We start from the raw sequence: 137502 nt of genomic DNA, 5'->3' as shown, positions 1-137502 counted from the left end.
GTGCTTAGGGTCATTGTCCTGTTGGAAGGTGAACCTTCACCCCAGTCTGAGGTCCTGAGTGCTCTGGATCAGGTTTTCGTCAAGGATCTCTCTGTACTTTGCTCCGTTCATCTTTCCCTCGATCCTGACTAGTCTCCCAGTCCCTGCCTCTGAAAAACATCCCCACAGCATGATGCTGCCACCACCATGCTTCCCGTAGTGATGGTGCCAGGTTTCCTCCAGACATGACGCTTGGCATTCAGGCCAAAGAGTTCGATCTTAGTTTCATCAGACCAGAGAATCTGGTTTCTCATGGTCAGAATCCTTTAGGTGCCTTTAAGCAAACTCCAAGTGGGCTGTCCTGTGCCTTTTACTGAGGAGTGGCTTCAGTCTGGTCACTCTGCCATAAAGGCCTGATTGGTGGAGTGCTGCAGAGATGGTTGTCCTTCTGGAAGGTTCTCCCATCTCCACAGAGGAACTCTGGAGCTCTGTCAGAGTGACCATCGGGATCTTGGCCACCTACCTGACCAAGGCCCTTCTGTCCAGATTGGTCAGTTTGGCCAGGCGGCCAGCTCTAGGAAGAGTCTTGTTGGTTACAAACTTCTTCCATTTAAGAATGATGGAGGCCACTGTGTTCTTGGATCTTCAATGCTGGAGAATTATTTTTGGTACCCTTCCCCAGATCTGTGCCTCAACACAATCCTGTCTTGGAGCTCTATGGACAATTCTTTCGACCTCATGGCTTGGTTTTATCTTTGACATGCACTGTCAACTGTGGGACCTTATATAGACAGGTGTGTGCCTTTCCAAATTGTCCAATCAATTGCATTTTCCACAGGTGGACTCCAATCAAGTTGTAGAAACATCAAGGATGATCAATGGAAACAGGATGCACCTGAGGTCAATTTCGAGTTTCATAGCAAAGGGTCTGAATACTTATGTAAATAAGGTATCTGTTTTAAATTTTTTATAATTTAGCAAAAATGTCTAAAAACCTGTTTTCGCTTCGCCATTATGGGGTATTGTGTGTAGATGGATTGAATACATGTTTTCCTCATCAATTTTAGAATAAGGCTGTAACGTAACAAAATGTGGAAATAGTGAAGTTGTCTGAATACTATCTGAATGCATAGTATATCATATATCAAACCTTAAAGTATGGAGGTCTCTGTGTTCAATACCCACACTACGAGACAGGATAAGCTATTCTGATATGGTTGTGTCACAGAGCATCACAGACCATGAACCCAGCCCTCACCCAGTCACCAGGAATAGCAAGCTACGTCAATCATTCAGGCCATAGATAAAAACAAAGTATGCACCGAGAATACAAAACATTGCTTTTTCCATGACATAGACTAACCAGGTGAAAGCTATGATCCCTTATTGATGTCACTTGTTTAATCCACTCAATATTAGGAAGGTGTTCATAATGTTTGGTATGCTCAGTGTAGTTCATGGGCCAACCACCCTGTAAATCTTGCTCAGTATCATTGAGAAGACTTGTCCATCATGCTACATAGGACACCTACCTTCTGCTCTCTGTTGTGTCATTGGCAGTGTTCTCATGTTCAGGAGCATGGCACTGAACGGTGGTCAGATCAAGGGACATTCATGTTAACCTGAAACTCTTTATACACCAGCACTCTTCCCCTTTCATCACAATCCTGCCTCTTCCCTCTACACTTCCTTTGACCTTGAACCAATGACTAACTCGTCAATAGATGCAATTGAAACATATTGCGTCCCCTCACCTACATAAAATTACTGCAGTTAATTACCTTGTAATTCCCTAAGCTACACTCCTGACGGGAAATACATTCATCAACCATTGTCATGGTGTAGGTCAACATAAATGTTTAGGCAAATACCCATGTTAATATTTTCATAAACTGTAACTGTGTATTTGTGCAAAGAAGCTATGTGGTGAATGCCCGTGTCTGGGTTACACTGGGAATGACCGTTCTATCGCCTTGGATGGGGAACAAAGACAGAATTGAATAGAGTCGTGATGCATGTGATAGATGCAGTATAATGTCAAATAGAACTGAGGGTAAAATGGTTATCTGTGAAAAGCAGTGAAGTAAGAGTGAGGAGTTAAAGAGCGAGGAGTTAAAGAGCTGTCTAAGTAATTACAGTGGACATAACGAGACATGGCTAAAGATGGATGAATGAAATGCCATGGGTGTATCTGGTGTAGGTTTGTCCTTGTGATTGTGTGTAAGGACGGGCCTGTGGCTGTCTGCACCAAAAACCTTTATTTCGCAGAGCTCCTCTCCTGAAAGTAGAGACCCATTTTTGATGTACACAGTAAATGAAAACTAGGGCACTGAAGTGAAAGTGTAATACTGTACAGTCCGTCTGTTGTGCAACACTAGGAAGGACCCCAAAACAATACAATTGTTTGTTTTCTTTAGCAAAAGAAAAAAAAATAATGTAGAAACAAGCAATGTTTTGCATTTGGATATTTGTTATTACCTTTTACCTTTAAGCTATAAATGAAATTTAAAAAAAAAAAGGTAAATAAACTCTCACCCTTCATGTTGTTCGCTAATGAAACAAAACCTGAACAAAACCTAATCGAAAAGAATTTAAGTTACAGCAATAGGCACACTATAAAGTGTACAATGTGGCAAGGTTCTTTGATTCTAATAAAATACTTTTTTAAATCCATAGACATTTCATATATTTATATTTTTTGGGTATATGGATCCAAAAATAGACATTTAAATCATAAAGGGGAGATGGGGGAGGGAAATTAAAAATCCAAAGCTACGAATGGTTGTTCCCCTTCCCTGGAGAGAGAGAGGGGGGGAAACTGGCCAATCTATACAGCGCAGTATAACACCCACTTTAGCTCGTTATACACGTACAGTCGTGATCAAGGCACAGGGATCTTCTTAAGGTAAATTTTCAATAAAGTTGTACAAAATAATACATTTTACAGTCTGTACAAGAATAATAGTTCAGCAGTAAAGTAAAGAGATACAGAGAGCCTGGGAAGGAGGAAGGAGGGGTAGGAAGGAGGTGTAGGGTAGGAGGGAGGGGGTGACGGGAGAGTGACCACATGAGTAAAGATTAGTGTCCCATTTATCGTTATCTTCCTCTTTTTTTAATTTCAGGATTTTTTTCTTTAAAAACATAACAAAGAGCATTGCCAGTAAAGTAACAGTGCATGGTATGTGGTGAAGTTAAGAGAGAGGACAGGGAGTGAAAGAGGCGAGAGAGAGTGTGTGAGAGCGCGCACAGGGCACAATGGCACAACAGTCTACACAGACAAACCGTGGAGACAGAAACAGGGCTGATCAGATTTCTCTTAACTTATATGGTGCTGTACTGTATATGGGCTTTGCACTCCGTTGAGTTCTGTGAACGTTGGCCTTTTTCCTTCCGCTGCTGTACCAACAAGGCAAAGTCATGTGACAATCCTGTGGGCGTCATGGTGTCCAAGCTCCACCAAATTCACATAAATATTCCCTTCCCCCAAGCACCGCTCACCATGATGCTTCTCTGGTTCATTGTCCGTCATTGAAATTGCTCCTGGTAGGTATCTTGGCTGTGATTCATTGAAAACACTGAGCCAGTCAATCTGTGGCTGCAGCCAGTAAGCAGCTAAGACTCGGGACTTGCTCAGTTCAGGACCAGTGACCATGCAGTCGAGTAAAAGCGTGTGGGGTTATTTTTCTGTATGCAAGCAGTTATGGGTAAATTGAGATTAAGTGTGCCTAAGAGTGTGTCTGTGTGTGTGTCAAAATTTGAACTGAGGTTGTGAAAGAAAGACGGTCCGGTGCCATGTCAGTGTGCGTACTCACGCGTGTGTGTGTGTGTGTGTGTGTGTGTGGTGAAATGGGTTCAAGTCTTGAGCACAGTGCTAAAATGCAGTGGAGTTCAGCTGATCTGACTTGGATGTATTCTGTGTTTTGCAGTATTTCAATACCAATTTCCTGGTTGCGCTGTAGCTCTCATGTCTAGTTTGACTTCAGGAGTCCCCAAGAGCACACAGAGTCAGGGCGACAGGGGTGGGTTCCAGGGAAGGGGGAGTGGGGGTCAGGGTGGGACCGGAGGTCGGGGTTCAGAGTCTGTTGCAGTCCCCTCCCATCACAAGAGCTCGTACTGCCGAAGGTGCATCCGCTGAATGATGTCCCGACAGTCGTTGAAGACCCGGCGGATGTTTTCCGTGTCCACGGCGCAGGTAAAATGGGGGTAACAATAGTGCCTGCCGTCTCCGCTGGCTGTGCTGATCCTCTGGAGAAAAAAAATGACGTAGTGAAGCACAATGAGACAAACATGCACTACCACCATCAGGACATCATCCATTTGACTCAATAACAAATCTAACACTTACTGCACGTTAGCCTTCCTGCTAACTTATTCAATACGAGTAAGAGAAAGTCATCTCATTTGTCATCTTTTGTTGCGATTAGATACTATTTTGTAATCAATACCATAAGATTCTACGTAACATTAGCAGGGGAGACATCGGAATGTCTGCACTTACCAGGAACTCATCTCGTATGAAGTACTTTGCCCTCGTGACGCGCGGGTCCTCCCCTGCTTCCGGTGTCGCTATAGAAGCGTGAGAGACTGATGATGAGTGTTATGATTGGATTCTAGTACACCATCACACATTGTCAGTGCCACAGTTCGCTATGGCGACTACTTATCAGCCACAGGAAAGAACATTCAGGAGCCACCTACTGTGGCTAAAATCAGAAGCAGTCTGTGTGTGTCTCACCATCATCCGGTGTGGTGTAGCGTGCAAACTCTGGGAAATACTCTTCGATTTTTGATTTCCCAGCCAACACCTTCTCCGCTAGCAGGTCCTGTTTGTTGAGGAATAGGATGACAGAAATGGTCCGTAGCCACCTAAAGAGACAAACACACAGAGATGCTGGGTAAATACACTGGCAGAAAGCAATCAGTGGTCCATTAGGGCTAGCAAATTAGATTTATGATGAGAGCATTTTAATAGAACAGAGGAATAGAATGAATCTTCATTGTTCGTGGATAGTGGGTGTCATGGGTTGTGTGCGTTTCTCTGTGTGTGTCAGTGGAGGCTCCTCAGAGGAGGAAGGGGAGGACCATCCTACTCAGTAAATTTCATAAGTAAAAAGGGAAAAGTTTTTTAAAAAGTTATCCTTTTTAGATAAAACTTTACTAAATATATTCACGTCGCCAAATAAATGATTAAAACACTGTTTTGCAATGAACGTCTACATTATCCCCAGAGGACAGCTATTTTCTGTCCTCCTCTGGGTACATTAACTTCAATACAAAACCTAGGAGGTTCATGGTTCTCACCCGCTTCCATAGACTTACACAGTAATTAGGACGACTTCGGGGGACGTACTTCAACCTATGAGCTCTATCAGCTGCAGTATGAACTGACATGTTGTTCATCCAATCAAAGGATCAGAAATGAATCTACAACTGAAAGCATAAGCTGCAGCTAGCTAAGACTGCAGTGCATAAAGTGCGGTGAGTAGTTGACTCAGAAAGACAGTTGTACAGTTAACAAATTAATTTTGTCATATTAAGGAGAAGCAGCAAAGAGAGCTAGCTAGCTATACTGCTTTGTATGTTCTTTTCTTCTTAGTTTACCTTTCTTTTAGTTCGAAAATGCATCTAATTTGGCCTAGTCAACAACCTGACAAACAGAGAGGAATGCTATTTATGTTAGCTGGCTGGCTAAGACTATCCAACACTGCAACTCCTTCAAGTCAAGGTAAGCGTTCGTTTTTACTAACTTATTGCCACTGGGGGCCCCGGTGTAACTACTAAACTGCTTGCTGTACATTGTACTGTGTGATTGTACACATGGATTGGATTGTGGGTATACTAACGCCTTAGTTCTAGTTTGTTGACTATAACATTAATACAGTGGTGAACCGTGACTATAGGACCTTCAGAGGGACCAAAAATCTTCCAATACGTTGCATCAAACAAAAATAAACACATTAACTTTCAAACTTTTCAGTGTATCTTGAAAAGGGTGTTGCTAACAAATTAGCAACAACACCCACCTTAAAGTTGAAAACAGCTGCTGCAGCCACTATCGTCTCACTACTACAACACAAGCTAGCTAATGTTACTAGTGTAAAAGGCTCTGCATGGTCAATCCGACATCTGAAGTGGCATTTACTGTGATCATGCAGCCTCCACAGACGTCAGGGCTTTGTGTTTATACAGAACGTACCGCCCCCACCTACTGTCAACCAATCATGTCAATGCGGAGCACTCCACATTGGTACAAAATGTGTACGATGGCGATGCGGTATGGAGCTTAATCTTGCCTCTACGTGCCTCCGGAGGCTCCACAACTGCATCACACCCTCCATACGAAGCCTCCGACCACATTTTCGGATCAAGCCTAAATTGGCTTTTAGCGTGGGGACACTACTGCTTGCGCCACTGATTACTTTATACTGTGCTCAGTAGTGACGTCAAAGATGTTATAACTAAACCAAGACAGACCACAGCCTGTCGTTTCCGATTGGAACAAATGAGTCAAAGTGGGGAAAACCAAACCAAGCGGGAGCTAGCGAGATCATTTTGGCGCGTTCTAGTATGTATTTGCATATTTCCGTCAGGGAACGCCTATTATGTGACGTGCAAATGTGCAATAACTCAATTCACATTTGCACTCCTAAACACCATTTTTAAAAACCTTTCGCAATCTGTTCATAACAGATTCTAGTTTTGGGAACAGAAAACCGTATTGAGATCAATTTTTTTATTTTTTATTATTATTATTATTTTAAAATCGATGACAATGTGCAGAATGTTGGCCAAAATCCATCTCGTTCCATCTTCTCCCACTACCATATTTGGTAGTGAGTGGAAACGCCAAGCGGATGCCGGTGAAATATCTGTCAACTTGTTCTATCTTTTTACGGGCCCACCCATTGCAAGTCAAAATATGATTGTTTAATTCCACTGTCACTACAAAATTCTGCTCCAATACAGTTGAATGGCACAGGCCTTCTGTCCTAGCCAATGGCTGGCTGAGCGAGCTAGATTTTTCTACCTAGAGACTACCAAAGAAAATCCTGATTAGATATATTTTTTAAATTGTATTTATTATTTTAAATGTAACCTTTATTTAACTAGGCAAGTCAGTTAAGAACAAATTCTTATTTACAATGACGGCCTACCCTGGCCAAACCCGGACGATGCTAGACCAATTGTACGCCGCCCTATGGGACTCCCAATCACAGCCGGATGTGATACAGACTGGATTCGAACCAAGGACTGTAGTGACGCACTGAGGTGCAGTGCCTTAGGACCGCTGCGCCACTCTTCACTACTAACCCTTCTCTTTCCAATACAAACTGAAGAGATTAAATCAGAAGATCATTAAAATTATTGTAAAGCTGAAATAGAAATACATGAAGTCCACAAAGCGAAGGGTAAAGGTGAGGAGAGCGCAAGATGCGAGAACAGAGAAGTTCCCTACTTTTTCGCTCTTCCACAACCAAAACGTGTTTACGTTCACTAACAGTCAATTACCGTGAGACTGGCATTCTTTTGCATGACAATAACCGGCGTTCAAAATCTCATGACCGCCACAGTCCTAGGAGGGACCTACCTGAATTTGTCCAACAGAAACTCTTGTTTAAGTGGACTAATGATTAACCCCCAAATTAGTTAGACGCAGGCAACAATATGCGAGGCCTTACTGAATGTGTCACTCGCTGTCTGTCACCTTGATTACTCCAATTTGTCTCTTGACCTGTGCACCTACGTTATAAACTTTCATTTGTAGGCTAGGTTGTAGCAACCTCATGATTGGTATAGGGAAAATGTGAGTATCATGTAGTAGCCTAAACCTGAGCTGCGTGAATGGAATATGAATGACAGTCATCCAATATGCTTTAATAGGGGAAAAAAGAAGCGCACCGAACGGCAACAACCGCCACTGGTGTGTGTGCGTGCATTTGTGTGTCACCTGTTGTTCCAAATGTTCTTGAATAGATTGAGAGCCTCCTGTAAACGGTTGGTCTGATTATCCTCCCGGATCACCATGTTGTAGCTGCTACTGGCCACCACGAAAATAATGGCTGTTACATCTGTGGGGAAGACAGAGGGAGGAAGGACACAGACAAAATGGTTTTGTAAACTGCAATCAATGACACAGTCAAAAGGCACTTAAGCTTTAAGCCTAAGCTCGAAACACACAGTCATAGCAGAAAAGCGATGGTAGGAAAATACAGGAAACCTTTAGAGGAACGAGGCTACAGACCAAGACCCTTCTAAGACTAAAAATGATCTATAAATGAGATCTGAATTGCGAGTTATTCTCTATTGGGTTGGCCAGATCAAATGGAAAAACAAATGTTACCATTAAAGCACTGGATCCATTTCCGACGTTCATCCCTTTGACCGCCAACATCAAACATGCTGTTGAAGAAATGGCAAAGTGAGACTAACACCACACACTACCACCTTGTGGCGTAGTGATGAATCACATGTTAGCTGCACTGCATGGACTCGTAAACGTCTGCAGGGCCGAGTTGGAGATTTCTCTTCCGAGTGTTGTACTAATAACCGAATGGGACGATAACCCGGGGTTATACTCACTGGAAATTTACTTTGTCCACCTGAAATCTGGTTTCGAAGATCCCAGAGGTGAGCACTCGGCATCTCAGTAGGTCCTGAGAGAGGACAAAAGAAAGACTAGAGTCATTCATCTGCTTTATATTTATCAATATCAATCAATATTATGAAAAGTTGATGATCGAGTACAGTGGGCACTATACAGGGAATAGGGTGTACTTATAATGGCGCCAGAGGGGATGGCTGCCATTTTTACAGGCTCTTAACCAACTGTGCTATTTTGTTTGTTTTTTCACATTGTTTTAACTTATTTTGTATATAATGTTGCTGCTACCGTCTCTTATGACAGAAAATAGATTCTGGACAGAACGGCGATTACTCACCTCAAAACTGGACGTAATTGTTTTATTTAATGAGTCATACGTTAAGGACATTGCTTTCCCGAAACCAGGCCAAGGTTCCCGTCATTCCCATGAAGAAAAGACGGAAATACAGGGGTCGTAGGTCGCGGTGACTTGTGAGAATTCGTCGGCGAGTGGGTAAACTGCCACTACCATGCATCCTATTGGCCAACGTGCAATCAATCCTTGATCTACAATCAAGACTATCCTACCAACGGTAGTGACTCGCTCAATACGGAAGTGGTCAGATGACACGGATGCTATGCTACAGGACTGTTTTGCTAGCACAGACTGGACTATGTTCCGGGATTCATCCAATGGCATTCAGGAGTATACCACGTCAGTCACTTGCATCAGCGACATCGTCCCCACAGTGACCGTATATACATATTCCAACCAGAAGCCATGGATTACAGGCAACATCTGTGGGACACTAATCTGGACGCTTATAAGAAATCTCGCTATAGCCTCAGATGAACCATCAAACAGGCAAAGTGTCAACACAGGACAAAAATTTGATCCTACTACTCCGGCTATGACGCTCGTCAGATGTGGCAGGGGTTGCAAACCCAGCCGCGAGCTGCCCAGTGACGCGAGCCTACCAGACGAGCTAACTGCCTTTTCTGCTCGCTTCTAGGCAAGCAACACTGAAGCATGCATGAGAGCAGCAGCTGTTTCGGACAACTGTGTGATCACGCTCTCTGTAGCTGATGTGAGCAAGACCTTTAAAACAGGTCAACATTCACAAGGCCAGACGGATTACCAGGACGTGTACTCAAAGCATGCGCGGACCAATTGGCAAGTGTCTTCACTGACATTTTCAACCTCTCCCTGACCGAGTCTGTAATACCGGCAGAATACCTTAGTGCCTGTGCCCAAGAAAGTGAAGGTAACCTGTCTAAAAGACTACCGCCCCATAGCACTTACGTCGGTAGACATGGAGTGCTTTGAAAGGCTGGTCATGGCTCACATTAACACCATCCTCCCGGAAACCCTAGACTCACTCCAATTCACCAACAGATTGCGCAATCTCAAACCACACTCCACACTGCCCTTTCCCACCTGGACAAAAGGAACACCTATGTGAGAATGCTGTTCATTGACTACAGCTCAGCGTTTAACACCATAGTGCCCACAAAGCTCATCACTAAGCTAAGGACCCTGGGACTAAACAACTCCCTCTGCAACTGGATCCTGGACTTCCTGACGGGCCACCCCCAGTTGGTAAGGGAAGGCAACAACACATCTGCCATGCTGATCCTCAACACTGGGGCCCTTCAGAGGTGGGTGCTTAGTCCCCTCCTGTACTCCCTGTTCACCCACGACTGCGTGGCCAAGCACAACTAACACCATCATTAAGTTTGATGACGACACAACAGTGGTAGGCCTGATCACCATGACAACGATGAGAAATTCGATAGGGAGGTGGTCAGAGACCTGGCAGTGTTGTGCTAGGACAACCTAGCACAACATGTGAGCAAGATAAAGGTGTGAGCAAGATAAAGGAGCTGTTCGTGGACTACAGGAAAAGGCGGGCCAAACAGTTTGAGAGTTTCAAATTCCTTGGTGTCCACCAACAAACTATCATGGTCCAAACACGCCAAGACAGTCATGAAGAGGGCAGGACAACACCTTTTCCCCTTCAGGAGACTGAGAAGATTTGGCATGGGTCCCCAGATCATCAAAAAGTTCTACAGCTGCACCACCGAGAGCATCCTGACCGGTATGGCAACTGCTCGGCATCCGACTGTAAGGTGCTACAGAGGGCAGTGCATAAGGCCCAGTACATCACTGGGGCCAAGCTTCCTGCCATCCAGGACCTATATACTAGACGGTGTCAGAGGAAGGCGAATTTTTTTTGTCAAAGACTCCAGTAACCCAAGTCATACTGTTCTCTCTGCTACCGCATGGCAAGCTGTACCGGAGTGCCAAGTCTAGGTCCAAAAGGCTCCTTAACAGCTTCTACCCCCAAGCCATAAGACTGCTAAACAATTAATCAAATGGCCACCCAGACTATTTACATTGACACCCCCTCCCTTTGTTTTTACACTGCTGCTACGCGCTGTTTATTATCTATGCATATGTACGGTATAGCTTCCGTCCCTCTCCTCACCCCAACCTGGGCTCGAACCAGGGACCCTCTGCACACATCAACCACAGTCACTCACGAAGCATCGTTACCCATCTCTCCACAAAAGCCGCGACTCTTGCAGAGCAAGAGGAACAACTACTTCTAGGTCTCAGAGCGAGTGACATCACCGATTGAAACACTATTAGCGCGCACCACCGCTAACTAGCTAGCCATTTCACATCGGCCACACAGTCACTTTACCCCTACCTTCATGTACAAATTGCCTCAAATAACCTGTACCCCCGCACATTGACTCGGTACCGGTACCCCCTGTATATAGCCTCGTTTTTTTTTTTTATTGTGTTACTTTTTATTATTATTTTTACTTTTGTTTATTTAGTAAATATTTTCTTAACTATTTCTTGAACTGCATTGTTGGTTAAGGGCTTGTAAGTAAGCATTTCACGGTAAGGTCTACACCGGTTGTATTCGGCACATTTGACAAATAAAATTAGATTTGAGATGTATCCCTCGGTCTCTGGTAAAGGCGACATTGAGACCACGGAAACTCACCTGATCAGTGGGAGTGTAGTCACTCTGCTTCACAATATCAATCTTGTCTAGAAAGCTGAGAAGAAAGAAACAGAGATTCAGAAGGATGAACAGGACAAAATGGCGGAATTCTCATCAACAGTTAGCAGGGGCAGTGAGTGAGCCTTATGGGAAGCTGTTCTGTGTGGGGACAGGTAGAAACCACTGAGCTCAATAGCATTGTATAGACCTGTGTTTCTCCAACTATCTTTGTGCTAGGGAGAGACTAACCTGCAGTAAGCCATCACTCCTTCCTCTTTGGAGGCCAATTGAGATACAAACTAGGACTTGAGAAGTAGGACTTGAGACAGCAATGCTGTATATAAAATTCAAGTTGCTTGGGAACAGGTTTTTGATGTCCCAATACCTTGGCATCTGGTCTATTATCTGATCAATAAAACAATTGACCCATCAATCCATTCGTTTTAATTGAAGCTATTATATAAAATACTTGCTACAAAAAGAATGCTCAATATATGGGGCAATGAAAAGTCAGCCTTGTGCCACGAGGAAACAATCAATAGAGCATCTTTTCTGGTACTGTCCATCGGTGGCTCGCTTTTGGAGTCAGGTCCAGGAATGGTTGTTATGTCATAATACCAGGATTCAGATGGATGTGAAAACTGTACTGTTAGGGGATCTGAAAAACCGTGACCAGTCAATGGGAAATATCATTATTATACTCTTGGATAAAGTATTTATTTTAGGGCAATATCAGTATAAATGTTACAAATAGCGAGGTTCAGGACCCTCGTAACACATCACAGTAAAATGGAGGGATGTATTGTAAAAGGAAATAGCAAAATGGCACTATACTGAGAAAGACGGGTTAATCTGTGGACATCTGTGTTGGAGGTAAGATCACAGTGAATGGTGGATTTCGCCGCTGTGGGCGAAAATCCAGCACTTGCAGAAAGAGTAAATTAGGAATATGTAGAATGATTTAACTACATGTACATTAAATATTGTTGTCCGTTAGTTAACTTGAAAGCTGATTATATCAGTGTCGGCTAAATGAGCAGCCAGTTATTAACATCCTAGGGACCAGTGTTGGTCCAGGTCAGGAACCAGGGGGTGGAGAGAAACACTAGCATACATTTGTAGAGACACTTACAGATTATATTGTTGCCAATGTTTCCAGTCCTGTAGTCATACTGACTTTGAAACGAATGTCCCATTCCAATACATACGTTAACAACTGATATTTCACTTGGGTTTAAACAGTACCTATAGAGTGGCTAATACAACTGAACGTCACAAACAGTGTGTGACAGACGAATGCTGGCCTGGTCTCACAAGCCTACTTAACACAGAGGAATGCCGAGCCTCTGGATAACCAGGAATGTGACATGGTGGGGTGGAATGGGGCAGGCCTAACTACAGGTGAGACATGGCAGGAATGAGTCGGCACTCACTGGGAGAGACCTAGAACCTAGAGGGCTAGAACTAGGCAATATATCGAATTCATTTTAATGTACGTTTTGGCGCGACAATCCAAATGCCTGTATCGCAAGAATTGAGATTTTGTTCTTTTTTCGTTTTTAATAGCATTTATGTCCGCTTGTACTCATGTGGTATTTTTTGGTCTCGTCCCCTTCGCTCCTCTGTGCACCTTCCCATTTACACCAGCGATCTTAATATGACGAGATGCACGTCTCCACCCTAACAATGGGAGTCCGAAAGGCAGAGGCGACAAACTTATGTCCAAAATAAGCTCATAGAAAATCATTCGCCTTATTTAAGACTTTTTGCGAGAGTGAAACCTCTCGCTTCCCCTCTTCCTCTATGGTTTACACACACACCAAACCAAGTCCCTCCCCCCCTTCCTTTGCCTCTCACGCCATCAAATTGAAGAGATCACATATTCCTCTCTGACAAGCGTTTTCTGGTTTCAACGGGCTATTTGTATTTCAGGTTTGGTCCAACAGAATCGGTTATAGACACCAAAACACATTGAGACATTATTTTACCGTAATAGAGGATAAGTTAACTTTTCAAACTACCCTTTTAAAGTCTCAACTACTCAAATTGTACACAGAGCAGACACTACTAAAACGAGAGTATCAATGAACATTGATTCTGGAAAATTAATGCTCAGTTTGTAGCGCGCGGCATTGGTGTACTGCTAGAAGTATTTTAGCCAAATACTGGTATACTAGCTGTCTAGTCTGTTTTATAAATATGCAATAAGCATAAAACACAATTATATAAGGAATTGACAACTCGTTCTCATTCTGAGAAATAAGGTAGGCCAATTGATTTCAACATCTGAACAAAGTGGACAGGCTAACGTTCATAATAATTGTGTGTTCATAATTCAACCTTGTTCGCTAGCACATATAGCCGAATTGGCTAAACTTGAAATATAAAGATTAGCTGGCTAATCACTAGCTCGGGGGCTTGAGAGATTGTTGATGAGACTTGTTTTAATTTTCTATAGCCCTAATGCCTGCTACAAAAAGTGAATCATTACTAGTGAATGTGCATTATGCATGGTTCTAGTTAAATGTATTTTCTTTTTAAAGGGCATTTTCATATACAGACTTGAAAGCCAGATCAGTGATTATTGCACAAAAAAAAACATGTTATATTATTTCGATAAACTAATTACATTAGTGGGTCTTGTAGTTGTGGAAGGCTTATAACTTCAAACCCTGAATTCAATAGATTATTGCTGACTGTTTGAAATGTAGTGTATTTTACCTTTAAAATTGTACAACAATGCTTATTTAGAGAAAACATTTTAAATCTAGATACTGTATATATTGTGGATCACCCATAAATGTAAAAAATAAAAAATATATTTTTAGGCCATATCACCTAGCTCTAACTAGGACAAACACACAGAGAGATTGTGTGAGTGTGTGTACGTGCACATTTACCATTCTTTGTTATGGCCACAAAGATGGCGAGAGATAACTATGCAGACTCCAGAAGATTAACTCTTAATCTTTTTCCTTTCCTGCTCGTTATAGAATAATATTGTAAAAGCTGTAAGCTCTCCTTCCACAAAGGTTCACACTCACAAACCTGACCTAGCCCACCGGCCTGAAACCAAAAGACAAACACAGAGAGAAAGTAGTCTGACATTACAGAGCAGATTCTAAAATAGCTCCCTGGCCTCCAGCATGGTTGCCATAGAGACAGAACCACAGGCTCTATAAATAGACTATCAGCTCAAAATCTTGTGTGACTAGAGTAGCCAGGGAGAGAAAGAAAAGGGAAGAGAACGAGAGAGGGGAAAAAAAGAGTGAGTGAGAGAAAGAGGGACTGGGAGAGAGGAAGCGGGAGAGTGAGTGAAAGAAAGAGCAGGAGAGAGAGGAGGAGAGTGAATGAGTGAAAGATAGAGAGAGCAGGAGAGTGAGGTAGTGAGAGAGTGAGCGGGAGAGAGGGAGGGACCAAAACTGGACTGGACCATCTGAACCACCTGAAGGGGTTGTCCTAGACTGTTAAGTAACACAATCAAATACCCATCACGGTTTCTTCAAGCATTGGCACATGTATATTTTATACAATCAGCTCAAAATCAAACACCACTAGGGATGCACTGATTACATTTTTGGCCGATACCGATATTTTCCTTGCCAAAAAACCCAATAACGATATTAAAAATTTGAGCGGCCTTTCATATACGTTCTAGTACAGTTAAATAGTTGAAACACACACACACCAAATAGTTATTTTTGGTCAGTGTGTGTGCATTTACGTATGTCCCCATTACCAGTAAAACATAATCAAAACCTATTTCTTTCACTTACTTGCTGTGCTGTTTCGCTGTTCATTTGTTCAGTCGTTTCATTCTCAAAGAGGATTTCATCGTACATGTCAAGCAGTGAAGTTTCAGTTCTGTCTGTGGCCTCTTCTGTTGTGGGTCCTCTTCATCGGTGCGCACTGTGTCCGTTTCCATCTTGTCTAGCTGTGTCTAACATTTCACGTAAACCCTGTTTCTTGTCTGCATCGAAGTAGCGGTCCTTGTACCTAGCATCGAGCATGGTGGCGACACAGTAAAGAGGCTCAGAGAGAATGCCACCGAATCACATGTTCACAGCCTCTAGCAGAGTACTTCTGCAAGTTTTAAACCCACGGTCTGTTTCGAAGGTTTTGTAGAGCAGGTGTCTCTTTGCCATGACAGAGGGTATCACGTCTGCTGCAGACACAGTTGATGAGCTTATTTCTCGAGTCAGTTGTTCGAATGGAGCTTAGGAGTGTGATCATGTTCTCAAATGCCATTGAGATGGCTGGGCAGCAGCGGTATGAGAACCAGCACATTATTGAGCATGCAATGCGGCTTCTCTCAGTACGAAATCCTCGTCGACCCACTGTGCTGTCAGACTCAGCATGCTCATGGGGCTGACATCGCTGGTCCAAATGTCAGCCGTGAAGCTAATAGCAGTGACGCCCATAGCAAGTAGTTAATGGATGTGCATTTCAACAATACTGTGTAACTCCGGTAGGGCAACATCTGAAAAATAGCTCCTACTTGGTAGTGTGTACTGGGGCTTGAGGTGCTCGACCAGTCGGCGAAGCCAACATCATCCACGACAGAAACGGTTGATTGTCAAGGCAATGAATACCATTATTTTGGCGTTGATGGATTTCGCCTTTGAGTTGTCCCGCTGAAATGTTAAACTCTTTCAAAATTACTGCTCGACTTTAACTTGTTTAGTTGTTGGTGTGCGCTTCGTTTTTTTCTGCTATTGTTCCAAGTAGCCACTGAACGTCTGGGGGTGATGCACTTTCAAATTAGGTTTTGTGGTATCGAAAGATCACTTTCTCCCCTCTGGAAATAATAGCAGCACAAATGTTGCATATGGCCTTTTTGTTATCTTCCTTTGAAACTTCAAAATAGATCCACACAGCAGACGTTGTGGACTAGGTTAGGAATTGTGTTGCACGTGTAGCTCTGTATTTTTTTCGTGGCGTCATTACGTCATCTACCTACGTTATATAGGTATGCACGGCAGCTTTGACATCGGTTTTGCACATCGGCGTTAAACTAGACATCGGGCCGATGCCGATGTTAGCATTATCAGCTAATATTGGGTGGTTCCGATATACTTAAAGATATACCGTGCATCCCTAAACACCACCATAACAAATTTAACTCTGAGGCTCCAGTCACTGTGGTTAAGTGGTGTACTCCCCCCACCCCCCCCCAACACCTGGTGGTGGGCTGGTGAAATCTCGCTTACCCCTTCTTATGACTCAGAACCTGCCATTTTTTGGTCCCTGTCGCTGCAAATATCCTACATCACAGATGCGGAGATGGAGCCACACAACAGTTGAGAGAGAAAGCGTGAAGGAGAGGAAAAGAAAGAGAAGAAGAGAACGTGTGTGAGAGCGTGCGAGCGAGTACGAGGGAGCGCGTGGAGCGAGAGAGTACCAGGGAGAGTGGCAGAGAGAGACACATAGCCAGAGAGTGGTGGCATTGTTGATGCAGACAGCTCTGGGGATGTCATACTGTGGTGTGTGTGCACTGAGACGCAATGAGGAGCTGCAGAGTAACTTCCATGACAGAGCTCCACTATCACACAGCACTTCCTGGGTCCTTTTACACAGACCCTCAGCCACAGCAATAGGAACACAAAGAACATTAGGGGCCATTTTTCAGGCAGAACCCTTTGCCCATTATGTTGCCAGGTGTCACAGAAAATCAGAACAGTCTCTCAAGGAAATTGCTTTGTACAATAAAGTTTAGATGAAATTGAATACGTTTCAAAGATTGGGTAGTGCGCTATACGTGCCCCTAATCTTTGGCCTAGACTGTTTATGTTCAACAACACAGGCCTGTATAAGGGCACTGGAGCTACTAAAGACTGCTGATCCTCTCTTGGCGTGTGGTGCAGTGCATACTTACTACTGCGCACAGTCGATCAGCTGGTACTCATTGGATCTCTCAAAACACACCCTCACGCCCTCGTCTTGCCAGAGAGTCTTCGCATTTTCATAAAACTCCTGAAAGAGAGATATAAAAAGGGAGAAAGAGTATGTGAGAGGAAGAGAGAGACGGGATCAATTGAATTGAAGCAGGTCAAAAAAGAGGACCCTGTCCATCCATGCTGTGTTTGAGGGCACTGCGATGTGCGGCATCTTTTGTTGACACCACATGCTGTGTGCTTTGTGCTTGGCTAGAGCGTGTGTACATGTAGAAAAGGTAAATAGGGGTGGGAAGAATTACATTCCAATGGGGCAGCACACCTATTAGGAATCTGGCATTTATTGACAGGAGAACAGGTTCTGTGGCCAGTGAGGGTAACGGCCAAGGGGAGCTTCAATATAGGAAAAACCAAGTGACATTAGTCAGGCCGTTGAAATTACAGATTGTGCCTTAAAGTAAAAACAAGGCATGTTTTTCAACATTTCCTTCAACGAGGAGAAAGTAAGATTGCGTATGGTCGACAGGCTTGGGAGGGTCACTTAACGCATCTTTGGCAGGTATCACAGACATAACCCTAAATAATCAAGTCAAAATCCCATATAATATTGAATGAAACCTATTTCATTACTTTGACTCGGCAAACAAAAGTGGTGCAGGTGTAAACAGGGGAGTCAACTCATATCTAATGGCTAATCTGTTACATCCTTGTTTGATATCTTTTGCATAAAGTGGGAATGTCCACATAGCTTATCAAGGACCAGAGTGACCCGCCCATTAAACAACATTTAGAGGGCCAAAAAGCACATGGAAAGTTAGATAGTCTCAAATCTCCCTTCATCCTCCTCCATTTGGACCATGAAGGTAAACAGGAAACGGTGTCATGTATAAAATAAATGCTTCTGGACAACTGGACTTTTGTGGAACAATTGAGCCACACACACACACATAACATTTAAGTTTCGCTGCCCAATATATTTGTCCCACTTTTTGTCTGGCTTGGGTTACCTGAAATCCCTGCATCCACTCCATAAAAAGAGCACTCATTATGTGTCGTAGTAACAGAGTCCTCCTTTATCATCAGTCATGCGCTTAAGAGAAAAATAACTCCTCTGGTAACTCCTTATTGCATTACAGCAGCCAAACCAGAATCCTTTGGGGCTACGACTCAGTGCTATATTGTTTGCCTCCGCCCACCGGCTTGCAGTGTTCGGGAAGCTACTCTGAAAATACAGTTTACCAAGTTGCCAATTACTTTACTCTGGAAGAAGTGAAGCTACACTAAGGATACCCTTAAAAAACAGTTTAATTAACTAAAGTTCATTTGAAAAAGTAGTCCACTACATTCAAACTACTTATCATATCTAAATGTCATAGACTACAAATTGCAAGAATAGATCACTCTGGAGTCAGAAGATGTGATTTAGCTTATTACACAGAAAATGTATGTTTTAAGTGAGAATTAGGCAGGTCTAATGGCAAAAAAGGAAATATTTGCCAACTACACCTAGATTTCCTTTATTTTATCATTTCCATTTCATCCTTTGGGATGGCCTTTCTCAAATACACAAATGTTGTTTTTGCAACAAAACAAATATCACAGGGAGCTTGATCTTCCTTTAACTCTTTTTTTGAAGCAAAGGGACAATTGTCAAGTTGAGGTTTATCAGAAGGCAATGGCTACGTTTCCATGGCTGGTTGCTTTTACCTGGTTTCTAAAACGACAATCTATAACATCGCACGTGCTATGCAAAAACCTTGCACAATTTGTGGCTAAATGGGAATCTCACTAGCGTTCCAACTCTATGGTCAACACTTCTACAGTATCTTCATGTAGCGAGAGACATGGGAAAGGAAGTTCCCTGGTAGCTTTGCATTTGAGAAAACTGACATTTTATTGGCGTTTAGACAACCTATAAGACTTCTCCCATTATCAGTCGAGAAATCAGCAGTCCGAAAATAAATCCCATACCACAACAAAGACGACATCTTAAAACACAAAATTAACTTGAAGTGAATAGCCCAGACAGTAGATAACTGTACAAACTACCCCCGCTTCTACCCCTAGAAACGCCCACATCTAAAGGTCTTCTCCTTTTCCTCATCCTTTCTTTTTTTCTACATGTACTCTGAGATCAGGTGACCAGTAGAACCGGTTTCCTCTCCGCCCTGGAGGGTGCCAGAGAGGAGGGAGGGAGAGAGTTACACTGTCTGACCTTAGCTCCTGATGGAGGGGAGTTGGGGGACTCTAAATCACAGAGATCCAAACATCAGAGCAAGGCAGCAGACAATCACATCGCCTTCACATGTGGCCCTACACACCCAAACTCAGAGATGTTATGGCAGGTGTGCTAGGCTCAGAAGAAAGAGAAAGCAATCTTCAATGACTGTCTGTGGTGCAATGGTAGGGATGCAACCATTCAACTGTAACAGATCACTTTGTATCAGCCGAAGACTCTCAAGTGGACCTAAATTAACACGTAACAACAACAAAATATATGCAAAGCATTAACCTATCGGTTGTTTTCATTTTGATGAGTGACAACATGTTGTCGTCTGTCCTAGGAGTAAGTAAAACTCACTGTGGTGCACACTATTCAATCAAAAACATTAACAAGGTTCCTGTGATCAATGTGTAACAAAGTTCCCAAAGCATCGATAAACCCATTAGAAATGCAATTCAATGGACTATGTGTTTGACTTATCCAGAAACCTGCTACTTGCTTCCAGCGAAGTCCTACCAGAAAGCACTCTGTTGTTCAGGTGTGGGTCCCAGTGTGCCTCTGACACATGGGTCCCAGAGAGATATTTAGGGGCGTTAAAAGGCACAATCAGTGTCAAGCAGTGGTACTCAGAGACCTCCAGGCCTTCCCTCAGGGCAGTCCATTAGTTAACAGGCATCCCATAGAGGCCCTACCTGCTAATTACTACTGTACTGTACCACATCCCACAGAGCTACCAGTACCATGAGGCTGGCACCTACAACAGGGACTGCTGGATGGGCCTTCCTAAGGGAACATGAACAGCATGTACAGTGCCTTTAGAATGTATTCACATCCCTAGACCCCCCCGCCCCCCCCCACCCATTTTGTTGTGTTACAGCCTGAATTTAAAAATGTATTAAATTTAGATTTTTGGTTACTGGCCTTCACACAATACTCCATAATGTCAAAGTGGAGTTACGCTTTTCGAAATGTTTACACAAATCCAATTATCTGTACGGCAACCTCAGTCGAGCAGTGAATTTCAAACACAGATTCAACCACAAAGACCAGGGAGGTTTTCCAATGCCTATTGGTAGATGGGTAAAAAAATAAAAAAGCAGACATTGTATATCCCTTTAAGCATGAAGTCACTAATTACACTTTGGATGGTGTATCATTACACCCAGTCACTACAAAGATACAGTCGTCCTTCCTAACAATGTTGCCGGAGAGGAAGGAAATTGTTCAGGGATTTCACCATGAGGCCAATGGTGACTTTAAAACAGTTACAGAGTGGTTGTGTTGGAGAAAACTAAGGATGGATCAAGAACATAGTTACTCCACAATAGTAACCTAATTGACAGAGTGAAAAGAAGGAAGCCTGTACAGAATAAAAATAAAAACATGCAAAACATGCATCCTGTTTGCAACAAGGCACTAAAGTAATACTGCTAAACGTGGCAAAGCAAATGCACTTTTTGACCTGAATACAGTTATGTTTGGGGCAAATCCAATTAATTACCGAGTACCACTCTCCCAATTTTCAAGCATAGTGGTGGCCGCATCATGTTATGGGTATGCTTGTAATCATTAAGGATTCTGGACTTTTTCGGGAAATAAAAAAGAAACGGAATGGAGTCAAGCATAGGCAAAATCCTAGAGGAAAACCTGGTTCAGTCTGCCTTCCACCAGACAATGGGAGATTAATTTACCTGTCAGCAGGACAGTAACCTAAAACACAATGCCAAATCTACACTGGAGTTGCTTACCAAGAAGACAGTGAACGTTCCTGAGTGGCCGAGTTGGTTTTTAAATATACTTGAAGATCTATAGCAAGACCTGAAAATGGTTGTCTAGCAATGATCAACAACCAATTTGACAGAGCTTGAAGAATGATTTAAATAATAAACGGGCAAATGTTCCACAATCCAGGTGTGGGAAGCTCTTGAGAGAATGCCAAGAGTGTGCAAAGCTGTCATCAAGGCAAAGGGTGGCTACTTTGAAGAATCTCAAATCTCAAATATATTTAACACTTTTTTGGTTACTACATGATTCCATATGTGTTATTTCATAGTTTTGATGTCTTGACTATTATTCTACAATGTAGAAAATAGTAAAAATAAAGAAAAACCCTGGAATGAGTAGGTGTGTCCAAACTTTTGACTGGTACTGTATGTGCACATGCACGGTACACACACACAAGAAAATAATGTGCTTACTCACAGACGTGTATACACTGTACATTCATGAAAAGACAATGACAATCTATAATGTTCTGTGTGTGGGTGGTAGAAACATTGTCATACTCACAGATGTGAATTCATAGTCCTTCTGACTGACTAAATTGAGGACATATTCGATCCGGTATTGGTTGTGTGGACTGGCGAGCTGAACGGGAGGCGTCAGTGTACTCATAGCCGCTACAATGGTCTAAAGAACGACACACACACACACACACACACACACACACAATCAACACAGATCGAGTGACAACACAGGATTGTCTTGGGGTATCTTATATTCAATAATCATTGATAAAATATTGATGATTCATGCTTAGCTGTTTAGATTTGTATTTATTCTACCTACCCACAGTGACATGAAAGCTTCAAACCAAAAACTTACCTCAATAGCTTCTTTAATATTATTCTTGATGTCGTGAATCTTCTGCTTCTTCTCCCTGCGAAAAAACCCCAAAGCTCAATCTTCCATGTTTTAAATTACAATATCATTTTGTCATACAATGTTGATACAGCAAAACCAAAAACGTATGTAGATAATAGTCTAGAAACATTTGACGCATGCACTACACCTCACTATCATCCCTTCTGAACCTGCCATTACTCATGACTGACACACACATCTTCAACTATGTGAAACTCATATACTTAAAAACAGGACTCCAATGAAAATACTCGACCTGCCACGATAGCTATAAATGATCCGATGTCAAACATGACCCAAACTGTAAGAGTGGTATCTGAGCTGCAACAACAGCCCATTACTAGACTGCTTCAATGTACGACTAAATTGTAAAACAACCGCTTTGCTGAGCAGCACCCATCGCAGACTGTGCACTACCACTGATATGTAGTTTACATCAAAAACACAAAACAGCATTCAAGGAGTAAGAGAGGGAATGTGAAAGAGGTACACCGACAGATAGAGAGGGATAGAAAGGGAGCGAGAGAAGGGAGAGAAAAGTCGAGAGAATAGGTAACAGCCAGCAGGAGGGCCTGTATTCCACACAGACATCCCCCTAACCCAATAAACAAGAGTGTTAAATTGAGAAGGCCTTGTTTACATTTTCAACATGATGGTCATTCAAAATCACATGCTATTACAAAGTAGCATGTGCTCGCTTATATGTGCGTGTGGAGAGAGAATAGGCAATAACTTGAAGTAGAAAGCATGTGTTAGTGTATACATCCGTGTCTATCTTTATCAAAGAATGTACTAAAGAAGACAAAAAACAAAATATATTTGGTCCAGTGTTTCACAAATGGATGAGCCATCCTGCTATTAGGCCTAGAACCGTATCAATGAAAGTTACTGAATGCAAAAACATCATAATCCAGGAATCTACCAAACACATCCAGGAATTCCTTGTAGAGCATCTTTTCCTCCAGGACTGACGAGGAAGCATTGCTCAAGAAGTCAGACACACCGCCCTGCATTTTATCCATTGCAAATACCATAGAAATACAATCCATACGTTTAAGTTATATACAGTACAGCTAACTTAACACAGACACAACCAACTAATCAATACATGTTTGAAATGTCTAGGAGAGGGGTGTCAAACCTATTTTGCCTGGGGTGGGGCCGCATTCAGTCTTCAATGAGGTCCAGAGGGCCACACTGAAAATTAGTTTAGTTTCGGTGAGCTTTAGTTTCGGTGATTATTAGCAGCTCGACAGTCAAGAAACGGTAATAATGTAGGTCCATTATCATTTCTACACAGTTTCGATTTGGTTTTAGTCATTTAACAGTATATTGATTTGGTTTTATCATTATTAAAATGTTTTAGTCAAACTACCCCGGGCCGTATGTTTGACACCCTTGATCTAGGATGTGACCAAGCGATGATCTGAGCACACACACACACACACACCACAGCAGTTGTAAGTGTTATGGAGTCACGAGATGGGTCACACGATGCTGGGTGCCTTAGGTGCTGATTTGCTCATTTAACCCAAGCCACTCACCACACCAGAGTCTGAACCGTCAAACCTAACCCCACAAACTGGCAACTAAAACCCAAACCACCAACGCACAGAGGCTGTGTCTAGACTTGACAGTTAATGACGTTTTTGTATTCTGATCATGGAGTTCTGATCATAGAATTCCGAACACGTCGTGTGTCTTCACCTACATTTAAATGTGTCCACATTGTGCCCGGATTTCATTTTCCAGCGTTATATTCAAATGCCAGTATGCATTCTGCAAACAGTGGAAAAGGCTAAATATAACACAACAACTACTTGATGGCAGTAGTTAACTACTGTAGCTAACTACAGTAGCTAACTAGCAAGCTAACATCTTTAGCTAACCAGCAAGACAGCTAGCAAAGCTAAAGGGATTGCAAAGGGGTTAGCGTAACTAATATTAGCTATTTGGCTAGCATTCATGAAGCCAGCAAACACATTCCTCACACGCTAGGTGCCTCTCGCTAACAAAACAAGTTTTCTTGAGACTTGTGGGCGGAGTGCTGATGATGTCACCCATTGTTTGCACTTTTGGTAGCCTGATTGCATCCAGACTGAGGAGAAATATACACACAATGATAACGAGGTGGTCAGACGGACCTGAACACAATTAGACAAAAATGCGACTTTTGTCTTTTCAATGCGACCATCGTATTCTGATTGGGCACTTACATGGGACTTCTGCGGAGGCATAGACCCTCACCCATCTCCACATTTAGGCCTAAACCCCCAACCAACCTACTCACCTGGGCTTAAACCTCTACCAACCAATGCACTAGGGCCTTAAAGCACCAGTCACCAACCAGGGCTTGAACCCCGCAGAGTTTGTTCCAAAGGAAGGTTGACTTCTCGTCTCTCCATTAGCTTTTCATTTTTGGAAGTCCATGCAATCGGACTGATCATTCTTGAACCGCAATCTAATATTTCCGTCAACACTTTTAAAAATAGCATAAGTACGAGACACCTAGACAGTAAGTAATAGTGGCAATTGAAGCACTAATCTTCAAACTGAGGGAACTGTAACTACCCTCCCTTCATGTGCTCTTGCACAGGTGCATCTAGTGTGTGTATTATACAATTCAGGTATTGAAAGACCAATACATGAAAGATGCATAAGGGTCAAGTTGGTGTTTTGAATGTTTGTTTTCATTCTGGGTTCCTCTGTGATTTTCCCCCAATCCCCCTGGCCGTCTCAAACCCTGACCTTTATTCGCAGTTGAGGAACGTAGTCTGGTGAAGAAAACGATACTTACTCCGCGTTGAAGCCATTCACATGTAGGATTCGCATCTGCTTCACTATGGTGCTTTTCCCTGACTCACCAGCCCCTGTGTAGAGGTATACAGTGAAAGAGCGAACAAGAGATGGGGAACGAGAGAGAGAACGAGAGAGGTGGTTAGACACATTTCAGAAAGTACAGTACATTGCCCTACCCTGACAGCCAACCGAGGATGGCCAATTTGGAATGTCACGCAACAAAAAAAAATGTAAAGAGAGACATGTTGAAAGTGATAGTTCAGCATTTTAAAATCTGTGAAATAAACATGATCAGAAAAGTTCTAATTGAAATGGGTTATTATGCCACTTGACTGAGGTCTCACACAGCAGCAACAGAGGCCAGGAGCTGGAAAAAGTTGGCCTTAACCTCTGGTCAGATATAGCTGTATTCTCCAGTTGGTTAAGGTCGGGATTTAAGTTGGATAAACTAATGTGGTTAGGGTCAACTTCTACCTTTGAGCGTGATTCCACCTGTGTCTGAGGCAAACAACTTGAAATTAGTGGGATGTTAGGTGAATCCACACATGCAGTATAAATAGCAATAAATGTGTGAAATATTAACCTGTTGAAATCTAATAATACAATAGTATTAACAGCTTCACTTATAACCAGGGGTGTACCGCTAACACAAAGTAAGGCGTAAAACCTCTATCAAGTCTGATAGATTATTTTAGATTGGCTAGTCTAGGTTAGTGAACTTTCCCCACGTGAGAATAACTAAAGAAGTTCTTTATCACAGATCCTCTCTAATGCCTATGGGGCTGACCTGAACTGGACTGGCTCTGATATTGTCTGTTAACACTGTCCTTACCAGCACGGTTCCAGTGGTAGTTGCATAACCATCTAGTCCATTACAGCTCGACTTGACCCTATAGTGTGAATCAAGCATAAAAGGTGCCGACCATACTCTAAATTTCAAATAGATTTATGACTAATATTTTTATCCCCCATAGCAGTGATATCAAATGGTAAGAGCTTTATCATGATTGGTTAAGGGTCGGATGTCTATCGCCACCGTCTGACAAAATTCAAACTCACAAATAGGCCAACATCTGAAAACTTGATCATGGTACAACAAAACATTGTCATATCATAGAAAAGTGCAGAGCACAGTGCTATATAAAGCAGCATTGTAGAAGTCATGGTTAAATGAGAGTTCTGTTCTGCTTACTTTAGTTGCCACAACTTCCTCTCCAACGGAAATACTGGTATAGCGTTCAATACACTCGGTCTCAGGCATTTTCTAATCAAATATCCTTTAGAGAGGACATTTTGACTGTTTTCACGTGATAACAGTACCGTGAGTAGAGAAGTGTCAGTGGTAGAAGTGCTCAAAGACTGAGTTCACTGTGCATTATTTCACACATAGGCCCACCTCGAAATACACAGGCCTGTGGATTTGAAAGTTTTCAAGCAGCTAGTAGTTCTGAGAGCACACCCACAACCCACATGTAGAGGCTCGACACCCATGTTTCATATAGATTAGGAGGGAGCTGTTACAATCACACAGGCCTACGACACAATGTATCAAATGTGAAAGAAACAAATGTTGCAATAAGTAGGCTTCAATAATGGTTAGAGGATCAAGTCTAACTGCATCTTTTGATACACCACGTCAGCTTGAAACATCATGCCAGCAACCATGTCACATTGAAAAAGTACAATTACTATGTTGTGTAGCAGGAAGGCCTACAGAGAAAACAAAATCCTATATCACATAAAATGTAAGATTAGAAACAATGTCGCCATTGAGGCCTTGCCTGCAACACATCAGATTCCATTCACATTTACCTAAAAGTAGTAGCCTGTGAGTTGCTCTATATAGCTGTTTGTCCTTCTGAAGCTGTTTCTCTATCTTTTTGTTGGCTTCTCTTTGTACCTTCTCCTCATTTCGCTGATCTTCAGTCTTACTGTTGCCCAAACAACCCATCTTCCCGCAAGAAAGTGGGTCCAGGGGAAGGTGAAGAAGAAAAATAACTACTCTAGATCTCTCGGTTGACCGACGGAATTGAGAACAATATTAACGACATGTATACAGTCTGTTGTTTAATGTTACGTCGAACTAACGTCTGTTTTAAAACGTTGTCCTATTGCGGTTGTAAGTATGTGTATATAATGCGTATTTTCAATTGATATTGCTGTCAAAGAGGGCAGGATACTGTTGATGACGACACCCAGGCCGTCCTCTCAGTTTGGTCAATTCTATTAGGCTTTTCCTTCTTCACATACAGCGTTTATATGCCGATATAGATGACCATCCACAGGTTTAAAGGTTGACTGAGGGTTTTGCCTCTTTCACATTCAATTGAAGAGAGGATAAATAGCCTATTTTCATCTCACGAACGGCACGGGTCTCACGTCTCACTGTTGCCTGTGACAGAGACCGAAAATCGGCATAGCACAAAAACTCGACTGTAAAATTTGACCCGGATCTTTTTAACACGGGTTAGAATAAACATCTCTTTGGGAAAAGGCGTATTTCCTGCGGCCTTTCTACGCGCAGAGACTGGAGACTGGAGAAAAAAATATATATTTACACTTAACGAACTACATGTGTAATATTTTCCTTGCTTCCGTCTTCATTTAACTCATTTTTATATCCATAATATGATCCTCGATCTAAACGGTGAGTCCGGTTCAGTTTAGATCCCCAAAATAATTCAATTTTCGTGATTTTCCCCCGTTTCTGTGATGGCTGTTCCTTGCTGGTTTTTCTCAATCCAAAGGCCCTTCGCTGTCTTTTCTTTTGTTGCTGAAATTTGTATCCCTCCTCACATCACCAAGGCTCCTAATAGCGCTCTGATAGCCCCCAATACATTCTTAAATGGGTTCTGAATCTTCTAAACATGACGAAAACACGAAAATCCTTCGAATTGTCCCGTTTCTTGCAGGTATAGCCCGCTGTCAGTCTCCGTTTTATATCCTTCTGAACTCGAATGGTAGGTACTCGGTAGAGTTTACATGTGCATATACATTCATAAATATAACGCGTGTTGTACTAACACATTCCACTATGAAGACAGTTCCCTCCTGGACTGGTCGTGGAAGATTAAACACGGGTATAAGCAATTCTTGAAGGTATAATTTTTCCCTTTCTCTTCGGGAACAGTATATGAGATAGACAGCGCTGAAGAGATGGGGTGGGGCAAACAGCGCTCAGTGAACCCTGGGAAGGACCAGCGCTTCATCACATGACTCCACAGAACGTCAGCATGGCGAAATTCTGCAGAGAAAACGGCGCCCTCTTCAAAGAAAGAACAGATTGTGACCCAAGATCCTTAACACGGGGCAACTGGAGTCACTCTCTTTCTATTTTTGGATGTTTGAACGCGCACTATATTAGGCTACCCCATTGATTATAAAATACATGTTTCCAGTAGTTTATTATTATTCCCACTTGACCACGAAAGCAGGTTTGTTTATGCTCCTAAAACCTAGGACTATATGAGGTTGGTAGGCCTTGTCATTTTTGCACTGAGTAGACAGGGGTGTTTTTTCAATTGCAGATTATAATCCTAATTTATTCTATATTACTGGGCTGGAAATGAAATGGAATGCCCTGGAAACCTGATAACTTCCTTGTCTTCATCTGTACACCCAGGGGTTACATATAGGCTGACCAGATGGATGGAGTTCTGCCACTTCAGGATGGAACTATCGAATTAGTATTCTGAATTCTAATCCCAATTTTATTCTAATCCCAACTGTATACTCTGATTGAGTATGGCGTAGGCTACATTTGGGATTGAACATGTGTCCAATTTGGGGGACATTCTTACCCGCATGACAAAGCCTTTCACTGACACCCCCTGGTCACATTCTAAAACTTGATCATGTCAGATCTCCAAATCTGAGTATGACTCATGCTTTCTATTATGAACTAATTTACTGGGCTGTATTTGGAGATCCAAATAGTCTCTTGGGTGTGTCACTGTCATTGTTTGAATTGCTTTATTCAATGTCTTCCTGGAATTCCATTTGGGCAGTTCTCTGTATATAGACTGTCATCAAATAGTTCCCTCCGTATTGACTCAGAATCTCAGTATAAATAGTTTCATCATCCCCAGTGGTTTGAAAGTTATTTGAATCAGAGATGCTCTAGTAGTATGTTCTTGATGTAATGGTGTTCACATTCATCAACATCTCATGACTTCTATGCCATGGTCACCTTGCGTTGTGATAATGTGTTGCCTAGAGATCTGTAATGGCTTTAGCCTCTGTTGCTGTCACATCTTCTCAGCACTAGATGGCAGCAATAACTTGGTTGTAAACAAGGTACTACCATTCACATCCTTACTAGCTTTCACGCTTTATTGTACAAGTACAGTTTCAGTATATGGTAAAAGTCCATAAACACACCCTATTCTATCCTTACTCCAGTGATTCATGATGTAATGTGCAAATTCATTTGTCAGAGAGTTTATGGAAGACTTGACTAGATATCTTGAATTGGGTTGAGAAAGACTGTTTATCGTTTAATATTGTACACTTGTTTATATTAAATTCACCACATTTTGCATTATTTGTAAATGAATTTTATCCCTCAAAAGTGTATGCCTTGTAGGAGAGATTTGGGCTTACTTATTTGATTGATGTGTGGTCTATAGTTTGTCTGTGTTTGAATGTTCCACTTAATTTGTACACTAGAGGGCACACTATGTTGGGTCATGGGTCACTGGACACGTTAATTAACCAGATAGTAAAGATGCACAGTTCACTTAGCATGTCCACTGCCAGTTCTGAAGTCTTTATAAATGCTTACATAAGAGCATGTGACAATATACCTTTTTTTTTAGGGCGGTTAGAGCGTTGGACCAGTAAGCGAAAGGTTACCAAGGTGAAACATTTGTCGATGTGCCCTTGAGCAATGCACTTAATCCTTGCACCTATATATGTGACGATCATTTTGTTTCATAATAATTTTTTAAACATCTTTGGAACTATGATATGCGCTACGGTAACTAGTATGGAACAATTGCTGTATTTTGCTCCTAATAAATGGGTAAAAGACCCAACCAAAGATCTAGGTTTGTAAAGCGGTTTGTGCTGCACACGTTTATGAACATTTGCAATCGCACCTGTGCTAGAGTGGCTATCAGGAAGGTTAGCCACTACATGCCTATTGATACTATCATGAGCATGGGTGGATGGACTTCTCTGGTGGTGAGTGCATGATAAGCTCCAGAGTGGACACTCACTGAAAGGCCCTAAAAGCCCTAGTGAGATCTTATATGTATCCCCCATCCTCTAGGCATTGAGGTGGGCTCTGGGGGTGTATTGGTGCTGCTGACCTGTTCTTCTGTTGGGCTTTGGGGTCAATTAGAGAAACTTTCATACTAACTGTGGTCCATCGGCAGAACAGATTGGAGTCCCTTTCTGTAACATTTTACCGCAAACATGAATAATGCTGTGTTATGCTCCATATGGATAACATATAGGATTTATGAACACGCATGTAAGTGAATGATCCAGTTTATGTCACATGTGTTACAGTCCCCAGCAAGAAACAAGAAATTGTCGCTCAAACTGAAGGGGGAACTAACAAAGAGTCATTGAAAACCAAAACGAAACAGGTGGGGTTCTAGGAGGGGTTCTGAAAAACACTCATGTGGGTGTGCACTGAAAGTTGCCTAGCAACAACAACTGGAACCTAAAAGATACCCACCATGAGCGCCCACTAAATTTGCCCAAGAGTTGCGAACAAAATTAAAACTCACATCAAACTTAGACAGGAAGCAAACCAAAAAGTGGAGCAAAATGAAAACAGGAAATATGGAATAAATAATTGTTTTTTGGAAATCAAATAGGGAGAGCCAACTAAAGGTGTTAACCCTCCACATCTCCCCAGCTAACTGGAACACTGGGCCAGCGACTGTTAAATATCACCTTCTGACTAACAAGATGACAAGCCAGCAGGGTAGATATTCAGGTCCCACTGTGCCGCAGAGAATTCATTGATCCGGGCAAAAGGGCTCAATCTTTTGCAAAGCTATTGTGATGCTAGAAGTATAGGGAGCAGTGGCGACCCATCATTCAGGACAGGTGGGGCAGGACAGGTGGGGCCTGTTTTGCATGTTATTTTGGCATTAATATGTGTCACATATCAGTTTGCAAACAATGTAAAACTAATATATATAATTGAGTTAATAAAGCCGCATACATACTATTTTGTTTTCTTGAGTGAGGCAGCTCCAAAATGCAGGTGTTTCAGCCTAGCTCAGTGCTTTCTGTGGCGGTGGGGCAAGCCAGCAGAAAATACGGAGCGTTGCGCTGTGATTGGCTCAGTGTTCTGTCACTCATGGGGACTTTACGTCACTGCCAAGTGTAAGAGGAGACCTCGAAAATTCTAGCCCTTCGGGTGTTACATTAGTGCCCATGCAAGAAGGCTCAAGGTCATTGGCCACAAATAAAATTACGTCAAATCACGTTATACGTACAGTAGCTTTGATTGGACTGATCGTGTCAACATCATACTTTCACAATCTTAGCTAGCACTCATCATCATGAATCAAGTTAACAATCTACTGGCAAATCCTTTTCAACCTTGTCATATGAAGAGAAATAATGAAGAGAAATTATAGATAAAACGTATCTCATCGGCCATTGGACATATAAACATTACACAACAAGTTGGAAATCGCAAATTCAACGAGTGGTTTGGAAGGAATCAGTGACAGTGGCTGTGTGGTCCCAAATCTGGGATTTTTCCAAATTTAAAATGATAAATATTCAACATTGGCCATGCTGTCAATGAAGCATGATTTGTGTCGCACTCAAAACAACTGTTAACTCGGAAATGTGAAATCTTGACTTCACTTCAGTGAGTTCAAGACAACTGGGAAGTCGGGAGTAAACAAGTTCCGACTGGGGAAATACGTTTTGAACGTTCATCCAACTTGGAATTGTAAATCTGCCTCCAGTTGTTTTGAAAGCACCATAAATACAGAGAATGCCAGACTTTGATGACAAGATTTGCCCACGAAGGACCGCCGCGCCACATTCCTGTTTAAGTGAGCACAACACAACAAAGTGAGTCCAAAAATGTATTGTATGCTGCTGCATAAATGATGTAATATGCCAGGGAGAATTTCGCCTACTGTTCTGACTGTTCTACTGTAGCCTATAACCTGTTTTGGAGAAATGTAGTCATTGAATACTGTAGGTGTAATGGGGTGAGTGACTGGTTGCCGGGAAGTCAGGCGCAGGAGAGCAGAGATGGGTGATAACAGGAGAACTTTAATATACACCCTGGCCCAAAGGCAAAGGCGAGGCACCACAAAGCACAACCACGGTTACATGAACCGGGTTAAACAAAACAAACAAACCTAGGTTTGAAACAAACCTAGCGCAAGCCAGCCTGTAGCGTAACACCCTACACAAAGAACAATTCCACACACAGACATGGGGGAAACAGAGGGTAATATACATTTAGTCTGATGAGGGAATGTGAACCAGGTGTGCGGGAAAACAAGACAAAACAAATGGAAAATGAAAGGTGGAGCGGCGATGGCTAGAAGACCAGCGACTCCGTCCGCCGAACGCCGCCCGAACAAGGAGAGGGACCGACTTCGGCGGAAGACGTGACAGTAGGAGCTTTCATTGTCTGCTTATATGTCCCCTTTATTTATCCTACGGTTCTGACTTGGTGTACAGGGAGAGCACTGTAAGAACTACCCATGTTCTGAATTCTGTCGCTGTACATTTCAAAAGTGCTAAACAGATAGTTATATTGACTAACGTTATGTCCGTCCTAGCTCGCTCATTAATGTCTTAATCGAAATTACGGATTGCCTCTTATCCGCTTGTCGTCCCCTTATGCCATAGTTTGTACATCTCAATTGTCAATAGAAACCATATTTGTTTAAGCAAGTCAGCCATATCAGCTATGTTTTTTTAAAAGGCAGTAAATGAGGCTGAATGAACTGTTTCCCTGCCAGACAAGGCTCCGCTGATAGCCAGGTGTAGAAGTGGTAAGATGTTGGGACCGCTGTTGGAACAGCTTTATGTAGGCCCTAACAGTTTGTGGGCACCGTTTATCACCGTTTTAGTGCAATTAATGTATTGTTTAAGGTTGTGTTGTGTAGTGGCTTCGCTGGCATGCATCCCACTTATTTAAAAAAAATTCCCACCAATATTTACATGCTAAAATCGCCACTGAAGGGGAGGCAATTTTATTGTGTGCATCAGTCAGTGAAGGTAGAGGTGGGAGTATGGGATGGAGGCAGTGGTGGAAAAAGTACCCAATTGTCGTACTTGAGTAAATATAAAGATACCTTAATAGAACATTTGAAAAGTCACCCAAAATCCTACTTGAGTAAAAGTCTAAAAGTATTTGGTTTTAAATATAAGTAAGTATCAAAAGGGAATGTTATTGCCAAAATATACTTAAGTATCAAAAGTAAAAGTATAAATCATTTCAAATTTCTTATATTAAGCAAAACAGCTTTTTAAATTTATGGATAGCCAGGGGTACGCTCCAATACTCAGACATAATTTACAAATGAAGCATTGTGTTTGTTGAGTCCGCCAGACCATCAGTATGGATGACCAGGGATGTTCTCTTGATAAGTGTGTAAATTACACAATTTTCCTGTCCTGCTAAGCATTAAAAATGTAACGAGTACTTTTGGGTGTCAGTTAAAAAGTACATACTTTTCTATAGGAATGTAGTGAAGTAATAGTTGTCAGAAATATAAATAGTAAAGTAAAGTACAGATACCCCAAAAAACTACTTAAGTTGTACTTTCAAGTAATTTTACCTCAGTACTTTACACCACTGAATGTAGGAGAGATGAAGTTGTGTGGAGTACGCTACGGTTAGGGCATACAAGTTTGAATGCCATGTTGTGGATGATAGGGAGACATGAAACAGGTCTGTGTGATGGGTGTTTAGTGGAGAAAACAATGGAGCATGTGTTGATATTTAGTAAATTCTATGATATAGATAGGGAGAGATAGGCTGGACAAGGTTGGGGTTTGGGTGGTGTAGTGGCGGGAGGAAAGGGGAGGGAAGTGGTGTCTTGGGCTGTATTTCACTTTCTTCGAGCAACAGGACTAATGAAAATAATTTAATGTAGTTAGGCTGTGACTGGCCTCACACTCCAGTGCAGTAGGTGGCGGTGTATGTACCTTGAACATTGGATGCGATCCGCCAACCCAATCCCAAAGAAGAAGAAGAGAAGCATGCACAGGTGTAACACATACTAACGAGGTGACACCATGCTTCTACATCTGCATTGCTTGCTGTTTGGGGTTTTAGGCTGGGTATCTGCGTAGCACTTTGTGACATCTGCTGATGTAAAAAGGGCTTTATAAATACATTTCATTGATAGATTGACCAATCGATGTGTCTAACTTGCTAACGTCCTACCTCAAGATATAAATTAGAATAAACAAAGCCTGTATCACATGCAACGATTAGTAATGACCTAAATCACACTGTGTCCTGTGAACTTATTTTCCATAGCTGCGGGAAGTAGTTTGGGGGTGGGGGTGCTGTGTTTTCTTTTTCCCTCGCTGGAGGGGGGGGGGGACAAATCTTTTTTCCCATCCTGGCTCTGTAGACGGCTATATCGGTCCACTAATACAAGAATATTAAAGTATTAAAGGCCCAGTGTTTTTCTTAATTTTTACTATTTTCTACATTGTAGAATAATAGTGAAGACATCATAACTATGAAATAACACATATGGAATCATGTAGTAACCAAAAAAGTATTAAACAAATCAAAATATATATTATATTTGAGATTCTTCAAATAGCCACCCTTTGCCTTGATGACAGCTTTGCACACTCTTGGCATTCTCTCAACCAGCTTCACCTTGAATGCTTTTCCAACATCTTGAAGGAGTTCCCACATATGCTGAGCACTTGCGCCAACAGAAACAAACATCTCTCTAGTAAGAATAAGGGTGGGGGTGTATGCCTTATGATTAACGACTCATGGTGTAATCACAACAACATACAGGAACTCAATCAAATGCCGACCACATTATCTTCCAAGAGAATTCTCTTCGATTTATAGTCCAGCCGTGTATACCCCCCCCCCCCCCCCAAGCAGATACCTCGGCGGCCCTGAAAGAACTTCACTGGACCTTTTGCAAACTGGAAACCATACATCCTGAGGCTGCATTTATTGTAGCTGGGGATTTTAACCAAAGCTAACCTGAGAACAACACTTCCTAAATTCTATCAGAATATCGAATGCGCGACACGAGCTGGTTGCATTCTGGATCATTGCTACTCTAACTTCCGCAATGCATACAAAGCCCTCCCCCACCCTGCCTTCGGCAAATCTGACCATGACTCCATTTTGTTGCTCCCAGCCTATAGACAGAAACTAAAACAGGAAACGCCCGTGCTCAGGTCTTTCCAACGCTGGTCTGACCAATCGGATTCCACGCTTCAAGACTTCTTTGATCACATGGACTGGGATATGTTCCGGATAGCCTCAGACACAACATTGATGTACAGTGGCGTACTAAAATATTCACCCCTCTTGGCATTTTTCATATTTTATTGCCTTACAACCTGGAATTAAAATAGATTTTTGGGGGGTTTTATCATTTGATTTACACAACATGCCTACCACTTTGAAGATGCAATATATGTAAGAAATAAGACAAAAAAACGTGCGTAACTATTCACACCCCCAAAGTCAATACTTGTAGAGCCACCTTTTTCAGCAATTACAGCTGCAAGTCTCTTGGGGTATGTCTCTATAAGCTTGGCACATCTAGCCACTGGGTTTTTGAAGCCACACAGCTTCTTCAAGTTGGATGGGTTCCGCTGGTGTATAGCAATCTTTAAGTCATACCACAGATTCTCAATTGAATTGAGGTCTGGGCTTTGACTAGGCCATTCCAAGACATTTAAATGTTTTCCCTTAAACCACTCGAGTGTTGCTTTAGCAGTATTCTTAGGGCATTGTCCTGCTGGAAGGTGAACCTCCTTCCCAGTCTCAAATCTCTGGAAGACTGAAACAGGTTTCCCTCAAGAATTTCCTGATTTAGCGCCATCCATCATTCCTTCAATTCTGACCAGTTTCCAGTCCCTGCCGATGAAAACATCCCCTTAGCATGATGCTGCAAACACCATGCTTCACTGTGGGGAAGGTGTTCTCGGGGGTGATGAGAGGTGTTGGGTTTGCACCAGACATAGCATTTTCCTTGATGGCCAAAAAGCTAAATTTTGTCTCATCTGACCAGAGTACCTTCTTCCATATGTTTGGGGAGTCTCCCACATGCCCTTTAGCGAACACCAAACGTGTTTTTCTTTTTCTTTCTTTAAGCAGTGGCTTTTTTTCTGAACACTCTTCCGTAAAGCCCAGCTCCGTGGCGTGTACGGCTTAAAGTGGTCCTATGGACAGATACTCCAATCTCCGCTGTGGAACTTTGCAGCTCTTCAGGGTTATCTTTGGTCTCTTTGTTGCCTCTCTGATTAATGCTCTCCTTGCCTGGTCCGTGAGTTTTGGTGGGCGGCCCTCTCTTGGCAGGTTTGTTGTGGTGCCATATTCTTTCCGTTTTTTAATAATGGATTTAATGGTGCTCCGTGGGATGTTCAAAGTTTCTGATATTTTTCTATAACTCAACCCTGATATGTACTTCTCCACAACTTTGTCCCTGACCTGTTTGGAGGTGCCCTTGCTTAGTGGTGTTGTAGATTCTGGGGCCTTTCAGAACAGGTGTATATACAGTTGAAGTTGGAAGTTTACATACACCTTAGCCAAATACATTTAAACTCAAGTTTTTTTCACAATTCCTGACTTTAATCCTAGTAAAAATTCCCTGTCTTAGGTCAGTTAGGATCACCACTTTTATTTAAGAATGTGAAATGTCAGAATAATAGTAGGGAGAATGATTTATTTTCAGCTTATATTTCTTTCATCACATTCCTAGTGCGTCAGAAGTTTACATACAGTCAGTTAGTATTTGGTAGCATTGCCTTTAAATTGTTTAACTTGGGTCAAACATTTCAGGTAGCCTTCCACAAGCTTCCCACAATAAGTTGGGTGAATTTTGGCCCATTCCTCCTGACAGAGCTGGTGTAACTGAGTCAGGTTTGTAGGCCTCCTTGCTCGCACATGCCTTTCAGTTCTGCCCACAAATTTTCTATAGGATTGAGGTCAGGGCTTTGTGATGGCCTCTCCAATACCTTGACTTTTTGTCCTTAAGCCATTTTGCCACAACTTTGGAAGTATGCTTGGGGTCATTGTCCATTTGGAAGTCCCATTGCAACCAAGCTTTAACTTCCTGACTGATGTCTTGAGATGTTGCTTCAATATATCCACATAATTTTCCTTCCTCATGATGCCATATATATTTGTGAAGTGCACCAGTCCCTCCTGCAGCAAAGCACCCCCACAACATGATGCTGACACCCCCGTGCTTCACGGTTGGGATGGTGTTTCTTCGGCTTGCAAGCCTCCCCTTTTTTCTCCAAACATAACGATGGTCATTATGGCCAAACAGTTCTATTTTATTTCATCAGTCCAGAGGACATTTCTCCAAAAAGTACGATCTTTGTCCCCATGTGCAGTTGCAAACTGTAGTCTGGCTTTTTTTATGGCAGTTTTGGAGCAGTGGCTTCTTCCTTGCTGAGCGGCCTTTCAGGTTATGCCGATATAGGACTCGTTTTACTGTGGATATAGATACTTTTGTACCTGTTTCCTCCAGCATCTTCACAAGGTCCTTTGCTGTTGTTCTGGGATTGATTTGCACTTTTCGCACCAAAGTACGTTCATCTCTAGGAGACAGAACGCGTCTCCTTCCTGAGGGTATGGCGGCTGTGTGGTCCCATGGTGTTTATACTTGCGGACTATTGTTTGTACAGATGAACGAGGTACCTTCAGGCGTTTGGAAATTGCTCCCAAGGATGAACCAGACTTATGGAGGTCTAAACCTTTTTTTCTGAGGTTTTGGCTGATTTCTTTTGATTTTTCCCATGATGTCAAGCAAGGAGGCATTGAGTTTGAAGGTAGGCCTTGAAATACATCCACAGGTACACCTCCAATTGACTCAAATAATGTAATTTAGCCTATCAGAAGCTTCTAAAGACATGACATCAATTTCTGGAATTTTCCAGCTGTTTAAAGGCACAGTCAACTTAGTGTATGTAAACTTCTGCCCCACTGGAATTGTGATACAGTGAATTATAAGTGAAATAATCTGTCTGTAAACAGTTGTTTGGGAAAATTACTTGTGTCATGCACAAAGTAGATGTCCTAACCGACTTGCCAAAACTATAGTTTGTTAACAAGAAATTTGTGGAGTGGTTGAAAAACGAGTTTGAATGACTCCAACCTAAGTGTATGTAAACTTCTGACTTCAACTGTATTTAATGCATTAGAACCTTGATGTAAGTCATGTTTAAATAATGTTTTGTTAATTTCCCTTTCCCTTAAAATAATTGTTTAATGGTGCCATTATGTCTAAGAGTCAATGCTACTTACTCTTTTTTTATTTTTTTTTACTTTGTCTAAGAATGACTCCTGTGTCCAGGGGACAGTTCCCAGCAGTACTATAGCAACCAAGGCATCTGTATGGCCCTTTGGCCTCCTGCTTCCTTCCACATGCACTAATGTCTCTCTCAGTCTACTCACTGCACATTTAACTGCACTGTCAATGAAATATTAGCTGCGTGCTCAGCATTTATTGACATAATCAATTTAAATCTTCTTCTGAAAGTAATTTAGTGGGATTCTCCTGGGTTGAAGACTTTACCTCCGGGCGTTATTCTGATCCGGAGCGGCCACTCAAATACTGTTGATTATGTTACTCTGTAGTTTGGTTTATTACACTATTTCTGTTTCAGCAAGGTAGTTAAGTTCACGGTAAGTGAATAACTAACTCTTGATAAGGTATCTCAGTTAACGGCTCTTGATAAGCTATCTCTTGACTGAAAGATGCTACAGTTTCCTTATCCTATAGCACAACGCAGGTGTGTGATAAATTAAAACCTTACTTTACATGGGAGATACTACGTTTAATAGTAGGATTCTATGGGAGATGAGCGCTGTCTATGTGGTATGGTAACACTGGTGCTGATACATGCAGGACAAGGTGCTGCAGACATGTTAAAGGCAGACCCACTCTTGCATGCAGCTTTACAGTAAGCACTGGGTCTTGTTCCTATGCCCTGTCCCTGCAATAACTGCAATTATCGATCATTGACTAACAGTGAAATGAATCTCCTTCTGAAGGATATACAGTTCAATTAGTTTCCCCTTAGAGCTTCACAAGTGCTTACAGTACGAACACCATGATCGGTTTACTCTGAAGGGCCTCTAGACCTCCTCTACTAGAGAGTCAGGGTCAGACTTGGACCAGAAATTGGCCCTGGTGTTTCTAACGCCACTCGCCCATTTTTCTTTTAAGTTCCCCGATTATTAGCTAAATAATGATAATTTAAAACAAATAAAAAATAAGACAAGCCCACTGAGTTGAAGACGGACCAGGGTTGTTCCACCTGGAAAAACACAAGAAAGAGGTATGACACCCACCATCTCAGATTGTTCTATAATTGTTTCTGTTGTTAGAAAAATATAGGATTAGCATTCCTGCAACATCATTTTGTTGAAATATAATTTAATCTCTGAGAAATTATGCAAATTGATTGTACCCACATTTTATTCATAGGGTTCATATACAGTGGCAAGAAAAAGTATGTGAACCCTTTGGAAATACCTGGATTTCTGCATAAACTGGTCATAACATTTGATCTGATCTTCATCTAGGTCACAACAATAGACAAACACAGTCTACTTAAACTAATAACACACAGACAATTATACGTTTTCATGTCTTCATTGAACACACTCTGTAAACATTCACAGTGCAGGGTGGGAAAAGTATGTGAACCCTTGAATTTAATAACAGGTTGACCCTCCTTTGGCAGCAATAACCTCAACCAAACGTTTTCTATAGTTGCAGATCAGACCTGCACAACGGTCAGGAGGAATTTTGGACAATTCCTCTTTGCAAAACTGTTTCAGTTCAGCAACATTCTTGGGATGTCTGGTGTGAACTGCTCTCTTGAGGTCATGCCACAGCATCTCAATCGGGTGGAGGTCAGGACTCTGACTGGGCCACTCCAGAAGGCGTATTTTCTTCTGTTGAAGCCAGTCTGTTGTTGATTTTGCTTCTGTGTTTTGGGTCGCTGTCCTGTTGCATCACCCAACTTCTGTTGAGCTTCAATTGGCATACAGATAGCCTAACATTCTCCTGCAAAATGTCTTGATAAACTTGGGAATTAATTTTTCCGTCGATGATAGCAAAGCTGTCCGGGCCCTGAGGCAGCAAAGCAGCCCCAAACCATGATGCTCCCTCCACCATACTTTACAGTTGGGATGAAGTTTTGGTGTTGGTGTGCTGTGGCTTTTTTTATCCACACATAGTGTTGTGTGTTCCCTCCAAACAACTCAACTGTAGTTTCATCTGTCCACAGAATATTTTGCCAGTAGCTCTGTGGAACATCCGGGTGCACTTTTGCAAACTTTGGACAGCAGTGGCTTCATCCGTGGTGTCCTCCCATGAGCACCATTCTTGTTTAGTGTTTTACATATCGTAGACTCGTCAACAGAGATGTTAGCATGTTCCAGAGATTTCTGTAAGTCTTTAGCTGACACTCTAGGATTCGTCTTAACCTCATTGAGCATTCTGCGCTGTGCTCTTGCAGTCATCTTTGCAGGACGGCCACTTCTATGGAGAGTAGCAACAGTTCTGAACTTTCTCCATTTATAGATAATTTGTCTTACCATGGACTGATGAACATCAAGGCTTTTAGATATACTTGTGTAACCCTTTCCAGCTTTATGCAAGTCTACAATTCTTAATCTTAGGTCTTCTGAGATCTCTTTTGTTCGAGGCATGGTTCACATCGGGCAATGCTTCTTGTGAATAGCAAACTCAAATTTTGTGAGTGTTTTTTATAGGGCAAGGCGGCTCAAACCAACATCTCCAAACTCGTTTCATTGATTGAACTCCAGGTTAGCAGACTCCTGACTCCAATTAGCTTTTGGAGAAGTCATTAACCTAGGGGTTCACATACTTTTTCCAACCTACACTGTGAATGTTTAAACTATGTATTCAATATAGACAAGAAAAATACAATAATTTGTGTGTTATTAGTTTAAGCACACTATGTTTGTCTATTGTTGTGATCTGAAGAACAGATCAAATGTGATGACCCATTTATACAGAAATCCAGGTAATTCCAAAGGGTTCACATACTTTTTCTTGCCACTGTAATATTCAATAAATATAGTACCTAACATCCGATTTGGACCAAACTATTTTCTAACAATGAGTTAGACATGAGGAATCGAAAAACATTGTCAAAAACCACACCCACACACCACGCAAGTCCCACACCAACAATGAGTATATAGTATATAGAGGGGCGGCATGTAGCCTAGTGGGTAGAATGTTAGGTCAGTAACCGAAAGGTTGCTAGATCAAATCCCCGAGCTGACAAGGTAAAAATCTGTCGTTCTGCTCCTGAACAAGGCAGTGGAGGCACTGTTTCCAGGCTGTCATTTTAAATAAGAATGTGTTCTTAACTGACTTGCCTAGTTAAGTATCATTTTTTTACGTATAAGTTCTCTATGTATGACAAGTATTACGAAGAGGCTCAGAGAATTGTTTCTTCGTCATATGTAATGTATTCTGTAAAAATGAATTTGGTGATGTTTTTTTTCATCAGTTTAGAGAAATTATTCATTGAAGTTGTTAGGTTTACGTCCCATCCTCAGTCCTGATATTAAGGTTCTGACCACTAGATGGTACTGTTTCATGGTGATTTTCTTTATCCCTGAACTCCAGACAATGGCACCAAATGTATCTGATTATTTGAAGGTGGAAGTTAATTGAATTGAATGACTTGATTAAATGTCTCCCTTTAAAAAAGTATGTTTTACTGGATGTGTAGCCTAGTTCCCTGTGTTCCCTCCCACTCCTGCCCGACAGACAATGTGCTGTGTTCACCATACGCTTCTGCTGCAGTTACTGGCTCTTAATGGCCTCACAGCCATGAATATTAGATAAACTTTCCCTCGCCAGCAGAAAATGATGATGAGCTGTGATAAAAAACACAGGCCGGCCAAGTGCTGAAAAAACAACCTATGAAAAACACATCAATGTCCTATATTTTGAGGGTCCATATTGTTGAGCTTGGTCTCTGTATTAGTAATTGACAATACAAACAAATGGCCACAAAGTGAAAAAATTGTCTAGCCACCTGCGTGACTAAGTGTGTTTTTGCTCTGCCTAATGACACTGCGGACTCCAGGGCTCTTGGACAACTTCATCGTAAGTCATCTATTGAGATTCCTATGGGAGCCTCCCTCCTTATCGGGGTAATAATTCTGCAGCTGGGACACAGGCCATTACTAAAGCGGGGTGGGGAGAAGGGGGGAGAAGGGGGGGTGGGGATAAGAGAGTGAAAGATAAATTAGATAGAGGGGGAGTCACACACATCTGCATCCAAAACCAATGAACACCATTTGGTTTTCGCTCTTCTTGTCTTGGAACTCTTTCATTTTGACTTAACCTCTAATTCAGGACCATTCAGGATCATTATTTTAGTGTATCACTGTGCCTGGTCTAGGGAGACAGATGTATGAGCGGATGGGAGTTACCTGCAACCACAAGCAGCCCAGAGAGTAGACTGTCTTCAGAGTGCTGGGTGTCTCTCACACGCTAAGGAGACATGGCGGGGGATATTGTGGTGGGGATTCTCTATAACTTAGTGTTACCTCTTCTTCTGCTTGCAGGTAAGTTGACCTTTCTTTTACATTTTATTCTTATGGGGCTGGAAGAATGTACAGTAACAATTCAAGTGTCGGTCACCAAATGCAGAAGGACTGTGGACGTGTTAGTTCTTGAGGTCATAGTAGTGACTTTTACAGTTACATTGAGAGATTCTGCCTTTATAAAGTGATCTAATAATATTGCTACCATCACCAATTTGGATGATTTCTGGAAAACACAAAAAATGTACTTGAGACATGTTGTTTGGGGGAATATGTAGATTAATCAATTATGTCTTGTTTCCCCTGATGGTAATTCTTTGAATGGACACAGAAACATGGTATATTGTGATCATGCAGTAATTGAGTAACTTGTGCTGTAAAACTGTAATGGGGAATTCAATGTTTAAGTTGTTGAATAGTATGTTTATTGTATTGTAAAATGTAAGACATATTTTACAAGTTAAGGTGTCATTACATTCAGTAAGTATTCTAATTTTCTAGTTCAGAATTAAGTAAAGAAAATCGCGATTCTTATCATTTCAATAAGAAAAAAATACATGAATCGTTAAATTATACTTTCCTTCATCTGAGTGTTTTGTATTGGTAAAAGATTAAGAAAGTTAAATCCATGACCCGTGATTTTCTTGTCAGTTTCATTGCCATTGTTGGTCCAAGAAGCCACACTGTTTTTTTTAAGCTGCTAACTTGTTTACTGTGTGATGGAGTTTTGTTCAGTCCAACACTAATGCATTTTGAATTAGCAGGTGCAATGGATCATAGTATTTTATTACCAATGCCTTTTCTCTTTGATGGATAATACTGTATGCTATTTGTTTCTAGCAGCTCTTCTTCATCTGTATTTATATAGATTTTCAGTAGGACAGACACAGCGTAATGAAAAATCTCATAAAATACAGCATCAAGGACAAGAAATGAAAATCATACCTCGATATTATATTCAGATTAACATCAATGTAAAATCATTGTTTTCTCTCCGTAGCATCATCATTCCGGTACAATGGTCTGTCTGTGGTGTATTTCCTTTTCTTTCTCACCCTTCCCCTGCTGCCAAACCCCTCTCTCATCTCCATGCAAGGTAAGACTTCAGAAGAACACCACTGGCTTGGAAATGGCACCCCAAGTACAGTAGTAGACAATAAAGAATAGGGTGGATTTTATTCCAAGTTGCAAGGTATTTTATTCTAAGCTACAGGGCCCTCACTGTTTGAATGTTTGCTAATAAACACGGCCCCTGTGAGTTGGCCCCTGTCAGTTTCGGCCCCTGTCACATTGTGTGTGTGTGTGTGTGTGATTCATCAACTCATTTTGATCAACATACAACATGTCCATTCTATTTTAGATTGATCAATAAAGTTGCTGAATTAAAGGATTGGTCATGTACTTTGTAAAGGGATGTGGCCGGTATGGTCTTATCTATTATGTATAACCTAGTAATTATATAGTCAAATTAAAAGTTGTGGTGTCAGCTTTTGTAAAATGGTTTTCTTGCATGCTGGACTTTTCTCTTCGATTCCTCGTAGAACCTTATCCATCTCTTCGTCTCGCTAATATGATATCACCCCTGGCTTGAGTGGCCGGGGGATGGTGCAGAGATTAAACACATCATACTGAAGCAGAATTGACCGGCCTTTACTTGGGAGGGCAGAAATGAAGAAAAGCTTTTTAGTAAAAACATGGCATCAGAAAGAATTCAGACCCCTTCCATTTTCCACATTTTGTTACGTTACAGCCTTGTTTTAAAATTGATTAAATAAAAAAATGCCCTCATCAATCTACACACAATACCCCATAATTACGAAGCATTAACAGGATTTAAGACATTTTTGCAAATGTATTATAAGTAAAAAACAGAAATACCTTATTTACAGAAGTATTCAGACCCTTTGCTATGAGACTCGAAATTGAGCTCAGGTGCATCCTGTTTCCATTGATCATCCTTGAGATGTTTCTACAACTTGATTGAAGTCCACCTGGGGTAAATTCTATTAATTGGACATATATTTGGAAAGGCACACACCTGCCTATATAGTGTCCCACAGTTGACAGTGCATGTCAGAGCAAAAACCAAGCCATGAGGACGAAGGAATTGTCCGTAGCGCTCCAAGACAGGATTGTGTCGAGGCACAGATCTTGGTAAGGGTACCAAAAAATGTCTGCAGCATTGAAGGTCCCCAAGAACACAGTGGCATCCATCATTCTTAAATGGAATAAGTTTGGAACCACCAAGACTCTTCCTAGAGCTGGCTGAGTCTAATCAGCAAAACTGACCAATCAGAGAAGGACCTTCGTCAGGGAGGTGACCAAGAACCCGATGGTCACTCTGACAGAGCTCCAGAGTTCCTCTGTGGAGATGGGAGAACCTTCAAGAAGCACAAACATCTCTGCAGCACTCCATCAATTAGGCCTTTATGGTAGAGTGGCCAGACGGAAGCTACTCCTCAGTAAAAGGAACATAAAGGACTGTCAGACCATGAGAAAAAGATTCTCTGGTCTGATGAAACCAAGATTGAACTCTTTGGCCTGAATGCCAAGCGTCACGTTTGGAGGAAACCTGGAACCATCCCTATGGTGAAGCATGGTGGTGGCAGCATCATGCTGTGGAGATGTTTTTCAAAGACAGGGACTGGGAGACTAGTCAAGATCAAGGGAAAGATGAACGGAGCAAAGTACAGAGAGATCCTTGATGAAAACATGCTTCAGAGCGCTCAGGACCTCAGACTGGGGCGAAGGTTCACCTTCCAACAGGACAACGACCCTAAGCACACAACCAAGAAAACGCAGGAGTGGCTTTGGAACAAGTCTCTGAATGTCCATGAGTGGCACAGCCAGAGCCCGGACTTGAACCCGATGGAACTGGATCTCTGGATAAACCTGAAATTAACTGTGCAGCAACGCTCCCCATCCAACCTGACAGAGCTTGAGAGAATCTGCAGAGAAGACTGGGAGAAACTCCCCAAATACTGAATACTTACGTAAATGCATTTCAGTTTTTTTTTATTTTTAAACTGCAAACATTTCTACAACCCTGTTTTTGTTTTGTCATTATGGGGTATTGTGTGTAGATTGATGAGGAAAAAACTTTTTAATACATTTTAGAATAAGGCTGTAATGTAACAAAATGTGAAAAAAATCAAAGGGTCTGAATCCTTTCTGAATGCACTGTAGAACGTTTCAAAATACAGAAAGTGTCACATGATGTGTTTTGTATCATATGATGCAAAACGCCAGTGATGGAAATAGTACTCATTGTCATACTTGAGTAAAAGTAATAAGTTAAATGAAATGCTATATATCAAATTCCTTATATTATGCAAACTAGAGGGCATGATTTTCTTGTTTTTAAAATGTACGGACAGACAGAGGCACCCTTCAACACTCAGACATCATTTACAAACGCAGCTGGGGGAGGGGTGGCAATATTTGAGGTGTGTCCTTAATAAAAACAACCGCAAACGTGGCATTTTCCTGCAGAGCTAAAGGGACGTTTTAAAACCCACCAAAGCAGGTCTTAACAGTAACGCAGTTGCTAATGGCATGGATTTTGAGAGTAGAAGCGCAGCCGTGATGCACAGTGCACTTGGAATGAGAGGTGTGCCTTTTGCACCGTGAATCTGGTATTTAGCAACATAAAAAAAGCATTTGCACTCCCCCATTTAATTTAATTAGATATAAAAACTAAGTATAGCCTACCCTCCCCTTAATCAAAGCTGGTTAACAACTTGGCATAGGGGCGTCTTTTAATCCTGGCCATGCATTAGTCAAGTAGCCTATAAATAAAGGGGTTTTAAATGGTCTACTGCGGGTGCCTTGTCCTCATGCTTTTTATGCTTCACAATTCACATAACTGCATACTTAATTTCGCTGGTTCAATTAGACAATCCATCCCCATTTTCAAAAAGCACCACTCGTCCGATTATCAAAGACACGCGCCTCCAAACTACTCAGTCCTCCTATAATGCCATATCAACAGCGGATTTTCTTTTTTTTGAATGTGCCTCGCACGTAGGCAATGAATGATACAATTGACAGGAGCCTAGTATTTTGTATAGACATGCGTGTGCACACACTGCCATGGAACAATAGATGCAATTTATGATATCACGCTGCATTCTATATATAGATATTGCTGTTGTTCTAAAAACATATTTCTTGTTTTTCGTTTCATTTGATTAAAAACCAAGCATAGCCTCTCCCCTCAATTAAGGCTTCTTTTTTTTTTACCTGCCCAATGCATTCGCCAAATAGCAGCCTATCAATAAATGGATTGTCTCATGAGACTGCTTTGAAATAAATATTAATCCCCAAAGCTTTATTAAAATATCAAGTTTGGGAGCAGAAAAACAGTGAGTGGACTTCTCCCTTTTTAATCATTATTTTTTTGGACGTGCGTAAAACCAACTCCATTTGTCCATATGCCCATCATGAAAAGAGGGATGAAATGATGCCGATGACCCTCATATTTAGAAGCAAAAGTAAGAAGCCTTGCACGAGCCTTGGCTTGTGCGAGCCAGAGTCATATTTAGAAACATTTATGTTCTTTTCCTGTAACATTTGCTTGTTTCCCATTTCATTTGATTAAAAACCAAACTATAATATATATTTCCAATATATATTTACATTGAAGGCATGCACAGCTCACTATCTGTGAGTATAGAGACAAATGGGATCTGCATTGCCGCAGTAGACTCCACCACTATCCTCAGCCATTAAGATAGTGGAAAAGAGAGTAGAAAAAGGCCATAAAAAGTAACAGCCTAATTACATGTAGTGGTCCCCATATGGATTATAACAGAACACAGACAGTCTGATCTGAATGCCTTGTATGTGTCTTTGACGTGTTGGAAGGAAGAAATATGTTTTGTTTCTCAAAAAAATGGAAAATATATTATTTTCGACCTCTGTTAATCTGCGTCTCTGGTCTTGTATTTCTAAAGGAAAAACAGGGAAGTTCCTGCAGCTCATCTGTTCCACCAGCGTGACGTTTCTGGCTCTCCAGTGTTTCATGCAGATCACTTTTGCCTACGTACCTCAGAACGGTAAGATAACACCAGCCTCTATCAGCTCACTGAGCCACTAACAACAGACTACTCAGAGTTGCTGCTGAACACCACCCAAAATAGAGGCAGAAGAAGTTTGTTTAAGCATTTCAATACATGGAGAGTATGATGAACGTATTACTTACTCATTCAATGAACATTTGATGAGGGTGGATGTTGCTTTGGCATTTTGCGGATATGACTAAACTTGATTTCTATCTGAAATATTTGTGTTGTTCAACAGAGAACGAATATTGGGAAAATGTTCTCTACCATTTGGGCATTGTACGGTAGGGCCACATTTTCTTGACTTTTTTTAAAGCAGACTTTGGTGGTGTTTCTAATGCAGGTGTTGTTCATCAGATTTGTCTTGTGTTCTGTCCCCAGGTTCAGTTTGGTGGATGCAGGGAACACTTTGCGTCTCTTAGCCCCTGATCTGGGGCTCTTCCTGTCTGGGCTCATCATACTCTGCCTGGTCAGGAAGCTGCTGTGCTCCGCGCCACAACTTAATGTCCACGAGAACTGCATCAAACCCTCTGACCCTGAGGTATCCACATGGCCAATTTCATCTGCCACTTTTGTTCAATTCACAGTATAGTTTTACCATTGTTGTTTTACCTGAGAGCTTGAGAAAAGTACATCATACATGGTGATATGTTGTAAAGGATTTCAAGAATGCGAAGGTAGGGTGCCTCACCTTCTCACGCAGTATGTCAGCACCTCTACTCTAGTGGTTTGAGCATGGTCCTCCTTCAGCTTGAATCTGTTAGAAAGGAAAACAGTGTTACGAAACAACGCCAACTTCTTGTCCACCGAACTTGTGCTCTTTTGACAAAGCAGGATGTGGAGATGTCCGACTCAGAGTCTGAAGTGGAAAGTGATGTCACAGATGGCTTGTCCTGTGACAGCTCAGACGAAATCACAGCGGCGCCGGTAACCCCTCAGTTTGTCCAGAAGTTCATTGCATTTGCCCTTGGACTGCGCCTCTTGCTGTCCGCCATCATGAACACAGCAGGGAAAGTAGTGGTCACCGTACTACTGGGGCTGGCAGGTACATCTCAAAAGGCTGCCACTTTGGACTCTCACGTACTTGTCTTGCACGCCAGACTTAAAGTCTTGCATTGGCTCAGCATTCTCTGCTGTCCAGCTCAGCCAAAATAAGACACATTTACTATCTGCTCCCGAACGGGACTATAATCTTCTCCTGTCTCCCCTTGACTGGTCCTCTTCCCCCTGTACCAGGCATCGCCCTACCCTCCCTGACTTCGGCAGTGTATTTCGGGACGTTCCTAGGCCTGGTGTGGTGGTGGGTGTTTCTCCGCTCCCTCAGCCTGCTGTTTTTCAGTACCCTCTGTGTGATGATGGCTATATTCAGCGCTGGTCACCTGCTGAGCCTCTACCTGTACCAGCTGCCTCTGGCCCAACAGATCGTACCCCCACAGGACATCTACGCCAGGTAGGGTCACAGGACCAGGATGTAGCAACGCTGGCTGGATGCTGACTGTGCAGATACACACAGTCATTTTAACCATATTGGTTTGCTGGCTGAAAAACAGCCACTGAAAAACAGATTGTATTTATTTATACTTGTCGAAATACCAAATAATTACACACTCTATTACACTGGACACAGGCATATACAAATCATTGTTAAATGTCATAAACTGATACATGCTCATCTTCCAATTTCAGGATATAGTTGATCTATCTACTGTGAATGTTGTTTGTAATTAGTCAGATGCTCGATTAAGTTCCGAGTCCATATGTGTTAAGAGAAGAGATCGGAACCAGAACAAAGAGCAAACAAGTCTATGGGCCAAATGTCCCCCCCCCTTCCCGAAATTTGAAAGAAAATCGTGATTTGTCCGAAGCACCGGAACTACTACTGCTCGTTATCACACGCTTTCCGTTGTATCATGAGAGATCTACGGTACCATTTTTGTTTACGTGGTCTGTCCCAAGAGATTAATCGCCCTCTGGTTTTGTTCAGGCTGTTTGGTATGACAGCGTTCATCCGGACCAATGAGACTGAGCCATACAGTCTGGGTCTGCAGGCAGATGTCAGCTGGCCTGTCTTCATCAACCCCATGGTGCTGCTGCTCCTCTATTACACAATGGTGTCTTTGCTGCACAAGTGGGTCTACGTCACTGAAGAAGAGGTACTTTACCTAGACTGAGACTCTAATGCAACTAAGACCTTCATAGTGAATAGCTGCGTCTGAAATTGAACCCTATTCCCTATATAGTGCACTACTGTAAATGGGGTAGGGCTCTATATAGTGAATAGGGTGCCATGTCAGACGCTGTCAATGTCTTGTGGATTAAATAAAACTCTGCTGGTTTATCCTTTGTTGGAGGTGTTAATTGTGTGTCAGTCATTTCATGGTGCTGTCTGTGTATTTCTGCTAGGATACTCTGGTGAAGTCTGAGAGTCCAGTAGAAATCCCTGAGTATCCCCCCAGCTTCTCCAAGATCTTATTCATCTCAGGAGACCGACTGGAGGTGTTGAAATCTACTACAGTTCTATTTTTTTTCTACATTCTCCTGTAGTTTTACCATCATGATTTTCTACAGATTTCTGAAACAATTATATTTTGTCTTTTGCAGCTACTGACCAGTACGGATGAGGAAACTTACATGCCAGATGAGGAGGTGCAGGAGGTACATTCTGCTCTCCCAATGTGTTGTCATAACTACCTTAACGGGATGTTACATGTCTGGGCAGACACCGTACATCCGGTGCGCATCACTTTTCTTCAAAGCCAAAATTCTACACTGTTTTTCCTCTGCAGCCAATGGTCTTACTGATGAGCAGCTCATGGCATGATCTGAGAGGACAGGAGATGGGGTTACTGCTGGGAGGGCCAGGGGCAGGGTGTGCAAACTGCTACCCTCCACCACAATACGAAGGAATAGACTTGTCACCCTCACAAGGTATGTACCTGCCAGCCTTGTCAATGTCAAATCTACTCCAAGGTCCATTATTTGGTAGAATTACCACAATGTTCGGTTATAAACGAAAGGTTTGACTTATGGGAAGTCATTTTTTATATCCACCTGGATATTTTGATCTTACCCAGTCATGAATAAATTATAGGAATTGAATATTGAATAAATGTTCATCACTAGTGTAGAAACTGATACGTCATAGCCTTAAAATATGACAATTATATGGTATAAAAACTTTCCTAAACTCCATCTTCTGCTGTTTTCCTCTCTCAGAGTCGGAGGAGGTTGAAGAGAGTAGTGAGGAAGAGAAGGAGAGGAGGAGTGAGGTGTCTATGAGGGAGGGAAGGAGTGAGGTGTCTTTGAGGGAGGGACGGAGTGAGGTGTCTATGAGGGAGGGGAGGAGTGAGGTGTCTATGAGGGAGGGGAGGAGTGAGGTGTCTATGAGGGAGAGGAGGAGGGAGGTGTCTATGAGGGAGGAGAGGAGTGAGGTGTCTATGAGGGAGGGGATGAGTGAGGTGTCTATGAGGGAGGGGAGGAGTGAGGTGTCTATGAGGGAGGGGAGGAGTGAGGTGTCTATGAGGGAGGAGAGGAGTGAGGTGTCTATGAGGGAGGGGATGAGTGAGGTGTCTATGAGGGAGAGGAGGAGTGAGGTGTCTATGAGGGAGGGGAGGAGTGAGGTGTCTATGAGGGAGGAGAGGAGTGAGGTGTCTATGAGTGAGGGGAGGAGTGAGGTGTCTATGAGGGAGGGGAGGAGTGAGGTGTCTATGAGCGAGGAAGAGAATGGCCCCAGTGGACTGGCTGTGTTTGGCCTGTTCATCATGAAGCACAGCTACATCAGCGCACTCATCATCATGATGGTAAACCACTTCCTTTCCACGACACTATTAAGGTTTTGGTGTAGACATTAGTCATTCAACAATTAACTCTCTGAAAACAATTCCTTTAAAAGTCTAACTGAATAGAGCTACGTTACCTTCACATTACCTTGCAATCTTTGAACGTGTGTGTGGCATGCCTCCCGTGTTCCTTCAACCACTCAGGTGTGGAGCATCACCTATAACAGCTGGCTGACGTTCGCCCTGCTGGTGTGGTCGTGTGTGATCTGGATGATGCGTGACCGTCGGCGCTACGCCATGATGAGCGCTCCCTTCCTGGCGGTGTACGGCACCTTGCTGTTGCTGCTCGCCTTCCTGAGCGGCCTGAGGCTGCGGCGAGATGAGCTGTACCCTGGCCTGCCACATGCCGTGCTGGTGGACTTTGACATGGCCATCTACCCAGCACCCTGCATCCACCTGGGAGGCAAGGTGTTGTACACCTTCAGCTTTTGGCTGCTGTTCCGCCAACAACAGAAGGAGAAACAGGAAGAGCAGGATCTCAAGGAGTCTGACGAGTCTCTGGAGGAAGTGAAAGTACTCCCACGTATGGACTCCTCTCTTTATATGCACCCTTTATGGCTTTACATTGATAAAGTCACGTTCTCTAATTCAGTTACGATGCATTATAAATGGATATGATGTTGTTCCTAGGTGTTTATAACAAGCTTCACTTAACAGTGCTCTCTAACTCATAGGTGTTTGAACCTTGACCCAGGTACGGTGACATGTTCTACATTGTGCTCCTCCTCTCCCTCAGCGGATGAAGGGGAAACCTCTCCCATAATGGAGGTGCTGGGTTCAGCGGTCAAAGGAACCCTGGTGAAGTACTGGATCCTGTTCTGCTGCTACATGTTCTTTGTGGTCAGCTTCTCTGGGAAGGTGATGGTCTACAAGATCCTCTACATCATGCTGTTCCTCTTCTGTGTCGTCCTCTACCAGGTGGGCCTCATATATATGACTCCTGGATAGTGTTGTAGTGTATGTCAGTGGTGGTGTGTATGCTGCACATGATATACAATGTACAATACAACTTTACTGTCCATGTTCCAGGGAACAATGGATATTACTTAACTCCTCCAGATTGCACACAACTCAGGGTGGCCGGTAGGCTAGCAGTTAAGAGCATTGGGCCCGTAACCGAAAGGTCGAATCCCTGAGCCGACAGGTGATAAATCCGCCGATGTGCCCTTGAGCAAGGAAGTTAACCCCAGTTGCTCCTGTACGTCGCTCTGGATAAAAGTGTGCGCTAAAATGTAAACGGTAAACCACACATACGAGACGCTATAAACAGTCGGATGTTTTTCAGAAGGGACGGAGAAAAAAAAAAGTACTCTGTGAGAGATAAGATTGCGTCAAGTAAAAATAATAGTGGCTGTGGAATAGTTTCGTTCAATAGCTATATTAGTGGGTTTACCAAAAGATGAATCAGACTCTGACTATGTAAATATCTTATCACTGACCTCACTATTGGTATGACACATTTACCGCCCGGCCTTGCAGCCAAGACCTCAACAACAGCCAAAGGCTCTAAACTCTTATCAATAGAGCTTCCGTTATGAATATTGATCCTACCTCGTAAACACAGACACAAAACATTTCTGCTGCCATTTTCCTGGTTTCCCTCCCCATCTTGTATTTCCGCTGACCTTTTAGCGCTGACCACTTACAGCTGCCTAATGGCCTAGCTACTACCTCACAGCACACATACTGTAAGAAAGCCAATATGAACCTGATGTTTATCAATGCTAGCAGCACTGCTGTTTCACATACTGTCTGACTGACGGGAAATAAAAAGCAATTGAGTAAAAGATGTAGGTATTCTTATGTAAATAAACGTTGAATTTGAAATTAATATTTCAAGACACTGATGATAGATGGGCTCCCGAGTGGCGCAGCGGTCTAAGGCACTGCATCTCAGTGCTTGAGGCGTCACTACAGACACCCTGGTTCGAATCCAGGCTGTATCACAACCGGCTGTGATTGGGAGTCCCATAGGGCGGCGCACAATTGGCCCAGTGTCGTCCGGGTTCGGCCGGTGTAGGCTGTCATTGTAAATCAGAATTTGTTCTGACCTGACTTGCCTAGCTAAATAAAGGTTAAATAAAAATAGATGGGTGTGAAAAGGCAACTTGTTTTGTGGTCGCCTGTTGTCATATGAAATTTGTCTAGTAACCGAGGGAAATCAGAGGGTACGGTTGATCTTTATAAAATAAGGTATTTTACTGTTAATATTGCTCGCTATGATCATTGGTATACCTATGATTATTGCTATACCAAAAATCCTGGGGAGCAATATTAACAGTAAAATATGTTGTTTTATAAAGATCAACTAACCTTCTGATTTCCCTCGGTTACTAGACAAATTTCATAATGATTTGACCTGATTAGCATCATGGCATCTATGTTACCGTTCCTCAGATCCGTTGTGACGTGTGGAGGCGAGTGCTGAAGTACTTCTGGGCGGTGGTGGTGGGCTACTCCATGGTGGTCCTGATTGCCATCTACATGTACCAGTTCAAGACCATTTCTGGCCTGTTCAGACAGATCATGGGCATGTCTGAGGAAGGGTGAGTGGTAATGGTGGCACTGTGGCCAACCCTGTACATTCACAACGCTGCTTATGCCTCCATATTGTTGTAGTCATCCCAAGACTTTGATGTACTACATTGTTAATTGATTCATTGATTCATTCATTGGCGCAAAATTACTCATCTTGTACCCTGTGTCTAGAAGTCTCCCTGATGGTCCATGGCTAAGGAACATTTGTGATTCACAGTGTCTTTGCATACTGTTACTGAGTTATTCTTATACAGATGTAGTAGGATCTTAATTTTATCACTATTTTGTTGCTGCGATTTTTCCTGCACTGCAGGAACTGCAAACTTGTAGTGTATTTTAGTTTTAAAAAGGCTTCTTTTAAGTTTGTCAGACTTGAAATTGAAAGAAAAATGTATCAACCCCTACAGAAAGTGTCCACATAATCCACATAATAATTCACATTTGCTGCTATAGCAAACTGGCTCAAATTAAGATCCTATATCTGTTCGCTCAGTGCTGTCCCTGTCCCGCTCTGTCCTCTAGTCTGCGTGATCTCGGGTTGGAGCAATATGATACTGTGGAGCTGTTTGCTCGGATCCTCCTCCCTGCAACCTTCCTATTGGCCTGCATCCTGCAGCTTCACTACTTCAACCAGGACTTCCTGGATCTCACCAACCTGGACAACGTACCTGTCCACCATGGACCAACCAGGTGGGACAGCTTACCTGATCGCAACCACTGGGATAATGTGCTTTATATCAGGGAGGAGGGAAATATTAGTCCATTGAAGTGTTTCTTTCATGTCAACTGGTATTTTTAGAGACATATATTTTCTTAATAAAAAAAATATGTACAATGGCGGTGGAGGCTGCTGAGGGGAGGACTGCTCATAGTAATGTCTGGAACGGTATCAAACCGCTCCAGCCATTAGCATGAGACCGTCCTCCCCAATTAAGTCACCACCAACCTCCTGTGCTGCAGAGAGATATTGAACATTTTGATCTGATTGGTCCCCCAAATCAATGGTTTAATACTTGCTGGGGTGTTCTTTCCTATTTTGGGGGGAAAAATAAGCTGTCTGTCATTCTCCACCCATCTCTATGTTGTTGTGTCTCATCCATTCTGTCCATCTCTTCACCCAGAGAGGAGGAGCTGAGGAACTCAGTCAATGTGATAGCTGACATGTAAGAGTTGTATTTTTGTCTCCTTGAATGGCATGCTTCACACAGTGGATTGCTCAGAGTTTGAGTCATCTTAAACAACCTTAGTTAGGCAAAATCAAAGTAAGGAGTGTACAAATATGTTAATCTCATGTTATAACATGTTGGCGTTATTATACAGAGAAAGCAGCACCATTTGACAGTGCAGATATATAATTTAAATCCATCAGTCCGTCATTAATTCTGAGTAATTTAAAATAAATATTTTTCAGATAATTTCATGTAATACATTTTTTACCACTGTAAGTGCAAGGTTTAACTGATGTTTATTCTTCCTCAGAATTAAAGAAAACATTGAAAAGTTACAGAAACGGTACACTCTTAATACACTTTCTTCCTGTACATGGATGAAAAAAGACAATGTATGGCATCATATATAATGTTATTATACAGTATAATGTATTAAAATGACTAAATCCATGATGGACTTGCCTACCCTCGTTCTGCTAGGATGGCGAAGGAGCAGAGTGAGCAGACGAGTGGGGAGTCAGAACGTGTGGGGAGTCAGGACACGTTGGAGAATGATGGACTGTCTGCCTCATCAGAGAAACCTGAGGAGGAGCAAGAGGGGACAGGTGTGTGCCACTGAGACTCTGAGATTCAGATTCTAATTTACTGTACGAAAAGTACAGTTTTAACAGCACAAAGACAGTACAAGCAAATATGCCACATAAACAAAAGTCTGTCAAATCTAGCACAGCATTTCAGATCTTACATCTGACCTTGAGTCTGATGTCCTTTTTGTGTCCGTCAGTTCCCCCAGAGGAGCGTCTGACCCAGTGGGGGTTGATAGTGGACCGGGCCAGCCTGCTGCTGTTCCAGGCTCTGGCTATCTTCCAGCGGGCTCAGGAGATGGGCTGGAGGCTGCTGGAGGTTCACAGCCTCAAGATTGTTTCCACTGGCATCATCTGGGTGTCCCTACAAGAGGTCAGATGTCTTTATGTGACCCTTGAACTCCACATTCTCATTGTACCTTGACCCCATTTATAGTACCTTCTATATTGTATTTACTGCATTTACACTGCCCTGATTTTACCACCTAATATGTTATGCAGTGTAGGATGTCTGCACAAAACATTTGTTTTCTTTCTTTTTTCTTTGTGCCCCAGGTGTCCCTGATGAACTTCATGTTCCTGGTTCTGTGGACCTTCGCCCTGCCCTTCCCCCGGCTCCGCCCCATCGCCTCCAGTGTGTCCTCGGTCTGGGCCTGTGTCATGGTGGTGTGTAAGATGCTGTACCAGCTCAAGGTCATCAAACCTTTGGAGTACTCCTCCAACTGCACTGCTGTGAGTTCACTTACCACTGGCATGCGAAACACTGACCAAATATTCACTAATTATTCCACAGGCATAGCAATATATACTCAGTAATGGTTGGCTCCCAAGGGGATTATGTCATTGTTTAGATACAATGGACTGTGTGTCAACTGGTATTTTTATGCTTGCGTATGTGTGACTATCTATGTTTACAGTAGTATGTGTCTCTGTGTGTCAGAGCCTTGTGTCAGCTAATGGGACAGGGCTGGAGGGGAACATGGCAGAGCTGCTGAGGAGGTCTGTGCTGTATGTGAAGCCTGTTGACCCAGCCATATGGTGTGGAGCACTGCGCAAGTGTGAAGACAGGATCCTGCCCTGTCTCAGCGTAAGACAAGCTTCTTACTCAGTGTCCGTGGTTATTTAGTAATATCGACGTCATTTGTCAATCCTGCCATGCACTGTATAACCATGAAATTAATTGAAAGAGAGATTTTGAGATATATGCATATTAATAGCAGATTAATGCATATTGGTAAATACGGCACATATAAATGAATATCCTCTCTATTATTAGCATGGTAGCTTCATTGATCTGTGGTTCTATAGTTCAGTAGTCTGAGTGTTCTTTGGTTGTGTTTGTCTTTGACGTCAGAACCACCTGATGGTGCTGGGGCTGCTGGTGTTTGAGGTGACGGTCTCTAGACACCAGCTCTACTACCGCCTTCACAACAACCTCAAGGTCCCCACCTTCAGCATTATCTTCCAGGGCATCACACGCCAGCACCTGGACCATGGCATCCTGCCCTGCATCAAATACTTCATCAACTACTTCTTCTACAAATTTGGCCTGGAGGTACAGTAGCTCCAACCGATTCTTGGGGCTCCAATAGCCTCTTTTACTGTTGACTTCCATTTCAGATTTGTAATTTGAAATACAGTTTCTGAAGTTATCTATAGTTGTCTTTGCTGTTAATCTGTATGTTTTCATTTTTGTAGTATCATCATGTCACGGTGGTTGTATAGCTCTTTGAGATGGTCCTCCTGTCCCTCAGGTGTGCTTTGTGGTGGCGGTGAATGTGATTGGCCAGCGGATGGATTTCTACTCGCTGCTGCACTCCTGTGCTCTGATGGCCGTTCTGTCACGACGACGCAGGAAGGCCATGGGGGAAGTGTGGCCTAAGTACTGCTGCTTCACTGCAAGCCTCATGGTGCTGCAGTACCTGCTCTGTATCGGCATCCCTCCCGCTCTCTGTGTCGGTAAGTAGAGATATCTGGAGATAACCCAGTAAGCAAAATGCTAAATGACGCTGACAAAATGATGCTGACATCACATGTATTTCAGGTGCTGAAGGAAGGTTAGAACATGTATTTTCCAGACGTCGAAAATACGTATTTTCCGGATGTCGAAAATAAGTCGCAAATGGATGTTGACAAGATGTCTTTTCAGGTGTCTTTTCAGGACATCGAAAATAAGTATTTTCCGGACGTCAAAGAGACATCTTATGGGGAGGTTGAAAGTATAAATTACAGACGTTGAAAATCTGTATTTCCGGTCATTGATTCTATGGACAAATTTCACCTGCACATACATTCTCAATGACGTAAGCATTATATCACAATTATATAGGAAAGAGGAACCAACTGAAGAACGCAACAGAATATTGATTATTGCTCCCATCTGTCACATGTACTTATGTTAGCTTTTAAAAAAGCTTTAAAACTGGCAGCGTTGATGTTGAAATTAGTCTAATTAACAGAATAAACCAACACACCACTTCATCTACAGTAACATTCTAGGAACGGTTACAGATTATTTTATTTACTTGCTATGACTGTGAGTTGTTGTTGTTGTTTAACTACCTTAGTTGAATGCACTGACTGTCAGTCACTCTGTATAACAGCATCTACTGAATGACCAACATGTAAATGTAAAGACAAACACTTGCAAAGCATGCTGAGTATTATTCTAATGACCACTGCCCCCAAACAAGTACAAATTTGGTCAGTGCAGAGCAGATCCTATTCTGAATGAATCATAGACGTCTTGGCTATATTTCACAAGTTTTAACATCACCCCTGGAGGTGATTACTGAGAACTCAACGAGCGGATTTGAGCCACAGCATTTTATAGCAAAGTCCATCCTCCTGGATGTTCATGACAAACAACAGATGTATAGAATGGGTCACAAGGTTAAGATTTGTGTGAAAGATACTAATAATTCACAGCAGACAGTATCTCATTGTGTAGAGACCAAGGTCTGGCCCAGGGGTAATCTCTCCCTGGTACCATATAGAACAGAAACATTAACTCATGCTCTGGAATGTGGTATCCCCAAAGACATCGTAAATCTCCTGTCAGTGTTATCTCGCGGAGGCCCACTTTCAGTTCACACAGTCACAATAGAGTAATAAGAACCCTCTATTCTGTTGCATAAAACAACCATTTGATGCAATGAAAGTATTATAACATAATCTTGCAATTACATAGGCCTTACACCAGAATAACTTTCAAGGGCCAGTATCTAAAACGTGACTTAGGGTAGGAGTGTTGATCTAGGATCTGTTCATACAATCTTATTCATTATGATCTAAAAGACTAAACTTATCCTAGATCAGCATTCCTACTCTGAAACTCCTTATGGAACAAAAATATAAACGTAACACGCAACAATTTCGAAGATTTTAAAGAGTAATAGTTCATATAACGAAATCAGTCAATTTAAATAAATTCATTAGGCCCTACTCTATGGATTTCACATGACTGGGAATACATACATGCATCTGTTGGTTACAGATACCTTCAAAAAAAGGTAGGGGTGTGAATCAGAAAACCAGTCAGTATCTGGTGTGACCACCATTTGCCTCATCTCCTTCACATTGAGTTGATCAGGCTGTTGATTGTGGCCTGTGGAATGTTGTCCCACTCCTCTTCACTGGCTGTGCGAAGTTGCTGGATATTGGCTTGAACTGAAACATGCTGTCGTACACATCGATCCAGAGCATCCCAAACATAATCAATGGGTGACATGTCAGGTGAGTATGCAGGCCATGATAGAACTGGGACATTTTCAGCTTCCAGGAATTGTGTATGGGTCACATGGGGCCATGAATTATCATGTTGAAACATGAGGTGATGGCGGTGGATGAATGGCACAACAATGGGCCTCAGGAACTCGTCACCATGGGGCATTCAAATTGGCATCGATAAAATGCAACTGTGTTTGTTGTCCGTAGTTTATGCCTGCCCATATCATAATCCCACCGCCACCATGGGGCACTCTGTTCACAAAGTTGACATCAACAAACTGCTCGCCCACACAACGCCATACTGGTCTGTGGTTGTGAGGCCGGTTGGATGTACTACCAAATTCTCTAAAACGACATTGGAGGCGGCTAATGGTAGATAAATTAACATGAAATTATCTGGTAACATCTCTGGTGGACATTCCTGCAGTCAGCACGCCAATTGCCCGCACCCTCAAAGCTTGAGACATTTGTGGCGTTGTGTCGTATGACAAAACTGCACATTTTAGTGGCCTTTTATTTCCCCAAGTACAAGGTGCACCTGTGTAATGATCCTGCCGTTTAATCAGCATCTTGATATGCCACACATGTCAGGTGGATGGATTATCTTGGCAAAAGAGAAATGCTCACTAACAGGGATGCAAATAAATGTGTGCCCAACATTTTAGAGAAATAAGCTTTTTGTGCTTATGGAACATTTCTGTGATCTTTTATTTCATCTCATGAAACATTGGACCAACACTTTACATGTTGCGTTTATATTTTTGTCCAGCGTAACTTCTCAATCTTCTCTTCTCTCTGTCAGATTATCCATGGAGGACCTCCAGTCAGGCTTTGACCTCCAACCTCATCAAGTGGCTTTACCTGCCTGACTTTGCCATGCGTCCCGCCCCTTCCTTCATCCTCTGTGAGTCTCTTTGTGTTCATCCCAGCCATTTCCAAATTCACAAATTGTGGGGAAATCTCGCATTGGCATTCATTCTTGATTTACGTGAAAGTATGAATTACATGCATATCTCAAGGATTCAGGCCATTGTCTACTATATATAGTGTGTACTGTAAATCCCTTCATACACCATCAATCTGTAACTCCTACATAAGTGAACAAGGCAGCCATTTTGTTTTGCTGTGTGTCCAGACGACCACCTCCTGCTGCTGTGCTCCACGCTGCAGTGGCAGGTGTTTGAGGAGGAGAACCGGGCCGCCGTGCGCCTCATGGCAGGGGAGAACGTAGAGATCAGCCGCAGCCTGGACCCGCGTTCCTTCAACCAGTACATTCCCGTCAACAACTTCCTCCAATGCAGGTCAGAGGGCTCCCTTCCCTAAAAAGCGTGGGCTTTAGACAACTGCTTTGTCGTTTTCGTGAAACGTGAAACGTGGCCTGATTAGGAAAACTTTGAATTTTCAACTAGGGTTTTTTTTCCAGTCAGGTCTGGACCTACTCATATAGTTATATGGATATGTCTGTGTCTCTCCTTACCTCAGGTCCTACCTGGACATCGTCAAGGTTTTTGTGTTCAGCTACTTCTTCTGGCTAGTGCTGTGCCTCATCTTCATCACAGGCACCACCCGCATTAACATCTTCTGCCTCGGCTACCTGCTAGCCTGCTTCTACTTCATGCTGTTTGGGGGAAGCCTGCTAATGAAGCCCGTACGAAACATCCTCAGGCTCTGGGACTGCCTCATCGGATACACTTGCTTCGTCATTGGCATGAAGAACCTGCTATCTGTATGTTAGCTAACTAATTACTAATTGCCTAGGCTAGCCTATCCTCGTTGCTGAAAGTGTTTTTTCATTCATATACTGTATTATGCATAGCGTACGATAGATTATGCTAATAACCCAGTCGATTTTAATCACTCGTCAATGCTAACTGCCTGTTCTGTGTTAGTGCTTCACTAACTTCCCAAACTCACTGTCTCAAGTCCAGTCTTCTCTCCCCTCTGTGCTATCTGACTTGCTGTATGTGTGTCCACAGCTTGGCTCGTGTGCTTATCTGGACAGCCTGTTGAAGAATGGCTGCTGGCTCATTCAGGCCTTCAGCATGGTCTGTACAGTCAAAGGCTATGATGTCTGTAAGTGTGACTGATAATACCGATTAACACACTGTGTGTGTGTGTGTGTGTGTGTGTGTGTGTGTGTGTGTGTGTGTGTGTGTGTGTGTGTGTTGTGTTTGTGGTGTGTGTGTGTGTGTGTGTATGTGTGTGTGTCATCTCAGTTGTGTGTATATATGTGTGTGTGTGTTCCCAGCTGCTCCTGATGATGAGTGTGAGCTGCCGGAGGGGGAGGCGGGCATTGTGTGGGATGCGATCTGCTTCACCGTGCTCTTGGCTCAGAGAAGGGTTTTCCTCAGCTACTACTTCCTGTATGTGGTGTCTGACCTCAGGGCCTCCAAGATCCTGGCCTCCAGGTTAATAATAACAATCATCATCATTTAGTGTCTGACCACTTCCCTATCAATGATTTTAGAATACTTTGGTACTATTGGAAAAAGTCATGTTTATCTATGGAATGGTACCCACTGAAAGTAGGACTTCATAGGTTGTTTGTCCCCTCATATTTCAAGGGGTGCTGAGCTCTTTGAAGCCAAGGTGAAGAAACTGGTTGCTGCCAGACTGGAGATGGAGAGGAAGTCTGTGGCGACGCTGAAGAAGCAGTAAGACTTATGCCACAGCAGTTTGTTTGTTCTCATTTAGTTTTCAGTCTAATGGGGATGCTATTGTCGCATTGTTTGAATTCACTGTGTTGATTCCTTCCTCTAGGATGGAGAAGATCAAATCCAAACATAAGAGTAAGCCTGGCCAGGGAGACGCAGCAACGCCCCCTGCTGATATCGTGCCAAAGGGTGAGCCTCATGGGGCTAGCTAGTGGAAGTTGTCCTTAACCACTGACGGAGGGTCAGTTCTTAAACGTATACTCTTTGACCGGATCTTTGTATTTCCTCCAACTAGAGTTGGTGCTCAAATTGCTTTACATCATTTTAAGGTGGTGGGAGACTCAACTCATCATGATCATTATTCTTGTCATTCTCACTGAATGAACGGATACATTTATGATGTCGGGATGAATGGGTGAATATGTTTTCCAGGTGAGAGTGAGAAGGCTGTGAACGATCAGGGGAAATGGTGGAAACCATGGGTATCACGGCCTGGCGGTAAGTGTTCCATAAATCTAACTAACATGATTCCGATTTGGTCAGTTACAGAAAGAACCTTGAATGGTGAAATGGGATGGATATGGCTTGAAAAGATTAACAACGTGCTTGATTCCACCTTATTCGATCGGGTGCTGAATCCTCGTGTACATAATGGGATATGGTTTAATTTCATCTCATTATAAATACTCACTTTTTGATTCAAGTAATCAAAACCATTTATATACTGCAACAGTATAAAGTAGGATGCATAAGTAGGAGTTTGTCTTTGTTGTCTGACACTTCTGTCGTTTCCCCTCAGTTGAGAACAACTGTGGCTACCATCTTTTTGAGAGTGACAGTGAAGAGGAAGAGGAGGAAGTCCAGGAAAAGAAAGAGGAAGAGGCTCCACTAAAGAAGAAATCTGCTTTTCAGGCGAGGGCCATAAAAGACAAACTATAAAGACAAGTAAAATAGTATTTGTGGATGTTGTTGAATGTGATGTCAAACTGTGTGCCTCCTTTCTCCACAGATAGCCTATGAGGCATGGGCCACAAGCTCCAAAGCAGCCCTGGATTTGCACAAAAAAGAAGAGAACAAGATGAAAAATGAGGAGAAGAGGAGGGCAAAGAGAGAGCTGCAAAGACAGCAAGGTGAGAGGGGCTCGTTTGTATGGGGCTGTTTGCATAATGTTGTCATAGAGACAGAATAAGTCATGTATTATTTTGTGTCGTTGTCTGATCCAAGGCATTGAGAGAGCCGAGTCTCAGGAGTTGGACGAGTTGGAGGTGGAAGAGAGCGATGAAGAGGAGGAGAAAGGTAAACATTCCACCTCCACAGACCCTTCATGGATATACAGTAGACTAACTAAGTCCTTGCACTGCTTCTAACTTGATAGGTTTCTAACGACTCTCTCCTCTCACAGAAAATATATTTCAGAGGATCATCTACTCACTCAAGTTTTTATGGGTGTTTATCCTGTCCCTTTTGGATGACGTCACTGAGGGCCTTAACTCTTTCTGCAAAGATAACCAGGACATCACCAAAGTGCTGCGCTTTGAGAGGGCTCTTCTAGGCCAGCAACAGAAAAAGGTGTATGAAACATTCATCCACTCTAACTCTCCAAGATGCTTTTTGTGTATTGCAGGGGATACTTCATTTGACTTCACTCAATTGAACTCTGTTTTAATGATGTCCTGCCTGCAGTGATGATACAAATAAAAGACTATATTTTCCCCTGTTCCTTCTACAGGGGAAAGAAGTGTCACAGGAGAGCGTGACGCGCTTCTATGAGAACTGGATGTCTAGGCAGAACACTCTGGCCTCGCTGGAAGACCAAGATGACATAGTTCTCCCCATCTCCTCCCCACCACTTGTACCCTCATCACCGCGAGGTTACTCAAAGCTGAAACACGGCCATTCCAAAATCTCCTGGGGTAGCAGCTTGTCCAGGTCTGCATTGATGTAACACCTATAGTCATGATTAGTGAATTCATTTCTATTCCGTACGTACGTAGACTGCATGTGTTATACAGAACGGATTACTTTTGAATTAATTATGAAGTAGTATTTTCTATTATTATGTTATTCCGCATCATAACCTCTATATGGAGGATTTATAAATGGCCTCGTAAGACCAGGATGGTCACCATGTTTCCCTGTCGTCATGTCTTAGCTGCGTGACGGATGAGACCCTGCTGGGGTCTCGACAGCCCACTCTGGATGAGCTGGATGATCCTCCTCTACTCCAGCCAACTGCCGAGCAACTCAGACGGAAACTACTGAAAACTGCCAACCTGGACCTTGGCTCATTTGACAGCGAAGTCCCTCCACCAAGGTGATGTTTTTGTTGTTGTTTATTTATTAAGAACCCCATTAGCCGACGCCAATGGCGACAGCTAGTCTAACTGTGGTCCAACACATAAAGAAAAAATCATTACAGACAAAATAATTTACAATTTATCTACATTTAAAAGCATTAACATGTCGCGTGTGTGTGCATCTATCAGTCACACATACATGTCAGTACATACACACAACAAGTAGGTCACATGGGGGAGAGGCGTTGTGCCGTGAAGTGTTGCTTTATTTGTTTTTTTAAACCAGGTTTGCTGTTCTCTTGTGCTATATAAGATGTAAGGGAGTTCCATGCACTCATGGCTCTGTATAATACTGTACGTTTCCTTGAATTTGTTCTGGACCCGGGGACTGTGAAAAGACCCCTGGTGGCATGTCTGGTGGGGTAAGTGCGTGTGTCAGTGCTGTGTGTAAGTTAACTATGCAAACAACTAGCAATTTCCAACACATGAATGTTTCTTATAAAAACAAGACGTGACATAGTTAGTCTTTCCTCAACTCTTAGCCAAGAGAGACTGGCATGCATAGTTTTAATACAATGAAGAGTAAAAGGTGCCACTCTGTTCTGGGCCAACTGCAGCTTTACTAGATCTTTCTTTACAGCACTTGACCATATGACTCGACAATAATCAAGATAAGATAAAACTAGAGCCTGCAGGACTTGATTTGTGGAGTGTGGTGCCAAAAAAGCAGAGCATCTCTTTATTATGGACAGACCTCTCCCCATCTTTACAACCATTGAATCTATATGTTTTGACCATGACAGTTTACAATCTAAGGTAACACCAAGTAATTTAGTCTCCTCAACTTATTCAACAGCCACACCATTCATTACCAGATTCAGCTGAGGTCTAGAACTTAGAGCATTGTATTTGGTACAAATCTTCCCCCAAGTTTTAGAGATGTTCAGGACCTGTTTATTACTGGCCATCTATTCCAAAAACAGACTGCAACTCTTTAAGGGGTTTCAGTGACTTCATTAGTGTCATGTCTACTCCCACTCCTACTCTCTAGCGCTCGTTGTCGCCAGTTGTCGAATCATTACGCACACCTGCGCCTCATGACACTCACCTGGAGTCCCTGTACTTGCTTCCTGACTCCCAGTGTACACGTTGCAATTAGCTGTGGTTGCTGATGCGTATGTGGTTGAATCATCAGCATACATGGACACACATGCTTTGTTTAATGCCAGAGGCAGGTCATTTGTAAAAATAGAAAAGAGTAAAGGGCCTAGAGAGCTGCCCTGTGGTACACCACACTTTAAATGTTTGACATTAGAGAAGCTTCCATTAAAGAAAACCCTCGGTGTTCTATTAGATAGGTCCGAATCCACGATATGGCAGCGGTTGAATAGCCATAACACATACGTTTTCTCAACAACAGGTTATGGTCAATAATATCAAAGGCTGCGCTGAAATTTAACAGTACAGCTCCCACAATCTTCTTATTATCAATTTCTTTCAACCAATTGTCAGTCATTTGTGTCAGTGCAGTACATGTTGAGTGCCCTTCTTTATAAGCATGGTGAAAGTATGTTGTTAATTTGTTTACAGAGAAATAGTATTGTATTTGGTCATACACAATTTTTTCCAATAGTTTACTAAGAGCTGGCAGCAAGCTTATAGGTCTGCTGTTAGAACCAGTAAAGGCTGCTTTACCACTCATGGGTAACGGAATTACTTTGGCTTCCCTCCAGGCCTGAGGACAAAGACTTTCCTCTAGGCTCAGATTAAAGATATAACATATAGGAGTGGCTATAGAGTCAGCTGCCATCTTCAATAACTTTCTATCTAAGTTGTCAATGCCAGGAGGTTAGTCATTATTGATCGATAATAATACTTTTTTCACCTCTCCCAGACAAACAATTTTCAACTTGCAATGCTTTTTTTTCATTATTCGTTTTTTTATACATGAGAACGATGGCTGACTGTTCGTTGTTTGCATTTCTAAGTGCATCTAAGTGCCTTAGACCGCTGTGCCACTTAGGTGCCAGTTAAATAATCATTAAAGTAATTGGCAACATCGAATGGTTTTGTGATGAATAAGCCATCTTTCTGCCCATCATTTCATTTAAAGTACTGCAAAGTTTTTTTCCCATCATTCTTTAGCATTGATCTTGGCTTCATAATACAGGTTCTTCTTCTTTTTGTTGAGTTTAGTAACATAATTACTCAACTTGCTATAAGTCAGCCAGTCAGATGTGCTGCCAGACTTATTAGCCACTCCTTTTGCCATCTCTTTCAACCATACAGTTTTTAAATTCCTCATCAACCCATGGAGCCTTAACAGTTCTAACAGGATATAGCCACTATATTGTGATCACTGCATCCAATGGGTACAGACACAGCTTTAGAACAAAGTTCTACAGTATTAGCAAACTGTTATCAATACATGTGGATGATATTGTTCCTGTAGTGTTTGTAAACACCCTGGTAGTTGATTAATAACCTAAACCAGATTACAGACTCTGGTTACAGTGATAAGCTTCCTCTTGAGCAGACAGCTTGATGAAAACCAGTCAATATTCAGGTTCCCAAGAAAGTAGACCTCTCTGTTTACATCACATACACTATCAAGCATTTCACACATATTATTTAGATACTGACTGTTAGCACTTGGTGGCCTATAGCAACACCCCAAAAGAAAAGGCTTTAGATGTGCCAAGTGAACCTGCAACCACAATACCTTAATAACACTTGACATAAGATCTTCTCTAAGCATGACAGGGATATGGTTCTGAATATATACAGCAACAACTCCCCCATAAGTACTCCTGTCTTTCTATAGATGTTATATCCTTGTATTGCTACTACTGTGTCATCAAATGAATTATCTAAGTGGTGACTTCACTTATGGTTTTCTCTACTCTGTATACCAGACTTACTGTATATATTGTTTCATATCTACTCACTCTCTATACACCTTTATAAACTCTTCTATCTTAATAATGTCTTTGACTCCATCTTATTACTTCATATAATTACACTTTTTTCAGCAGCCACGATGATACTGCTCCTGATAAGGAGGACAGTGAAGGAGAGGATGCACGCAGAAAGGAGGGGGAGTATACAGCGGAGGAGGAGTATAGAATGGAGGAGGAGGAATGGAGGGAGGAAGAAGAGGAAGAGAGGGAACAAGCTGTGATGTTTTCAGGATTTATCTCCCTGGACTATCTGGAGTGTGATGAGAAGTGTGAAGATTTCCCAGACTCCCCCCGGCCTCTGAGTGAGACCAGGAACCTCACGGCTAGTGAGCTGCTGCTCAACAAGTCAGTCATGGGAGATTGGGACTTTGTGGTTTTTCTGGTTACAATTGTGGTATAGTCAAGTGGACCCATTCAGTTGTGTCACATTACCTCGTAGTAAATTAAAGTTGAGTATCACACATTTAATTTACACTTCAGGATACTCACATACTGCTTTTGCCCTCTGTTGCAGCATGTTTGATAACGAGGAAATTGAAGAGTCTGATAAGTTTTTCCAGTCTCTCCCGAGGCACCTGAGACTGGTGTTTGCCCTGTACAACACCATGGTGTCGAAGTCAGAGATGCTGTGCTACTTCGTGATCATCCTGAACCACATGGTGTCTGCCTCCCTGCTCAGCCTGATCCTGCCCATCCTTATCTTCCTCTGGGCCATGCTGTCTGTGCCACGCCCAACCAAGCGCTTCTGGATGACTGCCATCATCTACACAGAGGTACGCACAGCAGGCACCCCCAACGGAGTGATATGTTGATTGGCTGGTTAGTTGGTTGATTGGTTAGATGGAGGGTTGATTGATGATTCCTATCTCTTCCAGCTGATTGTGGTGGTCAAGTATTTTTTCCAGTTTGGCTTTTTCCCCTGGACTACCTCGGTCTACCGAGGCATCAATGCAGATCGGCCCTTTGCTCTGCCCAACATCATTGGGGTAGAGAAGAAATATGGCTATGTTCTCTTTGACTTGATTCAAATGCTGGCTCTGTTCTTCCATCGCTCCATTCTGAAGGTACTGACGGGAATGGTGGTTTCTGTGTTACATCATATAGAATATACGAAAGCACAACTTCTCAATACTTTCTTCTTCTCCCCGTAGTGCCACGGTCTTTGGGATAACAAAGAGGTGGAGATGCCGGACTTCTTCAAGAAGTTAAAGAAGAAGACGGAGAAGATTAAGACGAGTGGAGGAGAAAAAAAAGGGGACGAGCCGAAGCAAAGACTGCCCTGCCTCCCTCTCCCGGCCTCGACTGCGTCCTTGTTTTGCAGATGTGGAAAAGCCAACTCCACTGAGACAAACGGTACATACATTCAGCAGCATAAGCATAGTGCTGAAAACATCTCATTTGTTTGAAAGCGTATTGAAGTTGAAATGGGGTGTTGCCTGGACAGATGTGAAACGTTACTCAACCTGAATATACGAACGTCTCTTGATGTGGATGGGATATTGTTGCAGGTGATATGCGGCTCACAAAGCGCCACTCCAAGAAGAAGAGGCACCACAATAAAGTTCCCCTGACCAGGAAGGAGAGCATCAAAAAGCTGATTAGAGAAAGGATGCTGGAGGCTAAAGCTGCTATCATTGAAGTGTGAGCATTTAGTGCACTATCATGTACTGATATGTATTGTAGGTGTGTTCTGTTACTTTAATTACACATCCCCATGATAAATGGCAGTTTAAAAACAAGTCCAGGAGGCAGCACTTTTGACTGGACATGAATGCATCTTTAAGTACTGATTTTTGGTTTAAAAATGAACAAATATTTTCAGCCATGGTTGTCTTTTGTCTTCGCAGTGCCCTGCATATATACCTACCCATCAGGCAGTTCTTCTATGACATAATTCACCCAGAGTGCAGCCCAGTGTGTGACGTCTACGCTCTCATGTTTCTGATTGACGTGGTCAACTTCATTGTCATCATATTTGGATACTGGGCGTTTGGGGTAAGTGCCTGTTTGAGTCAAAATTGTATTTGGAGAGCTATTAGGCCTATTTGTTTCTAGTGGATCTGTTTCACTGTTTTCCTTTTGTGTCGGAACAGAAACACAGTGCTGGTGTTGACATCACAGATGCTCTTGGGGAGGACCAGGTCCCATCGGCCTTCCTGGTCATGCTGCTCATCCAGTTTGGCACCATGATAGTGGACCGCGCTCTGTACCTCCGCAAAACCCTAATGGGAAAATGTGTCTTCCAAGTGGTGCTGGTGTTTGGTATCCACTTTTGGATGTTTTTCATACTCCCTGGGGTGACTGAGAGGTCAGAGTTCACGTTTACTATAGTGTAAATAAAACATGTAATTATAAAAAAGGAGCTGCTTATTTACCTTTTTCACGGTCATTCTCTTGTGTTCTAGGAGGTTCAACATGAACCAGGTGGCACAGTTGTGGTACTTTGTGAAGTGCATCTACTTTGGCCTCTCGGCCTACCAGATCAAGTGTGGCTACCCAAATGGTGTGCTGGGAAACTTCCTGACCAAGAACTACAACTACCTCAACCTATTCCTTTTTCAAGGGTACAGTCGATGCTCTATGATAGATAAGCAAAGGCGAGATGAAAAGCCATCCACTTCCTTGTAAGGGTTTTAGATAATCCCATAATACCAGTGCATTGGGTTGTTCATGTCTCCTCCTCAGGTTCCGCCTGGTTCCGTTCCTCATAGAGCTGCGTGCCGTGATGGACTGGGTCTGGACCGACACCACCCTCAGCCTGGGCAGCTGGATCTGTGTCGAGGACATTTATGCCAACATCTTCATACTCAAGTGCTGGAGGGAGTCGGAGAAGGTAACTGGGAAGCCGAACTGCCAATAGGCTGGTAGGAGTTGACAGTTCCCAACTCATCTCTGTAGAGAGTATATCAGATTGATAGTCGATGGTGAATCACTGTAGAATTGAAGGGGTTTGTCTGTCTTCGTGTTTGTTTGATGTCTATGAACACACAATTCTTGTGTCAAGAACAATTGTGTTAAACTTGAACTGATTTGAAATTGTGTTGAACTATGAATTTGTACAGAAATACCCACACATCCCAGGGCAGAAGAAGAAAATGGTGGTGAAGTATGGAATGGGTGGCTTCATCATATTCTTCCTCATCAGCGTCATCTGGTTCCCCCTCCTCTTCATGTCATTGGTCAAGTCAGTGGCTGGAGTGACCAATCAGCCTCTAGATGTCTCTATTCAGCTCAGCATAGCAGGATATGAGGTTTGCGATGGCCCCATCAGCTCACAATCGCTGTTTTATGTAACGTTTTTTCTTCTTCTGTGAAACTGTTAGTGCTGGTGTTTTCTGTGTGTGTTTCTCACAGCCACTGTTCACAATGAGTGCCCAGGAGCAGAACCTGGTGCCATACTCAGTTGCAGGCCTCAACCGGCTCAACAACCTCTATGCCACTCACCCAGTAAGAGTGTTCTCCATCTACAAGTTGCAAGTTTGAGGTGCTGTGGAATCGACCCTAAGGATAAGGACCTCTGACGTACTCCTCTCTCTCTCTTTTTACCTCTGTCTCATTCTCTCAGTCAGCTATGCAGTTCCTTGGGAACTACATGGCCGAGGACATTGTCATTGCAAAGATCAAGAGTGATGCCAGTCTGCTGTGGAGCATCAGCCCTGCCAGCCGTGACGCTATGATCCATGAACTCAGCAACTCCACCCATATCTACATCACCTTGCGATGGGTACTACTCAGGTACATGCAGTGTAGCAGGACCAGCAACTAACAAGGGTTGGATAGGGCTCTGGGTTGGTTATACGTGAACAGGGTGCAACACTGTTGAGGCTCAAGGACCGGATCTTTGACTTTTTGACTGCCAAGACCGTATGATTAGTGCCATAAACATACGCCAAATGATACAGCCATAAACAACTAGACGTAACCAGTGAGTGATAGTGGTTGTGATTTCACTCTGTGAGTGTACATGTGCCCCTCCTCCCCAGGAATGCGTCTCTGTCGATGAACGTGGAGACCGTGGGGGAACACACTGTGAAGTATGAGGACCGGGCCCTGAGGGATCAGATAGTTCAGATGCTTAAAGGGACACGCAGTGACTCTGTGTGAGTCTCAATCATCACAGCACTCTCACTATATCATCAAATGTTATTGGAGTTCACAACCACAGTCAACATTACATAACATCAATAACATAACCTTAACTCTGAAAGCTAGATGTAAAGGAACTTATTACATTCAGAATAACCCCAACTATAAAAGAGTTGATCACAACGGTTATTATATATTGGTGTTGATATGCTCAATTCAATCTCTCTGATAGGATCATTGAGTCTCTCCTGCCCAAGTTCCTCAAGGGTTCCGGAGGACCTGTGTCCAAGATGGCCACCCGTCTGAAAGTAGGTTAGTGACCCTCTATCCAACCTTCATACTGTATAGAACACTCAACTTTGGACCTCTTATGGTAAGAGTTCAATACCACTGGTATAGAACATCAACATAACAAATGCAGATGCTTATATTACTATGGGATCTTAAAAATGTCATGGTCTCTGCTTCTCGTTTTATTCAAATCTTCCCTGTTCCATCTGTAACACCACAGAACACTCGGATCGGCCTGAGGACCTGCAGACTTTTGCTTTCTTCTGGCCCCTGTCCATCAAACTACAGCGCGCAGAAGACAATGGAAGTGCAGAGGGGGGTCAGTGGTGGATTGTGGAGCAATGCACTCCTGGACAGGGGCACGTCCAGAGCAGCTGCCACAAGCTTGAGATAGTGGTGTTCAACGACAAAGTCAGTCCCCCCAGCCTGGATGCTCTTGCAGGACAGGGGTAGGTTAAAAAACAAAACCCTCGCAATGCTGCCCCAGGAGCTATTTACATTTTGATAGGACTCTCCTTTTAACTTGTTGATTTGTTCTCACTGCTAAATAAAGTCTCTTTCTGCCCTTTTCCATGGAATCCTATATGCTAATGTTGCTTGTCTGGCCTCGACCTTCAACCTGATTCCACCTTGCTACGGCAGAATCGTGGGCCTGTACATGTCTGTGGTGCTGGTCGTCGGGAAGTTTGTCAGGGAATTCTTCAACGGGATATCCCGCTCCATTATGTTTGAGGAGCTGCCGTGTGTGGATCGAGTGTTGAAGCTCTGCACGGACATCTTTGTTGTGCGAGAGACTGGCGAGATGGAGCTGGAGGAAACACTGTTTGAGAAGCTCATCTTCCTGTATCGCTCACCGGAGACCATGATCAAGATTACCAGAGAGAAGAGCGACTAGAGAGCATGATGACATTTGTTATGAAGAGGACGATTTGGCTTTTGGTTCTTATCTGGGGTGTATTCATCACGCCGATTCTGTTGCAAAATGTTTGCAACAGAAACCGTTCATTCAAAACAGAAAGTTTCAAGACAAATTCAGGTAGGTCCCTCCCTGTTTCGTTTAAGAACCAAACAGCTTCCATTGCAAGATGTAATGAATACACCCCTGGAGTTGCACTTTTGATTGTAAAATGCATGCATTTTTCAGTGACTTATGATTTTACGACCATAGGCCAATCAGAAGTGTTCCTAATGTTAAACAATTTAATTTAAGTTTAGTTGCAACATCATAGATACAAATGTCTTGTATAATGCTGATAGAAATACATTATGTAGAACAGACCTGCTTCTCTCTCAACATTCTGTAACTTTACACACTGAACACGACCCTGTTTCGCTCCACTGAAAAGCTAATCTAAAAGTATTCATTCTCATTTCACACTGTAGTTCATGTACAGCATTTAATTCAATAAATAAAATATTTGAACTACAAGGCCAAGTTCAGAGCTTTTAGCCTACTTTTACATGTGTTCACTTTTTATGAGCCACTCACAGTTAATGTTGCCAGGTAAGGCATGAGTTTATCAATCTAGCAGACAATTATTTTTAGATGGGAGTTTTATTTCATTTTCTTAATTACAAATTAAAGGGGAAAAATCCATTCTGTTAAGTCTTCCCGTCTCTCGACAAATCTAGATGTAACCCGTGCGTTGTCATCCATCACAAAGATATGTTGGCCGGGACAGTGACAGATCCTCTTGGCCCCGAAGAACATCCATTACATGATGACGTACTCAGATCCTGCAAGATAAAGCGTGTCAAGTTAAACTGATCTTAGAAACTATGAACTAGTGATGGTAGCTAGCTATTTGTTGAGAACTGCAGATTATCAGAGTAATGACCATAGACAATCTGATATAGAGCTGATATTGTCCCACTATGGGCGTTAAGGTGTGTTGATAATCTGCAGTTCTGTAGTGTTCTATGTCTATGGTAATGACAAATACCTGACATGCTTACTTGGCAGCTGCAGTAAGTACAAAAAAAAATGTATCAGGTGTGATAGCAAGAGCAGATGAGGCAATATAGTGTGATGGTTAGTGGGTGGTAGATGAATTGAAGTCCAGCATCTCCACCTCTTATCCCAAATACTGTAGTGATTCATGATTTGTCTTTTCAACACTTACATGCTACAGCCTTTGGTACGTAGACTTTGACGCTGGACTCGGCAACCTTCAGTGCCTCGACTTTGAACTGGGGTTTCAGTGCCGCACGGACTGCACTTGCGCAGATCGCAGAGAAGCGAATGTAGCTGCAGAGGACACAGATAATCACACTTTAGCCAACAGGCTGAGGCTAGCATCTGAATTATACTTAATTCATTGTCATGTGTTCTTAAACCACGACGATACGTATAACAAAAAGAGTGGTACCACACTAATTAAGACAATTGATATAACTCACGGGAAACACGTTAGGAAGCTTGTCAAGTTCATTGAACGTGTTAGCATTCCGGCTAGCTGGATAGTCATATCCATCACACCAGAGCTCTCAAGCAAATATGCAATTTAGTAACTACATAATTTAAGTGCATCACCGTACAATCAGAATACAAGCAAAATGTAATATTGTAAAAAAATGTAATATTACCTAAGGCCAGCTTGTCTCCAGTATGCAACCATTTTTCCAGCGATGTTTCGTTCAAGGACAACTCAGAAATGTGCGTGATGACGTCATTATCGTTGACCCGTATTCTTCCTTGGAATTTGGTTGGCGGATCGCATCCAAATTGTAAGTGCATACACCGCCACCTACTGTACTGGTGTGTGATGCCATTCACGGCCTACCTACATTAAATTATTGTATTTTTTATTTAAACGTTATTTAACTAGGCAAGTCAGTTAAAAACAAACTTCCTACAAACTTCCGACTTCAACTGTATGTATTAAAATTATACACTTCAACAGTGTTTACCACTACTGCCCTATCAATGGTGGCAGGTAGCCTAGTGGTTAGAGTGTTAGACATGTAACTGAAAGGTTACAAAATAGAATCCCTGAGCTGACAAGGTAAAAAGCTGTCGTTCGACCCCTGAACAAGGCACTGTTCCTAGGCTGTTATTGAAAATAAGAATTTGTTCTTAACTGACTTGCCTAGTTAAATAAAAAAAATGATTACACATTGTAACTATGCAATAGACTAGAAACATGATTTAAGTAAAGGCTGATTTGTAATTCATATATACAGAATAAAAAACAGTACATCCTGCCAGCATGCACCACAAGTGTACTGAATGATGTGTGGAAGAGAGTGAGGAACGAGATGGGTGTAACAATCCAGGCTATTTGCTCTGAGACAGGCATAATAATGTAACGAAGCGAGAAGTTTTCTAGCCCGAAGTCCAGCATGCTATTGACTGTGCCCAAATGTGACCCAATTATGGTTGGGGCCAATTGTGGCTAAAAACACTTCATCAACTGGAATCTTTAACATGTGGAAAGGGGAAGAGGTATGATTATTAGTTTTAGCAGGATGGGCTATTAGCTGAACTATAGACTATTCAGCCTTTACTAAAGAAATGTCTAATAGCTGAGCTAGGTGTGAACCACCCCTCCCCAAATTGAGCTAGGTGTGAACCCCCCCCTCCCCAACTTGCAACAAATCATTTGTATCTATCTTTCCACATCTACCTACACACTTATCTACCTACACACGGTTAATGTTCTGAGAGAAAAAAAATATATATATACAGTTGAAGTCGGAAGTTTACATACACTTAGGTTGCAGTCATTAAAACTCGTTTTTCAACCACTCCACAAATTTCTTGTTAACAAACTATAGTTTTGGCAAGTCGGTTACGACATCTACTTTGTGCATGACACAAGTCATTTTTCCAACAATTGTTTACAGACAGATTATTTCACTTATAATTCACTGTATCACAATTCCAGTGGGTCAGAAGTTTACATACACTAAGTTGACTGTGCCTTTAAACAGCTTGGAAAATTCCAGCAAATTATGTCATGGCTTTAGAAGCTTCTGATAGGCTAATTGACATAATTTTTGTCAATTGGAGGTGTACCTGTGGATATATTTCAAGGCCTACCTTCAAACTCAGTGCCTCTTTGCTTGACATCATGGGAAAATCAAAAGAAATCAGCCAAGACCTCAGAAAAAAATTGTAGACCTCCACAAGTCTGGTTTATCCTTGGGAGGAATTTCCAAACACCTGAAGGTACCACGTTCATCTGTACAAACAATAATACGCAAGTATAAACACCATGGGACCACGCAGCCATCATACCGCTCAGGAAGGAGACGCGTTCTGTCTCCTAGAGATGAATGTACTTTGGTGCGAAAAGTGCAAATCAATCCCAGAACAACAGCAAAGGACCTTGTGAAGATGCTGGAGGAAACGGGTACAAAAGTATCTATATCCACAGTAAAACGAGTCCTATATCGACATAAACTGAAAGGCTGCTCTGCGAGGAAGAAGCCACTACTCCAAAACCGCCATTAAAAAGCCAGACTACGGTTTGCAACTGAACATGGGGAGAAAGATCATAATTTTTGGAGAAATGTCCTCTGGTTTGATGAAACAAAAATTGAACTGTTTGGCCATAATGACCATAGTTATGTTTGGAGGAAAAAGGGGAGGCTTGCAAGTCGAAGAACACCATCCCAACCGTGAAGCACCGGGGAGGCAGCATGATGTTGTGGGGGTGCATTGCTGCAGGAGGGACTGGTGCACTTCACAAAATAAATGGCAAAATGAGGTAGGAAATTTATGTGGATATATTGAAGCAACATCTCAATACATCAGTCAGGAAGTTAAAGCTTGGTCGCAAATGGGTCTTTCAAATGGACAATGACCCCAAGCATACTTCCAAATTTTGGAAAAATGGCTTAAGGACAACAAGGTCAAGGTATTGGAGTGGTCATCACAAAGCCCTGACCTCAATCCTATAGAACATTTCTGGGCAGAACTAAAAGTGTGTGCGTGCAAGGAGGCCTACAAACCTGACTCAGTTACACCATCTCTGTTAGGAGGAATAGGCCAAAATGCACCCAACTTATTGTGGGAAGCTTGTGGAAGGCTACCCGACACACTTGACCCAAGTTAAACAATTTAAAGGTGATGCTACCAAATACTCATTGAGTGTATGTAAACTTCTGACCCACTGGGAATGTGATGAAATAAATAAAAGCTGAAATAAATCATTCTCCCTACTATTATTCTGATATTTCACATTCTTAAAATAAAGTGGTGATCCTAACTGACCTAAGACAGGGAATTTTTACTTGGATTGAATGTCAGGAATTGTGAAACTCAGTTTAAATGTATTTGGCTAAGGTGTATGTAAACTTCCGACCTCAACTGTATATTTTGGTCATGGCTCCCTAGTGGCGCAGCGGTCTAAGGCACTGCTTCTCAGTGCAAGAGGCTTTACTACAGTCCCTAGTTCGAATTCAGGCTGCATCCTACCATGATTGGGAGTGCCATAGGGCGGCTCACAATTGGCCCAGCGTCATCCGGGTTTGGTTGGGGTAGGCCTTCATTGTAAATAAGAATTTGTTCTTAACTGACTTGCCTAGTTAAATAAAGGTTACATTTAAAAAACAACTGGTGGCAACCGCAGCGTAATCAGGAGGTGAACAGTGGCTGGTGCTGAAAATATAGCTAACTTGTTATGCGAGTGTTGCACACCAACAGATGGAGATGGAGCCTAGACCTATATAAAATAACTTAACTGGCTGAGGAAGGCTATGAGGCTTAACAGCTTAATAGAAGTAGGATTTATTTTATTAGGCCTACTTACAATTGCAACTGGTCAAATATTTAGCATCCTACATTAAACAATAATAAAAAGAAAAAAGTCTGCACGTTCGAACTAAAACAATGTAACTAATAATTAAAAGCGCACAATTGTAAATCCCAAACTCTAAAAGTAATTGGAAAGGTAGATACAAATTATGTGTGACATTGTGGTTACAATAAAGAATGTAGCCCATCATGCAAATGTTTCCTATTAGCAGGACAATAGACTTTTTATAGCCCGGCCTACTGTTGTGAAAACCCCTCAACTTGCAATGTATTCAATGCTTTTTTATTTTATTTTATTTAACCTTTATTTAACCAGGTAGGCAAGTTGAGAACAAGTTCTCATTTACAATTGCGACCTGGCCAAGATAAAGCAAAGCAGTTCGACACATACAACAAACACAGAGTTACACATGGAGTAAAACAAACATACAGTCAATAATACAGTAGAAAATAAGTCTATATACAATGTGAGCAAATGAGGTGAGATAAGGGAGGTAAAGGCAAAAAAAGGCCATGGTGGCGAAGTAAATACAATATAGCAAGTAAAACACTAGAATGGTAGATTTGCAGTGGAAGAATGTGCAAAGTAGAAATAATGGGGTGCAAAGGAGCAAAAATAATAAATACAGTAGTGGAAGAGGTAGTTGTTTGGGCTAAATTATAGATGGGCTATGTACATGTGCAGTAATATGTGAGCTGTTCTGACAGCTGGTGCTTAAAGCTAGTGAGGGAGATAAGTGTTTCCAGTTTCAGAGATTTTTGTAGTTCGTTCTCAGTCATTGGCAGCAGAGAACTGGAAGGAGAGGCAGCCAAAGGAGGAATTGGTTTTGGGTGTGACCAGAGAGATATACATGCTGGAGCGAGTGCTACAGGTGGGTGCTGTTATGGTGACCAGCGAGCTAAGATAAGGGGACTTTACCGAGCAGGGCTTGTAGATGACTGGAGTCCTAGGGGGGTTTGGCACGAGTATGAACGATGGCAGCCACTGAAGCGCAGGTACAGTGTGTGTGGGTAGTATATATGAGCTTTGGGTGAAAAAACGGATGGACTGTGATAAACTGCATCCAATTATTGAGTAGGGTATAAGGAGGGCCTATTTTGTAAATGACATTGCCGAAGTCGAGGATCGGTAGGATGGTCAGTTTTACGAGGGTATGTTTGGCAGCATGAGTGAAGGATGCTTTGTTGCGAAATAGGAAGCCAATTCTAGATTTAACGTTGGGTTGGAGATGTTTGATGTGAGTCTGGAAGGAGAGTTTACAGTCTAACCAGACACCTAGGTATTTGTAGTTGTCCACATATTCTAAGTCAGAACCGTCCAGAATAGTGATGCTGGACGGGCGGCCAGGTGCAGGCAGCGATCGGTTGAAGAGCATGCATTTTGTTTTACTTGCATTTAAGAGCAGTTGGAGGCCACGGAAGGAGAGTTGTATGGCATTGAAGCTCGTCTGGAGGGTTGTTAACACAGTGTCCAAAGAAGGGCCAGAAGTATACAGAATGGTGTCATCTACGTAGAGGTGGATCAGAGAATCACCAGCAGCATGAGCGACATCATTGATGTATACAGAGAAGAGAGTCGGCCCAAGAACTGAACCCTGTGGCACCCCCATAGAGACTGCCAGAGGCCCAGACAACAGGCCCTCCGATTTGACACACTGAACTCTGTCTGAGAAGTAGTTGGTGAACCAGGCGAGGCAATAATTTGAGAAACCAAGGCTGTTGAGTCTGCCGATGAGGATGTGGTGATTGACAGAGTCGAAAGCCTTGGCCAGGTCAATGAATACGGCTGCACAGTATTGTTTCTTATCGATGGCGGTTAAGATATCGTTTAGGACCTTGAGCATGGCTGAGGTGCACCCATGACCAGCTCTGAAACCAGATTGCATAGCGGAGAAGGTGCGGTTGGATTCGAAATGGTCGGTAATCTGTTTGTTGACTTGGATTTCGAAGACCTTAGAAAGGCAGGGTAGGATAGATATAGGTCTGTAGCAGTTTGGGTCAAGAGTGTCCCCCCCCTTTGAAGAGGGGGATGACCGCAGCTGCTTTCCAATCTTTGGGAATCTCAGACGACACGAGAGGTTGAACAGGCTAGTAATGGGGGTTACAACAATTTCGGCAGAGTGTTTTAGAAAGAAAGGGTTCAGATTGTCTAGCCCGGCTGATTTGTAGGGGTCCAGATTTTGCAGCTCTTTCAGAACATCAGCTGACTGGATTTGGGAGAAGGAGAAATGGGGAAGGCTTGGGCGAGTTGCTGTGGGGGGTGCAGGGCTGTTGACCGGGGTAGGGGTAGCCAGGTGGAAAGCATGGCCAGCCGTAGAAAAATGCTTATTGAAATTCTCAATTATAGTGGATTTATCGGTGGTGACAGAGTTTCCTATCCTCAGTGCAGTGGGCAGCTGGGAAGGAGGTGCTCTTATTCTCCATGGACTTTACAGTGTCCCAGAACTTTTTTGAGTTTGTGTTGCAGGAAGCAAATTTCTGCTTGAAAAAGCTAGCCTTGGCTTTTCTAACTGCCTGTGTATATTGGTTTCTAACTTCCCTGAAAAYWWYKATATCACYGGGGCTGTTCYATGCTAATGCAGAACGCCARAGGATGTTTTTGTGTTGGTTAAGGGCAGTCAGGTCTGGAGAGAACCAAGGGCTATATCTGTTCCTGGTTCTAAATTTCTTGAATGGGGCATGCTTATTTAAGATGGCGAGGAAGGCATTAAAAAAACAAAAAAACAGGCATCCTCTACTGACGGGATGAGGTCAATATCCTTCCAGGATACCCGGGCCAGGTCGATTAGAAAGGCCTGCTCGCTGAAGTGTTTCAGGGAGCGTTTGACAGTGATGAGTGGAGGTAGTTTGACTGCTGACCCTTTACGGATGCAGGCAATGAGGCAGTGATCGCTGAGATCTTGGTTGAAAACAGCAAAGGTGTATTTAGAGGGCAAGTTGGTTAGGATGATATCTATGAGGGTGCCCGTGTTTTATGGCTTTGGGGTGGTACCTGGTAGGTTCATTGATAATTTGTGTGAGATTGAGGGCATCAAGTTTAGATTGTAGGATGGCTGGGGTGTTAAGCATGTCCCAGTTTAGGTCACCTAGCAGCACGAGCTCTGAAGATAGATGGGGGGCAATCTGTTCACATATGGTGTCCAGAGCACAACTGGGGGCAGAGGGTGGTCTATAGCAGGCGGCAACGGTGAGAGACTTGTTTTTAGAGAGGTGGATTTTTAAAAGTAGAAGTTTAAATTGTTTGGGTACAGACCTGGATAGTAGGACAGACCTCACAACTCTCAGAATTCATTGACCAATGGGATCCCTATCTCCTCCTTTCTTTAATATCTCTTAACCAAATTTTTTTTTTTTCATAACTAACCCATTTTTCTAGCTCATTTTTCTATCTGTGTCTTAACATTCTCCAAAGATTTGTATAACTAGCCCACTGTTCTATATGTGCCTTCTCTCCGCAATCTTCTCTTGTAACCTAGCGTTGACTGGCTTCCTGGGTGCGGGTCTGTGCTTTGCAATTGACAGCCCGTTAAATTTGGTAGGCACAGCCTTTCACGTTATGTAAGGAGATATGTACGAAATAAATTCTTACTCAAAAATACTTGTCAGAAAAATTCCAGAGATTTTAATGCAGTTAACTCCGTCATGTTTTTCTCTGATTGGTTGATCATTTTTTTTATAGAAGTGGGTGGAGGGGGACGGACCATAATTTTGCCACTTGTGGGCAACGTCGTTTCCTTCACAGCTGAGGGCAAGCTGTCATAAGTGGCCGACTCGCAAGCCCTGACAAAACGGTCTAAAACATGAAGATCTGGACCTCCGAACACATATTCAAGTGAGTAATTTATTAATAAGGATTTATAAAGTGCTTAATTTAAATACGCTTGATATTACGTTATCTTGCTAGCTTATTTAAGTTTGTAGCATGCTAGCGCTGGTTGTGGTAGCTAGGTTCCCAACCGGGCAACGTTAGCTCTTTGACTTTAGCCAGCTAGCGCTAGCCTGCTGCCATTACAAGTTGATGAGTGTTAGTTAGAGCAGCTAACGTTGTAGCTAGCTAGCTAACAAGCTATTTGGCTAGCCAACACATCAAACTCTGTCTATTGTTGTAGCTAGCTATTGTTGAAAGCCATTCGTAGAAGCAATCTATATCGAGAAAACAGCCAGCCATAATTATATTAACGTCACTAAACAGGATTTTTAACCTACCAAATAATACTAGCTAGTTAGCTAACGCTGCTAGTTAGCCACATTACACGTAACTAATTAACTATGTCAATGCATTCCAGTCGAAGTATCCAGCAGTGGTCGAACTTGTTAATTGTCAAAATGTCACGGGATTCGGGTGGTTGGCCTATACTTGTAAGGTCATGCGAATTCATTATGTTTTCGTAACCTGCAATAGAAAAAGTCACTTCCGGACGTAGCTGTATTGAAATGGCGTTAAAGGTGTTTCTCATTACATAACGGTCACTGAGGTATAATAAGAACGGCAACAGTCCAAGTCCAAGCCAACAAGCTAAAACATGGCAACAGTAAACATGTCGTAACACCTTGGGCCAATTGAGATAGTGTGACTAACACATTTAAGTTAATTATTTACTCCCACCTTGGGCCAATCGGTGTAATTTTGTTCACCCAAGTTTCCTCAATCGTCCCAGTGCTGTCTGAGAACGCGTGCATAACGGACGGATCCACTGTCGCTTCTCCGATTTCATCGTAGGGGGGCAGTTAAAGGCCACAACATTTCACATTGGCTGCCCCTGTTAAATGCAAAAAACAGGCATTCACTCTCTGAGACTCGAATAAAGTGCGTTCTATGCCAGCTAGCTAGCTACCTACTGTACTGGAGGCACAATGGTGGGATCATGTTTCTTATGTTCCAATAACCAGGGCTTAATACTCTGGGGAATTTATGCCTCTAACCAGGTTTCCATCCTACCATTTTATGCGAGTCAAGTACATGTCTTAAAAAAAATATATAAAAAAAAAAATACTGGACTGATTGGAACATTTTGTCTGTAAACTTTCCAAACGTTGACAAAATACAAAAAGATCCCACCTTGTCTACCGTATCTTTAAAATTAATTGTGAGAAATATTGATATAATATCGAAGAACTTGGAGTCACACGACAATGTGTGGTCCTCCCACAACGACTAGTCGGGAAAACATGCAGTTAAAATAAATTAGGAAGAACTTCACAGGTTTGAGAAAGTGCCAGATGTTGCGCTCAATTGATATTCCTTTCCAATAAATATTGTTGGTCTTATTCTGGTGACATGATCATCGATGCTTGGCTGCCTGTTTGACAAATACAAATAATCTTGCTCTTTTGTCCATTATAATCTCATAATAGAGTGCGGGTAGGCCAGCCTACATCTGCAACCTGTTGGCTAGAGTGCACCTGCTAATACCAACACTTGCTATATAACACCATTATTTTGTTGTGAGAACCATCAATAGAGTTGAAAATGCAAAGCCCATTTAACTTGTATTTTTTTATTTAGTACATGGGAATTTAACTGCAAAAAGTATGTGTATTTGCACTACGTCATCACACACAGCTTTTTATCTGCATCAAGTCAATTTGAATGAAACTCATCTCTGGTGGGAAAATGCACATTTTAGAATATTTGCATAAATCATGTCGCCAATTGGATGGAAACCTAGCATGCGATTGTAAACAAAGCTGCATTTGTACATTAAAAAGGATACATGGTCAAGGTCAAACCAAGTACATTTACTTCTATTACTGAACCCATAATGAATATTTCATAATACACGTCCCACAGTACAATGTCTAACTGGCTAAACCACTCCATGTTGAAGGAAGTTTCTGATTAATTCCACCAATGGAGTGGAGCAGACACCAGGCTTTGTGGAATTCAGCTCCAACTACATCGATTCGCCCAAGGTCAATACTTAAAAAAAAAAAAAAGTTAATTCTGAAACGTACGTATGTTTGTCCTCTGTAGTTCCGTATCGGTTTGATTGCTGAAATCCATACTTTTTAAATAAACATTAAACAAATACAACCATTGACGGTTTGCTCATTGCTGTTGCTCCCATTTGACTACTCAGCGCAAATGCACATGTCACTTGAATCTCAACAAGGAAACAGTCGATGGTTGAATTTGATTAATGTTTATTGATAAGTATGAATTGCAGCTAACAAAGGCACGCAACTACAGAGGACAAACATGGGTACAAGGTAAATGTTTCATAATATATTTTTAATATATAAGTATTGACCTTGGTTAATCACTAGTCAGAGCTGAATTCCCCAAAGCCTGGTCTCTGCTCCACTCAGTTGTTGGAGTTCATCAGAAACTTCCTTCACCGTGAAGTTTAGTCAGATAAATGTCGGGACAGGTTTTCAAATGAATTCATTTTGGCGCACGCCATGATGTCCACGTGATGATAGTATTACAGTCATATTGATTTCCTGTCTTGCCCCCCCCCCACAGCCACCCGTGGGAGACTGTGACCAAGGCAGCAATGCAGAAGTATCCCAACCCAATGAACCCTGGCGTGGTAGGGGTGGATGTGTTGAACAGACATGTGGACACACAGGGCCGGCTATACAGCAACAGACTGCTCAGCACAGAATGGGGACTGCCCTCCTTGGCCAAGACTGTAAGTCCTCAGCACACTGGATGCCTGTCTCCAGTATTGCCGCTGATATGATTATCCTGATAAGTGCATTGCAGGTCACCAGTCTCACTGCTGTAGATATTGATATACTTTTCTGCACACGCAACAATCCAAATCCATTGCGTTTATCAGAAGTTGAGTGTACTAATGTTGACAAATTCAATCGGAGCAGTTAGGTTTAAGTCAGTATGTATAGGCTTTCTGTTAGACTAGGCAAAATATTGAATGATGCTCATTCCAGTGAACTGGGGAAGTGGGTAATGCTCAGAACAGTTGGCTGTCTGTACAGCTCTGTGGTAGTTACATGATTGCGCACTGCCATGACCTCAGCTCTGCTAGACCTTCTACTGAAGGTTGTCTCAGCTAGACGTTTCAGACTGGTGTTGTGTAATCAAGACCGCATGAAGTTGTTGGGTAAATGTTTCTTAAACCTTAACTTGTGAATCAACAGATCTGAGGATGTTTTGTCATTGATGTCAAACATGTCACTGACAGTGACGTCATTGTTTTTTTGTTTTTTTATCCCAGCTCATTGGTATAACACGAACCAACACATACATCCAGGAACATTCGGTGGTGGACCCCAAGGAAAAGACTTTTGAGCTGCAATCTACAAATGTGAGTTCAAACCTATTGTCGGATGTATACTGAACAAAAATAAACACAACATGCAACAATTTCAAAGATTTTGCGGAGTTACAGTTCATATAAGGAAATCAGTCAATTGAAATTAAATGATTAGGCCCTTATCTATGGATTTCACATATGCATCTGTTGGTCACACATCTTAAAGGTAGTGACGTGGATCAGAAAACCAGTCCGTATCTGGTGTGACCCATTTACCTCATGCAGCGCAACACATCTCCTTTGAATAAAGTTGATTAGGCTGTTGATTGTGGCCAGTGTAATCTTGTCCCGCTCTTCAATGGTTGTGCCAAGTTGCTGGATATTGGCAGGAACAAGTTGCTGGATATTGGCAGGAACTTGAACACGCTGTTGTACATGTCGATCCAGAGCATCCCAAATATGCTCAATGAGTGACATGTCTGGTGAGTATGCAGGCCATGGAAGAACTGGGACATTTACAACTTCGAGGAATTGTGTACAGATCCTTGCGATATGGGGCTGTGCATTCAGGCTAAAACATGAGGCGGTGGATGAATGCAACGACAGTGGGCCTCAGGATCTCGTCACGGTATCTCTGTGCATTCAAATTGCCATCGATAAAAGGCAATTGTTTTCATGGCTTATGCCTGCCCATACCATAACCCCACCGCCACCATGGGGCACTCTATTCACAATGTTGATATCAGCAAACCACTCGGCCACATAACGCCATACACGCCGTCTGCCCGGTACAGTTGAAATCGGGATTCAAGAGGTGAGGAGCACACTTCTCCAGCATACCAGTGGCCATCGAAGGTGAGCATTTGCCCACTGAGGTCGGTTACGATGCCGAACTGCAGTCAGGTCAAGACCCTGGTGAGGACGACGATCACACAGATGAGATTCCTTGAGACGGTTTCTGACAGTTTGTGCTGAAATTCTTTGGTTGTGCCAACCCAGTTTCATCAGCTGTCCGGGTGACTGGTCTCAAGATGATCCCGCAGTTGAAGAAGCCGGATGTGGAGGTCCTGGGCTGACGTGGTTACACATGGTTTGCAGTTGAGGCTAGTTGGACGTACTGCCAAATTCTCTAAAATGACGTTGGAGGCGGCCTATGTTAGATAAATTAACATTAAATTGTCTGGCGATAGCTCTGGTGGACATTCCTGCAGCCAGCATGTCAATTGCACACCCCCTCAACTTAAAACGTCTGTGGCATTCTGTCCCCAGCACAAGGTGCACCTGTGTAATGATAATGCCGTTTAAACAGCTTCATGATATGCCACACCTGTCAGGTGGATGGATGATTTTGGCAAATGAGAAATACTAACAGGGATGTAAACAAATTTGCTCACCACATTTGAGAGAGAGAGTCTTTTTGTGCTTGTGGAACATTTCTGGGATCTTTTATTTCAGCACAGGAAAAATGGGACCAGCACTTTACCTGTTACAAATGTACACTGTTTGTTCAGTGTACATTTGTGGATAGTGTAGCTAACTCTATCTTTAGCCCTGTAAACTGACATTGATGCATTTTCCTCTGCTTTCAGATTTCATGTACTAACATAGTATCTGTGGACGAGAAGTTAACATACAGGCCGCATCCGCAGGATCCCGAAAAGTAAGATGTACACACACACCTTTTTTTTATGGGTTGATTTTAAAGGTTAAATACAGCAAAATGTATAAATGGGTTTGAGTTTCACAGCTAAACTTTTTCTTCTGTTTATCTTTATGTTTAGGACCATACTGACACAAGAGGCACTTATCTCTGTGAAAGGAATTAGTCTGAGCAGTTACCTGGAGGGGCTCATGGCCAAAACCATCTCGGCAAACGCAGGCAAAGTAAGTCCTCTCACTTTACACCTGCAGCCTGGATGGAATATTTGAATGGAAATAGTATGAGAAAACAATCTCATCCATGTATGGCCATGTTCAGCCCATAACTTCCCCATGTGTGTTTGGTATTTTGTTCAGGGACGAGAGGCGATGGAGTGGGTCATCAGGCGGTTAAACACAGAGATCGAGGAGCTGGCAGCAACGGCACAGGCCACAATCCGCATCCCCATGGCAGCCGCAGTCGCAGAGAAATGATCAGCCGCCATCTCAATGGAACTCAGACATTTCCCCTGAAAGGGAGACCTCCCCCTAATCTGCCAGCACAGCCACCTCCTGTATTGGCCCACTAATTTTCTGTCACAAGAAAGCATCCTTCCGTCAGCGGACTGCCCATACAAGCAGGGTACACACTGTTGGGTACACAGAGTGAAGCTGATGACGGCATGCTGCGTTCGTAACCAAATGGGAGGTGGGAATTTACCAGTTGTGAGGTCTTAAATACTAGTTGGATGCATTCACATGCTTTGAACTTGTTGAGAAAAGCCTATTGGCAAATGGCAAACAAGCTGCGTAAACAAGCTGCGTAAAGTACAGCTATCATGTTTGCAAACAAATTATAGTATTCAAAAACCATATTAATAGATTCATTTTTATAAATGTTGCATTTAATTGTCGTTATCAAGGTAATTTCCTTAGTAGGTGACGTCAGAAGTCTCCATGTGGGAACTCTGGATTGTTTCCCACTAGTAATTACCAGTCGGAGGGCCTTTCAGGTGGCTTTTTCCAAGTCGTATGTGGCATATTCCGACTTCCCACTTGGTTATGAACGCAGCAGTAAACAGGGTTGAACCGGGTTGCATTCGAGGCTCATGGGATTTCTGGTCTTCTAACATTTTGTATCACACCGTGCCTACAGGTCATCAGGTTTATTTATTCTCCTCCTGCCCTCTTATTGTTATTCTGCAGCGAGCTGGTATCCTCTGGCACTTGAAGTTTCAATTGAACATCATTCTATGTTGCCTATGCCAGCCATGCACTTACAACCATTAAATAGGCTAGCAGTCATTTTCAGGGAACAATTAACTTACTGAGAAGAGAAACTAATATTACGTTTGTGGGTCTGTTTTGTGTGGTGTTCTAAAGTTACTGTTATATATTCAGTAATGAACATGTGAATTTTAATTACTTTAACTCATTGTTATTGCACGTATTACCAAGTAACAAGAGTACCACCATTGTATTCGCTATGTTCAGAAGTGTGGATACGTTTGTTCAATTCTCCCAAATGGTTCTCAACAGTTACAACAGTATGTGATTTCCACAACCTTATGAATAGTGCCCCTGTAGTGTTGGGTGCACAGTCAGTGAACGTTAACGGTGGCCACTACGATGGGGTATGTTCAGGATCATTAGACAGGAGTGACTGTTGGTTTTTAACTCTGTGCAGTCTTGAACAACCCATCTGTAAAATGTCATCAAAGTATGAGTAAAACAAACAAATCACATTTGTGATCCTGAACCTACCAGGATTGTTTCTGCCCCCTCATTTGGTGTCATCTGACAGTATTTGTGTTTTATAAGCTCTTAGTGGTGTAACCTACTGCAGTGGTTCATCTCACCAGTCTCCTCCCGCCAGCAGTGACATTTGCTGTGTTCGGTAGTAATTACCCATTGTAAAGTCATGTTGGATGCATTCACATGCTTTGAGAAACGCAGATTGGCTATTGGCCAACAAGCTGCGTCAACCATAAACCAAAATCTGTCATATAAACAAATTGGTGTTAAAAAAAAACTGATTTTATGTTGCATTTAATGAAGAAAATGCTGTTATCGAGGGAATTTCCTTAGTAGGTGATGTCAGCATGTGGGAGAAGGTGCTCGAGGATGACAGTTCCCCACTAGTAATTACCAGTTGTGGGGGTTTTAAGTGGATTTTTTCCCAGTCGTATCTGGTAAATACCACCTTCCCACTTGGTTATGAATGCAGCATTATTACGCCATAGAATCAGTTCTACATATGCCTATTCAGATACACTCCCCTTTAACTTCCCAAACTCCCTTTTAAAAATGTGTTACTGTTGTCCCACTTGTGTCAGGGTTGCATTGATGTTGGATGAAGTCTGAGTGGCACTCCAGATATCAGTCACTTGTTTCAGGAATGAAGTGTCATGCGCGGAACATTTGAAAACAATGGCTATATATGAGTACACATTCCGAGAATGTCAAACAGAAGTACTTAATTAACACTGAAATGATCTCAATAAAATGTTATTGTTTCATGAACAGGTTGTCTTAGATGTGATCATGTGGGCATGTACTAAAAGTTTAAACTGTATTTATAGATAAAATGTTACTTTTTACTCTTACATGGCCATAGCTAAAGGCTGGAATTTCTTAGGCCCATCAGTGGTCTACTGACATGAATATTTTTTTATGGTCGTATACCCCCATACCATTCTGTTGTAGGGGTACGCCCACACCATTCCAACACAAAATCTTCTTTTAACATACTTTTAATTTTTTTTAAGGAATACTATTTCACTCATATTGTAGGTTAGGTCATATTTCATAGAAATCTGGAAACACTGGACAGGTACTTTAAACATAATTACACATTTCCCAGCCTACGGTCTATGAAACTACTATCAAATATAGAATAATGGTTTAAAATGTACACTAATAGATATTAAGACCGATACAGACCTGCTGGACCTTCAGCATAGGGTTAACCATGTAATGCATGGTGGGTAAAGCAATGCCCTCCAGTTTGGCTGCCACAAACGAACGCCTGTGGTTCAGGGTAACTATTTCAACAGACCAGTCATTAGGCCTAGGCTTACACAATGGTTTTGTAGGGTAAAGTAATTTCATGATGACGTGATTTGACGATGTACAGTATATATGTTCAATATGAACATGAATAGGCCTACTATAGTGGACTAGGGTTGTGCTTTAATTTCTGCATACATTACAGAACTTCCCACTCAGTCTAGATAACACTGACATCTTCACAACATTTTCCAGGTCTGCAAAAGAGTGATGTCAACATTTAGCATCTCTTTATTTATCCATGCAGGGCCGGTTTCCCAGATACAGATTAAGCCTAGTCCTGGACTAACAACCATTGACTGTATGTAACAGTGTAGCTTCCGTCCTTCTCCTCGCCCCTACCTGGGCTCGAACCAGGGACCCTCTGCACACGTCGACAACAGTCACCCTCAATCACAAGAACTGTTCGTCGGTAGCTTCATGAAATAGATTTCCATGGCCGAGCAGCTGGACAGAAGCCTAAGATCACAATGCGCAATGCCAAGCGTCGGCTGGAGTGGTGGAAAGCCATTGGATTCTGGAGCAGTGGAAACGCGTTCTCTGGAGTGATGAATCACGCTTCACTATCTGGCAGTCCGACGGACAAATCTGGGTTTGCGGATGCCAGGAGAACGCTAGCTGCCCCAATGCATAGTGCCAACTGGAAAGTTTGGTGGAGGAGTAATAATGGTCTGGGACTGTTTTTCGTGGTTTGGGCTAGGCCCCTTAGTTCCAGTGAAGGGAAATCTTAACATTACAGCATAAAATGACATTCTAGACAATTCGGTGCTTCCAACAATGTGGCGACAGTTTGGGGAAGGCCCTTTCCTGTTTCAGCATGACAATGCACCCCGTGCACAAAGCTAGATACATACAGAAATGGTTTGTCGAGATCGGTGTGGAAGAACTTGACTGGGCTGCACAGAGCCCTGACCTCAACCCCATCGAACACCTTTGGGATGAATTGGAACGCCGACTTCAAACCAAGCCTAATTGCCCAACATCAGTGCCGGACCTCACTAATTCTCTTTTGACTGAATGGAAGCAAATCCCCGCAGCAATGTTCCAACATTTGGTGGAAAGCCTTCCCAAGAAAGTGTTATAGCAGCAAAGGTGGACCAACTACATATTAATGACCATGATTTTGGAATGAGAATGAAATGTTTGACGAGCAGGTGTTCACATATTTTTGGTCATGTAGTGTATGTCCTTGAACCGATTACTTTAAAATCACACACATACAAAGTTATAAGGACAATTTAGTTGCTAATGGCAGCCTGCAGTACTTTGGTCGGCCTTCAACTTGAGATACTCCTTGAGAGGGGGCAGCACTGAGCTAGCATGCAACATCACTTCCTAGAGTCGCTCAAACTGCGCATGCAATGTTTCCAAAAAACTCCTCCATGTAGCAAGATGGCGACACGCTGAAATGACATTTCCTAATCATCAAACGCGCCACTGAGCATTTTCATAGAAAACAACAGGGTGATGTCACCGATGGCTTCGTCCATATCCAATAGGCATCTAAGTGTTGTTGGATGGATGTTTGGAAAGTCACTGTCATATTTGAAAACACTTTATTTCAGAAGCAGCAGGTTTAGCTATTTAGATAGGCCTAATGTTTCATGTTGTTTGGACTGTTGTTTATAAGACAGTCGCTAAAATGAAACTTGGCTGTTATTGTTGCAAATACTATTATTTCGGATGTAGCAGTCAGGATAACTAGCATGCTAACTGGCTAGATACAGTAACTCTGTGTTATGGTTAGTGTAACTACCTACTTAGTATCTATCTTCAAATTATTTTCGAGTGTATTGCAGTTAATTGGTGACAATGACATTAACATGTATTTAGCATGACATTCATGCAAGATTTATAATATATTTACAACCCATAAGTAATGTGAAATGCACTCATAACTTATGACATAAGCTTCATTTGGGCTAAGCTTCATTTGGGCTTGATAGCCAGCTAGCTAAGCTAATTGCAGGCTAACGAGGCAGAGCATTGCATAATGGGTGAAGAAATGCACCCTGGGAATCGTAATATGCTGTAGACAAGGGCAATAAAGAAGCTTCAAAATAACAAAAACAAGGAATTGTGCAGTATGACTAACAAAAACCATAAAACATCAAAATGTATCAAATCTTACGGTACTGGATATATACTAAAAGCATAATAACTGATTATAAAGTGTCAGAATGATCCTTTAAATAGAACCATGAGGAAGCCTGCAGGAAATGTAATGCTGAACAACTGAAATTTCCACAGAAGAATATTGTTTCTTAATGTTTTTGGAACAATTTCAGAACATGACTCTAAATAGAACCACGTTATGCTGAAGTACTGAAATTCCCACAGAAGAATGTTGTTACTTAACCTTCTCTGAACTATTTTAGAGCATTCCTAATGTCAAACCAGTTCTAGAACGTTCTTAGAGCATTGCCAAAATTTTTATGAAATGTAACCATGTTTGAACTTTTAGGAAACATTCTGTTAAAGTAATGAAATGCCAAGAAAATAATGTATTTTTGTTAAGTTCCTTAAATGTGCTGAAAATGTTTCAAAGCCAAACAACTATCCTGCACCATTCCCAGAAAGTTGTGGGAAGGTTGTATGCAAAAATAATCATTGGACAACCACATTCTCACCAAGCTCTAAGAAACATATGGTTCTCCGAACGTTATGTGCCAGCTGGGTTGTCCCTCTGAAATAGCACTGCTTTCCTATAATGCCATGAACATATTTTAGTTACAATAAAACTATATTCAGCAGATCGCAAATAAAAAATTATTTTGTTATCAGTGCTTTGCATAAGAGATATGCTGTATACAGGGCATTCAGAAAGTATGCATACCCCTTGACTTATTTCACATTTTGTTGTGTTACAGCCTGAATTAAATAAATAAAATTACATTTAGAAAAAGCCCACCCATCTACACACGATATCCCATAATGACAAAGTGAAAACATGTTTTTTTTAATTTTAGCAAATGTATTGAAAATATCTCATTTACATAAGAGTCAATACTTTATAGAAGCAACTTTGGCAGCAATTACAGCTGTGAGTCTTTCTGGGTAAGTCTCAAAGCTTTCCACATCTGGAGAAGAATGTAATTGCTTTGCCCCGTTTTTTACAGTATTACTTTTGTGTCTTGTTGCAAACAGGATGCATGTTTTGGAATATTTTTATTCTGTACAGGCTTCCTTCTTTATAGTATTGTGGAGTAATTATAATTTTGTTGATCCATCCTCAGTTTGAAGTCAACATTGGCCCTAATGGTGAAATCCCTGAGCGGTATCCTTCCTCTCCGGCAACTGAGTTAGGAAGACACCTTTATCGTTGTTGTGACTGGGTGTATTAATACACCATCCAATGTGTAATTAATAACTTCACCATGCTCAAAGGGATATGCAATGTTTTATTTTTTACCGATCTTGCAATAGGTGCCCTTCTTTGCGAGGCATTGGAAAACCTCCCTGGTCTTTGTGGTTGAATCTGTGTTTGAAATTCACTGCTCGACTGAGGGACCTTACAGATAATTGCATGTGTGGGATACAGAGATGAGGTAGTCATTCAAAAATCATGTTAAACACTATTATTGCACACAGAGTGAGTCCATGCAACTTATTATGTGACTTGTTAAGCACATGTTTACTCCTGAATTTATTGTGGCATGTCTCAACAAAAGGGTTGAATACTTATTGACTCAAGACATTTAAACTTTAAATGTTTTATTAATTTGTAAAAAAAATAGTTGAAAAACATAATTCCACTTTGACATTATGGGGTATTGTGTGTAAGCCAGTGCCCAAAAAACGATTTATTCCATGTTAAATTCAGGCTGTAACACAATAAAATGTGGCAAAAGTCAAGTTGTGTGAATACTTTTTGAAGGCATGTCAAATGCAATGAAGAATTTACCTAAGTTGATCCCTAGCTCTAGTCTAGATGGTTGTAGTTCTGATTTGGCACTCAATTTGCGATCAAATCATGTGATATTTATACAATGAACACCTTCCTTATATTGAGTTGCACACCTTTTTGCACACAGAACAGCCTCGATTCGTCAGGGCATGGACTCTACAAGGTGTTGAAAGTGTTCCACAGGGATGTTGGCCCATGTTGACTCCAATGCTTCCCACACTTGTGTTAAGTTGGCTGGATGTCCTTTGGGGGGTATACCATTCATGATACACACGGGAAACATTTGAGCATGAATAACCCATCAGCGGTGCAGTTCTTGACACACTAATACCTGGCACCTACTACCATACCCCGTTCAAAGGCATTTAAATATTTTGTTTTGCCCATTCACCCTCTCCCACAATTCATGTTTCCATTGTCTCAAGGCTTAAAAATCCCTGTTTAACCTGTCTAATCCCCTTCATCTACACTGATTGAAGTGGATTTAACAGGTGACATCAATAAGGGATCATAGCTTCCTTTTTCATTGTAAAGTGACTGTTGAACTGTTGAACACCTATCCCCTTTGGTGAGTGGTCAGGTACAGTGAGGCTGAAAGAAAATGTTGCAGTTCTAAAGCTAAATTCCTGCAAATCTACACATTTTGCTATCATATGCTATCTGGGGGCATGTCTTTTAATTTTTGTATTTTTAAAATGTATGCTGATGACTCCTTGGGGTCCACTGAGGTCCCCAAAGTATCCAATGCTGGCCCCTAGTTATAAGAGCATCAGAACTTTCACAAGCATCATGTGGGACACATATCAGAACATCCTCATTCTGAGTAGAATTGTTACTATTGTAACTTGCAAATCAGGAAATGAAAGATGTGGTGCTTTTTACTGTGCAGAATAATGTCATTTCAAATCATATTTGTTATGCTTAATATATGGGCTCCCGAGTGGCGCAGCGGTTTAAGGCCCTGCATCTCAGTGCTTTAGGCGTCACTACAGACCCTAGTTCGATTCTAGGCTATATCACAACCGGCCGTGATTGGGAGTCCCATAGGGCGGCGCACAATTGGCCCAGCGTCGTCCGGGTTAGGATTTGACCGGGGTAGCCCTTCATTGTAAATAAGAATTTGTGAGACTTGCCTAGTTAAAAAAAGGTTAAATAAAATATATTGTGTGTTACGGCTACAAAATTATTCAAGTAAATTTTGAAAATTTGAATGCATGTTGAGTCTAAGCATACAGGCAGACAATGCACATGTGCATGTGAGGTGAGTGAGCCTATGATAATTAGCAGAATCCTCCTCCACACAACATACTGCCTTCCTAATCCACAGACTCTGCTTCCATTTGACCGTTTTACAGAAAGCCCTCAAAACTGTCTATATTCATCCATAAAAACATAGATTTTATTCACCCATATATTATTTTTTCGCACAAACATGAGCGTGCACAAATTATAGACATATAATGAATCCAAAGATATGAGCATAACGCATCAAATATTCGATTAATTTCTCTACTAATTCAACACATACTCTTTTCTTACACGTCATGATTAATTCAATGAAAGCACAATTCACGTTCAACAGATAGGTAGACTACAGAAGACAGATGGTTTCATATAAACATTTAGAGCCACTGGTTTGCACTGCAATAATTCACTTCATCCATAATGACACTTGAAACACCAAAAACCAAGTACAGTTGAAAACTAATCGAAATGTTTTGATTAACCAACTACATTTATCATATAGCCCCATCCCACGTGGGTGCTCCGAGCGTATTTTATCTTTAAGTCGACAGAATCTGGTATGAGCTTGTTATCTAATTCTTTAGCAGCTAGAAACCGATAATAAAACGCTAATAAACTCATTGTCAATGCAGATATCAACACATCCACACACAAGTGAGGCCTATGCACAGCTCATTTTCACATGGGTTGTGCTAACCTTGCCTGATCAAACCTTGCATGATATTCACTGCTTCAGAGATGATCCATTCTCCAAGGACACTGCATTACCCCCTTCCTAGTTAACACAACATTTCAGTACAATACTCTACACTATGATTATAAAGTTTATTATTGCACATTGTCGTCAAGAAGGCAAAACAAAAAAAACGAAGTAAAACAATTACACAGTATCCCTTATGCGCTGTCAATCAGTCTGTCATTACGCGCCTATGATTGACCAAATTTAAGGTATGGGCTACAGAGGTAGAACGTTCTTATTCTTCGACTCCATATTTGAATGCCTCAATGAGCCCTTCTACTGAGTGAATACCACCAGAAATGCTGCATATGCCCCCTATGACAAATATGGCGACGTCAAAGAACACGTGGTGCCATAAAAGTTTCCTCCACATCAGCTTTAAATGAAAGAGAGCTGGGAGAAGGAAGCACAACCCGGCGCCGGTAAGACTCCCGGTGAGGCCCATGAGGAGTGCGAAGTGAGGTACAAAGATGGCCATGATCAACGTGAACACCACCAGGAGGCACCGGAGGCCCAGTCCCCAGGATTTAATACTTCCTCCCGGCCCATAACAGTCAGGGAATATGGCGCGCCCTCCATCCTGGAAAAAAGACTTCTCCAAGACCTCTACAGCAGCGAAGAATGGCAGCGGATATGACAGCAAGGCCTTAGCCACAAGGAATAGGTTGACCACTGCTCTGATGGTGGACGGCAGGTTGTCCGTGATGACCTCTTTGGTGGCATCTGCCCAAGTCAAGTATGCCACCAGAGCGAACAGGCCCTTCAGGACGCAGGCTCCAATGTGGGTCCAGTCCATCATGCATTGGAACTCGCTTGGCCTCTGCATGTTCCCCTCCAGCGAGGGCAGGAAGATCTGGGACGTGTAGCTGAAGACGATGATGCCAATGGAGATGGGGAACTTCTTGACATCAATATAGAATTTGACTTTGTCCCAGGCCCAATCCCGGGCTCTGGAGAGGCAGTAGGCTATTACCAGGATGTTGATGACGAAGTGCGCGATAGTGCAAAGCAAGCTGAACTTGGACACAGCCTTGAGGCTCTTGAGGAACGCGCAAGGCAAGAGGGCGGCCGTGGCGACTACAGACCAGGCCTTCTGCGAGACCGGCAGGTTGGGGAAACTGTTGACCATCAGGTTGCCACTGACCACCACGTACAGGATACAGGTCATGACCAACTCAATGATCTGAGCAACGTTAACAATATGCCCGCCCAGAGACGGGAACCGTGGCTGGCAGCACGCGTTGGCGATGTCCACGTAGGAGTCCCTCACGCGCACCAGAATCCCATCCTCGTTCTCTTCATACAGACACGCAATAAGAATCTTTCCGGTGTAACAACATACAACAGCCGCAAATATGATTAGAAAGAGTCCGAGGTATCCTCCGTGAAGAATGGCGTAGGGTAACCCAAGGACGAACATCCCCTGCGGATACACAAGCACAGTTGAGTCGTAATGGTCACGGTCTTATCGAAGTGACAGGCTCCCCGCCCCACATATACAAGAAATGAATGACATTCAAAGTTGCATAATTATAACAAACATCATTTATTTGCATAATCATATGGCTACATGTGTGGAAACCTACATTTAACGATTTGAGTTGAGAGAAAAAAGTATATATCTGTCAGGCCACTAAGCGTGCAGGCTCAGAATTGGAATTTGATTTGAAACGATGCTTATTTTTTGTTGATTTAATTTAAAATGTAATAACTAAGATATTTCCTCACCAAGACTGGATTTATTTTACATAATCCACTGTGAAATGTTATCAAGAATAATGAAATGGTCCTTATTGTGCCTGAGGCTAATCCAAATAATTGTATTCATTCCAGATGGAGTTGGGTCTGTTTTTTACTGATAGGAAATAGGCTATCTAGAATAGATCCCTATTTTCCTTTAAAATCTCAAAATGCTTCGTATTTAATTGACATCCTCGTCTGATGAAATGAAGGCAACTGCCATTGTTTATGTTTAATATATATATATATTTAGGAATCACTTGTTTTAAATGAGGGATTTTGAAATAAGAAGCCATAAAATAGGCCAATTCATTTATCTGGAAGAAATAAATGAAAGTCTATTTTTACATGTGAATGTGAAAAATTATAGTCGTTTTAAAGGTCTGTTTCGGTTTTTTGTAGAATGGAAATTGGGGTCTTCCGAATGATATAGCGTAATGCATTGTGCTCTGAAATGATATGTATGGCGTATATTCCAAGGCGATTGTTGACAAAAGGCCTACATTGACATAGTGACAATATGTTCATGTCATTCTTCAAATCATTTCTACCTGAATGGCATTGGTGACGTTCCACCCCGCTTCCCAAGACGTAATTTTGGGTTTGACCTCTGATGCCAACTCGTTACACGCCCCAGTGTTCTTGATGGAGGAGGATGCTGGGCCGGTGCCATCTCTCTGGTAGTGGCTGTCTCCCTCCGTCAACTCGTCTCCTCCGTCCATCTCTCCCCCTTCCTCGTCGCCCTGCATGATGTCCATCTGCATCCCCTGCCTGTAATCATAGTCCAAGTCATCACAGTCCACGAACCCCAGACCCTCTTCATCTGTAGCGGCCTGGAAGCCCAATCTGGCGAACACTCCGCTGACCTTGGCCTGCGATTTATTGGACACTGTGTTGGCTGCATTGGTCAGCTTGTTGCCGATCTTGTGTCGAATTAAGTGAGCCATTGTTGTGAGATAAAATGTGAATCTTCAGATATCAATTGGATCAAATTTGAAAAGTGTTGAAGAAATACATGCAGTGTGGTTATGAGCTATTTTGGCTGCTGCTGTGAGAGAAAGATAATCATGCCTGTTGCCAAGACGTATCGACGTTGTTCTTAACGGCTGCCCAACCGTTACATCCACACAGGCTGTCGTTTAAAATCCCGTCTGTTGGTCTTGATTATCCATGTCACTCTCAAATCCCTCCTGTCACTTTCTTGGCGTCAGAAGAAACGAAGTAAATCAATTCCTCCTAATTCAAATTGATCATGTTGCTTAATGTGATCGAATGTCCCTGTTTGTGACCTCTCCATGCAGTTGTCGGTGTGGGTCTTGATGTTGCGCTCAGTATTGCTATAGCCGTGACAAGTGCAAACCACAAGCGGTAGAATTTTAGAGGGGGACTAGGCACGTGTCCTCATAGACTGCCAATGCAATGACTTGCTCAGCATGCACAAACCCCTCATGGTTCTGAAGCGGTGTGTGTGCATGTGAGAGAGTGAATGAGTGAATGAGTGAGAGAGAGAGAGAGAGAGAGAGAGAGAGAGAGAGAGAGAGGGAGAGAGAGAGAGAGAGAGAGAGAGAGAGAGAGAGAGAGAGAGAGAGAGAGAGAGAGAGAGAGAGATGAGAGATGAGTGAGTGAGTGAGGGGGAGAGAGAGAGAGATTACTTTGAGATTTTGGAAGGAGAAAAGGGTGTTTGTTACCAGAGGCATGAATGCTAGCTCTTACGCTTCATTTATACCAAATATTTTACTTATTCGATTAGCTATTTTGCATATTTGATTAGGCTTATTATTTTTTTTATTAATCATTCCCCCCCCCTCCCCCTTCCCCCCCAATTTGATTCATAATTTGTTCCAATATTTTTCGTTATGATTGTATTGATCCGGCAGAGGTAATATACGTTTCATATAAGTCTAGTTTATAATACATACTGTCTTAGTCTTTTTATTCCTAATGCAAAAACAAATATCAGAGGTGTGAAATCACTTTAATGTTTATGGAGTAAATATAAAATATTTAAATATCAAGGCCTCGTATATTCGTTAGATTATTTATTTTTGTGTTTTAGTTTATTCGCTATACGAATTTGGATCCAAAGTTGTGTTTCATGCCCCTTTGACCCAAGTAGCCAATGCACTTACAAAATATATATTTAATGTAGCCTAATTTTTATCAAAACAAAACTTGTTTTTAATATGGTCTCTTATTTGTTGTCCGAGCATTTTAATTGATAATAGGCTACTTACTACCTGCTACACCTGCGTAGCCTATGTACAGTTTTGTTCATGGAGTCAGATACTTAAAATGTAACAAATTCCATGTTTTTTCAGCTGCTAAATTAGAGAGAATGACCCGCGTGCATCGGAAAATTCAACTCGTTTCCGCATTGCAGAACATTGGACAGGCCTTGCTAGTACCATTCTTTTTAGGTAACGTTTCACTGACTCCTTCGGTGTCATATGCCAAAGAGTAGGCTACAAGGAGTGGAATGTCAGCTAAAAAGACTGGTAGGCCTACCCAGACTAGCGCTTTACATTTGCGCATGTTTGCTATAAACTATCTGTAATAGCCTAGTACATTTTAAATGACCCTGTAGTCTTACGTTATATTTCCAATGTAGACTACTCAGAATGACTAAATTCCTCATGGTTAGGTGGCCTGGAAACCAAATGGCTAATATATTATGTCGGGTGTCTTGAATACGCATGGCATTTTAGTTGGATTCAACACTCATGTCATGTGCGTATGCTTTGCTTTGTAACTCCCAAATTACGAAATGACATGAAAATGCAGAAACATCTAAGAAAATTAAGAAGAATGGGCTAAACCTCTGAAGCATTTGATGCCTCCAACAGTAATCCCTCAGATGATAAGAGGCACCTCATATTTTTCCCTCGTAATCGGTTCCGACGTGTCACAACGCATTGCAGTATTACTGTCGTCAGGTTTTGGTGCCTGCGTTTGCAAAATGTGCTCTAGCACAGGGTTGAAGAAGAGGACTTCAAAGCATTTCTAATATTTCCTTCTGCTGGAATATATTATGAAAATGAAGGAAAGACGGAACTGTCATTTTTGGTCGTGTTGAATTGTGCATTGGTAAAAGACAAAAAGAGACAACAACGTGAAAGACAATGAAAGCTCTAAATTTAGCATCAACCCAGAGGACAGAGAAAGTTCCACATATTTTCATGCTTGGCATAGGCTGCTTTGCCATGCTGCCATTTGTGTTCAGGCATGCACAGTGTGTGTGTGTGTGTGTGTGTGTGTGTGTGTGTGTGTGCATGTGGCTCAACCATCCTTGTGAGATAGGGCTAATCTCTATCTGTGTGTGGAGGCAGACGGTGGTGTGTGTGTGTGTGTGTGTGTGTGTGTGGTGGTGTTGTGTATGTGTGTGTGTGGTGTGTGTGTGTGTGTGTGTGTAGTGGAGGATAGTGAGGAAAGATATTCCCGGAGAGTCCTTGGGGCATCTCAGTGACTAAGCTCCCTCCCCCATCATGTGCAAACCCTGGGCTAATACTGGACAGAGGATAGGCTGCAAATGTTCAGCACACACACACACACACACACACACACCACCAACTGGATTCACATTAACAGCAACTGCACCTTCATAATGGAAAACGGGTTTGAATTCAGTGAAATGTGCAAACAAATCTGGACACAAAAACATTTTGTTCTGTATTTGCATATTTGGAACTTCAGAAGAAATTGATCTTCAGACATATTATTACTGAGATGGCATCAAATTGGTTGTTGTGATGACCAATTTAGCTTCGGGTTACAGAGGCGAGGATTAATTCAGCAAAGATGAGAGAGGGATGTCTGAAGGGGGAAAGATACTGTAGGCATATAGCCTGCTAACAGCCAACTGGGGGCAAAAGTCTCAGATAGTTGCCATGGCCACAATAATTGGGTGGCAAGACTCAAAAGGAACTCAGGTTGTCTGTCTGTAAATCCCACTGGATGAAGAGGGTAGCAACTCGAACCAATCTAGAGCCCTAACAACAGGGAGGGAGGGATCTAAGGAAAAAATATAGTGTCCTGGATTGAGAAAAAAACTGAGCATTTTTGTTTAGAATTGAAAACTGCAATCTGCTGCTTATACAAAATGGTTGACAATGACATGCAATTCACATAGGAATAAATAAACACACAGACACACACACATAGAATTTTAAATTCTTTACTTGGATCCACTGTGAAACATGAACACGATTTACACGTATACACACAGACTCTACACAGCCAGGGATGCATGCAAAGTGACATGTGCATAAACACATTAATCACTCTATGGCCTAAAAATATCTGTTATGCTTACAGGGCTTCAGACTGAGAAGAGAGGTAGTGACAGTCTCTGTGTGTGCGGGGGAGCGGGGATGGAGGAGTGTTTAGGTTTGCTGCTGTGGCTCTGATATCAGAGGCAGCAGTTGGAATCTCCATGCAAGCCTCACCCTATTATGTAAACTGTGTTCCCTTCCACCTCATTCATTCATGTCACAGATAGTTGGAGGTTTTCTCGTTTTATTTGACCAGTCCTGCGTGCACAAAGATTCAAAATGACATTTCACCATTTCATCTCATGATCTGAGCAAAAAGAGTTGCAGCAGAAAACAAGACTTTTAGCTATTGCTGCTATAGCTATTCTACTACCACAACTATATTATAATAGTGGTAATATTATTAACATTGTAGTAACATGACAATAACCCAATAAATGTCATTAATGAGTCTTGCTGGAACACTTGAATATGACAGCCGATGACAAGCTAATTAGGATCTCTCTACCCTGTGCTGCCACTGAAAACGAGTCTTCTGCTCCGACAAAATGGAGGAGCTGCATCATGGCAGTCCCAAAGCGGATGTAGCATATTAATTCCTCTGCTGTTCATCACAGTATGACATGCACAACAAGCAAGAGCTCGCCGTGTTAGGGACAGCGGTACAATGTCACGTCTTGCCTTCTGGGAGCCTGTGTGGGAGATGACCTAGATCTGCTCAGTAGCATCAGAGGATACTGCCTGTCTTAGAGCTTTGTGCCTGAGCAGTGAACTGTGCCTCTGATTCAGTGGCACAACATCAAGCTACAGCCTTCCCTCCTCCCAAATCTGTGGTATCCCACCAATCAAGTCCCTGCACTGAAATAAATATAAAATGTATCCACCATTTGTTTGATTACACAGAGAATATGCCTTTTGTCTCTAAATTAAATGATATTAGGGCGCATGCATGATCTGATAGGGAAGACCCTTCAGCATAATTCTGTGGTTTTAGAACAAAGGTGGCATGAAAAATGCATAGGTGAATGTGAAGTACTCCTCTTATTGACTAGCTCATGGTACGGTATTGCTGAAAGGATGCAGCATAGTATATGGGCTGATGCTGATTCAGAAGGGTAGAACGATAGAGGATCTTCATGTGACCCCTTACCATTGGAGTGATAGGGGCCAGAGCCTTTGGTGGTGGAGTGTCTACTTTCAGTGCCAAGGGTGCCCTATATCACCAGCTGAGGCTCCACTTTGTCTAGTCAATTGACAGTAATACTGCCAGTGCCAGACCAGACTAAATCAAGGCCTTTTCAGAAATGGGGTTGATAGGGATAGCATATCATATCAACCTAAGAATAGATTTATAGGAGGAGCTCAAGTCTACTTGGACTTAATTCTGAATGTCCAAAAGACAAATTCATGCTTTGTTTGATGTTTATTCATTCAGACACTCTAATGCAGCAGACCAGCTTTCATTGCCCCCTCTGGTGGTAGACACTCATTCACGGAGTCCTTACTGCAGAAGGCCTACTGTAAAAATGAAATGTTATGGGTCATACAGTAGACTATCACCAATGATTTGTAAACACTAGATGACTGGTAGGAAGCACTGTGTTGAACCCTGCCTCCATCTTGGCACTCCCCCAAGTTTGTTTTATTCACTGCCTTAAAACACTCTTCCAATCCGGATGTCCTAGCCATGTCTGAATCTTGGTTTAGGAGGACCACCAAAACCCCAGATATTTCCATCCCTAACTATAACATTTTCTGACAAGATAGAACTGCCAAAGGGGGCGGAGTGGCAATCTACTGCAGAGATAGCCTGCAGAGTTCTGTCATACTATCCGGGTCTGTGCCCAAACAATTCGAGCTTCTACTTCTAAAAATCTACCTTTCCAGAAACAAGTCGCTCACCGCTGCCGCTTGCTATAGACCACCCTCTGCCCCCAGCTGTGCCCTGGACACCATATGTGAATTGATTGCCCCATCTATCTTCAGAGCTTGTGCTGCTAGGTGACCTAAACTGGGACATGCTTAACACCCCGGCCATCCTACAATCTAAGCTTGATGCCCTCAATCTCACACAAATTATCAATGAACCTACCAGGTACAACCCCAAATCCGTAAACACGGGCACCCTCATAGATATCATCCTAACCAACTTGCCCTCCAAATACACCTTTGCTGTCTTCAACCAAGATCTCAGCAATCACTGCCTCATTGCCTGTATCCGCTATGGGTCTGCGGTCAAACGACCACCCCTCATCACTGTCAAACGCTCCCTAAAACACTTCAGCGAGCAGGCCTTTCTAATCGACCTGGCCCGGGTATCCTGGAAGGATATTGACCTCATCCCGTCAGTAGAGGATGCCTGGTTATTCTTTAAAAATGCCTTCCTCACCATCTTAAATAAGCATGCCCAATTCAAAAAATGTAGAACCAGGAACAGATATAGCCCTTGGTTCACTCCAGACCTGATTGCACTTGACCAGCACAAAAACATCCTGTGGCATACTGCATTAGCATCAAATAGCCCCTGTGATATGCAACTTTTCAGGGAAGTTAGGAACCAATATACACCAGCAGTTAGGAAAGCCAAGGCTAGCTTTTTCAAGCAGAAATTTGCATCCTGTAGCACAAACTCAAAAAAGTTCTGGGGTACTGTAAAGTCCATGGAGAATAAGAGCACCTCCTCCCAGCTGCCCACTGCACTGAGGCTAGGAAACACTGTCACCACAGATAAATCCACGATAATTGAGAATTTCAATAAGCATTTTTCTACTGCTGGCCATGCTTTCCACCTGGCTACCCCTACCCCGGTCAACTGCCCTGCACCCCCCACAGCAACTCGCCCAAGCCTCCCCCTTTTCTCCTTCACCCAAATCCAGAGAGCTGATGTTCTTAAAGAGCTGCAAAATCTGGATCCCTACAAATCAGCTGGGCTAGACAATCTGGACCCTCTCTTTCTAAAATGATCTGCTGAAATTGGTGCAACCCCTATTACTAGCCTGTTCAACCTCTCTTTCGTATCGTCTGAGATCCCCAAAAATTGGAAAGCTGCCGCGGTCATCCCCCTCTTCGAAGGGGGAGACACTCTAGACCCAAACTGCTACAGACCTATATCTACCCTACCCTGCCTTTCTAAAATCTTCGAAAGCCAAGTTAACAAACAGATTACCGACCATTTTTTTTTTTTTTTTTTTTTATTTCCTTTATTAAACCAGGTAGGGCTAGTTGAGAACAAGTTCTCATTTGCAACTGCGACCTGGCCAAGATAAAGCATAGCAGTGTGAACAGACAACACAGAGTTACACATGGAGTAAACAATAAACAAGTCAATAACATGGTAGAAAAAAAGAGAATCTATATACAATGTGTGCAAAAGGCATGAGGTAGGCAATAAATCGAATAATTACAATTTAGCAGATTAACACTGGAGTGATAAATCATCAGATGATCATGTGCAAGAAGAGATACTGGTGTGCAAAAGAGCAGAAAGAATAAATAAATAAAAGCAGTATGGGGGGTGAGGTAGGTAAATTGGGGGGTGAGTTTACAATGGACATATGTACAGCTGCAGCGATCGGTTAGCTGCTCGATAGCAGATTTTTAAAGTTGTTGAGGGAGATAAAAGTCTCCAACTTCAGAGATTTTTGCAATTCGTTCCAGTCGCAGGCAGCAGAGAACTGGAAGGAAAGGCGTCCAAATGAGGTTTTAGCTTAGGGATGATCAGTGAGATACACCTGCTTGAGCGCGTGCTGCGGGTGGGTGTAGCCATCGTGACCAGTGAACTGAGATAAGGCGGCACTTTACCTAGCATAGCCTTGTAGATGACCTGGAGCCAGTGGGTCTGACGACGAACATGTAGCGAGGGCCAGCCGACTAGGGCATACAGGTCGCAGTGGTGGGTCGTATAAGGTGCTTTAGTAACAAACGAATGGCACTGTGATAAACTGCATCCAGTTTGCTGATAGAGTGTTGGAAGCTATTTTGTAGATGACATCGCCGAAGTCGAGGATCGGTAGGATAGTCAGTTTTACAGGGTAAGTTTGGCGGCGTGAGTGAAGGAGGCTTGTTGCGGAATAGAAAGCCGATTCTTGATTTGATTTTGGATTGGAGATGTTTGATATGAGTCTGGAAGGAGAGTTTGCAGTCTAGCCAGACACCTAGGTACTTATAGATGTCCACATATTCTAGGTCGGAACCGTCCAGGGTGGTGATGCTAGTCGGGCGTGCGGTGTGCAGGCAGCGAACGGTTGAAAAGCATGCATTGGTTTTACTAGCGTTTAAGAGCAGTTGGAGGCCACGGAAGGAGTGTTGTATGGCATTGAAGCTCGTTTGGAGGTTAGATAGCACAGTGTCCAAGGAAGGGCCGGAAGTATATAGAATGGTGTCGTCTGCGTAGAGGTGGATCAGGGAATCGCCGCAGCAAAGAGCAACATCATTGATGTATACAGAGAAAAGAGTCGGCCCGAGAATTGAACCCTGTGGTACCCCATAGAGACTGCCAGAGGACCGGACAACATGCCCTCCGATTTGACACACTGAACTCTGTCTGCAAAGTAGTTGGTGAACCAGGCAAGGCAGTCATTAGAAAAACCGAGGCTACTGAGTCTGCCGATAAGAATATGGTGATTGACAGAGTCGAAAGCCTTGGCCAGGTCGATGAGAGGACGGCTGCACAGTAATGTCTTTTATCGATGGCGGTTATGATATCGTTTAGTACCTTGAGCGTGGCTGAGGTGCACCCGTGACCGGCTCGGAAACCGGATTGCACAGCGGAGAAGGTACGGTGGGATTCGAGATGGTCAGTGATCTGTTTGTTGACTTGGCTTTCGAAGACCTTAGATAGGCAGGGCAGGATGGATATAGGTCTGTAACAGTTTGGGTCCAGGGTGTCTCCCCCTTTGAAGAGGGGGATGACCGCGGCAGCTTTCCAATCCTTGGGGATCTCAGATGATACGAAGGAGAGGTTGAACAGGCTGGTAATAGGGGGTGCGACAATGGCGGCGGACAGTTTCAGAAATAGGGGGTCCAGATTGTCAAGCCCAGCTGATTTGTATGGGTCCAGGTTTTCCAGCTCTTTCAGAACATCTGCTATCTGGATTTGGGTAAAGGAGAAGCTGGGGAGGCTTGGGCGAGTAGCAGCGGGGGCGGGGCTGTTGGCCAAGGTTGGAGTCGCCAGGAGGAAGGCATGGCCAGCCATTGAGAAATGCTTGTTGAAGTCTTCGATTATCACGGATTTATCGGTGGTGACCGTGTTACCTAGCCTCAGTGCAGTGGGCAGCTGGGAGGAGGTGCTCTTGTTCTCCATGGACTTTACAGTATCCAGAACTTTTTGGAGTTAGAGCTACAGGATGCGAATTTCTGCTTGAAAAGCTGGCCTTTTGCTTTCCTGACTGACTGCGTGTATTGGTTCCTGACTTCCCTGAACAGTTGCATATCGCGGGGCTCTTCGATGCTATTGCAGTTCGCCACAGGATGTTTTTGTGCTGGTCGAGGGCAGTCAGGTCTGGAGTGAACCAAGGGCTATATCTGTTCTTGGTTCTGCATTTTTTGAACGGAGCATGCTTGTCTAATATGGTGAGGAAGTAACATTTAAAGAATGACCAGGCATCCTCAACTGACGGGATGAGGTCAATATCCTTTCAGGGTACCCGGGCCAGGTGGATTAGAAAGGCCTGCTCGCAGAAGTGTTTTAGGGAGCGTTTGACAGTGATGAGGGTGGTCGTTTGACCGCGGACCCGTGGCGGATACAGGCAATGAGGCAGTGATCGCTGAGATCTTGATTGAAGACAGCAGAGGGTATTTGGAGGGCAGGTTGGTCAGGATAATGTCTATTAGGGTGCCCATGTTTACGGATTTAGGGTTGTACCTGGTGGGTTCCTTGATGATTTGTGTGAGATTGAGGGCATCAAGCTTGGATGTTAGGACTGCCGGGGTGTTAAGCATATCCCAGTTTAGGTCACCTAACAGAACAAAACTCTGAAGCTAGATGGGGAGCGATCAATTCACAGATGGTGTCCAGGGCACAGCTGGGAGCTGAGGGGGTCGGTAGCAGGCGGCAACAGTGAGAGACTTATTTCTGGAGAGATTAATTTTTAAAATTAGAAGTTCGAACTGTTTGGGCATAGACCTGGAAAGTATGACAGAACTTTGCAGGCTATCTCTGCAGTAGATTTACAACTCCTCCCCCTTTGCAGTTCTATCTTGACGGAAAGTGTGATAGTTGGGTATGGAAATCTCAGAATTTTTGGTGGCCTTCCTAAGCCAGGATTCGGACACGCAAGGACATCAGGATTGGCAGAGTGTGCTAAAGCGGCGAGTAAGGCAAACTTAGGGAGGAGGCTTCTGATGTTGACATGCATGAGGCCAAGGCTTTTTCGATCACAGAAGTCAACAAATGAGGGTGACTGGGGACATGCAGGGCCTGGGTTTACCTCCACATCACCGAGGAACAGAGGAGTAGTAGGATGAGGTGCGGCTAAAGGCTATCAAAACTGGTCGCCTAGGCGTTGGGACAAAGAATTAAAGGAGCAGATTTATGGGCGTGGTAGAATAGATTCTGGGCATAATGTGCAGAACAGGGGTATGGAGGGGCGCGGGTACAGCGGAGGCAAGCCCAGGCACTGGGTGATGATAAGAGAGTTGTATCTCTGGACATGCTGGTCTCAATGGGTGAGGTCACCGCATGTGTGGGGGGTGGACAAAGGGGTATCAGAGGTACGGAGAGTGGAACTACAGGGTCCATTGCAAACCAAACAATGATAATGAAAACTAGCCTGAACAACAGTATGCAAGGCATATTGATATTTGAGAGAGACATACAATAAGGCATAAAGTGATTGCAGGTCTTGATTGGAGAGCTAGCTAAAAAAAACAGGTAAGATAACAGCAGCAATAACAGGGTGCTAGTCTAACCAGCAACAACAGGTAAAAATGGCGACGACTAGGCAGAGAGGGTCGGATTAACTACACACAGATCCTGAGTTAAAGCACAGAGCCGACAGATAAAACACAAATAAACAGAATGGGTACCGTGAATTAATGGACAGTCAAGCATGCATCAGCTATGTAGCCAAGTGATCATAGTGTCCAGGGGCAGCCGTAGATGGAGCAGGAGGCCTCCACTAAGCTAGCACGCGGCGTTTAAAGTTAGTAGCCCGGGGGTGGTCTGCTCAGACGGAGGGGTCTGCTCAGACGTGGTCGTGTCGACAGAGAATCCAGAGAATCCAAGCCGAATGGCGAAAGAGAGGTTGTGAATTGTAGAATTGTGTTTGCTAATGGTGCTAGCTTCGTGGCAGTGGCGCTAACTGCGCTAGCTGCAAGCTAGCTGTGAGGATCAGAAGTAGTGGCTCAGGGATTACGCAGGAATCCGGCTGTTGTCGAGAGGACAGTCCGATGCTGGTAAATTGGTGAGTAATATCCAGGCTATAACAGGGCTGGTGTCTGTGCAGAAGGTAAAAGCTACTAGCAGCAGCAAAAAAATGGCTAAATAGCTTGTAGCTGATTTAGACCAGTTGTGATGGATTGCAGGGCTCTGTGTCGGCAAAAAAAGGTCCAGTCCAATTGGCAAAAGAGGTATTGTAGCCCAAGAATTCGCTGGTAGACTACTTTCGCGCTAGCCGCAGATGGGCCTAGCTCGAGGCTAGCTCAAGGCTAGGAACTGGTGCTTGCTTCGGGACAGAGGTGTTAGCCAGTAGTAGCCACTCGGTTGCAGCTATGCAGCTGTGATAATACGGGTGTAATTGTCCAGAGCTTGCGTCAGGAATCCGGTGATGTGGTAGAGAAAAAGCAGTCCTATATGCTCTGGGTTGATATCGCGCTTGCAGACTGGCAGGTATTGGCCRGGTATTGAAGCTYGCTGTGTCCGAGTTYAGGGRGAAGACCGCAGCAGTGGCTAACTGACTACTAGCTAGTTATCTGGCTAGCTTCTGATTGGGGTTACGGTTCTAAAGTATAAAAAAAAATAGCAGGTCCGTACCACATTGGGTGAGGCGGAATGTAGGAATGTATATTCAGTTCCTAGATGGAAAGTGAAATTAAAATATATACGAAATGTATACGAAAAATACGAATACTATTTACACGGGACAGACAGGACAAAGACACATCCGACTGCTACGCCATCACCGTACCTACTCCGATATGCAATCTGGCTTCCGAGCTGGTCATGGGTGCACCTCAGCCACGCTCAAGGTTCTAAACGATATCATAACTGCCATCGATAAGAGACAATACTGTGCAGCTGTATTCAGCGACCTGGCCAAGGCTTTCGACTCTGTCAATCACCACATTCTTATCGGCAGACTCAACAGCCTTGGTTTCTCAAATGACTGCCTCGCCTGGTTCACCAACTACTTCTCTGATAGAGTTCAGTGTGTCAAATCGGAGGGCCTGTTGTCCGGACCTCTGGCAGTCTATGGGGGTGTCAAAGGGTTCAATTCTCGTCCAGCATCACTACTCTGGACGGTTCTGACCTAGAATATGTGGACAACTACAAATACCTAGGTGTCTGGTTAGACTGTAAACTCTCCTTCCAGACTCATATTAAACATCTCCAATCCAAAATTAAATCTAGAATCTGCTTCCTATTTCGCAACAAAGCATCCTTCACTCACGCTGCCAAACATACCCTCGTAAAACTGACCATCCTATCGATCCTCGACTTCGGCGATGTCATTTACAAAATAGCCTTTAACACTCTACTCAGCAAATTGGATGCAGTCTATCACAGTGCCATACGTTTTGTCACCAAAGCCCCATATACTACCCACCACTGAGACCTGTACGCTCTCGTTGGCTGGCCCTCGCTTCATATTCATCGCCAAACCCACTGGCTCCAGGTCATCTACAAGTCTCTGCTAGGTAAAGCCCCGCTTTATCTCAGTTCACTGGTCACCATAGCAGCACCCACCCGCAGCACGCGCTCCAGCAAGTATATTTCACTGGTCACCCCCAAAGCCAATTACTACTTTGGTCGCCTTTCCTTCCAGTTCTATGCTGCCCATCCAACTAGCCCATCCAACTACCTCATCCTCATACTGTATATATTTATTTTGCTCCTTTGCACCCCAGTATCTCTTTTTGCCCATTCGTCTTCTGCACATCTATCACTCCAGTGTTTAATTGCTATATCGTAATTACCTCGCCACTATGGCCTATTTTATTGCCCTACCTCCCTTATCTTACCTCATTTGCACACACTGTATATATACATTTTTTTCTACTGTATTATTGACTGTATGTTTGTTTATTCCATGTGTAACTCTGTGTTGTTGTATGTGTCGAACTGCTTTGCTTTATCTTGGCCAGGTTGCAGTTGTAAATTAAAACTTGTTCTCAACTAGCCTACCTGGTTAAATAAAAGTCAAAAAATAAATATATCAATTGTAAAAAATATTTTGGAAGCTATAGAAATGCATTTATTAATGTCTACATTCGTTTTTGCCACATGTATTCTATGACAGACACCTAATGCATACTTTGAAGTTATATAAAATTCTATTATGTGAGCTAAAATATATATCTATATAAAAACATTTTCCTTAAAGTATAATTGATTATTATTTATTTTTTTACCCCGTTTTGTCCCCAATTTCGTGGTATCCAATTGGTAGTTACAGTCTTGTTTCATCGCTACAACTTTGTTTCATCGCTGCAAAGGTCGAGAGCCGTGCGTCCTCCGAAACACAGCCTAGCCAAGCCGCACTGCTTCTTGAAACAATGCCCATATAACCCGGAAGCCAGCCGCACCAATGTGTTGAAGGAAACACCGTACACCTGGCGACTGTGTCCGTGTGCATTGCGCCCGGCCGCCCACAGGAGTCGCTAGGGCGCGATGGGACACGGACATCCCTGCCAGCCAAACCCTCCCCTAACCCGAACGACGTTGGACCAATTGTTCGCCGCCCCATGCGTCTCCCGGTCACGGCTGGCTGAGACAGAGCCTGGACTTGAACCAGGATCTCTAGTGACACAGCTAGCACTGCGATGCAGTGCCTTAGACCACTGTGCCACAGTATAATTTTTTGAGATTGCTAATGTTACTGTTCCCACTACAAGATACATAAGATACTTAAATACATGTATTGAAACATTTAATTGAAATACTGTAGAATTCCATTCATTCCTATGGAGGACTGCGCCGACTGGGGAGTGCCAATATGGCCGACTGTTGGTTTCAAAGCCTCTCAATGGCAAATAAATAGCATCAGTAATCCAAGGTTATATACATAATTGGTTATCACACACAGGCTGTACTCACATTAACCTGTTCCGTAGATAGAGGCAAAAAAAAAGGTCTGCTGTAGATAAATTAAGCCATCCATATAAAAAACGAAATAAAAATATCAGGAAGTAGACTTCACAATTGATCATTAAATAGTAATATAACAATAGTTGTTAGGGGATCTACTATAATAGAGGATGTAATATATACATATTTTACAATTGAAGGGCCAATCAGCAGTTTAAACAATAACAACAGGTTACCCTGCCACTGTTTCAGTAGAAAGCTGAGGGATGGGGCTGGAGAAATGTAATCACTCTCAAATTCATAGACAGGGCTATGGATGCATGGACTTACCATCCATGATATCAAAGTATAGTTTAACCATGTTTTGAGTAAAACAAGCTTATATTTTGGGTTCTGATGGGGTACAGCAGTTAAACTAAGCGCATGAGGCGTGTATAAGTTATATTCTTTAAGAATCAATTGGTACAATTAATTTATAAGTCAAATAATGTATGTACCAACTTCTGACTGCCCCTTTAATAATTGTTACGTTGTCAAGACGTAACGAGAGCTACGCGGAACTCTTGGTTTCTAGTACAAGCTTTCTAGTCGGGCGCATTTTGTAGTAACACCCTTTCAAAATGACTTCCAAAACAGACACAACATGCAAAATATTTTCTTTTCAAGACTACAAATCCTCTCCCGATCCGATTTTCGAGATTTCTGGCGAATGCTTACAACCATCACCAGTTCCGATAATAATAGATAACGGCTCTTTTCAAACAAGGGCCGGTTGGGCATGCAAAGGGGACGAACTAGGCGCACCGCGGCTTCTGTTCAAGTCCGTGGCGGCGAGGAGCAGAGGGGCAGCGCGAAGTGAAACCCAAATCGGCAATGACATTTCTAACCTCGAGCCGGTGCGATGGCTCCTGAAAAGCCAGTTTGACCGAAATGTGGTTGTAAACTTCGAGATACAGGAACTGATGTTCGATTACATATTCAGCCACCTCGGAGTTGTGACTGAGGTAAGGTGTTCAAGTTATGTTGCACAATTTCCTATGTTGCTTGTCCTGTTTAGACCGTTCTGCCTTCTCAGTCTTGAATATAACTTACTGACAAAGGTAATTAACTAGATAGTTGGTCCTTCAAGCACATCTGATGTGGTTTCTCTCCGTTCTCTCCCCTCTTTAGGGCAGTGTTGAACATCCTATAGTGCTCACAGAGGCGCCCTGCAACCCGCTGCACAGTCGCCAGATGATGTCAGAGCTGCTCTTTGAGTGCTACAGAGTTCCTCATGTGTCCTATGGCGTAGACTGCCTGTACAGCCTCTACTACAACAATGCTCTCAGCAATCTCACACCCCTACACACCGGCATTGTCCTCTCCTCTGGCTACCACTGCTCTCACATCCTACCCGTTATCAATGGAAGGTAAAACCACTATACAGCAAATCACATTTTATTGGTCACATACACATGGTTAGCAGATGTTATTGCGAGTTTAGCTAAATGCTTGTGCTTCTAGTTCCGACAGTGCAGCAATATCTAACAAGTAATGTAACAATTCCACAACAACTACCTAATACACACAAATCTAAGTAAAGGAATGGAATAAGAATATATACATATAAATATATGGATGAGCAATGACCGAGCTGCATAGGCAAGATGGTGTAAAATACAGCATGTACATATGAGATGAGTAATGTAAGATATGTAAACATTATTAAAGCGGCATTATTAAAGTGACTAGTGATCCATTTATTAAAGTGGCCAATGATTTCAAGTCTGTATGTAGGCAGCATCCTCACTGTGTTAGTGATGGCTGTTTAACAGTCTGATGGCCTTGAGATAGAAACTATTTTTCAGTTTCTCTTTCCCAGCTTTGATGCACCTGTACTGACCTCGCCTTCTGGATGGTAGCGAGGTGAACAGGCAGTGGCTCAGTGGTTGTTGTCCTTGATGATCTTTTTGGCCTTCCTGTGCCACGGGTGCTGTAGGTGTCCTGGAGGGCAGGTAGTTTGCCACCGGTGATGCGTTGTGCAGACCTCACCACCCTCTGGAGAGCCCTGCGGTTATGGGCGGTGCAGTTGCCATACCAGGCCGTGATGCAGGCCAACAGGATGCTCTCAATTGTGCATCTGTAAAAGTTGGTGAGGGTTTTAGGTGACAAGCCAAATTTCTTCAGCCTCCTGAGGTTGAAGAGGCGCTGTTGCGCTTTCACCACACTGTCTATGTGGGTGGACCATTTCAGTTTGTCCGTGATGTGTACGCCGAGACACTTAAAACTTTCCACCTTCTCCACTGCTGTCCCGTCGATGTGGATAGGGGGTGCTCACTCTGCTGTTTCCTGAAGTCCACAATCATCTCCTTTTGTTTTGTTGACTTTGAGTGAGAGGTTGTTTTCCTGACAGCACACTCCGAGTGCCCTCACCTCCCAATAGGCTGTCTCGTCGTTGTTGGTAATCAAGCAAAGTGGAGATGTTGTTTCCTACCTTCACCACCTGGGGGCGGCCCGTCAGGAAGTCCAGGACCCAGTTGCACAGGGTAGGGTTGAGACCCAGGGCCTCAAGCTTAATGATGAGCTTGGAGGGTACTATGGTGTTGAATGCGGTGGTTCACGCTTTCAGTTTTGTGCAGATGCCGCCATCTATCCACAGTTTCTGGTTAGGGTAGGTTTTAATAGTCACACTGGGTACAACATCTCCAATGTACTTCCTTATAAACTCACTCACCGAATCAGCGTTTAAATCGATATTATTCAATGAGGTTACCCAGAACATGTCCCAGTCCGCGTGTGGATTCCGATTGGTCAGACCAGCGTTGAATAGTCCTTGTCACATGTATATCCTGTTTGAGTTTCTGGCTATAGGAAGGGAGGAGAAAATGGAGTCGGGGTCAGATTTGCTGAGGGAGGGCGTGGAGGGCCTTGTATGCATCGCAGAAGTTAGAGTAGCAGTGGTCGAGTGTATTACCACCGTGAGTACTGCAATCAATATGCTGGTAGAATTTAGGCAGCCTTGTTCTTAAGCTTGCTTTGTTAAAATCCCCAGCTACAATAAATGCAGCCTCAGGATATATGGTTTCCAGTTTGTATAAAGGAATTATAGGTCAGGTGAACAAAAGGACTTGAGTTTCTCTATGTTGTTACAATTACACCATGAGTCGTTAATCATGAAACATAAACCCCCGCCTTTCTTCCCGGAGAGATATTTATTTTTGTCGACGCGACGCACAAAGAATCCCGGTGGCTGTACCGACTCAGATAGCATATCCCGAGAGAGCCATATTTCCGTGAAACAGAGTATATTACCAGTCGATATTACTTACCAAGCCAAGCAGACAGACCCAGCGCCAGGATAAAGTGATTAAGGGTGCAGTTGAAATCGGTGAGGGGGGACATTTTTTGGGGTTTCTTGCATTGGAATTATATTGAATTCTGCTTATATCACGCTATACCACAATAAACATCAAGTTCAAATTCCGAGAACATTGTGAGCTTTTGAAGTGACAGGTTGCTGCCAAATCTGTAGCCCATCTCCGCTACGCTGTATCAGCGCCCTACACACTAAAGAAAGGCCATTTTGGAAATTAATATGGGCTACCAGATAGGGTAATTCACCTATTACAAACAGCCTATGTGAATGCAGCCAAACACAGCTGTCTCACCAAAATAATGCAAGCTAAATGCTGAAAGTAGAAACCTAGTAACTCTTGCAAAACAAAAAAACTGAATAGCAGTTTGGCTTGGATTACCGACACAACTGCAAATGCAAACAAATGAATGTGAACAGAACAGGGGTAGGCCTACTATAGGCCTATAAACCAAATATCAGATCGATAAAGGCATAATACAATCTATATTTAGACTAGTTACTTTAACAGTAAACAAAAAAACGCAGTAAACAAAAGGCATATGCAAATAACCAAAACATAGTCTACAGCCTACTACAGTGAGACGCAGTCATGTACAGCTGTCTTGCCAAACACATAGACCTGTAGGCCTATTTCAAACATGGATGCAGCTCATGAGTTCAGCAACATGTTACGATACGGCACAATACACTTCTGTGGATCAAATTCACCCCCACCCACTCAATCAATTAAGCAATGCCGGCCTACCACAAACACGTTTCCAATACGCACAGTTCCATCTACAACCACGAAAAGCAATAGGCTACCACGAAAGCTTACATTCTATTTCTACGGTTATCTATTTCTACAATGAAACATGCCTATGCATTATAATTATATTGAATTCTGCTTAGATCACCCTATACCACAATAAACAGAAAAGTTCCAATGCCGAGACCATTGAGTGCTTTTGACCAAGAAGTGACAGGTTGGCACTCTATCGGCACCACGATACACGACGCAAGGTTGGTTTTGGCAATGAAAATAAAGGCTGGCTAAATAAGTCATTTTGCCATTACTTACCCTAGGGTTTTGCTGAGAATGACACCACTGGCTTTATACCAGTGGTGTCTTTTAACAAAATCTACCAGCTAAATCGTTTCTTACCTTTTCAGAAGAGTTGCAGCCTCCTTGACGATCTGTTGAACTTCCTGAGTAATTGATCATTGACTCCAAAATCTTCTTGTAAGATCCCCCTCTAATGACAGTTGGATTAGTTGAGCTTTCCTTGGGTGTAGCATGCTTCTTCTGTGCTGACTGAACACATTTGCCGAGGTGGAAAATGAATTCTTCACAGCTGCCTGTCATTACCAAGTGTTGACACCTCGGTTTCCATTAGGGCTGTCCGTGACCTAGAGCCAATTTATCTGACCATTTCTACCGATGTACATGCCAGTTCTGATTTTTATATGCACATTTTCGTGGAACAGTTTCATTTAATTTATAATAGTCTTGTATATATATATTTGAAGTTGGGAAAATATATGGTAAAAATGCAGAATGGTGTTAAACGCCTGCAAACAGCTTGGGGAGTTAAATTATTTCACAGATTTAATCATGTAATATTAGGCTTACTGATGATTTCTCATTATCTACTTGCAAGCTACTCATTGACAGTCCACGAGCTACCGGACATGCAGTTTTCTGCTAATGTGCAACATTTGGTAGGCTGATGGAAGGCTACTCCGAGTCAGAGTCTGTGCTACAGAGACACCTAATCTCAACATGCCGTGCTCATCATGGTTCGTACAGGAAAAGTGAAATGATGCAATGAGTTTGCTGGTGGTGCACGCAGCTCAAATGATATGTAACAACACCACAGGACATGAAACAACGATGCAAATGTAACAACAGCACAACAAAATAGAGAAAACATGTATTTTTCAGATGAAAAATGGTGCAACTAGTGCTTTCTAACTGCACTGAACCAAAATAGCGGGGCGGGACTGAAGCAAGACTTTCCAGTGAGCAAAACCATTCATCTTGTGGTGATGGGGAGGGGGGAATGCGGTCTGTTAATTATTATATCATATATTAGATGGATGTATCTATTTTAATACAGACTTGCTCAAAACATTACCAATCATTTGAAAATGACAAATTACCAAATGGATCATGATCACTTTCTGGTAAAACAAAGTGAAGGTGCAAAAACACAAGTTTGCATCCCTATTTTGAAAGTGGGGGTGCAGCTGCTCTGTTTGCTCCAATGCTCAGGCCCCTACGTGCCATTTTAACACATGCCACACACCTTGTAACATTCTTTCCTCTGCTGTTTCCCCAGGCTGGATGCAGGCAACTGTAAGCGTGTGAACGTGGGCGGGAGCCAGGCGGCCTCGTATCTTCAGCGTCTGCTCCAGCTGAAGTACCCTGGTCACCTGGCGGCCGTCACCCTCAGCCGCATGGAGGAGCTGCTCCACGAACACAGCTACACAGCCACAGACTACCACCAAGGTCTGCCTGCCATGAGGCCAGAGATGTAGTGCGATTATATGAAACAGTAATTGTGGTGCCTTACTTTATGTGATTCATTTCCTGACTCTCTCTCTCTCTCTCTCTCTCTCTCTCTCTCGGTGTCTCTCAGAGCTGGAAAAGTGGCGCAGTGTAGAGTTCTATGAGCAGGAGGTGCACCGCATGCAGCTGCCCTTCTCTGCCAAGGGGCTGGGCGGCGTGGTGAGTGTGGAGGAGAGGCAGGAGAGACGCACCCAGCAGCTGCGCAGGCTACAGGAGATCAACGCCCGGCGCAGGGAGGAGAAGCTACAGCAGGACCAAGAGCGGTTGGATAAACTACTGACAGTGCAGGCAAGAACCATTACCTTTTATCGACTTGGTCAACTATGAACCTTAACCGCTACCCCTTTTCTCCCCTAAACCACCACATTTCACTTATAGACCTAAGCGTTAAAGCTTTCCTTGACATTTTAACCACCAGTCGTATCCATTGAGGTAAACCGTGTGTGTGTGTGTGTGTGTGTGCTTGGTCATGTGCGTAGGAGCTGTTGGAGGACGGCTACCTGGAGCAGTTCCATAAGAACCTGGTACAGCTGAACATGGACTCTGCTGAGGAGCTGCAGTCCTACATCAACAAGCTGAGCCTGGTGGTGGAGCAGGGCAGGCAGCGGCTCTTACAGGTGATCATAGGGGCTAGCAAACGATAGCATTGAATTAGGATGACAACAATGTCCAACAAAACAGTTCTTTCAAAACAGCCTAGACTATGGCAACGTATCACAGTGTTGGGAATAATGTTGGCGTTAAACTAATTGACAAGTAAGAAATCTCTCTCTGTCAGGCCTCAGAAATGGAGCAGCCAATGGACGAAGGGGACGGGGTGACAGAGATGGATCCAGACTTCAGCGAGGAAAACACAGAGACAGAAAAGCCTGTGCAGGTAAAGCAATATTCTCTACTATTTTAATGGTATAAACACAACAGTCTGAACCACATTCATACAGAACGAAATATAGATTGTGATTAAACCTCTTGTGATGGAGGCTCCACTAGCCCTGTTGACAACCTCCTCTCGCCACAGCCGGTGTTTAACATGGCAGAGTACCATCAGCTGTTTGTGGGTACGGAGCGCCTGCGAGTCTCAGAGATCCTCTTCCAGCCGTCGCTGATAGGAGAAGACCAGATGGGCATGATGGAGACTCTGCAGTATGTCTTAGCCAGGTAATCTACTGCACGTTTCCTCGCTATACCTGTTTGATTGTACATTTAATAAAAACAACACGCAGATGGCCACAATAACTAGAACATGATTAACATAGTAGCTGAAGAGGTTGATCATAGTTTGCATGACTTGACTGTGTGCAGGTATACTCCTGAGCAGCAGGAGGCACTGGCCCGTAATGTGTTCCTGACGGGAGGGAACCTACAGTATCCAGGTATGAAGGAGAGGATAGAGAGAGAGCTGCTGGCCATGAGGCCCTTCCAGTCGCACTTCCAGGTACATTAAACGTCTGTGTATGTGGTAATTTACTGCTCCTAAGGACAGCGTTGTGTCATGCAACTTATATTGGTTCATGTTGAGACAAAGGTAGGGCAAGAGTATTCTATACCAGCAGTATAAATACTCAGTGACTTGTACAAGTCTTAATTTAAACAATATGGTGATAAGGAGAGAACCATATTACAACTTACAGTACATTCGGAAAGTATTCAGACCCCTTGACTTTTTCCACTTTGTTACGTTACTGCTTTATTCTAAAATGGATTAAAAAAAATAACAATCCCCTCATCAATCTACACACAATACCCCATAATGACAAAGCAAAAGCAGGTTTTTAGAAATATCACATTTACATAAGTAATCAGATGCTTTACTCTGTGCTTTGTTGAAGCACCTTTGGCAGCGATTACAGCCTCGAGTCTTCTTTGGTATAACGCTACAAGCTTGGCACACCTGTATTTGGGGAGTGTCTCACATTCTTCTCTGCAGATCCACTCAAGCTCTGTCAGGTTGGATGGGGAGCGTCGTTGCAAAGCTATTTTCAGGTCTCTCCAGAGATGTTCGATCGGGTTCAAGTCCGGGCTCTGGCTGTGCCACTCAAGGACATTCAGAGACTTGTCCCGAAGCCACTCCTGCATTGTATTGGCTGCGTGCTTAGGGTCCTTGTCCTGTAGGCAGGTGAACCTTTGCCCCAGTCTGAGGTCCTGAGCGCTCTGAAGCAGGTTTTCATCAAGGATCTCCCTGTACTTTGCTCCGTTCATCTTTCCCTCGATCCTGACTAGTCTCCCAGTCCCCGCTGCTGAAAAACATCCCCACAGCATGATGCTGCCACCACCATGCTTCACCGTAGGGATGGTGCCAGGTTTACTCCAGACGTGACACTTGGCATTCAGGCCAAAGAGTTCAATCTTGGTTTCATCAGACCAGAGAATCTTGTTTCTCATGGTCTGGGAGTCCTTTAGGTGCCTTTTGGCAAACTCCATGCGGGCTGTCATGTGCCTTTTACTGAGGAGTGGCTTCCGTCTGCCAACTCTACCATAAAGGCCTGATTGGTGGAGTGCTGCAGAGATGGTTGTCCTTCTGGAAGGTTCACCCATCTCCACAGAGAAACTCTGGAGCTCTGCCAGAGTGACCATGGGGTTCTTGGTCACCTTCCTGACAAAGGCCCTTCTCCCCCGATTGCTCAGTTTGGCTGGGTGGCCAGCTCTAGGAAGAGTCTTGGTGGTTCCAAACTTCTTCCATTTTAAGAATGATGGAGGTCGCTGTGTTCTTTGGGACCTTCAATGCTGCAGAAATGTTTTGGTACCCTTCCCCAGATCTGTGCCTCGACACAATCCTGTCTCGGAGCTCTACGGACAATTCCTTCAACGTCATGGCTTAGTTTTTTGCTCTGACATGCACTGTCAACTGTGGGACCTTATATAGACAGGTGTGTACCTTTTCAAATGATGTCCAACCAATTGAATTTGCCCCAGGTGGACTCCAATTAAGTTGTAGAAACATCTCAAGGGTGATCAATGATCAATGAGACCTCAATTTTGAGTCTCATAGCAAAGGGTCTGGATACTTAAGTAAATAAGGTATTTCTGTTTTTTATTTTTTATACATTTGCAAATTTAAAATTCTCGTTTTCGCTTTGTCATTAAGGTTGGTCGATTTCTTTATTTTATTTTTTATTTTTATTTAACCTTTATTTAACTCGGCAAGTCAGCTAAGAACAAATTCTTATTTACAATGACGGCCTACACCGGCCAAACCCGGACGCTGGGCCAATTGTGCGCCGCCCTATGGGACTCCCAATCACGTCCGGTTGTGATACAGCCTGGAATCGAACCAGGGCCTGTAGTGATGCCTCTAGCACTGAGAGGCAGTGCCTTAGACCCCTGCGCCACTCGGGAGCCCTGCGCCATTGAAAAAAATATTTTTAATACATTTTAGGATAAGGTTGTAACGTAACAAAATGTGGAAAAACTGAAGTGGTCTGAATACTTTCTGAATGCATGTTTTGACTCTGCTCTCCAGGTGATGATGGCGTCGCGGCCTGCAGTGGATGCCTGGTACGGGGCTCGGGACTGGGCCTTGGAGCACCCCCCTGGTGGGGAGGGCTGGATCAGCCGGCAGGACTACGAGGAGAAGGGCGGTGAGTATCTGAGCGAGCACTGTGCCTCCAACGTCTTCATCCCCATGAAGATCGCCAAACCAGTCCCGCGCCTTGCTGAACCTCTGTTAGTGCCCATTACCACGATGACAGCAGCTTCCCCCGACAGTGTTTCAGCCTCTCCATCAACCGTCACCTTGGCACCGACCCAAACTTGAACTCCTCCACTTTCTCTCATGAGCACGTATGGGAAAGCGCAAAACTAGGTGGGTGCATCTCACTGTATATATCATGGTGCTGTGCATTTTGGGATTTCAAATTAGCACAGATGATGATGGACCAATGGACCACTCATGTTGAATGGTTACAACTTTAGACCGGTCTGAAGGCATTGGGCTGTTTGGTTGTGTTAGTCCTTTTTATACTTCATCACATAAATGATTTGGGTTTTTACCTGTGGAGTTTTTATAATGCAATCAAGCTATGTTTAAGATTCAGTCAAGGATATGTTGTCAACCAAACATCTAGATACCACAAGCTGGCATTTGCGGTCAAATATTGTAATAAAAACATACTTTTTGTATAGCGACAATGTTTTGTGTAAGACTGTCAAGTTTCTCTTTGTTGTATGCTGTATCTAGAAGAGAGAAATCCATATCCACATGAGTATTACTGCAGTACACCATTATGCCACAGGGTGGTATTAGTCTACAGTACAGTAGATTTTTTCCCACACCTTTGACCAAACAACTGAATGCTCAGCCAATACAAGCTCTTCAGCAGCTTGTAAAGCACCATTGGCCGCATTACTAGGATGTAGGAACATCCCCTTTTTACAGATGTTTTGTTATAGAGATACACATAGTTGGATCTCTATTGTAGTATTGCCACACTGTGTCCTGTTAGATATACAGTGCCTTCAGAAAGTATTCATACCCCTTGACTTATTCCACATTGTTGTGTTAGCCTGAATTTAAAATGTATTAATTCTTTCTTTTTTTCTCACCCAACTACACACAATACTCCATAATGACAAAGTGAAAACGTGTTTTTAGAAATGTTTGCAAATGTATTGAATGAAATACAGATATCTAATTTACATAAGTATTCACAGCGCTGAGTCAATACTTTGTAGAAGCACCTTTGCCAGCGATTACAGCTGTGAGTCTTTCTGGGTAAGTCTTTAAGAGCTTTCCACACCTGGATTGTGCAACATTTGCACATTATTCTTTTCAAAATTCTTCAAGCTTTGTCAAATTGATTGTTGAATCATTGCTAGACAACCAGTTTCAGGTCTTGCCATAGATTTTAAAGTAGATTTAAGTCAAAACTGTAACTTGGCCACTCAGGAACATTCCCTGTTTTCTTGGTTAGCAACTCCAGTTTATATGTGGCCTTGTGTTTTAAGTTATTGTCCTGCTGAGAGGTGAATTCATCTCCCAGTGTCTGGTGGAAGGCAGACTGAACCAGGTTTTCCTCTAGGATTTTGCCTATTCTTAGCTCCATTCCGTGTCTTTTTTATCCTGAAAAACTTCCCAGTCCTTCATGATTACATGCATACCCATAACATGATGCAGCCACTACTCTGCTTGAAATTATGTTGAGTGGTGCTCAGTAATGTGTTATTAGATTTGCCCCCAACATAAAACCTTGTATTCAGGACAAAAAGTGAATTGCTTTGCCACATTCTTTGCAGTATTACTTTAGTGCATTGTTGCAAACAGGATGCATGTTTTGGAATATTATTATTTCTGTACAGGCTTCCTTCTTTTCACTCTTGTCAATAAGGTTAGTAGTGTGGTGTAACTACAATGTTGTTGATTCATCCTCAGTTTTCTCCTTTCATAGCCATTAAACTTTAACTGTTTTAAAGTCACCATAGGCCTCTTGGTGAAATCACTGAGCTGTTTCCTTCCTCTCCAGCAAGTGAGTTAGGTATGGATGCCTGTATCTTTGTAGTGGCTGGGCGTATTAGTACACCATCCAAATTGTAATTTATTAACTTCATCATGCTCAAATGGATATTCAATGTCAGCTTCTCTTTTTTTTTACCCATCTACCAATAGGTGCCTTTCTTTGGGAGATATTGGAAAACCTCCCTGGTCTTTGTGGTTGAATCTGTGTTTGAAATTCACTGCTCAACTGAGGGACCTTACAGATAATTGAATGTGTGGGGTACAGAGATGAGGTAGTCATTAAAAAAATCCTATTGCACACAGTGAGTCCATGCAACTTATTAGGTGACGTGCAAATCTTTACTCCTGAATGTATTTAGGCTTGTCATAAAAAAAGGGGTTGAATACTTACTGAATCAAGACATTTCAGCTGTACATTTTTTTCTGAATTAATAAAAATGTCAAACTATTTCACTTTGACATTTGGTATTGTATGTATGCCAGAGGCAAAAATCTCAACTGAATCCATTTTGAATTTAGGCAATAACACAACAAAATAAGGACAAAGTAAAGGGGTATGAATATTTTCTGAAGGCACGATAACACCCCTCAGTGTTGCTTCTCTGCCACAGCAAGCTTCGAACATGTCAAAGGAGGGGGATAAATATATGATTGATTTGAATGGTTGGGTAAACTTTTGTAGTTATTGTAAAGCTGGCAGCATCATCGGGCAACCCCCCCTAGGAGTAACTCCCGGTCTGTAAATACTCATCACACAGGGCATTGGCAGCCAGACATACAGTACCAGTCAAAAGTTTGGACACACCTAATTCCAGGGTTTTGTAGAATAATAGTGAAGACATAAATACTATTAAATAACACATATGGAATCATGTAGTAAAAAAGTGTTTAAACAAAATATATGATGACATCTTTGTACACTCTTGGCATTCTCTCAACCAACTTCATGAGGTAGTCACCTGTAATGCATTTTAATTAACAGGTGTGCCATGTTAAAAGTTAATTTGTGGAATTTCTTTCCTTAATGCGTTTGAGCCAATCAGTTGTGTTGTGACAAAGTAGGGTTGGTATACAGAAGATAGCCCTATTTGGTAAAAGAGCAGGTCCATATTATGGCAAGAACAGCTCAAATAAGCAAAGAGAAACAACAGTCCATCATTACTTTAAGACATGAAGGTCAGTCAATGCGGAAAATTAAGAACTTTTAAAGTTTCTTCAAGTGCAGTCGCAAAAACCATCAAGCACTGATCTAACTGGCTCTCATGAGGACTGCCACAGCAAAGAAAGACCCAGAGTTACCTCTGCTGCAGAGGATACGTTCGTTAGAGTTACCAGCCTCAGAAATTGCAGCCCAAATAAATGCTTCAGAGTTCAAGTAACAGACACATCTCAACATCAACTGTTCAGAGGAGACTGTGTGAATCAAGCCTTAATGGTCACATTGCTGCAAAGAAACCACTACTAAAGGACACCAATAATAATAAGAGACTTGCTTGGGCCAAGAAATACGAGCAATGGACATTAGACCGGTGGAAATCTGTCCTTTGGTGTGATGAGTGCAAATTTGAGATTTTTGGTTCCAACCGCTGTGTCTTTGTGAGACGCAGAGTAGGTGAACGGATGATCTGCGTGTGTGGTTCCCACCGTGAAGCATGGAGGAGGTGGTGTGATGGTGTGGGGGTGCTTTGCTGGTGACACTGTCTGATCTATTTAGTATTCAAGGCACACTTAACCAGCATGGCTACAACAGCATTCTGCAGCGATACGCCATCCCATCTGGATTGCGCTTAGTGGGACTGTCATTTGTTTTTCAACAGGATATTGACCCAAAACACACCTCCAGGCTGTGTATGGGCAATTTGACCAAGAAGGAGAGTGATGGAGTGCTGCATCAGATGACCTGGCCTCCACAATCACCGACCCTAAGCCAATTGAGATGGTTTGAGATGAGTTGGACCGCAGAGTGAAGGATGCCAACAAGTGCTAGCATATGTGGGAACTCCTTCAAGACTGTTTGAAAAGCATTCCTCATGAAGCTGGTTGAGAGAATGCCAAGAGTGTGCAAAGCAGTCATCAAGGCAAAGGGAGCTACTTTGAAAAATCTATTTTGATTTAACACTTATTTGGTTACTACATGATTCCATATGTGTTATTTCATAGTTTCGATGTCTTAACTATTACTCTACAATGTAGAAAATAATAAATATAAAGAAAAAAAACCTTGAATGAGTAGGTGTGTCCAAACTTTTGACTGGTTCTGTACATCTTCCTCAGCACAGGAGTTATGAGTATTAGCAGACACCAGTGTGTCCAGAGTTCCATGAGCATGGCCTTATGTCTATTACAGCATATTGGATGACTGTCATTCATATTCCATTCACCCAGCTCAATGTAACAATGATAGGTTTAGGCTACTACATGATGCTAGAATTTTCCCTATACCCATCGTGAGGTTGCTACAACCTAGCCTATGAATGAAAGTTTACAATGTAGGTGCACACAGGTCGAGATAAAAAATTAGAGGTGACAGTGACACATTCACTACCACCTTGCACACTCTTGCCTGCATCTAGCTGATATAGGGTGTAATCATTAGTCCAACAGTTGCAAACAAGAGTTTCTATTGGACAAATTCAGGTATGTTTATTCCCGTTTTGTTCCGTTTGCTTCCGTTCTACAGAATCGACGGAATGAATACACCCCTGATCAAGCATAAACATAGTTCACTTTCATAGCAGCCACGTTGTATTCCTTCTTTTATCTATGCGCTCTACTTCTCTCACCTTTTGCTTGTGGACTTCAATGCACAAAACATCAGCTGTATGTGACCAGGCGAAAAAAACCTTTCCAAACCATATCATAACCGCTACACACAGCCTACATCGTTGTCACCATATTAGCTAAAGTAACGTCATAGTCAACATAGCTAATAGAAATAATGCGTTAGAAAACCAGTTACAATCATGCAATAACGTTAGTCAGTAAGCAGTTTAGCAGTTACACGGACAGGCCCGGTTGGCAATAAATTAGTAAAGCCAAAAGCTTACCTTGACTTGGAAGAGTTCCAGTGTTGTGTTGGATAATCATAGCCAGCTAGATAACCTATTATCCCGCTGTTTGAGCAGGGTACTTTGAGTAGGCTAAACTAGCTGACTGCATTTGCTAGTAAGTGAAAATGAAAATGAAAAACAATTACAAAATCTCTCTCGCTTCAAATTAATTTGGGAAGAAATGTATTTGTTCAAAACTGTTCAACTATTATCTATCTCTCTCATTGAGTCAACTACTCACCATATTTTATGCACTGCAGTGCTTGCTAGCTGTGGCTTATGCTTTCAGTACTAGATTCCTTCTCTGATCCTTTGATTGGGTGGACAACATGACAGTTCATCTGATAGGTTGGAGGACGTCCTCCGGAAGTTGTCATAATTACGGTGTAAGTCTATGGAAGCGGGTGAGAACCATGAGCGTCCCAGGTTTTGTATTGAAGTCAATGTACCCAGAGGAGGACGGAAGCTAGCTGTCCTGCGACTACACCATGGTGGTAACTACAGAGTGCTGTTGAGGCTACTGAAGACGTTCATTGCAAAAATAATGGGTTGTAATCAATTATTTGGTGACGTGATTATATAGTATTGTTTTATCTAAGAAGGATAACCTTTTTTATGTTTTAAAATATATATTTTTATGAAATTCACTGAGGAGGATGGTCCTTCTTCCTCTGAGGAGCCTCCACTGGCAGACACAGTCTGACTTGAACCCAGCCCAAAAAGTGTGTATATGATAAGATTATCTGAGAGGACTGATCTATGGTGGGGAAGAGCAGGTTAAATTATATGTATATTGTCCTCAGAACACACCATGAACAACCTCAAACTATAGTTTTCCAGACTCTTTTTTGTAGAACAATTCAGCAATCCCATACCAAAACATAATCCACAATTTTATGCATGATTAACATTCTTAATCAAGGATATACATATGACTTTGACTAGTTGTTCAACAGGAAGTATTACAAATGGCTTTGTACTGACCTTTGCAGCAGCCGTAGAACCATTGATAATTTAATGTACAAGGCTTTCGGCCAGCCCCAAAGGAAACAGCAGGGAGTAATTTTACCCCATAGATACAGACAATAACAATGGAGCTGTTCCAAGGCAAACAAGCCAATAATCACATTAACAGAGGAGTGACGCAGCGCATCAAAACACTTGTTTCACTAAACTGCTTGATATGACTAAATCATATTCCCTCTGTACCCCCCCCCCTTCAAAAGTATAAAAGAGCGCATTCATTCTATTTTCCCGTCAAGTGGGGAACACTGCAGCTATATTCGAGTGTCATTGGCCACCTGGATCAACTGGATCATCATCACAGTCGGGAGAAAACAGCATTTCCTGCTGTGACCCTGGTGATAGAAAGACATTTTAACAGAACACATGCAGTGAATAATTTTTATTTATTTCACCGTTATTTACCAGGTAGGCCAGTTGAGAAAAAGTTCTCATTTACAACTGCGACCTGGCCAAGATAAAGCAAAGCGACACAAACAACAACACAGAGTTACACATGGAATAAACAAACGTACAGTCAATAACACAATAGAAAAAAGTCTATATATAGTGTGTGCAAATGGCATGAGGTGGTAAGGCAATAAATAGGCCATAGTGGGGAAGTAATTACAATTTAGCAAATTAACACTGGAGTGATAGATGTGCAGATGATGATGTGCAAGTAGAAATACTGGTGTGCAAAAGAGCAAAAAAGTAAATAAAAACAATATGGGGATGAGGTAGGTAGATTGGATGGGCTATTTACAGATGGGCTGTGTACAGCTGCAGCGATCGGTTAGCTGCTCAGATAGTAGATGTTTAAAGTTAGTGAGGGAGATAAGTCTGCAACTTCAGCGATTTTTGCAATTCGTTCCAGTCATTGGCAGCAGAGAACTGGAAGGAAAGGCGGCCAAAGGGGGTGTTGGCTTTGGGGATGACCAGTGAGATATACCTGCTGGAACGTGTGCTACGGGTGGGTGTTGTTATCGTGACCAGTAAGCTAAGATAAGGCAGAGCTTTACCTAGCAAAGACTTATAGATGACCTGGAGCCAGTAAGTCTGGTGACGAATATGTAGCGAGGGCCAGCCGACGAGAGCATACAGTTCGCAGTGGTGGGTGGTATATAGGGCTTTGGTGACAAAACGGATGGCACTGTGATAGACTGCATCCAGTTTGCTGAGTAGAGTGTTGGAGGCTATTTTTTAAATGACATCGCCGAAGTCGAAGATCGGTAGGATAGTCAGTTTTACGAGGGTATATTTGGCGGCGTGAGTGAAGGAGGCTTTGTTGCGAAATAGGAAGCCGATTCTAGATTTAATTTTGGATTGGAGATGTTTAATATGAGTCTGGAAGGAGAGTTTACAGTCTAGCCAGACACCTAGGTATTTGTAGTTGTCCACATATTCTAAGTCAGAACCATCCAGAGTGGTGATGCTAGTCGTGCGGGCAGCAATCAGTTGAAAAGCATGCATTTAGTTTTACTAGCGTTTAAGAGCAGTTGGAGGCCACGGAAGGAGCGTTATGGAATTAAAGCTCGTCTGGAGGTTAGTTAGCACAGTGTCCAAAGAAGGGCCAGATGTATACAGAATGGTGTCGTCTGCATAGAGGTGGATCAGGGAATCACCCGCAGCAAGAGCGACATCGTTGATATATACAGACAAAAGAGTCGGCCCGAGAATTGAACCCTGTAGTACCCCCATAGAGACCGCCAGAGGTCCGGACAACAGGCCCTCCGATTTGACACACTGAACTCTATCTGAGAAGTAGCTGGTGAACCAGGCGAGGCAGTCATTTGAGAAACCAAGGCTGTTGAGTCTGCCGATAAGAATACGGTGATTAACAGAGTCGGAAGCCTTGGCCAGGTCAATGAAGACGGCTGCACAGTACTGTCTTTTATCGATGGCGGTTATGATATTGTTAAATACCTTGAGCGTGGCTGAGGTGCACCCGTGACCAGCTCGGAAACCGGATTGCACAGCGGAGAAGGTACGGTGGGATTCAAAATGGTCAATGATCTGTTTATTAACTTGGCTTTCGAAGACTTTAGAAAGGCAGGGCAGGATGGATATAGGTCTGTAACAGTTTGGGTCTAGAGTGTCACCCCCTTTGAAGAGGGGGAGGACCGCGGCAGCTTTCCAATCTTTAGGGATCTCAGACGATACGAAAGATGTTGAACAGACTAGTAATAGGGGTTGCAACAATGGCTGTGGATAATTTTAGAAAGAGAGGGTGCAGATTGTCTAGCCCAGCTGATTTGTACGGGTCCAGGTTTTGCAGCTCTTTCAGAACATCTGCTATCTGGATTTGGGTGAAGGAGAAGCTGGGGAGGCCTGGGCGAGTTGCTGCGGGGAGTGCAGGGCTGTTGGCCGGTGTTGGGGTAGCCAGGAGGAGAGCATGGCCAGCCGTAGAGAAATGCTTATTGAAATTCTCGATTATCACGGATTTATTGTTGGTGACAGTGTTTCCTAGCCTCAGTGCAGTGGGCAGCTAGGAGGAGGTGCTCTTATTCTCCATGGACTTTACAGTGTCCCAAAACTTTTTGGAGTCAGAGCAACAGGATGCACATTTCTGTTTGAAAAAGCTAGCCTTTGCTTTCCTGACTGACTGCGTGTATTGGTCCCTGACAAGTTGCATATCGCGGGGACTATTCGATGCTAGTGCAGTCCGCCACAGGAAGTTTTTGTGCTGGTCGAGGGCAGTCAGGTCTGGAGTGAACCAAGGGTTATATCTGTTCGTAGTTCTCCATTTTTTTAAAGGGGCATGCTTATTTAAGATGGTGAGGAAATTACTTTTAAAGAACGACCAGGCATCCTCTACTGACGGGATGAGGTCAATATCCTTCAAGGATACCCAGGCCAGGTCGATTAGAAAGGCCTGCTCGCAGAAGTGTTTTAGGGAGCGTTTGACAGTGACGAGGGGTGGTCGTTTGACCGCAGACCCATAGCGGATGCAGGCAATGAGGCAGTGATCGCTGAGATCCTGATTGAAAACAGCAGAGGTGTATTTGGAGGGCAAGTTGGTCAGGATAATATCTATGAGGTTGCCCATGTCTATGGATTTAGGGTTGTACCTGGTGGGTTCCTTGATAATTTGTGTGAGATTGAGGGCATCAATCTTAGATTGTAGGACTGCAGGGGTGTTAAGCATATCCCAGTTTAGGTGACCTAACAGAACGAACTCTGAAGATAGATAGGGAGAAATCAATTCACATATGGTGTCCAGAGCATAGCTGGGAGCTGAGGGGGGTCTATAACAGGCGGCAACAGTGAGAGACTTATTTCTGGAGAGATTCATTTTTAAAATTAGAAGCGCGAACTGTTTGATCATAGACCTGGAAAGTATGACAAAACTCTGCAGGCTATCTCTGCAGTAGATCGCAACTCCTCCCCATTTGGCAGTTCTATCTTGACGGAAAATGTTGTAGTTGGTGGCCTTCCTAAGCCAGGATTCAGACACAGCAAGGACATCAGGGTTGGCGGAGTGTGCTAAAGCAGTGAGTAAAACAGACTTAGGGACGAGGCTTCTGATGTTAACATGCATGAAACCAAGGCTTTTACGGTTACAGAAGTCAACAAATGAGAGCGCCTGGGGACAGTCTACGCCCCTTCATCAGTGATTGGTCAACAGTACTACAACTCCTAGTATGAGTGGGAACTATGGACGGGATTCTTCAAATAAGTGTTTGTTGTTGTCATTCAACGAGGTGCAACTAGTTTTCATGTACATGTTTTCACTTGAGAAATACTGGACCAAAAATCTTAGATGTAAAATTGCGTGACTAATTTGAGATTATCTTAGATTAATTCTGACTATTTTGAGGAAGTGGTACTGGGTATGTTGTTCCTACGGCGTCTCAATAGGGAAAAACAGTAATATTGACTTTTTTCTCATTTTTAAAGCAAAGTCTTAAGAGAGTATGCGAGTCACAGACGTTTGCTTCGCCTAGCTTAGTTCTGCTAGGAGCAAACCGAACCTAGTATGCGGACATCTAAAGCTTACCGCATGCTTCCCTGTCGAAACAGTTTGTGCATACAGTATTCTATGATTACATTTGATGTTTTTGTTCATTTTGGTCATCGGCACTTTTTTTTCTCCAGCTGTTCTTTCACACACAAATGTTTCTGATGGCAAATCGGAGTTCGGTAGCCAAAGTCTACGCCCCTTCGTCGTTGATTGGTCAACATTACTACTTCTAGTAGGAGTGGGAACATGTAGTGTTGGTTCTCATTCAATGAGAGACAAGTTTTCATGCACATATTTCTTTGCTTGAGAAATACTGTACCAAACATCTTAGTTAGATGTCAAATTGTGCGACTAAGACCTCTGCAAAAAGGTCAAAATTAGTACAGATTTCTTTATCTACCTTAGATAAATTTGTACTATTTTGAGGAAGTGTATACTGGCTAAGATATTGCAACGGTGTCTCAAGAGGCACAAACAGTAAAATTGAAAAAACATAAATCTTGTTTTTCAAGCGAATGCATTTTAAGGGAGTATTCGCCTAGCCTAGCCGAGTTCTGCTAGAAGCAAACCGAACCTAGTATGCGGATGCCCCACCACTTTTGATTTTGTTGATTAAAAAAATGTTGACGCAAAAGCATTGAAAACAGGGACAAAGTATGCCTACTGTTTTTTAGACTGACTTACCTCATAAGTTGGCAACTCACGCACAATTAAGCCACATAGTTTCTAAACACAGAGGCGCAACACTGCAAGACTTCCGGGAACGCTTGTGATGCAGACCAGACCGGGGTTTGTGGTTTAAGAAGTCAATGAGAGAAGTAAAAATGATTTCTTAGTTGTTCATTTTCTAAATCTAAATGCACAGCTTAGATTCAAGCCAATGTCTTAAGTAGTTGAACATGTTCACTCCAACCTCGTGAAAATGACAAACTGACACGTTTTCATTTTCATTAAAAACAGCTTAGCTAGCCAACATCGCCATGACATCACCTACAAGTGTGATCAGAGATTTATATTGTAGAAGCAGTTTCTGCCTGTCATCATACTGTACTGTTTTTGATTCAACCTTGTTCACATTGCCAGTTTGAAGTGACTCAAATCCAATTTTTTCGCATATCCAATTCGGATATGTCTTTTTTCCTGCAGTCTGAACAGCCAAAAGCACATGGAAATCGGATATTTCAAGCCACATTTCAAAACACATCCGTAGGTGGTTTGAAATCAGATACAAATCTGATTCCTGGCCATGCAACTTGTGACTAAATGGTCAAATCTGATTTATTTGCCCTGAAGTGGATTTTAGACAGTTATTTGGCATATCTTGAGGATTGCTAGCTACTCTGTTGACAGTTTGACAAGAACATGTGGTAGCTAACTAGCTTATTAATAGTTTACAACCACATTTATGAATGTGCTAGAAAGCTAAACAGCTACCTAGCTAGCTAGTTGACCGCTGTTGCTAGCCAAAAGGTTTTGAAAGTTGGATCATCTTATCCTTTGAGGCTTTAAAAGTGTTCTTACACTATAACTTTGTAAGAAAGCAACTGGGAAACCTAGGCAGGCACATAGAATTAAGAATTAGAATACAAGGACTATCGAGAGTAAATATTAGTTCATCATAGGAGAGCCGTAGCTCCCCCCACCGGTGATGTGGAGCAGAGCATGCTGGGCGATCTCTAACTGAGGAGAAGGAAGTAACTACAAAGTACACAAGCCGTGATAAGTTCCAGCCATCTCCTGTGATTACCTTAAGTTAGCGTTCTTTGTTTTAGCCAAGGCCAGTGTGCGTCCTTCAGAAATGTGAGGTCATATTTCTTACAATTCATGTGTTGTGGACGCACTCCTTTTGTTATGCTAATTCACGTTTTTACCGCGAGCTAGCAACTGTAAGCTTGCTAACCCTGTTGTTTCTGTCATCTCATTTCAGACATTTAGCATTTCAGTGTATAGTCTGTGGTTATATGGATGTATACAGTATAGATTATGTGGGTATTTTGTTAGCAATGAGCCTTGTGGATGCATAATACATTCAAGTTCATGCAGTTGTGTGAGGATGATGGTGCTGCTCAGTAGTGCTGTTTAGTTGCACTCCTCTGATTATTCATTAGTGAAGTCACAGCCATGTTGTTAGGTTGTGTTGCCTTGTTCAGCAGATAAACTACAAATAAAATGGCTACAATAGGTTATGTAATTGGAGGTTGTATTAAGCCTATACCTGCAATTTACTATTGTATTTAATTTCCCCCTTTTCAGAACCACAAACTCTTGTTAAACACGATTGTCAAGCCATACGCTGTTCCGTGCCATTACTGCTCTGTGAATCATCGTCATTAAAACAACCTCAACTGGAATCCTACTGGTCTGTTATCTGTGCCCTTACAAGCACCTGGAAGAGATATGGGAGAGATATAGTGCTAAGTAAAACCTAAACCTACAGAATATACAGTCCACCAAGTCCTCAACTACATTGTGGTCCATTCGAGATGGATCTTCAGAGCTTTTTCCCGGAGCAAAATGAAAGACCACTACGTGAGTGAAGCTTTCACACAGCCAGCATGTCGTCCGAAGCGTCAGACACGGCCACCACAGCATCTACAAGATAGGCTATGTGAGCCATAGACTGTACGCATCACCACACCATAGCACAGCACGGTATGATGTATATGGGCAGGAAGAGGAGTGGTATTCTCATCATGAAGGAGTGGCCAAGATGACCCCCTTCTCCTCGTCATGTGCAACCTCATCCACTCGCCAGGTTCAATGGGATGCTGCCCCAGAGAGGGACCATCAGAGCCATCACCACAGAGGGTATGGTTCAGAATCCCAGCTAGCACACAGCCTGCAGAGAAAAAGAGAGCACATGGAGGTAAGCAGAGAAGCCTCCAGACCCTACGCTTACTGGGAACACAGGAAGCTGCCAACAGCTTAACAAGCAGAGCTAGAGGAGATCCGGAAAGAGAACGAGAATCTGCGTATCTCTCAACTAGCCGTTCAGAGAGAATTCGCCAAGTTTGATGGAGTTAAACATGAAATGAGGAAGCTTGTGGATAATAAGGTCTGCAGTCTCCAGTCTCCCCTTGACCTGACTAAACAACAAGAGTCTGTCCCGGCTGTACGAATTGAATTGGTTCTCCCAGTCCACCACCTGAGCTAGAGGAAGAGTTCAGCGAGGAGTACAGTGAGGAGTACGATAACAATGAAGAGGAATGCGATTATGTTGAGTGGACTGATTCACCACCATGGCCTACAGAGGGAAAATCAGAGCAGCCAGAGAAAGAACAAGTAGTAGACCTCCTGGATAAGATGATGAGTGAGTTCAAAGTCATGAGGGATCATGCTACTTCCGCTGATGCTAAGCAGAGCAGACCAGCATCAGTAGTCAAGACTCCAGGTCACCCTCCAAGAGAGGCTATACCTTCGCCGTGTCTCAGAGAGTCAAGTTATCACCCTGATGTGGACTATAGCCAACCTCCTCACCAGGCCAGTGCTGCACCTTCACAGCACTATGTCGGTGCAGTGACCCGGAAGTATTTTCCTCCTAGGGCTCACCTTCATGCAGCAGCCTATGAGCCACGAAGAGCCAAAGGCAACCAGAGCACCCACCAGGTCGCCGACCAGGTCAGGTTCCATGGATACCTAGGCCAGACCCTTAACCCCATCCGCAGCCCGCCGCAGCAGTGCAGACCTACAGAGGGCCTAGGCCAACCATCCCTAACTTCAACAGCCGTGACCCAAGTGAGTTCGCTCGCACTAGGGAACATCCTTCCAGCTGACGGGAACGAGCTCTTCAAGTATCAGATCCTACTGCGGCGCACAATTGGCACAGCGTCATCTGGGTTAGGGTTTGGCCGGTGTAGGCCGCCATTGTAAATAATAATTTATTCTTAACCGACTTGTCTAGTTAAATAAAAGGTTAAATAGTGGGTCACTTAAAGCTAGAAGAAGCCTGTCTAGTGGCAGATTCATACCTCAACTCCCCCCACGCCTTACTCAGACACCATAGTAACCCTGAACAAGAAGTTTGGACAGCCACACCATGTTGCCCTGAAGAAGATAGCCAGTGTCATGGACTCTCTCGATGTATGCCGTGGAGATACAGCTGCCTTCGAGAAGTTCGCACTACAGGTCCAGTCCTTAGTGGGCATGCTCCGGATCACTGGGCCCAGATGGCAACATAGAGCTGATGTGTGGGTCTCATGTGGCACGCCTACTCAGCAAGCTACCACCCGAGATGAGGTCAGACTTCCGCCGTCACATGTTTCATCAGCCAGGTACCACATACACCTTACTCGAGTTTTCAGAGTGGTTACAGTACGAATCCTGGTACCAAGACTATGATGGCCAGTCATCAAGCAAAGGGCATAAAGACAGACTTGGGCAGAAGTCAGAAGGGCGCCACGGGAAATGTGCAACATCCATCTTTCACAGAGCTAAAGACAACCTGGAGAGTTCGGCTCTCCAGGAAGAAAGGAAGAAGAAAGGTAAGGCGAAGCCATAATATCCTTATTGCAACAACCCTGAGCACTATCTCAACCAGTGCTCAGCCATCCAGATGGTCACCAAGGAGCAAGTAACAGAGTGGATCAAGACCAACAAGAAGTGCTGGCGTTGTGGAAGGGACCATCAGGCATCCCAGTGCACCCTCAAGCAGCCCTGCGGCTCTGCAAGAGAATGCATCTACAAGTCCACAAGGTCAATGCCAGAACCCCCAAAGAGGCACCAAAAGAGGAGAGCTACCTGATAAGCACAGCCACAGATGTGCTCTACTTAGACAGACCAGCTGACTGTAATTGCGTCCTACTGAAGGTGATCAGGGTGCTCCTACACCATGTAGACCGTACCCTCGACACCTACACTATTCTGGAAGACCGGTTTGAGCGTACCATGCTCCTTCCAGATGCTGCACAGAAGCTTGGGTTACAGGGGACCCCAGAAGAACTAGCTCTCAGAACCATTCGCCTAGACATCCAGACTCTCCGTGGTGCATCAGTGACCTTCCGCATCTCTCCTGCCTCGCAAACCAATACCAGTTTCCAGATCAAAAGGGCCTTCACTGCGACTCGCCTTGGACTAGCAGACCATTCCTATCCAGTGACCAGCCTTCAGAAGAGGTAAAAGCACTTGGTTGGTCTCCGCCTACAGCTGTTCATCAACGCCAAGCCTCTACTCCTCATTGGTGCAGATCATCCGCATTTGATCACCCCAATCGAACCAGGGACGTTGGGTCCTCCGGGTGGGCCATCAGCTGTCTGGACCAGACATAGATAGACGCTTCAGGGTCCGGCAAGGTTGGTGGAACAACACCTCAGGCCACAGCTATGTTTAGTGGCATCCATCATCCCCCCCAACTTCCGAGTTGTTCAGGAACGCTGAGAAGCACTGGCAGGTTGACACCTTACCGTTCGGGAATGAGAAAGGGGTGACCCGGTCAAGGCAGGACCAGGAAGCCGTCGACCTGCTCGAGACCAAGACTGCACACAAAGAGCTAGACGGAGTGTTTCGCTACGCCACCCTGCAAGAGAGACATGCCCTGCTTCCAAGCCCCTAAGGAAGCGGTGATGCAGAGCCTTAGAAGCACAGAGACATGGCTTGATAAGGATCCAGAGAGAGCTGCAGCCTACAGTGCTGAGATACAGAAGCTGGTGCAGGCAGGCTCAGTTCCACGGTCTCAACCTGAATAAGTCCCTGTTGCCAGGACCTACCTTGGGTGCGTCACTCCTGGGAGTACTGTTGTGGTTTCGCTAGCACGCCATTGGGATCAGTGGCGACATCAAGGGGATGTTTCATCAGGTCTGCATCCTGCCTGAAGTTAGGCCCTCCTACGGTTTGTGTGGTGCGACATGAAGAGAGAAGAGCCCCCCTGTTTTTTTGCAGATATTTCTAAAAACCTGTTTTTGCTTTGTCATTATGGGGTATTGTGTGTGGATTGATAAGGAAAAAATACAATTTAATACATTTTAGAATAAGGTTGTAATGTAGCAAAATGTGGAAAAAGTGAGGGGTCTGAATAGTTGCCAAATGCAGTGTATAGCTCCGGGAATGATTGGGTCTGTATGGAAGGTAGGGTTGTTACTGTACCATGGGATGAAGAGGTACAAATTAGGGAAATATTAGTAAGAAGAGAGAGAGGAGGAAGAGATGGAAGGGTTGAAAGATGGCAGAGATGAGAGTGAGA

General features: G+C 42.9%; 5 protein-coding genes and 1 long non-coding RNA gene across 9 annotated transcripts; 4 read left to right on the top strand and 2 right to left on the bottom strand.

Moving 5' to 3' along the window:
* Window positions 1-2218: 2218 nt before the first annotated feature.
* On the bottom strand, window positions 2219-28295 carry LOC111966254 (guanine nucleotide-binding protein G(s) subunit alpha). Of its 3 annotated transcripts, none has more exons than XM_023990743.2 (12): window positions 26953-28295; window positions 25139-25211; window positions 22303-22357; window positions 21988-22107; window positions 17456-17553; window positions 11581-11635; window positions 8560-8633; window positions 8321-8379; window positions 7928-8048; window positions 4715-4845; window positions 4478-4563; window positions 2219-4224 (listed from the first exon to the last, which is right to left on the bottom strand). In XM_023990743.2, exons 1-12 carry the CDS (start codon window positions 27089-27091, stop codon window positions 4078-4080), a joined length of 1158 nt encoding a protein of 385 aa, XP_023846511.1. In that variant the 5' UTR covers window positions 27092-28295; the 3' UTR covers window positions 2219-4077. The 3 variants fall into 3 exon arrangements, with proteins under 3 accessions (XP_023846511.1, XP_023846513.1, XP_023846512.1); XM_023990745.2 differs by having other exon boundaries at window positions 27041-28294; XM_023990744.2 differs by having other exon boundaries at window positions 4478-4545; window positions 26953-28291.
* On the top strand, window positions 28015-29678 carry LOC111966257 (uncharacterized). Its single transcript, XR_002877633.2, has 2 exons — window positions 28015-28100; window positions 28271-29678. It is a non-coding gene; the product is annotated as an uncharacterized lncRNA (long non-coding RNA).
* Window positions 29679-42867: 13189 nt separating this feature from the next.
* On the top strand, window positions 42868-73828 carry LOC111966892 (piezo-type mechanosensitive ion channel component 2-like). The gene is made up of 54 exons (XM_070444618.1): window positions 42868-42931; window positions 43911-44006; window positions 47866-47967; window positions 48212-48257; window positions 48355-48514; window positions 48805-49018; window positions 49210-49423; window positions 49958-50126; window positions 50377-50469; window positions 50575-50628; window positions 50760-50901; window positions 51190-51773; window positions 51957-52335; window positions 52549-52730; window positions 54210-54358; window positions 54873-55040; window positions 55472-55513; window positions 55830-55862; window positions 56000-56124; window positions 56304-56476; window positions 56659-56835; window positions 57044-57190; window positions 57458-57658; window positions 57858-58062; window positions 60635-60736; window positions 60968-61133; window positions 61315-61558; window positions 61809-61905; window positions 62081-62240; window positions 62397-62486; window positions 62593-62675; window positions 62919-62984; window positions 63286-63398; window positions 63496-63616; window positions 63711-63782; window positions 63889-64055; window positions 64216-64415; window positions 64639-64800; window positions 67816-68088; window positions 68258-68516; window positions 68619-68807; window positions 68895-69096; window positions 69252-69384; window positions 69591-69738; window positions 69837-70051; window positions 70149-70307; window positions 70429-70576; window positions 70806-70994; window positions 71098-71190; window positions 71309-71478; window positions 71727-71843; window positions 72062-72141; window positions 72341-72569; window positions 72763-73828. Exons 1-54 carry the CDS (start codon window positions 42868-42870, stop codon window positions 73013-73015), a joined length of 8619 nt encoding a protein of 2872 aa, XP_070300719.1. The 3' UTR covers window positions 73016-73828.
* Window positions 73829-81597: 7769 nt separating this feature from the next.
* On the top strand, window positions 81598-87921 carry LOC111966253 (PRELI domain containing protein 3B). Its single transcript, XM_023990742.2, has 6 exons — window positions 81598-81713; window positions 84348-84516; window positions 85063-85152; window positions 86691-86761; window positions 86883-86985; window positions 87118-87921. The coding sequence occupies exons 1-6, from the start codon at window positions 81682-81684 to the stop codon at window positions 87232-87234; spliced, it is 582 nt and encodes a 193-aa protein (XP_023846510.1). The 5' UTR covers window positions 81598-81681; the 3' UTR covers window positions 87235-87921.
* A 5584-nt stretch (window positions 87922-93505) lies between these two features.
* Window positions 93506-98883, bottom strand: LOC111966252 (vesicular inhibitory amino acid transporter-like). Its single transcript, XM_023990741.2, has 2 exons — window positions 97991-98883; window positions 93506-97122 (listed from the first exon to the last, which is right to left on the bottom strand). The coding sequence occupies exons 1-2, from the start codon at window positions 98384-98386 to the stop codon at window positions 95935-95937; spliced, it is 1584 nt and encodes a 527-aa protein (XP_023846509.1). The 5' UTR covers window positions 98387-98883; the 3' UTR covers window positions 93506-95934.
* A 13656-nt stretch (window positions 98884-112539) lies between these two features.
* actr5 (actin related protein 5) lies at window positions 112540-123271 on the top strand. Of its 2 annotated transcripts, none has more exons than XM_023990739.2 (9): window positions 112540-112957; window positions 113124-113362; window positions 117630-117799; window positions 117930-118147; window positions 118339-118476; window positions 118638-118736; window positions 118878-119017; window positions 119162-119294; window positions 121320-123271. In XM_023990739.2, exons 1-9 carry the CDS (start codon window positions 112574-112576, stop codon window positions 121611-121613), a joined length of 1815 nt encoding a protein of 604 aa, XP_023846507.1. In that variant the 5' UTR covers window positions 112540-112573; the 3' UTR covers window positions 121614-123271. The 2 variants fall into 2 exon arrangements, with proteins under 2 accessions (XP_023846507.1, XP_023846508.1); XM_023990740.2 differs by having other exon boundaries at window positions 119162-119232; window positions 121320-121543.
* Window positions 123272-137502: the final 14231 nt, after the last annotated feature.

This window comes from Salvelinus sp. IW2-2015, linkage group LG7 (assembly GCF_002910315.2).
Source record: "Salvelinus sp. IW2-2015 linkage group LG7, ASM291031v2, whole genome shotgun sequence".
Classification (NCBI taxonomy): Eukaryota; Metazoa; Chordata; class Actinopteri; order Salmoniformes; family Salmonidae; genus Salvelinus; species Salvelinus sp. IW2-2015.
Note: the sequence above shows the minus strand (reverse complement) of the source record. Positions and strands in the feature narration are given on the sequence as shown.

What these genes read in the sequence shown, in the direction of transcription:
- LOC111966254 (XM_023990743.2), bottom strand. Translation starts at nt 27,091, where the DNA reads ATGGGTTGTTTGGGCAACAGTAAGACTGAAGATCAGCGAAATGAGGAG. An exon ending in ACTACACTCCCACTGATCAG is followed by an intron (nt 8,634 to 11,580) that starts GTGAGTTTCCGT and finishes GTCCTCTCTCAG; the next exon opens with GACCTACTGAGATGCCGAGT. An exon ending in AAGAACATTTGGAACAACAG is followed by an intron (nt 4,846 to 7,927) that starts GTGACACACAAA and finishes TTGTCTCTTTAG; the next exon opens with GTGGCTACGGACCATTTCTG.
- LOC111966253 (XM_023990742.2), top strand. Translation starts at nt 81,682, where the DNA reads ATGAAGATCTGGACCTCCGAACACATATTCAA. An exon ending in ACCTCCGAACACATATTCAA is followed by an intron (nt 81,714 to 84,347) that starts GTGAGTAATTTA and finishes CCCCCCCCACAG; the next exon opens with CCACCCGTGGGAGACTGTGA. An exon ending in TCTCGGCAAACGCAGGCAAA is followed by an intron (nt 86,986 to 87,117) that starts GTAAGTCCTCTC and finishes TATTTTGTTCAG; the next exon opens with GGACGAGAGGCGATGGAGTG.
- LOC111966252 (XM_023990741.2), bottom strand. Translation starts at nt 98,386, where the DNA reads ATGGCTCACTTAATTCGACACAAGATCGGCAACAAGCTGACCAATGCA. An exon ending in ACGTCACCAATGCCATTCAG is followed by an intron (nt 97,123 to 97,990) that starts GTAGAAATGATT and finishes GTGTATCCGCAG; the next exon opens with GGGATGTTCGTCCTTGGGTT.
- actr5 (XM_023990739.2), top strand. Translation starts at nt 112,574, where the DNA reads ATGACTTCCAAAACAGACACAACATGCAAAATATTTTCTTTTCAAGAC. An exon ending in ACCTCGGAGTTGTGACTGAG is followed by an intron (nt 112,958 to 113,123) that starts GTAAGGTGTTCA and finishes TCCCCTCTTTAG; the next exon opens with GGCAGTGTTGAACATCCTAT. An exon ending in AGACAGAAAAGCCTGTGCAG is followed by an intron (nt 118,737 to 118,877) that starts GTAAAGCAATAT and finishes CTCTCGCCACAG; the next exon opens with CCGGTGTTTAACATGGCAGA.
- LOC111966892 (XM_070444618.1), top strand. Translation starts at nt 42,868, where the DNA reads ATGGCGGGGGATATTGTGGTGGGGATTCTCTATAACTTAGTGTTACCT. An exon ending in CGATGAAGAGGAGGAGAAAG is followed by an intron (nt 63,783 to 63,888) that starts GTAAACATTCCA and finishes CTCCTCTCACAG; the next exon opens with AAAATATATTTCAGAGGATC. An exon ending in ACCTCTATGCCACTCACCCA is followed by an intron (nt 71,191 to 71,308) that starts GTAAGAGTGTTC and finishes TCATTCTCTCAG; the next exon opens with TCAGCTATGCAGTTCCTTGG.